The 144,179-nt window shown below is 42.4% G+C and overlaps 3 protein-coding genes and 2 long non-coding RNA genes across 15 annotated transcripts; all 5 read right to left on the bottom strand.

Moving 5' to 3' along the window:
• Positions 1-24,481: 24,481 nt before the first annotated feature.
• DDX47 (DEAD-box helicase 47) lies at positions 24,482-41,655 on the bottom strand. Its single transcript, XM_047066767.1, has 12 exons — positions 41,563-41,655; positions 40,600-40,693; positions 34,597-34,785; positions 34,277-34,348; positions 33,927-34,045; positions 33,280-33,351; positions 33,067-33,183; positions 32,388-32,534; positions 31,703-31,840; positions 29,688-29,758; positions 28,528-28,657; positions 24,482-26,983 (listed from the first exon to the last, which is right to left on the bottom strand). The coding sequence occupies exons 1-12, from the start codon at positions 41,647-41,649 to the stop codon at positions 26,852-26,854; spliced, it is 1,368 nt and encodes a 455-aa protein (XP_046922723.1). The 5' UTR covers positions 41,650-41,655; the 3' UTR covers positions 24,482-26,851.
• A 21,773-nt stretch (positions 41,656-63,428) lies between these two features.
• APOLD1 (apolipoprotein L domain containing 1) lies at positions 63,429-123,213 on the bottom strand. Of its 11 annotated transcripts, XM_047064876.1 has the most exons (8): positions 119,444-123,213; positions 110,719-110,930; positions 109,945-110,150; positions 102,088-102,191; positions 95,786-95,951; positions 87,740-87,948; positions 67,859-68,008; positions 63,429-65,260 (listed from the first exon to the last, which is right to left on the bottom strand). In XM_047064876.1, exon 8 carries the CDS (start codon positions 65,255-65,257, stop codon positions 64,517-64,519), a length of 741 nt encoding a protein of 246 aa, XP_046920832.1. In that variant the 5' UTR covers positions 65,258-65,260; positions 67,859-68,008; positions 87,740-87,948; positions 95,786-95,951; positions 102,088-102,191; positions 109,945-110,150; positions 110,719-110,930; positions 119,444-123,213; the 3' UTR covers positions 63,429-64,516. The 11 variants fall into 11 exon arrangements, with proteins under 11 accessions (XP_046920832.1, XP_046920834.1, XP_046920839.1 ...); XM_047064878.1 differs by lacking the exon at positions 109,945-110,150; XM_047064883.1 differs by lacking the exons at positions 102,088-102,191; positions 109,945-110,150.
• LOC124501000 (uncharacterized) lies at positions 89,078-91,617 on the bottom strand. Its single transcript, XR_006959684.1, has 2 exons — positions 91,445-91,617; positions 89,078-89,688 (listed from the first exon to the last, which is right to left on the bottom strand). It is a non-coding gene; the product is annotated as an uncharacterized LOC124501000 (long non-coding RNA).
• Positions 123,214-123,314: 101 nt separating the features above from the next.
• On the bottom strand, positions 123,315-128,458 carry CDKN1B (cyclin dependent kinase inhibitor 1B). Its single transcript, XM_047064888.1, has 3 exons — positions 127,495-128,458; positions 126,785-126,914; positions 123,315-124,680 (listed from the first exon to the last, which is right to left on the bottom strand). The coding sequence occupies exons 1-2, from the start codon at positions 127,967-127,969 to the stop codon at positions 126,793-126,795; spliced, it is 597 nt and encodes a 198-aa protein (XP_046920844.1). The 5' UTR covers positions 127,970-128,458; the 3' UTR covers positions 123,315-124,680; positions 126,785-126,792.
• A 2,457-nt stretch (positions 128,459-130,915) lies between these two features.
• LOC124501659 (uncharacterized) lies at positions 130,916-131,784 on the bottom strand. The gene is made up of 2 exons (XR_006959794.1): positions 131,562-131,784; positions 130,916-131,296 (listed from the first exon to the last, which is right to left on the bottom strand). It is a non-coding gene; the product is annotated as an uncharacterized LOC124501659 (long non-coding RNA).
• Positions 131,785-144,179: the final 12,395 nt, after the last annotated feature.

Raw genomic sequence — 144,179 nt, 5'->3', positions numbered from 1 at the left:
TCCCTGAAGAAGGGAATGCTTGAGCTGAGATCTGAAGGATGGGTGGAAGCTGCATAGGTGAAGAGGGTAGCAGAGGAGAGCAGGTAGAGAAAATGGCATGTGCAAGGGTCCTGTGGCAGGCAAGAGCTTAGAAACAAAAAAGGCCACGGGGGAGAGAGGACAAGTAAAAGAGTTGCTGGAGAAGTCAGTGGAGCCATGCAGAGCCTTGCTAAGTGGCTTTGTCTTTATTCTTTCTCCAAAGAGCAACCGAAAGACACTGAAGGTTAGGTGAGTTAGTTGTTGGTTTGTCTTTCTGACAGTTAACAAGGGTTGCTTCACCTAGATGGGAACTCTGGGAAAAGACCGGAATTAGTGACAAACATCTATTTGGGCTGACATGATCTGCCTCCTCTAAACTCATTTATTTTGTATTATTTGTATCCCCCTTACTTGGTTTACCAACTGTGCAACCTTAAGCAAGCTATACTTGTTTGAGCTTTAGCTTCCTCTTCTGAAAAGGAAGATATTGATAATAGCTACCTTAAAGAACTTCTGAGCTTCTTAAATTAAATTCAGTAATGCACATAAAGCACTTAGAAAAACATCTGATACATAGCACGGGCTCAGAAATATTAGCTGTTGTTATTTTATTATTACATCTTAAGCATTATCTATTGATTTATTCTTTAATTACTTATGCCATATAATCAGCACTCCATTTTAATTTTCTTCAATCATCCTTTAATTGTGCCCTTCTGAATCTTAACCTTCCCCTTTAAGACTGAAAGCCCCTTAAAGGCAAAAACGGGTAGCTCTCTCATCATCTACTATGCTGCTTCAGAGTTTGCTCTGCTTCTACTCCCATTTATTTTGAATCACAGAGGCAGCATAGGAAGGTGGAAGAATGATGTGGGCCAGTGGAAGAGGTAGAAGGGAGTGTGGTTCTAATCATGGACGTTCATCTCTAGGGTCGGGTGGTCCAAAGAGCAGATGCCAAGGTGCGCTTAGAAACGCCTCAGGACGCAGAGACAGAAGTCGTCAGAATTGACATTTACCGAATCTCCACGATCAGTACTGAATTCGCTCTTAATCCTCCCAACAACTCTGAGGGTGGTGTTATTACTATGACCCCCCATTTCACAGTAAGAGAAAGTAAAACAGTGCCGAGAGCACCGTGCAGATAAGCACCCAGTGTGCCACAGCCCTCACATGCATAGCAAAAGCATGTCACTGAAGTCAAGACAGAGGACTTGCGGTCTCTGCCCCAGGATACCCCCTAGCCTCCCGGTTCTTCCGCAGTCTCCCCTACACTGGGCCTGCACCCCAGACAGCAGCGTGCTGCCCAGGTCAGGCAAAGCTGTGTTCTGCCCCACCTGGCTAGTGGCTTAAGGCAAATCACCTGAATCCTCTGTTTCCTCTTTCCCGTCTGACACACGGTGGGGAGGGGGATGAAAAGAGGGGACTTTCCTCGGAAATTTACTTTCATGGTGTAGAAGCAGGCTGTAGCTGCTCTCCATATTAACCTCCTCTCAACCGTTGGGGTGAGGTCAGACAAGCTTCTGTGCCGTACATTTGCGGGTTTTCCTGGCCTCCATATTCCCACTACACCTCTGGTAGCTAGTGACTTGGTTTAATGCTGTGCTTTGTATAGTACTGTGCGCATTTTGGCATCTGATAAAAGTTAAATTAGAAAACCTTAATGTGGCATCACTGCATTTATTTTGGCTTCTAACTTGCAGAAGAGATCCTCATTTTAGGCCTTACTATTTTTCTAAAATTGGGGATGAAAAGGAAAACGAGCCAAGCCACTCTAAGGTAAATCGACAGAGAGCTGGAGGAGGACATAAATGAGTACTGTTAGCACTGACTACTTAGGGAACTCTTCTAAAGGAAAGTGGGATGGTCACGTACCATTTAACGTGGTGGTACTCCCAGGTTCAGGTTCAACACCAACCAAACCTGTCTCGGATTTACTAGGTGTGGCAAAAAAAGAAGGAAAAAAAAATACTGCCTACAGGACAAACTGAATTGAAAATAACGGTATGAGTTAATTTTTTCGTCTTTAAAAGAAGAAGAAAGGGCAAAACAATAGGGACAGAAAACAACTGGGCATGAGGAAACTTTTGGGGGGTGATGGAAGTGTTCTAAAACTGGATTACAGTGATGACTATATAAATTTGTTAAAACTCATCAAACTGTGCAATAAAAATGGGTGATTTTTTTTACTACATAAATGATACCACAATAAAACATTAAACATTTTTTAATTAAAAAAATTCTGGGGGTGCCTGGGTGGCTCAGTCAGTTAAGCATCCGACTTCAGCTCAGGTCATGATCTTGCAGTTTGTGAGTTCGAGCCCCGCGTCGGGCTCTGTGCTGACAGCTCAGAGCCTGGAGCCTGCTTCAGATTCTGTGTCTCCCTCTCTCTCTGCCCCTCCCCTGCTTGCACTCTGTCTCTCTCTCAAAAATAAATAAACATATTTAAAAAAAATTTTTTTTTAAATTCTGAATGATTCCCAGACCAGAAAGAGTAAAGGTGAGATAGAATGGGAGGTGGAGAGCAGGATGGGAGGGGTGTCTGGAACAGGGCCAAAGTCAGCCTAGCATCCTGAATCTTCTAATCAACAAAAATTAAATGTCCCAAATCATTAGGAAATAGGTCATATAACTAAATAATAAATCATTTGTGAGACATTGGCTTCCACAGATTCTCATCTCTCTTTGATATGCAATTACCATTGCATCAATTACATCATAGTAATCTGCATACTTTTCACTCCAACTAGGTTGTAATCCCCTTAAGAGTAGACACTGATTTTGTATACTCCACAGTGCCTAGTGAGCTGAGGATAGTCATTCAATGGGTTATAGTTACATGTTATTTATTTTTTTTAATAGGTAAATTCATAGTATTCAAAACTCAAATGTTACATAAGAGTATGTGTGCGCACGTGTGTGTGTTGGGGGGGTGTTTGAAGACTTTCCCTTCCTCAGCACCCCCAAAATACCTGGTTTCCCTCCCTGGAGGTACCAATGTTACCTGTTACCTATTTCTTGTATATTCTTTGAGGGATATTTATTATATTATATATTATATATATATAAAGAAGATGAAGGTAAATATATATTTTTTATACATTAAAACAGTGATAGTATATTATACACTCTGTACTATACCTTGCTTGGACTTTAGGCAATGACTAAGGTAAACAAGATTATAAGAAATGATGAGATTAATACTATACTCTCTGAGGAGAAATGGCTGATCGGTTCTAATTTAGTCTCCTTGCCAGGATAGGTCCCTGGGGAGGTTCAAGATAGTGAGGCAGGCAGAATTATGTCTTAACGACCAGGGGTGATAGTCTTACCAGAAATATGGAACTACGTGATTTCTCTTAAATCTTGGTACTATGGCTAGAGGAGGTATAGTATTGGACTAGGCTAAACCAGCCTTGCAATTAGCTCTAATTAAATAATATCTAATATCATATCTAATTGGTATCTAATATCATTTATATATATATAAATGATCATTTATATATATGTGTGTATATATATATATATATATATATATATATATATATATATATAAAATGAGTGGCCTGGCATGGGATTGGTTTTAAAGCCCATGTTGGGTGACAGGGGTATCACTGAGCCCTGATATTGGGTCTTAAAGCCCAAGCAGGATTAGAAGAATGTCCCTGCATCATAGCTGCCCAGAATAGCAAGTTGGGAACTAAAAGGTGAGGAAAACATCCTTAGGGGGCCAGGGAGGGTGAAGGGAAAGATGGTCCATCGTGAAGAAATGGAGCCCAAAGAGATGAATAGTGTATCCCCACAGAAGGATGTCACAGTGTGAGGTGTCTGAGCCAGAGCAGGGTGAGGAGGGCATATGTGTGAAGGGATACTACCATGGGATGTTGGGGCCAAGCAGATGCGTATGTCTATGCTATGAGATAGGCTGGCACAAGACAGCAGAGTCTAAGCTGGGTGATGTCCCCACAGAGATAGCCTGGAGTAGGGTATTGGAACCCAGACAAGGTAGGGAAGGCATCCTCACCTGAAGGCAGCCTAGAGGTGAGAAGTCCAAGACCAAGTAGGGAGACTAAGATGTCCAAGCAGGGGGGTAACCTGGCATGGTGTGTGAGTGCCCAAATGGAGTGATGAAGTCATCTACTTAGTGGGGTTAGTAGCAGTTATGGAATATTGGTTCTATACAGAGGGATTGATCAGAAAATGAACTAATATGAAGGCTAGTAAGAGCCATCACTGTTGGAGAAGGAAGTTACACAAATAGAAAGGAAGAAAACTAGAATAAACCCTGTGCTGTTAGATTGGAATTGGAAATATTGGCATGAACTCATGTTTTCCAATATAGAAAGATAGATGCAGAAATAGAGATAAATGTGAACGTATGTCTAATATATGTATGTAATATATTTGTACGTACACAAACATACATTCTCTAACTCTGTCCACTGAGAGGGTCTAGGAACGGTGACACCGCAATAGCAATGACCACACATAGAGCCCAGATGTTGGTTTCTAAATGCCATTATGTACCAAAGGCCCCTTGAAGAAATGACTCTTCCTGGAAAGTATAAAATCTGCCTGGAATGCCTTGTGGTGCCAGAAATAAAAAAGTGTTCAAAGAATCTTGGGGATATATTAAAAGGACACAGAAGCCAGATGAAAGTAGGGCTCCCCTCTGGCCAAGTCTGGGATAGTTTGAGCTTCAACATAAATAATAAACAAAACAGGAAGCCATAAATCCGTACTGATATAAAGAAATAAATTGAAAGCTTCATGAAGTGGGGGTATTTATAAGCTTACAAACCACTTCTCCATAAAAGTTACTAATTACAAGGGGGAAAAAAGTAACTGTATAGTGAAGAAGCCTCACAGAGACCACCATAATCAAAGGATCAAAGTGAACACAACAGTAATGAGAAAATCAAAATCAGGAGCCACCTCACAGGCTGCCATGAGAAAAACACAGCATCGATTCTCACATACTCAGTCAAAAGTGCATAACCCAAATCTAAGCAAAGGAAAAACATTCAATTCTAAACTGAGAAATACTCTACAGAATAACTGGCCTGCAGTTTTGAATGGAGTCTGAGGATTGGGTTGTAATAATGTGTCAGTGTTAACTTCCCGATTTTGATGGTCGCATTTAGGTTATGTAAGAGAATATACTTGTCTCTAGGAAATAAAAACAAAAGTACCCAGGGATGATGAAGCATCATGTCGACAACTTTCTCTCAAGTGGTTTAGGGGGAAGATGTTCCTTGCTATACTTGCCACAGTTCTATCAACTTGAAATTGTTTCAAAATTATAATTATTTTTAAAACATGAATGGGGTTGTGGAGAGTCACAAGAGACCCACTCACACCCTAAAGATGAGAATAAGGGGGCTAATCTACAAGATCACAGTTTTGTTTTGTTTTTAAATCCATCAGAAATATGAGGACACAAAGAAACCTAAATAAACTAAATTTCAGTGTTATAAGGGCTTCTTCCTAGGAAATAAGAGAACCATAGAAGCTTTCATCTCTGACAGAGTAGTGAAGGATAAAAAATCTATAAGAGATAGGAACAGGAAGAGCAGCCGAACTTTCAATGGACTTTTAATGGCGTGGGTGGCAAGCTACAGAGCAAATCTGCACCTACCCACCCACGTTTTCCCATGGTCTTCACCAAATGCTCAGAGGTAATAACTCAAATTCTGGGGACAGAACAGCAGAGCTGAGAGAGGTCTCCTCGGGTATGCAGGTCTTCCCAAGTGCACAACTGCATAAGAAGAAAGCTGAGAGGAATACCTCTGAGTGCTCTTGGCCTTCAGGGAGAGCACTTCTGTGGCCCTCCAAAGACTGATGACAGAGCAGCAAGGCAGAGAGAAGTTTTCTTCTAAGGTGCATAAAGCCAGTAACATGACTGGAAAGCAAAGAAAACTTCCCAGAAACATATACTTAGCAGCTGGGCTAGAAACAGAGCTTTCCATGGTTTGTGAGGCTGGTGGCTAGATATAAAGCAAAAAGAGATCTCTATGGTCTTACTAGTGTCAGATCTCAAGCTCTGCTAAAGGGAAAGTCCTGATCCTGCCCTCAAAACATTTGAGGCCAATGGTGATCTAAATGAAACTAAAATAGCAAAAAGCCCAGACCCATTTAAAATTCCAGCCTCCTATTGGGTGTGTCCTTTGTTGAGAATAAACATTACTTCAATTTTTATTTTCTGTCATACATATAATGTCCAGCATACAATCTAAAATTATAAGGCACATAAAGAGGGAAGAAAATATTATCCATTATCAAGAGAGGAAACAGCCAATGATAGCAGGCATAGAGCAGGCCTAAATTTTGTAATTATCAGACAGGGACTTTAAAATATCTTTGATAAATATGATAAAGGAATAGGGGCACCTGGGTGGCTCAGTTGGTTAAACGTCTGACTTTGGCTCAGGTCATGATCTCACGGTTTGGCTCATGAGTTTGAGCCTCACATCAGGCTCTCTGCTGACAGCTCAGAGCCTGGAGCCTGCTTCAGATTCTGTGTCTCCCTCTCTCTCTCTGCCCCTCCCCTGTGCTCTCTCTCTCTCTCTCTCTCTCAAAAATAAACACACACAAAAAAAAGTTTTTTTGAAAAAATAGACACCATGCATAAACAAATGAGAAATTTTATCAAAAAGATAAGAGAGAGAGAGAGGGATGGTAGGAGGGAGAGAAAGAGAAGAAAGAAAGAAAGAAAGAAAGAAAGAAAGAAAGAAAGAAAGAAAGAAAGAAAGAAAGAAAAAAGGGGAGGGAGGAAGGAAAAGAGAGAGAGAGAGGAAGGGAGGAGGAAGGAAGGAAAAAGAAAAGGAGGGATGGGGTGTCTGGGTAGCTCAGTCATTTAAGCATCCCGACTCTTGGTTTTAGCTCAGGTCATGATCTCACAGTTCACAAGTTCGAGCCCTGCATCAGGCTCTGCACTGACAGTGCAGAGCTCTGCTTGGGATTCTTTCTCTCTCTCCCTCTCTCTTTGCCCCTCCCCTGTTCTTCATCATCATCTCTCTCTCTCTCTCTCTCTGTCTCTCTCTCTCTCTCTCTCTCTCTCTCAAAATAAATAAACTTTTAAGAAAGGAAGGAAGGAAGGAATTGCTAAAAATAAAAAATATGATATCAGAAAGGAAGAAGTCATTTGATGGTCTTAATTATGGGCACAGCAGAGGAAAGAATCAGTAAACCTAAAGACATATCAATAGAAATTATCCAAACTAAAACAGAAATAGAAAAGGGTGGGGGTGGAATAAAACAGAACATCTAAGATGCTGGGATGATATTAAATGGACTAACGTATTTGTATTTGAAGTCCCAGAAAGAAAAGAGAGAAAGAATGAGACAATATTTGAAGAGATAATAGACACAAATTTTTCAAAATTGATTACAGAAATCAATCCACAGACCACAGTATCTCAGTGAACCTATCATAGTTAATGTACTGAAAAACAAAGATAAAAATAAAATCTTAAAAGCATCCAAAGGAAAAAAAAAGAACAATCATGAATGATGGCTGACTTCTTATCAGAAACAGTGGAGGTCAAAGGACAATAGAAAAGTTCTCTTAAAGAACTAAACAAAAAAAGAAACTCATCAACCTAGAAATCTATGTCTATTTCAAACATGAAGGTAAACTAAAGACATTTTCAGGCAAAGCTGGGGGAATTTATGTTCATAAAACCTGCTTTACAAGAAAGGAAAGGATACAGATTGAAGTGTAGATCTGCAGGAAGGAATAAGAGCCCCAGAGACTATAAATATAAAGCTAAATATAAAAGACATCTATATGTTTTTTAAGACTGTTTAAAGACTGGCTGTTTAAGCAATACGATAATGACATATTTGTACAATATATAGCATATGGAAGTAAAATATATGACAATCAGGGCTCAAAGAATAGGAGTTTAGTAAATGAAATTATAGTGCCACAAGAGTCATGTATACATTGTTTAAGAACTAGGATGATGTTATTTAAACGTAGACTGGGAAAAACTAGAGATATTTGTAATCTCTAGAAAAACCACCAAAGTAACAGGTGATGTTTAGCTAAAAAGTCAATGGTATATTTAAAAACATTCAATTTGTCCAAAAGAGGGCAGGAAAAGACGAACAGAGAAACAAATAGTAAGGACAAACAGGAACAAAATATCACCTAACCAAACTGTTTAGAATTAAACCTAAACATATCAATAGTTACATTAAATATAAATGAGCTAGCCTCCAATAAGAAAACAGAAATTTTCACACTGGGGAGAAAACACCCAGGTATCTCCTATTTGAAAGAAACACACTATAAATATAAAGACACAAAGAGGAAGGGGAGACCTAGAAAATTTTAAGAAACACACTCCAAAGTGTGGGGAGTCCTGAGAAGCAGGAGGAGGGCCTGCATGGAGGAGGGCCTCGCTTGTTCAGTTTTAAACTCCTGGGCTGTCCAGGAATCATGATGTGGGGTTGGTGCCCCCCACTTTATCCTTCTGAGGAACTCCCTCAAGAAAGAAGGGGAGTTGGCATGCTGGGCAGTCAACAAAGCAGCAAATGTCAACTCCATGCCCATAACTAGCTACATTTCCTTATCAGCATGAGAGGCCACTCCAACTACTTAGTTATTTCTAACCAACACAAAGCCCTTGACCTTTAAGTTGGCCCATGCAGTCTTATTTCAGATAAATATAAGACTTCTCTTAGGTTCTAGAAACAGTGAAAATAACTCACACAACTTCCGTGAACTCTTAAGGAACTGAGGAAAAATCTGTGGTTTGAAACTAGAATTTGGAAGCTGCACTAAATTCTAACAACCTATGTATCTAAAAACGTAAGAGTGGACTTATGTTTTCCCATTTCTACTTCAACCATGTAAGGAGCTTGGAAGTTGCACCCTAATAAGTTAAAGCTAAACACACTGATAAATCAACAATTCTTTTAGGGTCTATAAGAGAGGTGAGGATAATGTCAAACTGCTGCCCCCAAGATTGGAGAGAGATGAGTGAATACAGGAAGTCATGGCTTCCTGGAGGAGAGACTCAAAACAGAAACCATGGTGGGAACCACTGCCAGGGTAGGAAAACCTGAACTGTAACTGAGAGTGTGGACAACTCAGAGAGTTAAAACTCCAAGTGGTTGGGGCAGGGCACCTGGTGGCTTAGTCATCTGAGCATCCAACTCTTGATTTTGGCTCAGGTCGTGATCTCACGGTTCATGAGTTCAAGCCCTGCATTGGGCTTTGCACTAACAGCGCAGGGCATGCTTGGAATTCTCTCTTCCTCTCTATCTGCCCCTCCCCTGTTCACTCTCTGTCTCTCTGTGTCTCAAAATAAATAAATTATTTTTTTTTTAGATTTGAAAAAAAGAGGTGCCTGGGTGGCTCAGTCGGTTAAGTGTCGACTTCAGCTCAGGTCATGATCTCATGGTTTGTGAGTTCGAGCCCTGTGTCGGGCTCTATGCTGTCAGCTGGGAGCCTGGAGCCTGCTTCAGATTCTATGTCTCCCTCTCTCTCTGCCCTTCCCCCACTCGCACTCTGTCTCTCTCTCTCAAAAATAAATAAAACATTAAAAACAAATTTTTTTTAAGTTAAAAAAAAAAACTCCAGGGGGCGCCTGGGTGGCTCAGTTGGTTGAGCCTCCAACTTCGGCTCAGGTCATGATCTTGCAGTTCATGAGTTCAAGGCCCATGTCGGGCTCTGTGCTGACAGCTTAAAGCCTGGAGCCTGCTTCAGATTCTATGTCTCCCTCTCTCTGCCCCTCCCATGCTCATGCTATCTCTCTCTTGCTCTCTCTCTCTCTCACTCTCAAAAATAAATAAACATTTAAAAAAATTTAAAAAAAAAAACTCCAGCCGGGCCCAGTCACAGGGGAGCCCCACATTTGTGAGATCTACCTCCAGGAGTTCAACCAGGTTCTCACAATGAATATAAGAGAAAAATCCTCCTGTGCTTCCAGCAGGGGGAAGGGAAGAAGAACGATTTGAAACACATCAGAGTATGCTGTTCTTCTTAATAAGGGCTATCTTCAAGAGAAACTAGTCAAACAGAGCCTAACCTACTAGGACGTTATCAGACCTTCAGTAATGTGGTAAGGTATAGGGAAAAGAGAAGTGTTCTATAGTCCTATGATTAGGTTTCAGTCCTTTAGTGAGCCTATGTCTCTGGACTGTGAACTTCAAGGTGTGTCTCAGTTTTTTTCCTCCCCCTTTAGATGAGACAGGATAGCTAGGGTGGGCTGGAGTTGGGTATTCCCCTTCTTCTACACAGGAAGCTAGGGTAGGCTGGAGTTGAGCTTCTCCAGCCTTCTATGTAGAAGAACCTTGAAGTGCACAGTGCAGAGACATAAACTCACTAAAGGGCTTTTATTCAGTACATCCTATCCAGCTATCAAGAAAAAACTACAAGGCATACCAAAAGGAAAAAAGAAAACAGAACTTGAAGACACAGATAAGCATCAAAACCAAACATGGCAAGAAGTTGAAATTATCAGAATGGGAATTCAAACAATTATGATTAACATGCTCAAGACTCTAATGGATAAAATAGACAGCATGCAAAAATAGATGGGCAACATGTGCAGAGAGATATAAATCCTAAGAAAGAACATAAATGAAATGCTAGATATGAAAAACACTGTAACAGAAAAGAATGCCTTTGATGGGTTTATAGACTAGACATAGCTGAGTAAAGAATATCTGAGCTTGAGGAAATCTTAGTACAAACTTCCAAACCTGAAAAGCAAAGAGAACACAAACTGAAAACAAAAGAAGAGAATGTCCAAGGACTGAAAAAATACAGACTATGTGAACAGACTGATACTTATTAAAGACATTTAATCAATAGTTAAAACCTTCCAAAACAGACCCAGACTTCTCTGGTGAAGTCTATCAAACATTTAAGGAAAAAAATTACACCAATCCTCTAAAATCTCTTTCAGAGGATGGAAGAGGTAATACTTCCTAATTCATTCTAAGACCGGCCTTACCCCATTACCAAAACCAGACACAGACATTACAAAAAAACTATAAATATCTCCCATGAACACAGAGCAAGAATTCTCAACAAAACATTAACAAACCAAAGTTAATATAAAAAAAGTCAATTGAAGGGCACCTGGGTGGCTCAGTCAGTTAAGCATCCAACTTCAGCTCAGGTCATGATCTTGCAGTTCATGAGTTCAAGCCCCATGTCAGGCTCTGTGCTGACAGCTCAGAGCCTAGATCCTATTTCAGATTCTGTGTCTCCCCCTCTCTCTGCCCCTCCCCTGCTTGTGCTCACTCTCCCTCTCTCTCGCTTTCTCTCTCCCCCCAAAATAAAATAAAACATAAAAAAAATTTTTTAAGTCAACTGATTTCCTAAATATCAGCAATGAACAAGTGGAATTTGACATTAAAAACACATTTATATGAGTACTCAGAAAAAAATGAAAAGCTTAGATATAAATCTAATGAAACATATACAAGCTCCATGTAAAGAAAACTATAAACTCTGATGAACAAAATCAAAGAACTAAATAAATGAAGTGATATTCCATGTTCATGGATAAGAGACTCAATACCTTCAAGATATCAGCTCTTCCCAATTTGATCTATAGATTCCATCCAATCCCAATCCAATCCCAGCAAAATCCCCACAGTTACTACATTATTAAATCCAACAGTGTTCAACAACAACAAATCACAAGGCATACAAATAAAAAAGCATGGTCCATTCAAAGGGGAAGAAAATCAACAAAAATTGTCTCTGAAAAAGACAACAGATCTATGAGACAAAGACTTTAAAATAACTGCAAAGAACTAAGGGAAAATACAGAGAAAGTCAAGAAGATGATGTGTGAACATAATGGAAAGATCAATAAAAATAGAGACAACCTAAAAAGAAACCAAAAAGAAAATTGAGAGCTTAAAAAGTACAAGAACTGAAAGTAAAAATTCATTTGAGGGATTCAAAGGCAGAAGAAAGAATCAGCAAACTTGAAGAGAAGAAATAGAAATTATCGGGTCTGAGGAACAGAAAGAAAAAAGATTGAAGAGTGAACAAAACCTAAGGTACCTGTGAAACACAACCTAGACAACCAACATTCACATGGAAGGGAGGAATCCCAAAAGGAGAAGAGAGAGAAAAGGAGGCAGAATATTTGAAGAAATAGTGGCTGAAAACTTCCCAAATTTGATGAAATACTTAAGTATAAACACCCAAAAAACTCAAAGAACTCCAAGTAAGGTGAACTCAAAGAGATCCACACCAAGACTATAATCAAACTTTCGAAAGCAAACACAGAATCTTAAAATTAGCAAGAGAGAAGCAAATTATCACATACAAGTGATCTTCAATAAATCCAGCATGTTTCTCATCAGAAACTTTGGAGCCAGAATACAGTACATTGACAAAAATACAAAAGACAGACAAGACGACAGGGAAGGGGAGGGGAGGGGAGGGGAAGGGAGGGGAGGGGAGGGGAGGGAAGGGGAGGGAAGGGGAGGGAAGGGGAGGAGAAAAAAACCTGTCAACCATAAATCCTGTGTGTGGCAAACTGTTCTTCAAAAGTGAAGGAGAAATTAAGACATTTCCAGACAAACAAAAGCTAAGGGACCACTAGACCTGTCCTGCAAGAAATGCTTGAGATTCCTACAAGGTAAAATAAAAGGACACTACACAGTAGCTCAAAACCATATAGAGAAATAAAGATCTTAATATAGATAAATTAAGAAAAAAAATATATATATATATAGGTAAATATATGGGCAATTATAAAGGCATAATTGTGTTAGTGTAAAAGCTAAAATTACTGTAACTTTGGTTTGTAACTCCAAATTTTGCTTTTTATATAATTTAAGAGTCCAATGTATTTAAAAGAATTAGTAGTTTATGTTTTGCGTACAAAATGTATAAAGATCTAATTTTGTGACAACAACCAAAAGGGGTGGGGACAGAGCTATAAAGGAGCATAGTTTTTGTTTGTTATTGAAGTTAAGCTGGAATGATTTCAAGTTAGACTATTATAACTGTAAAATGTTAAATGTAATCCCCATAGTAACCACAAAGAAAATAGCTACAGAATATACATGAAAGGAATGTAAACATTTCACTACAAAAAAAAAAAAAAAAAATCAGCTGAACAGAAAAGACCATGTAATAACAGAAATGAGAAATTTGAAAAGGGGGTGCCTGGGTGGCTCAGTTGGTTAGGCATCCAACTTTGGCTCAGGTCATGATCTCCCAGGTCATGAGTTTGAGCCCCACATCAGACTCTGTACTGACATCTCAGAGCCTGGAGCCTGCTTCAGATTCTGTGTCTCTCTCTACCCCTCCCCCACTCATTCTCTGTCTCTCTCTCTCTCTCTCAAAAATAAATAAACATTAAAAAAAACTTTTTTGTAATAAACTTAAAAAGCCATAAGGCATATAGAAAATAGGACAATGACAGAAGTAGGTCCCTTCTTATCAGTAATTATTTTACATGTAAATGGATTAAACCCTCCAGTCAAAAGACAGATTGGCAGAATGGATAAAACACAATGATGTCAATTAATGCAGAAAAAGAATTTCACAAAATTGGACACCCTTTCATGATAAAAAACATTAAACAAACTAGGAACAAAAGGAAATTATCTCAACGTACCAAAAGCCATATATGAAAAACCCAGAGCAAACCTCATACGCGATGAAAGACTGAAAGACTGAAAGCCTTCCCTCTAAGATCGGCAACAAGACAAACATGCCCATTTTCACCACGCCTATTCATCATAGTACTGGAAGCTCTAGCCAGAACAATTAAACAAGAGAACGAAATAAAAGGCATCCTTGGAGTGCCTGGGTGGCTCAATTAGGTAAGCATCAGACTCTTGATTTAGGCTCAGGTCATGATCTCATGTTCATGGGATTGAGTCCCATGTCAGGCTCTGTGCTGACAGTGTGGACCCTGGTTGGGATTCTCTCTCTCTTTTGCTCTCGCTCTTGCCCTCTCTCTGCCCTGTCCTTTCTTGTGAATGCATGCAACTGTGCTCTCTCAAAAATAAATACACATTTAAAAAAAAGAAAGAAAAGGCATCCAAATTGGAAAAAGTAAAATTATCTCTGGAGGTGATATGATCTTCTACATAAAAATACCCTAAAGATAATCCTAGAAAAACTACTAGAATAAGTGAATTCAGCAAATTAGCAGGATACAAAGTCCAACACACAAAAATCAGTTGTATTTTCTGTACACTATTAATGAATAATCTGAAAAGGAAATTATAAAAACAGTTCCAGTTATAATAGCATCAAAAAAAATAAAATTCTAAAAAAATAAAATAAAATAAAATAAAATAAAATAAAATAAAATAAAATAAAATAAAATAAAATAAAATAAAATAAAATAAAATTCCTAGGAATCAACATCACCAAGAAAGTAAAAGTCTCATACAAGAAAACTATATACTAATTCTAAAAGAAATTAAAGAACACATATATAAATGGAAACACATCCCATGTTCATGGATTAGAACACTTAAAATTGTTAAAATGTCAATACTTCCTTGGGGTGCCTGGGTGGCTCAGTCAGTTAAGCATCCGACTTTGGATCAGGTTTTGATCTCACAGTTTGTGAGTTTGAGTGCCACATCAGGCTCTGTCCTGATAGCTCAGAGCCTAGAGCCTACTTCAGATTCTGTGTGTCCCTTGCTCTCTGCCCCTCCCCCACTCATGCTCTATCTCTGTCTCTCTCTCTCTCAAAAATAAATAAACATTAAAAAAAATTTTAATAAAAAAAGGTCAATATTTCCCAAAGTCATCTATAGATTCAATGCAATCCCTTATCAAAATCCCAATTTTTTTTTTTTTGCAGGAATGGAAAACCCATCCTAAAATTCATATGGAATCTCAAGGGACCCTAAATAGCAAAAACAATCTTTTTTTTTTCAATATATGAAGTTTATTGTCAAATTGGTTTCCATACAACACCCCAGTGCTCATCCCAAAAGGAAAACAATCTTGAAAAAGAAGAACAAAACTGGAAGATTCACATTTCCTGATTTCAAATCTTAGCACAAGCTACAGTAATCAATACAGTTTGGTATTGGCATAAAGACATACTTATAGACCAACGGAATAGAATAAAGAGCCCAGAAATAAATCCTCACATCTATGGTCAAATGGTCTTTGACAGGATGCCAAACCTTTCAATGGGGAAAGGATAGTCTTTTCAACAAATGTTGCTGGGAAAACTAGTTATCCACATGCAAAAGAATGAAGTTGACCCTTACCTAACACCACATACAAAAGTTAACTGAAAATGAATCAAGGACCTAAATGTAAATAAGACCTAAAACAATAAGACTCTTAGAAGAAAACATAGGACAAAGGCTTCATGACATTGGATTTGGTAATGATTTCTTAGCTGTGACACCAAAAGCCCAGGTAAAAGAAGAAAAAGTAGACAAATTGGACTTCATGAAAAATTTAAAAATTTGTGCATCAAAAGACACTATCAGCAGAGTAAAAAGGCAACCCACAGAATGGGAGAAAGTATTTGCAAATCATATATCTGATATGGAATTAGTATCCAGAATATACAGAAAACTCCTAAAACTCAACCTCAAATAAAACAAAAACAAAAGCAAAAAAAAACCCCAAAAAACCAAACCCCAATTCAAAAATGGGCAAATGGAGAAGCAAAATGCGGTCTATACATACAATGGAATATTATCCTGTCTTTAAAGAGGAAGGAAATTCTTTAATATTCCATAATATGTATGAAACTTGAGGACATTGAACCAAGTGTAATAAACCAGTCACAAATAGACCAATACTGTATTATTCCACTTACGTTAGGTAGTAAGAGTAGTCAAAACCATAAAGACAGAAAGTACAATGGTGGTTGCCAGGGACTGAGAGTTGGGGAAAATGGAGATTTATTGTTTAATGGATAGAGACTTTTAGATTTACAAGATGAAAAGAGTTAGGGGGATGGAGATGGTGGTGGTGTTTGCACAATAACATGAGTGTATTTAATACCACATAACTCTTAACTTTAAAATGGTTAAGATGGTAAATTTTGAGTATTTTATCACATTAAAAAAGAAGTGGGGGGAAAAACCTGCACAGGGATGTTTACAGCAGCTTTATTCATAATTGCCAAAATGTGGAAGCAACCAAGATGTCCTTCAGTAGGCAAATGGATAAACTATGATACATCCAAACAATGCAATACTATTCAATACTAAAAAGAAAAGAGCTCTCAAGCCGTGAGAAGACATAGAGGAAACTTAAATACATATTATTAAGTGAACCCGGTCTCAAAAGGCTAAATACTGCATGATTCCAACTATATGACATACTGGAAAAGACAAAACGATGGAACCAGTAAAAATATCAGTGGTTGCCAGGGTTTGGGGTACAAGAAGGGATGAATAGGCAGAGCACAGAGGATTCCTAGAGCAGTGAAAATACTCTGTGTATTATAGAGGTAGATACATTTGTCCAAAGCCACAGAATGCACAAGCCCAAGCGTGAACCCTGAGGTGATCTATGGACTTTGGGTGATTATGATGCGTCAGTGTAGGTTCATTGATGGTAACAAATGTACCTCTCTGGTGGGGGGTGCTGATAATGGGGTATGTGTGTGTGAAAGGAGATATATGGGAAATCTCTGCACTTTCCTCTCAATTTTGCTGTGAACCTAAAACTGCTCTTAAAAAATAATTTAATTTAATTTAAAAAAGTCAAAAAAGGGCACCTGGGTGGCTCAGTTGGGTAAGCATCTGACTTCAGCTCAGGTCATATCTCACAGTTCATGGGTTCAAGCCCTGCATCAGGCTCTGTGCTGACAGCTTCAGATTCTGTGCCTCTCTCTTTCTGCCCTTCCCCTGCTCACGCTCTGTCTCTCTCTCTCTCTTCAAAAATAAACATTTAAAAAATTTTTAGAAATAAAAGAAGTTAAATATATATATATGTAAGGATGTATCAAAGTTTTGTTTAAAAATTCATTTCAGAATGAAACATGAAATAATTCTTTTAAAGCAGTGTTGTCAGAATAATTCCCTAGAGGGGTGCCTGGGTGGCTAAGTTAAGCATTTGACTCTTGATCTCAACTCAGGTCACGATCTCACAGTTCATGAAATCAAGTCCCTCGTCAGGCTCTGTGCTGACAGCACAAAGCCTGCTTGGGATTCTCTCTCTCGCTCGCTCTCTCTCTCTCTCTCTCTCTCCCTCAAAATAAAGTTAAAAAAAAAAAAATTCCCTAGAGCCTTAAACCTTCCTGATAGTATACCTCTATTTAATGTCACTTTAACAAACTTCCATACTTGTACATATTCATTATAAATTGGTATTCCCATACTTTATGTACTTTATAAAACACAAAAATAGAAATTAGAGGATGAGTTTAAAATAAGGTATTAAAAAATTCTAGTATTGGGGCGCCTGGGTGGCGCAGTTGGTTAAGCGTCCGACTTCAGCCAGGTCACGATCTCGCGGTCTGTGAGTTCGAGCCCCGCGTCAGGCTCTGGGCTGATGGCTCAGAGCCTGGAGCCTGTTTCTGATTCTATGTCTCCCTCTCTCTCTGCCCCTCCCCCCGCTCATGCTCTGTCTCTCTCTGTCTCAAAAATAAATAAACGTTAAAAAAAATTAAAAAAAAAAATTCTAGTATTTTCTTTCCACACCCCAACAAACTGTCATACACGCCCCTAGATGCATGTGCCCCACCATGGAAACCACCCTTCTAGGCCATAGGGGAGAGAGAAATGAGCCCTGGCCACAAGCCACTGGCCAGTGGGAAACCCAGGAAGTGTGGAGAATGGAGAAGGGGCAGGAAATGACTGTACTGCTGCTGAGTACCTTAAAACTCTGCAGTTTATGTACAGGCTATAACTCCTACAGGACACGCTTCTCCCCCTCCTTTCCTCTCTGTCCCTGTATCCTACCCAGGTGATCAACATAGAGGTGAGTCGCTCTTCTCCATTCCCACAGAAACTTCAGTCTGTCCCTTGTCCTCGTAGGAACTTTTGCCTCCTTCTAGGCTGCCCTTGGTGATCACACACGATTGGAGTTCACCTGGACAAAGATGCTGAAGAGGTGAGGTATGAATACGACTTACCCACACTCCTCCCAACATAGCACCTACAGCCTGGTTTGGAACAATACTGGCATTTATTAGGAAAATAGGTTAGGCCAATCAGGGTTTTCTAAAACACATTTCTGTCCCCCAACATCTTCCACTACTCTTCTCAAAAAAGAGACTCTACTCTTAAGACATTAGTCCTGAAAAGCAAGTATTTTCTTCCTTAGGCAGGGATTATGAACAAAATTCTACTAGAACTCTTTTGAAGAACAGGAGTCTATTTTAGTGTCTCTCTTTAAAGAGCTATAACCTCATAAGCACAATACAAAACCTATCCAAACTTACGGGGGTGCCTGGGTGGCTCAGTCAGTTAAGCATCCGACTCTTGATTTCCACTCAGGTCATGATCTCATAATTCAGGAGATCAAGCCCCCGCATCCAGCTCCGCACTGACAGCTTGGAGCCTGCTTAGGATTCTCTCCCTCTCTCTCTGCCCCTCCCCGCTTTCAAAATAAATAATCTGAAAGAAATACTCAAACTTATAAACACACACATACTTTCCTTTACTCTAAGGAAAAATGAACAATCTAATCTGGTTCATCGCCAAGATCCTCTCAACCCTAAAATTCTGATTTTGTGTGAGGTTTTGCACGTGAATAGAATGGCAGAGTCCAAATGTCAAATTTATTCATTTTGTAGGAATGTGGTGAAAATATAAAACTACAGTGCCGAGAGGCATCTTTCTCACTTCCCCCTCACCCCCAGCCCTTTGAATTCCACCACAAATCGATGAAATGGAATCAGAAGCCACAGATTAACTATGATGCAACCGAATCTCTACTTCATTTTATTAGCCTAAGCCCACCGTGCAAAAGTACTTGAACACCCTTCGATGCATGCATGAAATCGTGGAAGATGCAGAATAAGAAATGACAAGGTTGTGGTTTTAACATATTGTAAACAAGCTTGTCCATGTTTCCTCACGAGATGAGTCATTACCTCCAGTAAATGCAGTAATATATGCCAAGCCCCTAGCAAATGCCTAGCACACAGCAGGCTCTCCACCGCCTTATGGTAAAGAATCACAAACAGACCATTACGTATGTACAAACAGAGTACGTCAAATAAGAAATCTTCTGGAGGTCCCCACTCTCTTGACCCACCCAGAAAACACAACAAGGATGTTGGCTTGAAGTTGGCGCTGCATTAAATAGGTTGGGTTAGAGTTTCTAAGAAGGCAGGTATTGAGCAGGAGTCACCCGCAGCCTCCTCCCGCAAAGGAATGCTTGGGAAGAGCCAGCACCGAAGTGAGAGAGAGCGGAGGTAGCCCAGTATTTCTGACCACCATGCCTTCTTATGGAACCAGAGGGACATTTCCCCATCACTTGGAGCTGAAAGACGTCTTTAGGACAGAATGGACAAATGAGTGGCTCACCAGCTAACCAGCACCAAGCTGATACGACAGAGGAGGGAGGGCAATAGATAAAGCTTATTAGATGGATATGCAGTAAGATAGAGGGATACAACACAAGGGGATTAATGGCTCAGAGAATTTACATTCATAAACACAAAGCACATGTACTGGGGTAGGAAGGGGGTGAATAACAGCACCCATAGGTTACAGGCTGGGGTGTGGGTTGAGGGAGGACATAAACAGAGGGCAAGCGACTTCATCAAAATCCCAGGAGGGAAGGGCACACTTCTGAAGGGAACAGAGCTGCCTGTAACATGAAAAGGGAATGTAGACTGAAACTGTGAAGACAGAATAGCAGAAGGCAACTTTGTGTTCTTACTACATCTGAACTTCAGCTTACTTCAGTCTCCCAAGGCCTGTCTTGTGGGTCAACCTAGATCTTGAAGGCTGAGCCTTTTACATACCTGTGGGGAGTTCTCATATGCACTCTGGCCCCCTTTCGGCACTGTGGGCCACACATGACATCAAGAGCCCTTGTGATCAGCCACCACGTCTCAGTCCCTGCTCAGTATTTATCCTTCTGCTCAGGATGAGAACTCCTGCCCGTTCAGAGGTATCTTTTCTTCCTTCTGCCATCTACTGGTGGAAATGAAAATTTCATATTCTCCCCCCAGACTTCCCAATAGGTTAAGTCTGAAAGCTCATTTAGGTAATACTTATTTGCTGGTAGAAGAGATTTTTCCAAAAGAAAAAATATATATTATGATTCAATCATTCATTCAGTAAGCACTTCCTGAATGAATAATATGAAATTATAGACACACACACACACACACACACACACACACACAGTGTATATAGTATCAAGAGCAGAGTCCTGAAACCAAATTTTGCTTGACCCCTTATGTGCTATGTGACCTGGGCAAGCTACTTAGCTACTCTCCATCTGTAATCACAGTAACAATAATGATAATCATAATGGATAACACGTATTAATCATATGATAAGCCACAGTCTACCTCACTTAAACCTCACAACCCCGTGAGGAAGGTATATCGCTATCTGCATTTCTTCAGGTAAGACTGAAACACAAAAAGGCTGAAAAACTTGCCCACAGTCCCAAAACTCTTAAGGAGCAGATTTGACAGTCTGCCCTTACAGCTTATAATGGGAACAATAATATCTACCTTTCAGGATTATTCAAGGAACTAGAGACAACACATGTAAAATTGCCAACAGAGTATGTTCCAGAAAATGACAGATACTGAACAAATGCTGTGTGCTAGGACCTATGAGATGTTAAAATTACATCCACAAATAAGCCATGGTCCCTCCCCTCTAGACAAGCATAATCACAACACAATGCTAAGACAAATCCTGAATTTACCTAAGGCTGAGTTCAGCAAAAACAGCATCTGACTTTTTTCTTCAGTGTTGTCTTCCTGGTACCCGGCACTGTAGCTGGGATACAGCAGACACCGGAAGGGAGGGAGACAACAGAATTTAAAAACACAAAACACAAAACTAGGTTCAAGACTCCGTGAGGCAGATAGGACGGATGATCTTATTTCCATGTTAGCGAAGAGAAACTGAGGTTCAGTAACTCCCATGAGGTCACATAGTAACAGTCAATAGGTCTTTTGACTAACATTTTGCCTATATACTCTGTTGCATTCCCTCATCCTTCTGGCTTCTTCCAGCACCAACATGGCACCCATAGGTTAATGAAAATATCAGGTGGAGGGATGGCTTGTAAGCAAAAACTTCCAAGAGTATGAGCAGACATCAGGGCCCACATCCTAGAGATTACATGGTCCCACATGAGCCCATTTTCTTCCTGTCTGTCTTCCATTTGGCATAAACCAGCTCTTCACTCTAGGGTAGGCTGTTCAGTGCTACTTCCCAGAGTTCGAGTTTCTGTAGTTATTTTTAGCTGGAGTTTTAGTGCATTCCTGGGACAGGTGAGGCATGAAAAGGAATGTGGGTGTGGGTAACCCTTGAATCTCTAGTGCCAAGATCTGGGTCTCTTGTCATTCCAACTAAAGAGATGACTCACACCCTGACTTATTATCTGCCCTGAGGCTTGATTTCACCTTAAGAAGTGTGTGGATTAAAACTTCTTGTATATTCTCTAATTTCAAGATCTTGGAACATTTTTTTTTTTTTTTTGATGGTTATTTAGAGACAGGGGCAGAGAGCATGTGTGTGCATGCACACAAGCGGAGGAGGGGCAGAAAGAGAGAGAATTCCAAGCTGCGAGAATAGGACGCTTAACTGAGCCACCCAGGTGCCCCAGAACATACTTTCTTGATGTTATTTTGTTACCTGCTTTTGATAACACGGATGCCTTCACTTTTCGTAACCAATGCCACAGGCTGTGGTTCTTTCTGATCTCCTTTCCCAGGGCGTTGAGGGAGCTGGGGTAGACAGTCTCTGATTTAGACTTTTGGATATTATCTACAGATAGAAAGCTACCTGGAAAACATCTGGCTGTAAGCCAGATATCTTTTAGAAGTCAGACAAGTTTTAGGATATTTATCACACCTTTCAGGGACTAAGAAACAATAATCATAACCTAGCTGAGTCTAGACCCCTTTTGGCAACCACTGGAATCCCTTCAGAGCACCCTTAAGTTCCAGAGTGCCTCGAATTCTGGACCTGCTTTAAGCCTGGAATAGCCTACCCAACTAAAACACTATCACTGGGACCCTTGCACCCCTTCCTAAGACAGAGATATTTTCCTCCTCTCACTGTAGTTCTGGACAGAGGAAGTAAAACCAAGTTAGCTAGTTATCATGAAGCCATGATACAACGAATGTAAAGTGGCTTCATGATTCAGGTGAGAAATAAGGGGGAAATTTTCTCTGGGCCAGCATCACATGACTATCACAAGCTATTTCCTTTATTAAGGCATACAAATTAGGCACACCTGGGTGGCTCAGTCGGTTAAGCCTCCAACTCTTGATCTCGGCTCAGGTCATAATCTCATGGTTCATGAGTTGGAGTCTCAAATTGGACTCCATGCTGACAGCTCGGAGCCTGCTTGGGATTCTCTCTCTCTCCCTCTCTCTGCCCCTCCCCCACGCATGCACCCACATGTGCTAAGTAAATAAATAAACATTAAAAAAACATTTTTAATTTTTTTTAAGTGTATTTTTGAGAGAGAGAGACAAAGAGACAGAGCACGCATGGGTGAGGGGCAGAGAGAAAGTGAGACAGAATCCCAAGCAGGCTCCAGGCTCCAAGCTGTCAGCACAGAGCCCAACGCGGGGCTTGAACTCACAAACCGTGAGATCATGACCTGAGCTGAAGTCAGACTTAACCAACTGAGCCACGCAGGCACCCCCTCTCAAAAATATTTTTAGGCAAGGGAATTAAAAGCAAAAATGAACTACTGGGACCTTATGAAGATAAAAAGCTTCTGCACAGCAAAGGACACAAACAACAAAACTAAAAGGCAACCAACGCAAAGGGAAAAGATATTTGCAAATGACATATTGGACAAAGGGCTAGTATCCAAAATCTATAAAGAGCTCACCAAACTCCACACCCGAAAAACAAATAACCCAGTGAAGAAATGGGCAGAAAACATGAATAGACACTTCTCTAAAGAAGACATCCGGATGGCCAACAGGCACATGAAAAGATGCTCAACGTCGCTCCTCATCAGGGAAATACAAATCAAAACCACACTCAGATATCACCTCACGCCAGTCAGAGTGGCCAAAATGAACAAATCAGGAGACTATAGATGCTGGAGAGGATGTGGAGAAACGGGAACCCTGTTGCACTGTTGGTGGGAATGCAAACTGGTGCAGCCGCTCTGGAAAACAGTGTGGAGGTTCCTCAAAAAATTAAAAATAGACCTACCCTATGACCCAGCAATAGCACTGCTAGGAATTTACCCAAGGGATACAGGAGTACTGATGCATAGGGGCACTTGTACCCCAATGTTTATAGCAGCACTCTCAACAATAGCCAAATTATGGAAAGAGCCTAAATGTCCATCAACTGATGAATGGATAAAGAAATTGTGGTTTATATACACAATGGAGTACTACGTGGCAATGAGAAAGAATGAAATATGGCCCTTTGTAGCAACGTGGATGGAACTGGAGAGTATTATGCTAAGTGAAATGAGCCATACAGAGAAAGACAGATACCATATGGTTTCACTCTTATGTGGATCCTGAGAAACTTAACAGAAACCCATAGGGGAGGGGAAGGAAAAGGGAAAAAAAAAAAAAAAAAAAGGAGGTTAGAGTGGGAGAGAGCCAAAGCAGAAGAGACTCTTAAAAACTGAGAACAAACTGAGGGTTGATGGGGGGGGTGGGAGGGAGGGGAGGGTGGGTGATGGGTATTGAGGAGGGCACCTTTTGGGATGAGCATTGGGTGTCGTATGGAAACCAATTTGACAATAAACTTCACATATTGAAAAATATATATATATATATATATATATTTTTTTTTTTTAAAGGCATAAAAATTAGGCGTGGGAATTGTTTGCAATTAGGGGAGGGAGAGAGGTTGGTGGGTTATTTTGAAGCTCTGTTTCTTAAATCAGGAAAGCAGAACTAAGGGATTATATCAAGAAGGAAACAGAAAAAAGGCCAGAAACACCCTTCCTACTCCTGAAACTAGAGCCTCTGGTACACTGACTGCAAAAATAATTTACATTTCATTTAAAAGAATGTCATTTTAAACTTCTATACGTCTACCCATCTTACTATTTCTGAAGACCTACCTTCTGTCTTTTCTCCACTTTCTTTGTAATCAACTCTATCTGCCATTTCTATTCCACAATGCAGTCTTAAACCCCAAAGAATATAGCAGTACAGAAAGATGGTCTGTACTGGATTAATAATCTTCCCCTAAAATTTGTGTCTACCTAGAACTCCAGAGTGTGACCTTATTTGGAAATAGGGTCTTTGCAGATATAATTGGTTATGATGAGGTCACACTGGATTAGGGTGCACCCTAAATCCAATGACTGGTATCCTTAGAGGAAGGCCATGTGAAGACACAGACACATGAGGAAGGTTACATCGAGAGGGAGGCAGAGATTAGAGTTATGTTGCCACAGGCCAAGCGACACCAAGGACTGCCAGCAACCACCAGAAGCTAGGAAGAGGCAAGGAGTCTTCTCTAGAGGTTTCAGATGATGCATGGCCCTGCTAACACCATCTCAGACTTCCAGTTGCCAGAACCGTGAGCCAATCAATTTCTGTTGTTTTAAGCCACCCAGTTTGTAGGACTTTGTTATGGCAGCCCTAGGAAACTAACATACATCTTGATGAGGGTTTCAGCAGCAAGACTTCGCAACGTTACCTTAGAGGATAAGGGAACATGAAGAACAGATCTAAATAGTAGCACAAACTCACAGCTCTGTCCTCATTTACTAACAGATCACATTCATTTATTTCTGTGCCTCCTGTCCTCCACAGTAGTATCTTTATTTGTTCTGTGTAGGACTCTAGCTTACAGTCTGGACCTACTAATATGCCTAAAGACGCATCATCCACATTTCTTTGCTTAGTATCCTATCGTCCCATCCTAGCAAAGCATAATTACATGTATACTTTAGAGACAACAGCTAAGCTTTAGAGCAGTTTTTAACCCTTTCAGTCTCCCCAGAAATAGGCACATACTTCAGGGGTCTACGGACCCTATGTGAGAGACTCCACTTTTTTAGAAAGTTCAGACACCTTCAGGATAATTCCAATCTCTTCTCCTTACCCACCACCCACACCCCAATTCAATGTCAGCTTGCTTCTGAAGTCCTCCAATGAATGACAACAGCAACCCTCCATTCACTTTTACCCAAAGGCTCAGAGAGAAAGTGTTGCTATTATCCAAGCCACTGCAGAAAGTTCCATCTGGAAAATACAACATTCAGGGAGAATTAGCCTCCAATCATACCCACAATTCAAAACAAAGTCACAGTTATGGCCCCCACTCAACTACTTGACTCCTGCTTTTCTTCCACCCTTTTTCTCCTTTCCTTCTTTCTTACTGACTCCTAATTTTTCTAATTTAACCTTCGCTCAAATGCACCATAACAAGGAGCAATGAAATTTGGAGCAACCTAAACAAAATAATCCATGTGTTTAGATTTCAATTAATTATAAATGCCTTATCCACAGGCATTTCTCTTAGGATACGTTTCTGGCAGAATGTCCCCTATATTTATAAAGATCTTCCTGCAAGTAACCATCCACACCTGACTACCACAGAGAAGTTTACTGACATCTATTTTTCACTTCTTGCCAGATACTTTGACTCTAAGACGCACTTTCCATTAAGATATACATAGAACGTTTCTCTTCAAAACTCAATCTTAAACCACTGGAATCTCTTCACCCTGGTTCTGCCAATTCAGACCCTTTCTCTTCTAATAAATGACAAAAATGATTAGGCATCTTCTATGAGTTGAAAGTCTTCAGGGCACAAGACTGTTCATGACCGTGAAGCTCACAGCTGTTTCTGATTTCCATCAACTTTCCCCTATCTGACCCAGTCTCTACAGAGCCACGGTCTATTTTCTCTCCAGGAGCTGATGATCCAGCTTTACATATTCTGAGTTATGTAGCCATATAGATGGAGACAAAAGAAAAGAAACCAGTCTTCCTAACCCGAGCAGTCTTCTTCCTAACCCAAAAGCAGTCTTCTTAAACCGAGCAGTCAGGGAAGTGAATGTACCTAGGGATCTAAGACACTCTGCAGTCTTACTTAAGGCCTTTGATCCATCCCCAAGAAAAACACAACCACCTTTTAAGCAGGACTTCCCATTCAAAGCCATCCATCACCTCGTTCCTTTGCAGATCTTTAAAAATCATAAATAATGTTTACCTTAATTAAGAAAAAGCAATGATTTTGCCACATAACTGCCACTGTCAATTTCTTACCTATTAGCAAGATCTTACTTAAATCTGTAAAGTCCCTCAACCCGTAAAGGTTTTCAAAGAGTTTGAATCTTTTAAAAATAGTAGGCAAATTTATTAGTCCACATTTGGTCTAATGAAGCACAAGCTGAGATTGCTTAAGTATCACCAGTTTTACAAATACAGAAGCTTCTTCCCTTTACAAATACAGGTCCAGGGCTCCATCAACCTAGTCCTTGACTTGCAGCTGAAAAAACAAAAGGTCTGTGTGAAGTGATAAAAGAACACATCCTACTCATCTCGTGACCAAGAAACCAAAGCTGACACGAGCACCGTAAAGTGTGTGCGGTAATGGCACCCTACGGAAGGAAAGCGAGTGCTCAAGTAGATGAGCAGGTTCTCGACATCACTGTGACAGATTTCGGTCTGAGGAACTGTGCTGGAGGGGGCTTCATCCTCTTCTACAATCCCCTTATACGAAACAAAAGGCTGAAATCAAGTCTTTATAAAAGAAATTAACGGCCTTTCCGTTTCTTCATTTTTCCTCCAGCGACCTTGTTCCTGACACCCATAGCACCCTCTGTGTCGTCATTGTCCCCAGTGTCCTCCCGCACGCGTTTCTTCTTTTCTCCATGCTCCCTTAACTCCTGCAAGAAAAGAGAAAGGATGGGATTGAAAATGAATTACTGTCACTGAGGGTAACACATCCTGCTCTCCTCTCCTTAAAATCCAACACCGGGGCACCTGGGTGGCTCAGTCGGTTAAGCAGCTGACTTCAGCTCAGGTCATGATCTTGCAGTTCTTGAGTTCAAGCCCCGTGTTGGGCTCTGTGCTGGCAACTCCTGGAGCCTGCTTCGATTTCTGTGTCTCCTACTCTCTGCCCCTCCCCCACTCACGCTCTCTCTTTCTCTCTCAAAAATAAACCAAAAAAAAAAAAAAACCACTACATAACTCCCTAATACCTCACACTAACAAAGGGAGAAGACCAAAACCCCAATACACAAAAATGTTTACATGAAAATTAAAACAGTAAGCTATTATTTACACATGGCAGGCCAGCAAAGATTTAAGAGAATGGTAATACCTAGTATTTGTCAAGGTGTGGGGACACCCACATAAACTGTCGCCAACAGCTCTTCTGGGTGGGAGAGGGAGAAATCTGGTATTCTGTATGAATTCAAATTTTAACTCCATTTACTCCTCGGCCCGACAACTAATTCTACTTTTAGGAATTTATTCTAAGGAAACGAGTACACAAAGTTGCACATACTAGGATGTCCAACATGGTACTAGTTAAAACACAAAACATGTGAAAAAACATAAATATACACCCATGTAAGTCATGTTATATATTTATAATGGAATTTTTTGTAGCCACTGAGAAGTGATCACATTGCTCTATATTTGTTAAAATAGAAAAAATGTTAATCATATACAATTAGATAACATCTAATTATGGCTAAAAAAAGAAAAATAGCCAAATGTTATCAAGAGCCAAATGTTCGCCGTGGGGGATAACTCATATGTCTCATTTACTATTTTAATCTTTTCCATATTTTCTGAAATTCTTTCCAATGTATATCTAATACTTTTATAAACCAAAATACCAAATGAGAGTTCTATGTGAGCAGAAAAACACAAGTCCACGCCTCAGCTACTCAGAAAGCAGCCCAGGGGCAAAGTTTCTTCATCCCTCAGACTAGAACTCTAGGGAGCAGACAGCACTTGCTAGGATTCTCTTTTACAGTCTTCCCATCCTCACCATTATTATTACTGCTACTTACTGTTAGTTACTACGCAGTTCACATTAGCTTATCTGATGCCCAAAAAACCCCTATAAGGATCAAGGTAACTGTTATTTCCAATTTACAGGCAAGGAACTGATTCCGAGAGGTCAGACGCATTGTTCAAACCACAATGTCCAATTCACAGCTGGGTCTTCTGATCTCGAGTCCAGAGGTTTTCTTGCCACATGTGAAACATGAACAGTGGCTGAGCATGTGGTCACTGTGGTCAGACTGAGTCCAGACCTCGATTCAAATTACCTACCATCTCTACACGTTAGTATGCTCATCTTAAATTTAGAATAAAATAATACTTCCTGCAGTTAGTTATGAGGATTAATCCAACAGCATCTAGCACGTAGTTACCATTACTTGCATAAAAGTTGGTGAAAAAGTAAGTTGCATACCATTCGGGCAAATCTTTGGGCTTCAGTGACACGCTCTGTCAGCATCATAACCTCATCATCCTGTGTTGGAAAGACAGGCAGTTTCTTCCCAATTAAGTGTTCTATGCGCTGGAAGAGTTCTACATCATACCTGAGGAAGGAAAATTGGTGTGGTTTTGGCTGGCTGACAACGCGGATGTCTGTCCATTCCCAAACTACACATTATGCGGAATGAGGCAACTGACGCAAGTGTTAAACAATACTGAATCCAGAATACTGATTAGAGCAATCCTCGGTACACAGCCCACTAGAAGATCACCCAACATATTTTTACTCCCAGAAAAGCCAAAATTTTGTCTCTCTAAAAACAAAATCGGGGCGCCTGGGTGGCTCAGTCAGTTAAGTGTTTGACTTCGGCTCCAGTCATGATCTCGTGGTTTGTGCTGGAGCCCCATGTCAGGCTCTGTGCTGACAGCTCGGAGCCTGGAGCCTGCTTCGGATTCTGTGTCTCCCTCTCTCTCTGCCCCTCCCCTGCTAATGCTCTGTCTGTCAAAAATAAACATTAAAGTTTTTTATTTATTTTTTTTTAATTTTTTTAACGTTTATTTATTTTTGGGACAGAGAGAGACAGAGCATGAACGGGGGAGAGTCAGAGAGAGAGGGAGACACAGAATCTGAAACAGGCTCCAGGCTCTGAGCAGTCAGCACAGAGCCCAACAAAGGGCTCGAACTCACAGATCGTGACCTGAGCCAAAGTCGGACGCTTAACCGACTGAGCCACCCAGGCGCCCCTAAAGTTTTTTAAACAAAATCAAAATAATTATTCTAATACTCTGAGTTGAGGGAAAAGTCACTACTCTCCAGCTTCAGCAGTTGAAAGAAGGAGCAAGGGTTTGTGTGTTTCTATATGCCAAATGCTACACTAGATCATACATATATATATATATATATATATATATATGTATACATAGGATACATGTATATATGTACATATGTATATAATCTTCATTAATGCTCTGGTAAGTAGATACCATTATTTGCATTGTACAAATGCTGAAAACAACGTGAAGGAGGTTAAATGACTATTACAGTAAGTGGCAAAGTCAGGCCACCAAATCAGTCTGCACCAAAGCTCTGCTCTTTTCTCTGCATTGTTCTGCCCCTGAAGTCAATTTGCTTACTGTGTGACAAAGGTGATAGCCTTTCCAGAACGCCCAGCTCGAGCGGTTCGACCTACTCGATGGATATAATCCTGAGAAAAAAAGCATAAATAAACCCGAGTTACATAAAATTTAAATAAAAAACTATGAACACAAAGTCTTACTGCAAACTTCTGAAAGGAAATACACTCATGTTGAAACATGGAAAAATGGACTGGGCAATTTGTTCAGATAAATCTACTTCATCTTTTTTATTTTCCTTGCAGCACAAAACTGACTCTCTTTTCTTTACAGAAAGACAAATCTAAAGCATATCTACATGGCTGCAGACAACATGGTCTAGAGAAAAACAGCACTGGATCTAGAGGCAGACCTGCATCATGGCTCTGGTCTTACCACCTACCAGCTACACAACTATCTACAAGTCACATAGCCTCTTCGAATCTTGGTTTCTATCTATAAAACAGGGATAGAAACACATGCCCACACTCAGAGTTATTGGGAAAATCAAATGAGACAGCACCTTGTCTACAGCAGTTAAATACAAAGCCAAGAGATACTAGCTGTTCTGGGGGCAATTCTGTCCTCCCCAGGGATATTTGGAAATGTCAGAACACATATGCGGTTGTCATAATGTCACCTATGGGTAGAGGCCAGGAATGCTGCTAAGCATCCTACAATGCGAAGGACAGCCCCACAGCAAAGAATCTGCTCGCCCAAAACATTAATAGTGCCAAGGCTGAGAAACCCTGAGATACACTGAGAACCACAAGCTGACGACTCTGAAGAAGTAAGACTGACAAAGATCAGCACGTGCTGCATCTACTCCTGTGATCTCACACCTCTCTTTGGCTACCTTCATTCACATTTATTAATATCACATCCTCAGGCACATGCAAGATAACGAGAATAAATAAATCAAGAGCTTTCCCAGTTTTTGATACTTAACCAATAAAGGATTAAGAAGAAAAAAAAAGGATACAGAAAACATTCCATTAAGAAACACACTTTGGAGGGGCGTCTGGGTGGCCCAATCAGTTAAGCATCTGACTCTTGATTTCAGCTCAGGTCATGATCTTGCAGTCATGGGATCGAGTCCCATGTAGGGCTCTGCTCTGACAGCAACAGAGCCTGCTTGGGATTCTCTCCTTCCCTCTCAAAATAAATAAGTAAACATTAAAAAAAAAAAAAAAGAATATTCTTAAAAAATACACTTTGGACGCACTGGAATATTATTCAGCCATAAAAAAGAGTTGAATCTTACCATCTGCAATAATAGAGATGGACGTTAAAGACATTATGCTAAGTGAAATAAGTCTGAGAAAAATAAATACTGTATGATCTAACTTATATGTGGAATCTAAAAAAAAAACAAACTGAGCTCATAACATAGACAACATATTTGGTGGTTTCCAAAGGTGGAAATAATGGGAGTAGGGAATCAACTGGGTGAAGGGAGTCAGAAAGTACAAACCTCAAGTTATAATACAAGTAAGCCATGGGAGTGAAATGTACAGCATAGCAAAAATAGTTAATAATACTATATTACACATTTGAAAGCTGCTAAGAGAGTAGACCTTAAAAGTTCTCAGTGCAAGAAAAAAAACTCATAACAATGTATGGTAACTAGACTTGTGGCAATCATTTTGTGATACATACAAACAGCATACCATTATGTTATACAACTAAAACTAATCTTTTATGTCAATTATACCTCAATTTAAAAAAAAAAAAGAAAGAAAGAAATACAGTTCAAAACTAGAAAGTCAAGTCAGCAGGGACACCTGGGTGGCTGAGTCAGTTGAGTGTCCGACTTTGGCTCAGGTCATGATCTCATAGTTTGTGGGTTCATGCCCCACATGGGGCTCTGTGCTGACAGCTCAAGAGTCTGGAGCCTTCCTCAGATTCTGTGTCTCCCTCTCTCTCCTCCTCCCCCATTCACATTCTGTCTCTCTCTCAAAAAAAAACATTACACATCAAATCAACATTAAAAAAAAATTTTCTTTAAAGAAAGTCAGGTCAGCAATGGGACTCACCTTGGAATGGGTAGGAATGTCAAAGTTAACAACTACATCCACATGAGGTATGTCCAAACCTCGGCTTGCAACATCAGTTGCTAGAAGAATAGAACGAGCCTTTGCCTTAAACTTATTAAGGGATCCTAAGCGTTTGCTCTGACATGATGAAAAGAAATGAAAAGAATGTTAATCTTGATAAACTAAGGAATCTCAGAATCTAAGACACACAAACTAGAAACACTAAATATAAGAACCAAGACAGAAATTTTTAAAAGGATGTTTCCCCTAAGTCCAAACTAGGCTCCACAGATCAGAAGGAAACATGGAAGCAACAAAAAAATATTTAAGACGAGGTTAGAAAATACTAACAGGAAACGGGGATTGTTTAACATGACAGATAGTTGAAAAATAATTTATTAAACATCTTTAGAGACCAAAGAATCAACGTTAGCACTAGGGCTGAATAAATCAACTGAAAAGCTTCCATACCAGACAAATAACTATGAAATCTTCTAATTTGAGCCTCTTACTATCCTAAAAGGAGGAAGTAAGCAACTAGAGCAACACTTTAAAGCCCATAAAATCAAAACAATTCTGAAAAGATGCATGAACACCTCATGTTGTTATTGTACAGAACTACTGCTATAAGCTTTACCCTTTTCACACCACCGTTTCACCACTAATGATGCCGAAGAATCTTTACCTGACTCATCTGTCCATGGAGGGGGATAGCAGTGAATCCAAGATTTCGAAGCAGCAAAGCTGTTCTCTGAGTATTGTTACAGGTGCTGCAGAATATCATAAAGGAGTTTCCAGCCAGTTCATTTAGAATGTAAACCAGGTAGGTATCCTAAGTTACAAACCCAAAACAATCAATGTAAGTAACTGATCTGGAAGAAAAGACTGGAGTTCCGGGAATATAAATTATCTAAAAACCTAAGCCTATAGTTGACTCTCAATTACCCAGACCCCAGCTGCCAGTTTGCACTCCTGAAGCAGCATTATCATCTCTGTGAACCATGAATTTCACATGCCTGAAGCCAAGCACAAGGAAATCTATACTCAGCAACCAGGAAAAGTCCCTACATCAAAGCATAAAACGAGGGTCCCTTCCCTATAAAAAAGCCACATAATCAGGAGACAAAAGAAAAACTACTTCAAGAATGGGGCTGGAAAGGAATTACATCATGACTTCATTATTGTGGTTTAGCATGCTGTGAATTCCCGGAATGTTTGACTTTATCAGTGATAAATATAAGCACAGTATGTGTTCTAAAACAAACAGTAGCACAACTCTTAGCTAATCAAAAGTGGACACACTTTCAGATGCTTTAGTGAGGAAGGAGAGGGAGAGGCAGGAACGATCAAAGTAAACACTTTACCTTGAATTTAGAAGGAATAAAAAGGTAATATTGCTGTAATTTCTCAACTGTCTGGTATTTGGAGGAAACAGCACATTTCACAGGATTCTTCAGTGCTGCTCGCTGAAGTTTTTGCACCTGCAGAAAAAAACCTGGAATAGTACACTGATTCCTAAATGCTGTTTTTACTTATCACTTAATAAAGAAGAAATCAGAAGTCCTAGAAAACTTCACCTTCTTGGTCATGGTGGCCGAGAAGAGAAACGTTTTCCGATCTCGGGGAATCACTTTGAGGATCTTGTCAACCTAAGGCACAAAGAAAGGATACCAACGTAACATTTAGAGTGGATATTGACAAATGCTCTTTGTGAAGCAGAGAATGAAAAACTATATCACTGTGGGAATTTGGGAACTCAAAAATTCCATTCAATTCAGCTAAAATTTATTGAATATTTATTATTTGTACCATACTATATGCTGTTTTAAAAAAATGCCACTCAGAGAAAAGAACAGTTTAAATTACAGTAGAGCTAATCTAAGAGAAAAGTCAAAAGTGTTCATCAACTAAGTTATGAGTGGGTCAGCTATGATGACAGAAAATAAAAATATTTCAAGGTATACGAAAGAGGTATATATCAAATAAAATAGAAACGAAATCTGGTAGAAATTTCTCATCTCTAAAACTACAGTCAGACTATATTCTCTAGAGGATACTGAGGCACTGACAACGTGAGGAACACCAAGAATGAAAAAAAGGCAGCAGAAATGTTTAAATTAACTGATAATGATATAGTATTCCACAAAGCAGTTGTGCAATGAACCGAAGTTTGAAAGAGGGCACTTGAGATGTCCTACAATGAGGAAAGAAACTGGGTGCTCACCTCTGTCTCAAAATCCATATTCAATATTCGGTCTGCCTCATCCATCACCAAGTATTTGAGGGCTCTTAAGTTGAAACCTTTTGTATTTTCCAAGTGGTCTATCAGTCGACCAGGAGTTGCTATCAAGAAAGGTTGAAGAGAAAGGGCAATGTTTAAGAACTAGGACAAAAAGAAAAGTTACCAACCACCCCACCCACCAAGCCCCCCAAAATTTCGGAAATTAAAAAATAAAACAAGACCACAAAAATCCTTTCTTCAAAATCTTTCTACACAAATAAGTTTTATGCAACATGGACAGATCTTCTCCAATTCATCGTTGTCAGTGCCTTTTACCGTTGTCAATTACTCACCTATTATTACATGTGGTTTTTTCGCCAGGGCCAGAGACTGGGACATTGAATCGATTCCACCTACAATCACAGCTACAGAAACAAAAAGAATACAGAACAGAGACCCTCAATTTTTTCCACAGTTCACTGAATACGTTTTAAGCCAGTGCTAGATTTCTACTTAAATTTTTCTTCCCGTATAACTTTCCCTAAAGCTAAAATACCAAATTCGCTCTTAAGGTCAATAAAGTCATGTTAATAATATTTGCTTCTATTCTCCTTTTCCATTCATTCTCAACTTGTGAAGAAACTCTACAGTTCCTTTCCTGTCAGACACTTACCGCTTTGCACACCAATGGAAGACCCCAGGGCTTCAAACTGCTCTGAGATCTGAAAGGCCAACTCCCGAGTGGGCGTGAGAACTAAGGCAAACAATCGCTGGGGCGTCTCCAACAGTGCATTCAGAATGGGCAAAGCGAAGGCACCCGTTTTTCCAGAGCCAGTTTCTGCCAGCCCGATGATATCACGACCTAGGAAGAAAAAGAAAACCTCTAACAGCAAAGAAACGCTCTCCGCATTATTTCCCTTTTTCTACAATGACACAACGTGGGCACAAAGTAGACAGTGAATAAATATTTGATGAACTGGAGGGAGAGGAAGGTTGAACAGACAGAAGACATAGTCTCTGTCCTAGGTAAGCTTAAAACCCAGGGGTGACATACACAAATATGATATAATGTGATAAGGGCTTTACAACAGGCCCCTACAACATACAGTGAGAACACAAAGGAAGGAGTAACTCACTGCCCAGGGGAGTCAGGAAAGGCTAACAGACCTGATGAGTAAATTAAATCTGGAATTAAGCAAAGAAAGAAAGGAAGCACATTCCTATAAGAGAACAGAGGACGGAGGCTGTAAAGAACACAGCCACGTGCAGGGAGAGTGAGAAGTACAATGTGGCAGGAACACAGAAATGTTAAGGAGGGAGAGGGAGAAGAATGAGGCTAGAAAAGAAACTCATAAGCCATGATAGGGTGTTTTGATGTCTTCCTGTAAGAAAGAGAATTAAAGGATTTTAAGCAGGGAACATGACAATCAATGTTACTCCTTAGGAAGATAATCCCTATGCCTGATGGCATAATGAGCCAAGGAGCTCAACAGTACATGCATTTACACTGCTTCTTCTGAGGGAAGAATGCCGTAAGTAATCCCTTAAGAAGAGGTCCCCATGGTCTGTTATCACCAATCAAGCCGTAACTATAAGATTTGGAAATTAACTCCCGAACCAAGGCCACCATCTCTAGGCTGGCTGGCTGCAGCTCACAAGGTAGCTGTGCACTCCAACAGCGCCTGCTGAGATTGCTTCCTAGTGATAATGACCTCCACGGTTGATGCTCACATTGTTCCCTGACTGTATAGAACTGCTGAGATTTCCTTACCTAGAGATTAACCCTACAATAAACCCCTTTTCTCCGAGGTTACCTGAGTGACTCTCTTCCTTATGACCTAAGATGACCTTAACAGAATGGGGAACACACAGGAAAGTAAGAGCTCAGTTAGGATACCAGGGGAGTTAGTATGGTGGTCTGAACTAAGGCAAGACAGTGAGGATAAAAACAAGTGAGATGTACAAAGTAATGAAAGAAAATGTGGTTGACACATGGGTTTCTAAGGGCATATAGAAAATTAGCTCTGGTGAGGAAAACAATGACTCTGGTTTGAACATAGGAACTTGAGGTTTCTGCAACAGGCTCAGAGAGAAATATCTAAAAACCAGTTGGACGCACTTGTTTGGAGCTCAGCAGAGAAGTACAGGCTATAAACACAGAAGTGGGAGCATCCTAACAGTTTTGCTCCCCCAAGGGCAGACACATCAGAATAACCTATGGGATTCTTATACCTACACATGCCCAAGTCACACATGTGGAAATTCTGATTCAGTGACTCTAGAAATCTCTACTGTTTTACAAGTAAGACAGGTAATTCTGATGAGCACTGGCTGAGACTCACTGATGCAGATAGTGTTAAAGCTTCAGGACTGGATGAGAAATCTTAGTAGTGTTTTCAGAGTGAGGAAAAAAAAAAGGATAAAGATAGAATTAACCTTACAAGGAAAAAGGAAAGGAACCAGAAGAATCTCATAAAGAATAGCTGGAAAGACAGAAGATAATACTGACTTGAAATTGAGGAGGAAGAGAGCTCAAGAAAGGAGAGTGATTGATATCAAGTAGAGCAGACTTCTCAACATCCGTCTTTTAGACACTGATCACTTAAACTAGGATCCTGCCAAGCCAGAGCAAACAACTCCATAGTCTAGTGAATTCTACCATTTACCCTTCTAAACAGTAACATCGATGTTACCTATAAAAGTACAGGTGTAGATGTGAATTATAAGTCAGACCAGACAATGCACTAATTTTGTAAAGGTCAGAGCAACAAATGACAATATACGGATAAAATTTCTCCCTCATTTACTAACTTTATTGTTGTTGTAGGGTAAGTGATAATGCATTGCAACAGCCTCTACCTATTTGTGAGCTAAGGGCTTCCAAAGCCTTTTATTCCCCAACTTTGGGGGGATTCTGCCCTCCCTGCCTGGGTACAACACACCTTCTAGAACAGGAAAACAAAAACAAAAACAAGAACAAGAACAAAAACAAAAACACACCCACTGGGATCTGTTCCCCTTTTCTTTCAAGGGAAGTCTTAAAATTTCAGAAGAAAGGGGTATACAGGAAAGATTTAGGGAAATAAAGGAGCTTAAGTCTCTCAATCCATGTGGCTGTAATGCCCACCGCCCACAAAGCAATATTCACTTTGTGAAACTATTTTTCTCTATTATCTCCTTTCTTCTTCTCACAACCTGTAAGCCTTTCCAGTGGTAGTATCTGTGTAGAATGAACACCCAGTAAGAGGAGCAGGAATAAATTCATTCACCTGCCACACTGCTAGCACCTAACACAACTACTTGGTACATGGCAGCCATTCAAAAAACTGTCTGAAATTCGTAGAGGACTTTGAGTGATCTCTGAATTAAAAATAAACTTAATATGGAGTGCCTGGGTGGCTCAGTCGGTTAAGCGTCCGACTTCAGCTCAGGTCATGATCTCACGGATGGTGGGTTCAAGCCCCCATCGGGCTCTGTGCTGACAGATTGGTGCCTGGAGCCTGCTTCGGATTCTGTGTCTCCCTCTCTCTCTGTCCCTCCCCCGTTCGTGCTCTGTCTCTCAAAAAATAGATTAAAATGTTAAAAAATTTTTTTGAAAAATAAACTTAATACATGAAACAGATGGGAAGAAAAGCATCCTCAAAAATCATCAAAAGATTTTGCTCTCCCCACTGTAACACTATAATATAGGGCCAAGAACACAGGCTTTTCACTAGAACATCCTATTATTCAAATTCTAGCTCTACTGATAACAAGTTATGTGCACCCACCCATGGTACTTAATCCACTGGCCATCACCAATAAAATAATCATTCCTGCCTTTCAGAATTGTTATAAGTTTAAGAACAATGGATGGACCCAGGATGCCACAATTTTGTAGAAACTGACACCATCATTAGTACTCAAACTAAATTTTAAAGTTAAGAGAAGACAAAAGAAAAACTTTGTTAGATTATTTAAATCTCTTGCTTAGAGCCAGCGTCTATAGGTTTTTTAAATGAAGCATTTGTAAACTACTCCTTAGAATGAAATAACCTCAAGAATAAGAATACTTTCGGGGCGCCTGGGTGGCGCAGTCGGTTAAGCGTCTGACTTCAGCCAGGTCACGATCTCGCGGTCCGTGGGTTCGAGCCCCGCGTCGGGCTCTGGGCTGATGGCTCAGAGCCTGGAGCCTGTTTCCGATGCTGTGTCTCCCTCTCTCTCTGCCCCTCCCCCGTTCATGCTGTGTCTCTCTCTGTCCCAAAAATAAATAAACGTTGAAAAAAAAAAAAATTTAAAAAAAAAAAAGAATAAGAATACTTTCCATGATGATTATGTCAGTCACATTACTCAGTTCCTAGTAATCTTTCATGGACTCCTACTTTCTCTGCATTAAATACAAACTTTTTACTGAAAACATTATAAATAATTTAAGGATTATTACCACCACCTAATTTGGGTTCATTCTTCCAACACATGCTGTAGGGCAGGCAGGAAAATGCCAGAAAGCACCAACCCTTCTTTATGCTTTTTAAAGCAATTCCAGTACTTCTGACTGCCGAAACTTCTTCCCCACTAATGGCCTTTACACAATCCTTATCCTCTTAGCGTCTCTAGACAACTTGAAAGTGTTTACGGCCCCCTCCCTAAAACACTCTCCCTTACCTAATTTGTATGAAACTGTCCTCTCATGATTTTCAACCTGTTATTGAGTCTCCATTTCTCCCCCTGTCATCTCTTGACCCTACGTGGCAACCTCAGCCATTTCCACAGTTTCAGCTACAACTTCTCTTTGGATGTGGTATCTGCATCCAGTTCTGGACCCTTAATCAAGCTCTAATTCCCAGATTCCACCTGTGCGTCAGTCAAGTCTATTTCTTTGATGCCCGAAATCAATTATTTCCAACTGAACTCCTCTTTCCTGAAATTATTTCTCCTCCTATGTTCCCTTTTTACACCAGTAATATGTCCTAAACACACAGGCAACAATCCTAGATTTCCCTACCCCTTGCCTTCCATTAACTAACTAGTTATAAAATCATGATGACTCCTTTTCTATCATTTTTCTTTCTCACTACCTCTACCCTACCCTTTATTTACTGCCAAAATTACCGCAATGCCCTCCTAATTGGTCTCCCAGCCTCTTGTCTCTCATCTCTAAATTTCCTTATAAAGCTATGAGATTAATAGTCCAAGAAAACAACTCTAAGCATTTTATTCTCCTGCTAAAAAACTAATCCCCAAAGGCACTCCACTGCCCATGGAACAAAGACCAAATTCCTTTACCCACATTTAAGTCCTGCATAATCTGGCCCCAAAGACTTTACTAATCCTTTCCCTATTCTCTACTAAGTAGTTGCAAGCCTCCACACATGCCCATGTGTTCCAGCCTCCTTAGCTTTTTTTTCATATTGTTCCCTATGCCTAGAAGGTCCTCCCCTCCCATCATGCACGAATGTCTAAATCTTATTCAGTCTTCAAGGTTCCGCTTGAATGTCCTTCCAACCTTTCCAGCCAAAAACTAAAGTTTACTCTAGTCCATTCCAATGAGTAGTAATCTCTTCTCCTCCCTCAGTGCACTTGGAATGTAACTTTCTTATGTCCCAGTTCACTTTGTAATAGATTTATAATTATCTCCTTACTAGACTCTAAGTTCTTAGAGTGGGCAGAATCTTAACTTCTGATGCCTTACACTTGTATCAGATACTTACTATTTATAGAAGGAGCAAATGGAATTTCATAGAGTAAGTCTAATTACTTTTCCACGTGACAGCTCTCCAAATCACTGAAGCCAATTACCATATCCCATCCAGATCTACTCTTCTGCAGACTGAGTGCACTCAAGCTCCTTTAACTATTTAGGACTATTCTTGTTACTGTACCACACTCACTGCCACTCTTGGTCCCTCAAAACTGGGCCCCAGAACTAAGCATAATATTCTAGATGTGTTCTAACCAGCAAAGGCATTTCTCTCACTAGAGCTAGTTCAAGAGTTCTTAACTTGGGATATATGGGAGAGGAATTCAGAGTGAGGGGTAAATTCTACATACAGATACGTTCATACATTTTTTTTCTTTTTTTTTTTCTTTTTTTTTGCTTGCCTGGAAAATCTCTTATACTAATGTAGCTAAGATTCCATTCATTTTCTCTATGGAACTTAATGAATTTCAGTGAACATTGCTAGGTCTCTTTTACCACCAACCCTAACACTGTGAAGCTGGGCTTTGGGAATCTAAGAGCAGGACTTTACCTCTACTCCCATGAAAGTTCACCCTGTTAGTTTCAGTCCCACTAGTCATCAAACATGTTAGCCATTCTTCTGAAAATCTGATAAACACGTCTCACAAAGCGAGAGCTCTCACTCCTCTAGATACTGATGTGTGTTCCAGGCACCCTTATGTAAATCTGCACTTATTGATTCATAATTCCTAACAAGTTTCTTGTTCATACACTTTAATCCAGTGTGTCCTTAAAGTTAGCACCTGTTGCAAACAACAAATCTCCTTATAGAAAGTAAGCTCAGTAGAACAGAATTACTTTTTCAAAAGCCAATAAGCCACAAATTTTGTATCTTTAGTGACCATATTTTTATATTACTTGAAGTATACAACAACAGCTCTCAAAAGTGGTAAGTAGTTGATTGAGTATAACTTCATACTGAACCTGTATTAAGCCACATGTTTAATTTCAACCTACCTTGTAAGGCCAAAGGAATAGCTTCAATCTGGATCTTTGTGGGCTTTGTCCATCCCAACTGGTCACAAGCTTCACACAACACATCTGTCACACCCTTAGAATTCAGAAAAATACACTTTAGCAAAGAGGAACCCACACACTTGCCTCCCAGCTAATTTTTTTTTTAATGTTTATTTTATTTTTGAGAGAAAGAAAGAGCATGAGCAGGGGAGGGGCAGAGAGGGGGTTAACACAAAATCCGAAGCAGGCTCCAAGCTCTGAGCTGTCAGCACAGAGCCGCAGCCAGGCTGGAACCCGGGAACCACAAGATCGTGACCCGAGCCACAGTCGGTTGCTTAACCCACTGGGCCACCCAGGCGCCCCTGCCTCCATCCTAATTAAATGACTGTCGGACCCACCCTGCTGGTGACATGTGCATCCCTTACGCTTGGATTCAAGAAGTATTGCGAGCCTACTCGGTCCGCTCTTTATGAGCACTAGGAGATAGTAGCACTTCAAGACTTAACACTTTCTACTCAAAGAGACAAACCCAAGCTCTTCACGTGCACTATTTCATTCAAGCCTCACAATTCGCTGAAGTACGTATTATTACCCCCAATTTACAGATGTGGCAAGTGAGGCACCGCGAGGTAACAACGTGCCCCTAGTAAGTGACTGGGTCAGAATCCAAACCCGTTGCATCTTACTCCGAGGTGGGGAGGGGGGAACTTACAAATACAAACGTCGCCACACCAAAAGGGAAAAAAGCGCAAATGGGGACTCTCAGGGACGGGCAGCCCTCCCACCATCCAAACCCAGAAGCTTAGGGAGAGCGTCTGGAACCCAAGTTTCGGAAATTCTGAAGGAAACCCAAGCTAGGCCCCAGCTGCGTCTATACACTATTAGCCGGAACCTAAGGCAAATGGACTCTGCCTGCGCCCAGTGTCAGCAGTACAAAGAAAAGCCTGAGTCATCCACGCTCACCAGATCTTTAAAAGTTTTAGTTTCCTCCTCTTGCACCGCCGGCTGAGGCGCTTCAGTCGGAGAATCGTGCTCCTCGGGCGCCGCCATGTCTTCCGCGCACTCCGGAAGCGGGTCTCCGGCGCACGGCGTGCCGGGAAATGTAGTTTTAGTTCTCCCCGGCCAGCGTGTTCTGGGCGCCCCCCTGCGGACTGGTTGGGATTTGCCGGCCGGAGGGCTGAGGCCTTGTGGAACTTAGTTTTAAAAAGGGGGTAGGGGATGGATATTAACGTGTAGGCTTGTGGAACTGAGAGGAGTGCAGAAGGCACTGATGACCTGGGCCTCCTGTCTGTCCTTTAGGATCCTTATAAGAAGTTATTCCCACCTCTCACACCTGTTATGTTCCTTGCTTCTCCAATCATACAGCATTGAACAGGGTGATACTGCAATACTATTTACTTATTATAATTGTTTCATTCATTTACTCAGTTGAGCCCACCATATGCTAGGGCTATACTACATGCCTAGTGGCCAGGACACCATCCGTTGCTGTGGAGAAGACAGATAATGAATAAATGATCACAGATAATTTCAAACTGTGAAAAATGCTATGATGTAACAAACAAATAAAAATGATGGAGAGTAACCTGGGGAGGACAGGTTGTGGGGACAACTGTGAGCTTGGGCAAGGCCTCTGGGAAGCAGTGATAATTGAGCTGAGATCTCACTGGTGAGAAGACAGTCCCTTGAAGAGTCCAGGGGACAATTATTTCAGACTAAAGGAACAGCAAACGCAAAGGTCCAGAGGAAGCGTAGCCAATGAGGCTGTTCTGGGAAACAGTCTGCCACTACTGAGGCAAATTAAAAGTTATTTTATGTTGCAGGTGCTGTGCCCAGCAAGCACAATCCTCCAGCATGCAGGTTCTCACACGGTGCCACAGTGCTCATATTATTGGAGGCAGCTGGTATGCATCCTTGGGAGAGTGGATAATTAAAATGTGTCCATGGTGTGAGCAAATGGGCCTATAACAATACAGCCAGATCTCAAAAACCTAGTGCTGAGTGGGAAAAGTATAAAATATGTCATGTGCATTTAAAATATATACCCAGGGGCGCCTGGGTGGCTCAGTCGGTTAAGCGTCCGACTTCAGCTCAGGTCACGATCTCACGGTCCGTGAGTTCGAGCCCCGCGTTGGGCTCTGGGCTGATGGCTCAGAGCCTGGAGCCTGCTTCCGATTCTGTGTCTCCCTCTCTCTCTGCCCCTCCCCCGTTCATGCTCTGTCTCTCTCTGTCTCAAAAATAAATAAACATTAAAAAAAAAATTTAAAAATATATACCCAGAGGGTGCCTGGGTGTCTCAGTTGGGTCAGCATCCGACTCTGGATTTGGGCTCAGGTCAGGATCTCAGTGTCGTGGGCTCGAGCCCTGGGTCCACGCTGAGCATGGAGCCTGCTTAAGATTCTCTCTTCCTCTCTCTTTCTCTCTGTGCCCCTCTCACCTGCTCTCTCTCTCTCTCTCTCTCTCTCTCTCAAATAAAAAAAAAAAATTAGGGGCACCTGGGTGGCTCAGTAGGTTAACTATTCAACTTCAGCTCAGGTCATCATCTCGTGGTTCATCGGTTCAAAACCCAGGTCAGGCTCTGTGCTGACAGCTCAGAGCCTGATACCTGCTTTGAATTCTGTGTCTCCCTCTCTCTCTGCCTCTACCCCACACACACTCTGTCTCTCTCTCTCTCTCTCTCAAAAATAAATGTTAAAAAAATTAATAGTAATAAAATTTTTAAAAATATTTTTTATTTAAAAAATAATTTCTAAAGATGTACTCCATTAAAAATAAAATCAGGTAAAAATTTTGCCCACAAAAATATCACTTTCTGCTAGAGCACATACAAATAGAAGGATACACTTCAGACATTTGAGAACGGTTACCATGGAGAGAGAGGAACTGCGATAAAACTGGGAATGAGGGAACTGGAAATAAAAGAATACATACACAAAGCAGGAGAAGGGACTTGTGACAATGTGCCTTGACCTGAGAATTGTCAACTCAGCTCAGTGTGCCTGAGGTCCTCCCCACCACCAAGTGAAAAAAGGTCCTGACTTAGGAATCACATTGGTGTCTGCAAAAACAAAAACAGGTAGGGTGAAGTCAGAGAAGCAGGCCCAGGTCAGACCCTGCAGGACGCTGTTAGTAAAAGAGTTTGGGGTTGGACGTTATCCTGAATACAAAAGGAAGCTTCTGGAGCGTACTGAGCAGGGAGGCATGTGACCTACATAAGCTAAAATATCACTCTAACTCTTTATGAAGACAGATAGTAGAGAGGAAAGGGTGGAAAGAGAAACTCCCTAAGAAGCAAGAGATGATCTTCATACCCCAAGCTCTAAGCACGCTGCCTGATGCAAAATGGATGCCCCGTAACTGCTCGGTGGGTGAATTACAACTCGGCAAAGCGCCGGGGTCAAGTATGAGGGCAAATCGGAGAGAACTGCACTGGTGTTTCTTTCGGGAGTGAAACTGCTTCCAGCTTTGAGATTACCTCCTGCAGAATACACTAGGGTCTTTGCTCTTTTCATATCCGTGTCTCCACCTTAAAGGGAAGGAGAGGGGGCGCCTGGGTGGCGCAGTCGGTTAAGCATCCGACTTCAGCCAGGTCACGATCTCGCGGTCCGTGAGTTCGAGCCCCGCGTCAGGCTCTGGGCTGATGGCTCGGAGCCTGGAGCCTGTTTCCGATTCTGTGTCTCCCTCTCTCTCTGCCCCTCCCCCGTTCATGCTCTGTCTCTCTCTGTCCCAAAAATAAATAAAAAAAAAAAAAAAAAAAAGGGGGGGAAGGAGAGAAGACCCACACCACATAAAACAACGGGTCACCCTGAAACTGGTTCTATCATCACCCGCTTGGGCCAACACAGTCTGAGGCCTTCCAGCTGTCTGTTCAGCTCCTTTCCCCCCCCTCCCCCGCCATCCTCTCCATCTTCCCAGGACAGGCAATGAGGCCGCCTTAGGTGATCTCCAAAGCAGGTAATGCGATTTGGGATAAGGGGAAGTTGACTTATCCCAAAGAAGTTCTCCCAAACTAGCGCTGTCTCCTTTTGTAGACCTGATGAGGGTCAGCATGAGGCAGGCTGAGGGACAAAGCACAAGCTAGCACCCACCCCCACCACTCTTCCCCCAGGTGGAATATGTGATATTCCTCAGACACTCCTGGCTACCCAAGAACAAAGCACAGGGGTCTAAGTGCTTGCCATGGTAATATAGGAAACAAAGGCAAATGAAAAATTAAATTCCCTTCTGCCTATAGCCCATTGACAAGTCCTTGAGATAGAAGAGTGACCTCCCTCTAAGAGCTCAGCTGCCTCCATGATGACACTTTGCTGGGGCAAAAGAGAACCTTAGCTTAACATTATCCCAACCTGGAGGATCCTGTAAGTCTACTTCCTTTATCTCAACTGCCCCAAGATCTATGCTGGCAATCATACTCCAAGCCTATGCCCCCCCCCATATATATCTGAAGGGTCTCATGACTGAGGTTTTATTAAAGGTAACAAATAGTGTTTCCCTAGCAACAGCTAGCCCCTCAAGATCCTGGAAACTTTGCTTCCAAAATTCCTTAGAGACATACTCTATCCCTGATCCCCTCCCAAGCTGAGGGTATATAATGAGTTACCCATCAGGCCCCCAGTGCAGCTCTTCCTGCCCATGGGTCCTGTCCCCGTGCTTTAATAAAATCACCTTTTTACACCAAAGATGTCTTCAAGAATTCTTTCTTGGTCGTCGGCTCTGGCCCCCACGAACCCCCAGCACCCCGAAAACTTCATCAGACCTGCTGGAAATGTTGTGTTACTTGTTTGACAAGTGAGAAACTCGAGTCATGTCAAGCGACATGTGACACCGCAAGGTAGCAAGAAACAAGAGGAGAACCCAGGCCTCTGGAGGCCCAGACAGTGCTTTCACCGCAGAGAACATCATCTCCCAAGACCACGAGCAGCTCTGTCCTGCAGTCACACTCAGATTCCTCGGCCCCACAGAGTTTTCTGTAAGAACGACAGAGCCGCTAAAGTATTTATTCAGCTTCCCTGACATTTGTTTTCTGATTTCATTTAAGAGGGGAATGGGGAATGAAGTGTTGAGGGAAGCTGGAAGCCTGGAAAGGGGCCGCAGATGGAAGCAATTGTAAGGACTAAAAAATTGCGTATCATATAGGGTCTAAAGTTACCCAAGTTTTGTTAAAATGTGTTACAGGAAAGAAAAAAAACCTCACACAGAAGATTTGTAATGGGAAATCTGTTTAAACTACTCAGCTGCTATTATAATATAAAACTATCCTCTTAAAAAAATATATTTAAAAAGAGGCGCCTGGGTGGCTCAATCTGTTAAGTGTCGGACTCTCAATATTGGTCGTGAGCTTATGGTTGTGAGTTCAAGCCCCGCATTGGGCTCTGCAGCGCAGAGCCTGCTTGGGATTCTCTCTCTCCCTCGCTCTCTGTCCCTCCCCGATTCATGCACTCTCTCCCTCTCTCAAAATAAATAAATTTTTAAAACATATTTAAAAAAAATTTTTTTAACGTTTATTTATTTTTGAGACAGAGAGAGACAGAGCATGAGCAGGGAGGGGCAGAGAGAGAGGGAGACACAGAATCTGAAACAGGCTCCAGGCTCTGACCTGTCAGCACAGAGCCCGACGCGGGGCTTGAACTCACAGACTGTGAGATCATGACCTGAGCCGAAGTCGGATGCTTAACCAACCAAGCCACCCAGGCGCCCCTAAAACATATTTAAAAAAAAAACAAAAAACCTGTCCTTTTCAGCCAAACAAAAATTTTTTGTTTGTTCTCAGATAATTCAAGCATCAGCTATTGTTAAAACTTCCTCTCGTGCCGGCGTCCCCGAGGTGCAGAGGGATGTCAAGACAACATGGCCTGCTTGCACCATTCCTTGGTCCCGGGGTGTGCCGGCAAGGTTTGGGCCTCAACCAGCACCCACCTGGGTGACACGATTCATGTCAGAGCAGCAGGGTGACCACAGAAGCTTCCACAGAGAAGAACCTGCTTCAACTGAGGGGACTGTCTGCTTCTGCCTATTCCTACCAGGCTTGGAGTAGCTGGGATATTTATACTCTGGTCAGGGATATAATAGAGGTCGTTCTAGTAACTGAGCGGTGTCACATCCTGTACTTTAGAACAATGAGGAAGATTGAAGAGGAAATCCAAATAAACACTCAAAATGGTGAGGGGGAAAAGCAAGCCTGAAACAATATACTGGCTCCAGAAGGACAGGGCAAAGTGACTGCCCCCAACCCCCACTCTGAAAGCCTTTCGCAGGCTCCCACACACTTCTGCTTTCATATGCCCCTTTCTCCACAAAAAAAAAAAAAAAAAAATCACTAACAAGTATATTTTAAGGCTGCATGAGAATAAGGACAAATACATAAATATTCCATATTAAAATAGTTCCTCTGATGTAAAAGTCCTCCCCCCCCCTTTGATGTTAAAAGAAATTAAAACCTTTTTTGGGGTGCCTGGGTGGCTCAGTCGGTTAAGCGTCCGACTTTGGCTCAGGTCACGATCTCGCGGTCCGTGAGTTCGAGCCCCGCGTCGGGCTCTGGGCTGATGGCTCAGAGCCTGGAGCCTGCTTCCGATTCTGTGTCTCCCTCTCTCTCTTCCCCTCCCCCATTCATGCTCTGTCTCTCTCTGTCTCAAAAAGAAATAAAACGTTAAAAAAAAATTAAAAAAAAAATAAAACCTTTTTTGTGGGCCTCTAAAAGTATGTTGGCCTCCAGACACTGTGGCCACTGTACCTGGCAGATAAGGGGAGGACCATGGCACAGCCTCCAGCAAGACGGGGACACTGGGCTGCTGTGGGGCAGAAGGACAGCAGGGGCTCCTGGACCAAACACGAAGTGAGCTCCCAAACTTAGAGACAAGGCTTCCGCTGAAGATGCAGACAAGAATCCGTTGCTCATCAGTTTCTGCTCAAAATCTGCCCTCCCCCCTGCCGCAGCTGCATTCCCCGTAGTCTGTTGTGGAGACAGACGGCTCCCATTCAGTTCTGGAAGTGTTCTGTATTCGTCAAGAAGGATCCAGTGCCAAACTTAATCAGTCAGAAAATTATGTTTAACTGATGAATTAAAAATCTGTTCTGAGTCTTATAATGTTATAACGAGGGTAAAAACAAGAGGACAGTCTACGTGGAATTCAGAAGAAAGAGAGTTGACGTACAAATTACTTAGTGACATAACCAATCTGTGTCTAGAGGAAAAAAGGTAACTAGTCCCAGTTGTTTGTTGCTTTCTTTTTCTTTTTGATTCTAGGTTGAAATTCTTAAATGCTTCTTAAAATGCGGAGGAATCGGTGTTTGTTTCTTTTTTTGTTGTTCAACAAAAATTCTCAAACATTATGTCAGACCTTGGGCCAGACATCAGGATCCAGAAGGAAGCATGAAACCTATGCTCCAGTTGGGCAGACGCCTGTTTAAAAAATAAGAAGAAAGTTGGGGCGCCTGGGTGGTTCAGTCAGTTAAGTGTCCAACTCTTGATTTCGGCTCAAGTCACCATCTCTCGATCCATGAGTTTGAGCCCCTTATCAGACTACATGCTGACGAGGCAGAGCCTGCTTGGGATTCTCTTTCTTTCCTTCTTTCTCTGCCTCTCCCCCTGCTCACACTCCCTCTTTCTCTCTCTCTCTCAAAATAAATAAATAAACTTAAGAAGAAAGAAAGAAAGAAAGAAAGAAAGAAAGAAAGAAAGAAAGAAAGAAAGAGAAAGAAAGAAAGAAAGAAAGAAAGAAAGAAAGAAAGAGGAAGGAAGGAAGGAAGGAAGGAAGGAAGGAAGGAAGGAAGAAGATTACACAGAAAAGTAATCACAAGTGAGATGAAAGATACCGAGGAAAAAAGCAAGGGGATGACCTAATCTTTATCTGTGAATCATGGCCATTTTCCCTATGGAAGTGGCTTTTAAACTGAGACCTGAAATTGACCAGCTGTGTGGGAATAGGGGGTGGTTAGGCTTCTTCTATGTTTGGCTCTGTGGTGGGAAAAAATAAAAGATCAGATGAAGCTTACAGAGATGATAAGATGACGATTTAGGGGGAAGCTGGCAGTCTAGGTAGGGAACTGAATGTCTAGGACCATATGGGCCATGTAAAGGATCTGGGCATCTGGGGCTTTATGCTAAGGGCAATGGGAAGGAAGCCTTTGAAGACATTTGGGCAGAGACGCATTTGAAAAGATCACTCAGGGGGCGCCTGGGTGGCGCAGTCGGTTAAGCGTCTGACTTCACCCAGGTCACGATCTCGCGGTCCGGGAGTTCGAGCCCCGCGTCAGGCTCTGGGCTGATGGCTCAGAGAGCCTGGAGCCTGTTTCCGATTCTGTGTCTCCCTCTCTCTCTGACCCTCCCCCGTCTCTCTCTGTCCCAAAAATAAATAAACGTTGAAAAAAAAAATTAAAAAAAAAAAAAGAAAAGATCACTCAGACAGGCGGCTGCAGTGCAGAAAAGATTGGGTCAGGGGAGATGCATGCAGAAATATCACTTACCAGTTATCAAGCCAAAGATGATGGTATTTTGGACCAGGAAGGGGCAAGAGAGAAATGGGTTGGAGAGAAATGGACAAACTCAAAGGGTGTGGAGAGGTTAGATAAATCCTCATGATTGATTTAACTCAGAAGATGAAGGCCGGGGATGCGTCGATGGTCCCCAGTGTCTGGCGATGGTCCCCAGTGTCTGGCTTAAGCGAGGAGAAATGGGCTGAAACCTTTACATAGCTAGGAAGCACCGAAAGAGGGGCAAATACGTGGGCAGATAAAGGGAGTGAGGTCATGTTCAGAAGGGAGTGGTTATTGGAGGAACTAAGACTCAAAGCCAAGCAGACAGGCTCCAGAGCTCCCAATCTTGCCACCACACTGTATTGCCACTAGGCTATCCCTAGTATGGCTAAGGGAGGTAGAAATATAAGTAATATGTCCTTAAATTTTTCAATTAGCTGAAGCAAATTATTCTGTCTCCTGTGTAGTGCACATACCCCAAAAGGCATCTCTTCTGTGGATAATTAGTTTTGAATCTCAACTAGACCTTATCTCCCAATGAACATTACAACGTTGGCATCTGGATTTCTCCCCCACACCAGCTTCTCTCTCCATCCTCTCCCTCGCACCTCTTCTTTCCCTCCAGCCTCCGCATCAGCAAGTCCTACAGACTCCTTGAGTCCCTCTACTTCTCCCTTCCCATCACTACCACCGTGGCCCAAAATGGACTTTCTCCTTGTCTGCTGTCCCAGCAGACTGCATGCTCTATAAGAGCGGCGACCCCAACTGTGCTATTCCCTTGCAATGCCCAGTGCCTAGCAGAGAATAAGCATTCAGCAAATAGTTGCCCAGTGAATGAATGAGACTGGTTTGTAGATTAGTCTCCTATGAGTGAGCTTATCATGAGCAAATCCCCAGAGACTACTTATTTCCTAATTATATGGATCACGGGAGTTTCTGAATCCAATCTGACAAGGCCGCATACAGCCGCTCCCGTGATGGGCACCACCCCGTAAGCGGTGGCTAAGAGCAGCTAGCTCAGTGTGGCAGTAAAGCCACCCTGCCATTTGGTCCCTTGAACATTAGCCAGAACCCCTCGGTCTACCACCATTCTGAGGCCTTTCAGATAAGAGATTTTTTTTATGTCCGGGACCCGAAAAAAGTCTGGTGTTTCAGACTTAAGAATTAAAGAGCAAAGGACGATATTCTAAGACGTAAACAAAGCATAGAAAGAATGGAATTAACCTGAAGTCGACAACAAGCAGGAAATTCAAATGGTATGTTACAATCCTTACGTAGAAAACCACAAAGGCTAAAGCTTCAAGGTCAGTTCATACTGTGGGGTGGCTGACAAAGGAAAGGCAGCTTTGTCTCATTTCCTGGTTTCCTGGTTGTTTCACAAGCCTCTTACATAAGTGTTTTATTGTTAATGCATGCACAATTTAACAAATTGCTAGAAATAGAGGTGTTTTTGTAATTCCTTGGCAATGCAGGTACCATTGCCACAGTGAAATAATAATACACAGCAGCTTCCAGCTGCACTTTTAAACTTATTTTTAACATAAGTTAAAACATAAAAAACTTTTTAAAAAAAGTTTAAACATAAAAAACTTATTTTTAATGTTTTTATTTATTTTTGAGAGAGAGAGAGAGAGAGCACGAGTGGCAGAGGGGCAGAGAGAGAGGGAGACACAGAATCCGAAACAGGCTCCAGGCTCTGAGCTGTCAGCACAGAGCGGGATGTGGGGCTCGAAATCATGAATGGTGAGACCATGACCTGAGCCAAAGTCAGAAGCTTAACCCACTGAGCCACCCAGGTACAATTCGTCTCCTTAAGTAGAAACCAAACACTCACTCGCCCACCCTCCCTCACTGCTAGGGCACAGTCTCTACAAACAGGAATACCCCTGCCAGGTCTTAGTTTAGAACAGAGCAATGCAAGGAAGTGGTCCCTGGCATTGGCAGCTAAGGGGGCAGCGGGGGGAAGGGGGGGGGGCAGAGGTCCTGGGGCCAACAGCCTGTGCAGGTCACGTAGATGCAGTCTGAGGTGTCATAGCTTAGCGACAGCTGCGGAGGAGTTTCCGCTGGTGTGGTGATGTCACAAGGTTTGAGTATTGTTCCCGACAGCATTACCCCCAACCCTCGCTTGCACCCCTTTGGAGATTCTGTGAGCTTCCTAATATGTTTAATAAGTTTCTTTTCTGCTAAATTAGCTGGAAGAGCCTCTATTGTTTGCACCTTAGAACCTAAGTGGCAGGACTGCTGAGAAGAAACCACGCTTCCCCGATTCTACACAATTAAAACACGCTCCTCAGCCGCCCTCTGTAAGTGGCGCCGCACGCGGCCTGGTGAGCCTAGCACGTTTCCTGTGTCTGTCTGCTGTCTGTCCCGCTGTCCTAGACATCCTCCCAACCATTCAATACACCCTCTCCCATTGTTAGTCTCAACCGATGACCTTGCTTCCTATTCGGGGAAAAATGAAGAGACCTTCCACGAGTTCCCACGCCAACCTTATCACCTGCCTGCCCCACAGCCTTCCCTCTTGTTTGGAGGAGGTGCGCTCAGTGCCCCTATGAGTGAAGGCCAAACCCTACTGTGCACTTGGGCCAAACCCCATCCTCTTACTTTCTCAAGAACACTCCTCTAAAGTCTCCATTTTCTCTCCCACACCATCACTTTTTCCCTCTCCCCTGGATCATTCCCACAGCACACACCACACGTACTATGATTTCTCTTAGTCTTACAAAATATTTCTCATGACCCCATATCCCCCTCCAGCTACTGCCCACTTCTCTGTTCCCCTCGACAGCAACACCCTTCAAGAGAGTTGTCTGTACATGCTGTTTCCAATCCTGTCTCTCAAATCCACTTCAGTAAGGCTTTTGTCCCCATTGTTTCCACAGATAGTTCTCATGTCAAGGTCATGAGTGACCTCCATGCTGCTAAACCCAATGCCCAATTCTTATTCTTCATTTTACTTGATTCTCCAGAAACCTTTGGCTCCCTCCTCCCCGAGAAATCCTTTTCACTTGGCTTCCAAAGTTTTTCTTCGGCCCTGATGACCACTCCTTCTATCTTCCTAGCTAGCTCTCCCTCATCCCCACCAACTCCTCACTCTAAATAGTTTTTTTTTAATGTGATTTGAGAGAGAGAGAGAGAGAGAGGCAGAGGCAGAGAGAGAGAAGAGAAAGAATCCCAAGCAGGCTCTGTGCTGTTAGTGCAGAGCCTGGTGATGGGGGGCTCGATCTCACAAACCATGAGATCATGATCTGAGCTGAAATCAGGAGTCGGATGCCTAACCGACTGAGCCACCCAGGCACCCCTCATTCTAAAGGTTGGCAAGCCCTGAGCTGAGTCCTTAGAGCTATTCCCTATATAGTCTATGTCGACTCACTCCTGAAGTGTCTTATCCAACCTAATTGCTCAACTGCCACCTATTTGCTAAGGATCCTTACATTCATAACTCTTGTCTAAGTCCTCCTAAAGCTCCAGACTCATTTATTCAACTGTCTACTTGTCTTTCTTCTTGAATGTCTCCAGTGTGTCAAACTTAACGTCTCTAAAATGGAACACTCCTGATCCCACTCCTCCCCACCCACAGCTGTCCCCAGGTGAGGAAATGGCAATGTCACCCGTCTCAACCATTCAGGCCCAAGTCCTTACTGCCTCCCACTTCCCACATCTAAACTATCAGCAAATCCTGTTGGTCTACCTCGATAATATACCTAGAATCTTACTACTCTTCTCCACTGCCAGCTACCAACATCTCCCACCTGCCATATTGCAATAGCCTCCCATTTGGTCTTCTTGCCTCTACTCTCGTCCCTCTGCAGGGAATTCTCAATGTAGCACCAAAAGGATCCTTGTAGAACATAAGTCTGATCAGATCCTTGCCCTGCTTGGAAACTTCCAATGACTTTCCACCTCCCTCAGAGTACAAGTCAGTCCTCCAGCAGTCCACAGAGCCCTACCACTCGGCTCTGAACTCATCGCCCACCTGCTCCCCTTCCCTGCCCCACTGCAGCCACGCTGAGCTTCTTCCCTCCCCAAATCACATCTAGCATGCTTCTGCCTCAGAAGCTCTGTCCTTTCTGGTCACCTCAGCCTGGTGTGCTCTTTCCTCGGGCACCCGCATGGCTCTCTCCCACACGCCAGTGTCAGGTCTTCACTAGGATGTGACTTTCTCGTTGAGGCCTTGCAGCACCTCCCCTGCCCTTGCACTGTCTCCCCTGTCCCTGCTTGGCTTTTCTCCATGGCACTTATTGCCATAGAGTAAGCAGAATAATGGCCCCCAAAGATGTACACATCCTAATCTCCAGAATCTGTGAACACATTCTCTTACTTGGCAAGGGGGAATCACATTGCAGATGGAATTAAGGTGGCTAATCAGCTGACCTTAAAATAGGAGATTAGGGGGCACCTGGGTGGCTCTGTCGTTAAGCATCAGACTTCAGCTCAGGTCAGGATCTCACAGTTTATGAGTTCGAGCCCCGTGTTGGGCTCTGTGCTGACAGCTCAGAGCCTGGAGCCCGCTTGCGATTCTGTGTCTCACTCTCTCTCTCTGCCCCTCTCCCACTCACGCTCTCTCTCTCTCTCTCTCTCAAAAATGAATAAACATTTTTAAAAAATAGGGAGATTATGATAGACTGTCCAGGTAGGCCCAGTGTAATCACAAGGGTCCAGGAAAGTGGAAGAAAAGGCAGAAGAGGAAGCCAGAATGATGTAATGGAAGGACTCAACCCATCATCACAGGCTTTGAAGAGGAAGGAAGTGGGTCCCAGCTTAAGAATGCAGCAGCCTCTAGAAGACAGAAAAGGCAAAAAAACACAATTCTCCCTTAGAGCCTCCAGAAAGAATCCTAGCCCCACCAGCTACTTTATTTTAGCCCAGAGAGGCCCGTGTCAGACTTCTGACTGTAGGAAAATAAATGTGTGTGGTGGTTTTAAGCCACTAAGTCCGCAGCAATTCATTACAGCCCCAAAAGGAAACAAATACACACTATCTCACAAACTAGATATTTACTTCTTTTCTTATGTCTGCATTCCCTGTCATCATTAGACTACACGTTCCACATTCCACGATAGAAGAGATATTTGGCTATTTTGTTCACATCTCTGTGCTCACGCCTAGAAAAATACCTAGCATATAGTGAGCACTCCGTAAATACCTTGTTGAATGAATGAATATCTACCTGTCTATAGGTGTGTCATGTGTCTGGGAGGGAACAAGGGAGAGGAACGACAAAACAGCCGTTGTCAAGTGAAAAGGTTATATGCTTGTGTGTAAAAGAAGCAGTAAATTAGATTGCAGTTCTGGAAACAGACTATATTACCCTGGGCCCAGATTGGTCATCCTGGTGAGGAGAGGAGAAGCCCAACATCCTTCCACTTATAAGGCAAGGGTGTGGGGACAAGCTCCAACCTGACCATGGTATAGAGAGGAAAACTCTCTCTCTTACTAGCTCCCGCGCACCAAAGGAAATGGTGTGAAAGACCCCACATTCCAGTGCTGTCCTGGGTGGTCAATGTGGATCAACAGCTACACGAGAAAGCTCAAAGCGCTGGTCATACTAAAGAGGTGAGAAGTGCTACCTGAAGTCTTCTCCCCTTTAGGAAACACCCCTTTTAAAGGAGGCCACTCTAGGGAGGAAAGCTTTCAGAGGTCAGCACCACGGATTTATGATTCAGTGGTGACCTAGGGCTGGGCTTGGGGTGTTTGTGTATGTGATATGTATATATATATATATATATATATATATATATATATATAAGAGGTATATATATATATATATATATATATATATATATATATATCTCACCCACAACAGTATTCTATTTAGCCATAAAAAAAGAAAAAAATATTGCAATTTGTGACAACGTGGATGGATCTTGAGGGCATTATGCTAAGCGAAATAAGTCAAACAGAGAAACACAAACACTGTATGATCTCACTTATATGTGGAATTAAAAAACCACACGAGAGAAGCAGGAGCAGGAGAAGGGGGATTGGATTAAAGTAATCAAAAGGTGCAAACTTCTGGTTATAAGATAAATAAGTAACAGGGATGTAATGTACAATATGACAACTATAGGTAACATTGCTGTAAAGTATATTGGAAAGTCACTGAGAGATTAGTAGATCCTAAAAGTTCTCATCACAAGGAAAAAAATATTTTCTGGGTTTTTTTTTTTGCATCTATATGAGATAATGGAGGTTAACTAAACTCATTATAGTAATAATTTTGCAATATATGTAAGTCAGTTCATCATATAACTTAAATGAGGCTGTTTGTCAATTATATCTCAATGAAACTGAAAGAAAAAAAAAAACCAAAACCACCAAGCCTGCAGTTTCATGGAGTTTCATGCATATCCACCTAGTTCTGGCCTGAGTCTGCCCAACCTGGCTCCTCTCTCTCTGCTTTCCTCCTTCCTCCCCCTCACAGGCTTCCTCCCACCACCACTCTTCTTGGACCTTTCCTTCCTGATTCAGCTCTTCTCGTAAAGTCCCCAAACTACATCATTGTTTTGTCATTAAAACCACAGAATCAAGTTCATCTTAGCCCTTCACAGTATCACCAGTCGTAGTATACTGTTAAAACATAACAAATACCACAGCCACTCAAAACCTTTCCGGATGTATACTCAAATTCAGAGTCAAGTTTTAAGGTTACATTCCCTTGGGTTGGAATATGAGAAAATCTGTAATTCATGTAAATGAATCAAAGATTGGAGTATAGCATGAATTTGAGCAGGAAGAACCTCAAATCAGGAGAACCAGATAGAAGATGGTTGCAGGTGTTGGGGGTAAAAGCCTAGATGAGTCATGATAGCAGTGGAATTGATCAAAATGGAGTTGAGAGACATTTAATAGGAAAGCAATCCTTTGGCAAAACCTTATCATAGAAATAAGGAAGGGGAAGATTTAGAAATGAAGTGAGGGGTGCCTGGGTGGCTCAGTCAGTTGAGTGTCTGACTTCAGCTCAGGTCATGATCTCGTTCACGATTTCGAGCCCCACATCGGGCTCCGTACTGACAGCTCAGAGTCTGGAGCCTGCTTCAGATTCTGGGTCTCCCTCTCTCTCTCTCTCTCTCTCTCTCTCTCTCTGCCCCTCCCCCACTCATGCTCTGTCTCTCTCGCTCTCAAAAATAAATTTTAAAAAAAATTTTAAAGAAAAAAAAAGACAGTGAGAATTCAAGGTAGGCACCTGGGATTCCACTGCTACCTTTGATAGACGTGGAAGCGTCGTGAAACTGCACCAGTTTTGCCGAGGGGGAGGAGATGTCTAGCGTTAGGTGTGCTGGGAAGCAATGCCAGCCAATCCATGAGGACAAAGAGCACTGGTTCATTTGTTCATTCATTCAACAAATGCTTATGGACCATGTCCTGTAGCAGGAGCTGGAGAGACGCCGTGGGGAAGCTTATCTGAGATACTGTGTCTGTCCTTCAAGAGCCTTGAGGTATGCATAAATATCTCTAATAAAAGGCACCATGTGATAAGTCTGTGTAAGAGACACAAACAGATTGCTCTTAGACGTTCAGTCAAGAGCAAAACCATGTCTGGCTGACATCAAAGTACAGCACTGTGATGAGGAGGAATCAGCTAGGGATTTCAATTCTGCACATGCTCCTGTAATCTGTTTTCTTCCGTCAACGACCTCCACCTTTGTTTGCACCTCATGGAATACACACCAATTTCAGTTGCCCTAAGAGAATTCTTTGTCACTGGTTTCATCCATACCAACATCCACTCCAGGACTGTGAGATGCTAGGAATAGACATGTAGGACTCAGTGAAAGCCTCTATGATAGAGGCAGGTCTGTGGCTCAGAGAAATTCGAATCTCAGGAATGGAGGAGAAAGCTATCAAGGAAGCTAAACAGAGAGACAAATAAGAAAGACCAGCATCACGGAATTCAAGAGAGAAGGATATTTTAAGACTAGGTAATCAACAATGTCAAATGCTACAGAGAAGTTAGAAAGAATGAAAGTCCATTAATAGTGTTGGGGAGCCTGGGTGGCTAAGTCAGTTAAACGTCTGACTTCAGATGAAGTCCATGAGTTTGAGCCCTATGTTAGGCTCTGTGCTGACAGCTCAGAGCCTGGAGCCTGCTTTGGATTCTTTGTCTCCCTCTCTCTCTGCCCCTCCCTCGCTCTCTCTCTCTCTCTCTTTTTCAAGAACAAATAAACATTTAAAAAAGCAATTAATAGTGTTTACTATGCAAAATCTCAGGGAACAATGTTAAAAAAACAAGTCATCCTGGGGGTGTCTGGCTGGCTCAGTCAACAGAGCACACCCCCTCCTCGTCTTGGGGCTGTGAGTTCGAGCCCCACATTGGATGTGGAGGTTCCTTAAAAAAATAAAATCTTAGAGGCGCCTCGGTGGTTCCATAGGTTAAACGTCCGACTCTTGATTTCGGCTCAGGTCATGCTTAAATAAACGTTAAAAAATAATAATGGAGGGGCTCCTGGGTGGCTCAGTCAGTTAAGCGTCCGACTTCAACTCACGTCACGATCTCGCGGTCTGTGAGTTCAAGCCCCACGTCGGGCTCTGGGCTGATGGCTCAGAGCCTGGAGCCTGCTTCCGATTCTGTGTCTCCCTCTCTCTCTGCCCCTCCCCTGTTCATGCTCTGTCTCTCTCTGTCTCAAAAATAAATAAACGTTAAAAAAAATTTTTTTTAAATAAAAGATAATAATGGATTAAAAAAAGTTAAAAAATCTTAAAACAACAACCACAAATCATCCACAAAGTATTATCATCTTGGATAGTTTCATGATACCTAAGATCTCATTCATACTCACACCTATCTGCTCACCCACAAGCCTCCAGTAGTTTTAGGCCATACAACTGTAGTGGAATTGAGTACATACCCCTAACGGGAAGAAAACCAACAAGCAGGTTTTATGGTGGTTTCAGTGGCATGACCCCCAGAAGTTTCATTTGCAGAGGTTTTTCTACAAGAGCTGGAAAAGCCTGTTGAACCAGTCATTTCTTCATTCGTGTCTGTGTGGTCTCTGAAGATGCCTTCCCAGCACATCAGCAGTTAGCAAAAAGTTCTTATTAATCATGTCCTTCCGTTCTAGATGTTTTGTTCCCAAGTATCTTGCCATGATTGGGACATCTGGGACAGCATTACAAAATATCTGTGCACAAGTTTTTATGATCTAAGCTGAAGTTTGGTCATTTTCAAATCATACTCACATTGGTTTTTGTTTTTGTTTTTGTTTTCGTTTTTTGCAAATACTAGCCATTTGCAAAGCTACATTTTAGTTTCTTATTGATCAACCTAATGGCATAAGATTACCCTACCTGGCTTACTGGATTGTTAGCACTGTAAGATTCTAGAACACAGTCTCTGTTGCTGACAAATGACAGGAGGCAGGAGGTTGGTAGGTTAGTACTCAGTAAGTGTTTTCTGGATGAATGAATGAATCTGTCACCCTGTTGTTAATAGTGTTGTCATTATTGTGAGCTATCATTTTATATCATGAATACAGTCACTCCCGGAAGTGCTAAAGAGCCTAATTCTGTAGGCAGGCTGCCAGGATTCAAAGCCTGGGCCACCTCTTGCTAACTGTACGACTTCCCACTTCCTTACTTTCCTTATCTAATAATATGGGGGTAATCATGGTGTACATGTGTAAAATTTTTGTAAGGTAAGTGTGATAATGCCTGTCAAATTGTACTCACAACAAGTAAGTTTTCAAGAAATGTTAGCTATTACTGTTATCATTAAATATCCACATCTTTTATTTATCATCTAAATGTCATTTTGTTCAGCACTAAGGAATGTATGGTTCTTCAACAACATTTCACAAGTGCATTAAAAAAAAAATTTTTTTTAATGTTTATTTACTTTTTTTTTTTTTTTTTAATTTTTTTTTTTCCAACGTTTATTTATTTTTGGGACAGAGAGAGACAGAGCATGAACAGGGGAGGGGCAGAGAGAGAGGGAGACACAGAATCGGAAACAGGCTCCAGGCTCTGAGCCATCAGCCCAGAGCCCGATGCGGGGCTCAAACTCACGGACCGCGAGATCGTGACCTGGCTGAAGTCGGACGCTTAACCGACTGCGCCACCCAGGCGCCCCTATGTTTATTTACTTTTGAGACAGAGAGAGACAGGGCGCGAGCAGGGGAGGGGCAGAGAGAGAGAGAGACGCAGAATCCAAAGCGGGCTCCAGGCTCTGAGCTGTCAGCACAGAGCCCGACATAGGGCTTGAACTCGTCAACCTGAGCTGAAGTCGGACACTCAACCAACTGAGCCACCCAGGCGCCTCTACGAGTGCAGTTTTAATAACAAGGTGAGGGCAGAATAAATGTCTGCATGCCAACCAGACATGGAAAAAGAAATCTGAACCTAAAAGAAAGATTTGAGACATCACCAACCCTTGCCTGACTCCATCTACAAAAATTTTGGTAAATTTGGCAACTGTATCCACACAAATGCTGGAATGAGCCATACTCTGACTGCTCCCGTGTACTTGGGAGGCAGAGGCCTCGGCTGTGAGTCACTGCTAAGGTTCTGGGGCAAATCAGGTCACGGGCCTGCCTGCGCTCCCAGCCCTGGGGTTGCGCTGGAAATACAAAATGGGATTAAACTCCGTCCTTTGCAGATGTAGCTTCGTATAGACAAGCTTTACCAGGGCAGGCAGGGGCACGTTGGAAGACCTTCTCCCCACAACCTAATGCTAATGCCAGTCAGGATCAGGGGTGCTGAGGGTCTCTAATGTTCCTTCATAGCCCCTACAGGGGTCTTGCTTCATCAGCATGATTTGCCCTCTCCTTAAAACTCTGTTTGCTAAAAGAACATTCAGATCTTAGGGCTCACTCTTGGTCCTATTCCAGACCACAGCAGGATTTACCTTCTCTCATTTGAGTTTGCCAGGAGCCAAAAGCAACATCCCAACCTCCTGTCAACTCAACAAGGAGAGATTTATTGCAATTAACTAAAAAGACACTTGTCATGACAGGAACACCATATGCTTCAGCAAAGATAGGATCCCAGCTTGTGGCTGGCCTTTGCAAACAATCCTACCAACACAGACTTTTTTTTTTTTTTTTTTTTTTTTTTGGTTGCACAGTCATTAATAATGCAACATTCAACCCCAGGGGTGTTTCCAAGGTGGAGACTCAGAGGCTGGCACTCAGAGATCACCTCCAGGACAGAAGTTCTCAAAAGACTGCAGCAACCATTACAGACTCTTTGCTTAGATTGCTGGACCTCTCACTCGATGTCCAGCCTCCTTTTCTTCTTTACAAAAGAATCCTAGGTATATTTGGAGCAGCAAATTTGTAGCTAAAACTACTGCATTTCCTAACAGGCCTCCCATGGTCAAGATCAGCTACTTGCAAGGTAAAATCTCCTGGAAATTTCTGGGACAGTTTTGCCTTCCTCATAGAGATCCTGTCCCTCACCCTTCCTTTCTGCCTTTTTCTAGTGCTTGGCTTTTGTGAAGGCTGATTTGGCTGATTCTAGGTTTCTTTTCAATTACTTCCCAGGTTGTAATTGTGTCCAAAGGCTTTGAAACTTGCTGAGACTTCTAGATAATAAGAAAATTCCTGTAATATGAGTTGATTACTTTTTAAAAATTATACAGCTTGGGGCGCCTGGGTGGCGCAGTCGGTTAAGCGTCCAACTTCAGCCAGGTCACGATCTCGCGGTCGGGGAGTTCGAGCCCCGCGTCAGGCTCTGGGCTGATGGCTCGGAGCCTGGAGCCTGTTTCCGATTCTGTGTCTCCCTCTCTCTCTGCCCCTCCCCCGTTCATGCTCTGTCTCTCTCTGTCCCAAAAATAAATAAACGTTGAAAAAAATTTTTTTAAAAATTATACAGCTTGATATGGAATATTCTAAGTGAAAATAATACCTCTGCCCCTTTTCAAAGTTATTAATTCATACACAGGCAGACATGAGATTAGGTAATTAGTTACAGAAAGGTCAAGAAGTCTGAGGAATGGGTAATTTATTTCAATGAAAGGAAAGAACTTATTTTGCTACAGTGGGAAAAAAATGTGGAATTCAGAAATCGCTGCATTGAACTGTATCCCCATTTATCTCTGCGCAATGTTTTTATCTCAATGTCTCACTTCCCTCTACTTTCTTTTCGCACTAAGGTATTGAATGAGAAATATATCAAGTTGACTGACTTTAACTTATCTGATGTAGGGTGGCTTCTACAGCACTCTTCTCTTTTTTCTCTCAGTAAATACTTTCAACTTTGACATTTGCCATCTTGGAAATGACAGGTGACTGAGGGCAAATGCATCAAGGTGATTAAGATCAGAATATTTGCTAAGGACCATTTTTTTCAGAGAGTAAAACATAGTTTTACTGAATCCTTGAAATGCAGAGCTAAATAAACCTCCTTTTTTTGTGGGGGGAAAAAAAAACAATCCAAACAATTAGAAACCCAAGAAACTAACAATCGCACTTAGACCCAAGTACAAAATTTTTATTTTTCAAACTCGGACATTTTCCTGAAATACACTTATAATCCAAATACTCCTCTCCCTTCTTCCTTTTACAACATACCATTTCAATCTGTTTGTTTATAGAATGAAGGCCTTAAGGAAAAGCCTTATTCACATTCCCACAAAAGAAATAAATAAAAATTTATCTCTAGGATCCATTTAACTAAAATTGACTAAATCCTGGTAGAGGCTCCAATCTTTATAACAGACACATAAGAGGGTGGGTAAGCTTTCATTATCGACAAATTCCTATTAATGTAGCTAAACAGTTCATTAAATTATTCAAATGCATTTATTGTGCTCCTATTATGTGCGGAGTGTTGTTCCAAAGTAGACACTCTTCCTTAGGTGTAAAGAGGGCCATTGAAATGATAACTGGGAGTTTATGACTTTGATATCCCCTAGTGATAGGAAGTACCCTAATGATAGGAAAAGTTTGCTATTGCTGCTTCCTGAAATGCCCAGTTTATTTTTAGGGAAGGAACAACCTACCCACTGGAAGACTATAACTCAAACTTCAGCTTTAATAAAAGCTGGAGTTAGGGAGTGGTTGTACCTGTGTGATATAACACAAACGACAATGCAAAGTACATTCTGGTGATCTACAATGCTAGCTATCTGTGCAAGGTAGCCTAAGAAACGACACCAGTTTAAAAAGAAACCAGTACCAACTTCAAAAGAAACCAGGATACAGAGCAATTGCAATTTGTGGTAAAAATAAAAATTTACAACCACTAACCCCTTCCCCCAGCACTGAAAGTACAGTTCCTCAGACACTCGGCTATCATTTGGGAAAGATGGGGGTAGACTGGATAAATTTAAAGCATGTTAAATAATTAAATAACACAGCCAAGTATTGCGTGTGTGGTCCCAAAGTATCCCGAAATACTTTTCGACATATTTTTTAACATTACAGTTGTAGGAATGGAAATTGAAAAAGTTATACTTATTTTCTTAGAGACACCTTACAGATTCCTTACAGATCTCAAAGTGAAAATATGACACATCGCCACCATGACACAAGCTATTTTGCCTGTCATCCCTAAGACATAACTTCACAGGACATCAGACTTCCCATGGTCTGAGTGTTTCCTTCACGTGCCTCTAAATTGGGGTTCTCCCCTGAATAAAACAGGTTCACTTTTCAGATCAAGTGTTATTTGCTGGCCAACTGCCTTCAGGATAAATATGCTTGCATCATTTCTAGAGCCCGCAAGTCAAACCTCCACTGATAAGCTTAAATTCGGCCCCATCTCTCTGTTCAGAACTTCCCGCCTTTGCTGGGGAATGAAAGTCCCCTCTGACGGAGAGAGACTTATTCAAGGAGAGCGATGCTTTTTCCAGCTCATGAGCCACCTGACGAAGGCAAACTCAACCTCATCTCCTTAAAAGAGCGTCCATAGTCTCCCATTCAGAAGTCTGCTATTCCTATTACTTCCTAAATGTGGTGTGGTGATTAAATAAAATTAAATGCAAATAATAAATGGTAATTAAATAACAAACTTAAAATAAATTAAAACAATACATGGTCTGGCGGTTTTCATAGAAGGTAACAAAGGTCAATCTGCATTAAGTTCACAGTCCTTCAGGTACCAGTTTCTACAATGATTGGGCAACACTGCCCTCTAAAGGGGTTATTATGTTATATCCCTTACTTCACATGGTGGGAAATTGCCCCAGGATGCACTGACGTATCTCACGCACAAACACATTCTTTCTTTTGCTTTTGGGACACTGTCTGTCCTTGACCTTCTGTGAATGACTCTGAAGACCACGGAGCCCCTAGGGAGGCCATAAAACTTCATAAATGCCCACAAGGGGGTCGGATACCAGTATCTGCTGCGGTGATTTTCAAACCTTAATAGGTATCAGAATCACCCCCCCACCCCCCCCCCGCCCCGTGGGCTTGCTTACACACAGGTTGATGGGCCCCACCTCCGGTTTCGGATCCCTTAAGTTGACAGTTGGGTCCAAGAATTTGCCTTTCTAACAAGTTCCCAGGTGATTCTAACGTTGCCAGTCCAGGGGCCGCACTTTGTGAGCCAGACACTGCCCTTGGCACCTTAATCTCACTTAATACCTCGCAACAGGGTGAGGGTTTAGCATCTGTTCTACAGACCAGGAAGCCAAGTCGCGGAGAAATGAACTGGCCAAGGTCACACAGCAGCAACAGAGCCAGTAACAAACCCAGCGCTGTCTCACTCCAAGCCACTGCTCTCTTCTGTACACCAGAATGTCAGTAAATGAAGCTGTTAGTCACTTCATCTTCCTTGGCCTCTGCTTCCTGTTGCGAGGGGGCAGGAATTAGAGGACCGTTTAGTTGGTTTTTCTCCCAGGGTATCTGGAGGTCTGGATATGATTCCCTCCCCCACCCAGGAAGATGCACTCTGCCCCAGGCTGGATTTGAGAACGTGTACAAGTAGAGGGGAGGGAAGGGCACATCAGTGGGAGAGGACCCTCTTGGGTCATGAGCCGTGCCCGTTCAGAGGGGGTCTGATTTGCTCTGGATTCTGGAGTTCTTTTACACTCAGAAACTCGGAAAGAGAGGTTTCAAAGCTAGTGTCTCCTCTCACAGGCATTCTGAGGACCTCAAAGCCTACTGGGGCTTGGAGAGGACCCAGAGGGTGGCTGCGTGGCACCCTCCCCAACCTGCTCAAACCACCTGCGCTGTGGCAGGGACCCTGAAACAACTTCAATAGAGTAGCGCCCACCGTGGTGGAGACTGAATCGTTTTGATAAAGGAAAAATAATTTTCGGGTCACATGTCCCACAGGATATGGCAAGTAAAAAGTCCCTAGCATTCAGCCCCAGGCAGGATGTCCTAGTGTTAGGGAAAGAAGGTCTCCCTCCTTCCCCCAATTTCAAGAACAGTTTTTCTCATCCTTTGCATTCAGTTCAGCTCCTAATCCAACTTGGTGTTTTCCTGAGGGAGCTACAAATCTGGAGCATCCCATGGGGATGGTTTCTGGCCTCGGTCACAAGGGGGAAAGGATGTTCTCAGAAAAACAGCCCCGCGGGCTGGTCCGCAGAGATCTTGAGGTCGTGGCCACGGCCGCCCTTCGTGCAGAGCTGGACTCTGGACTCCAGCTGCTGGCTGAGTTCGTCCAGGGCCCCGGTGCAGGACTCCAGGCTCTCGGCCAGTTTCTGAATCTTGGCCTTCAGCACGGCCTGGCTAACCTTGGTGGCCCCCTCGGCCCGCCTGGGGATGAGGAAGCCACGTGAGCCGAAGAAGACGATGAAGTAGACAGAGTTGTACAGGGCGATGGAGGCGTTCTGCCCGCACTGCAGCAGCTGGCGGTCCCCGCGGCCCTGGCAGCGGCAGAAGAACTCCAGGCAGCTCAGGATCTCGCGCATCTGGTCCTGGCAGGCGGCGGCGATCTCCTGCACCCGGCGCAACTCCCGGGAATTGCAGAAGATCAGGGAGAGGTCGGACGTGATGGTGACGGCCCCTCCGGCGGTGGCCACCCCCAGCCCCACGGCCGACGCCACCAACGAGACCCCCAGGGTGAGCGGGCTGAGCGAGAGCCCCACGATGGCCGCCACGGCTCCCGCGGCGCTCAGCGAGCTGCCCGCCACGTTGGCCGCCAGGGAGCGCCGGCGGAGGCGCTCGAGGCGCCGGGCCACCTCGCGCAGGCGCAGCACCTGGCCGTGCAGCCGGCCGCGGCGGTCCAGCAGCAGCCCCTGGAAGCGGCGCAGCGCGTCGGCGCCTTGCAGCTCCCGCGCCGCCGGCCTCTCCATGCCCTGCGGGGACACAGACGCGCGGTTAGCGCGGAGTCTCGTTGCTCCCCCTACGCCCCAGTGAGGCTCCGCAGCGACTGTCACGCGAGGGGGAACGGGCGGGGCATTTTCCAGCGAGTCCTGTGGGTCAGGTGCGCAGGGACCAGTTCTGTACTCTGGCACAAGGCACCCCAGTTCCCGGGACCTTAAAAACGCGTATGCAATGCCCTCGTCCGCTTCTCTCCCCCCGGGGAACGCTAAGGGTGGGCTTTATTAACTGTTAAATAAGAGGTAAGCTCAGTGAGGAGGGGGTGCCGGCATTACTCTGCCGCAATACTGAGGCCTCTGCTCTGTTTAAAACATCACTTTACAGGTGGTGGGTTGTACCAGTTCACAAAGCCCTGTCCTTACCTGAAGACTCGGATCCCAACACTTTGCAATTCATCGTTTTGCGTCTGGGATGAGTGAAAAAGACAAGTCCCCCCAAAACTCAAAAATCATATTGTCCATCAAATGTAAGGAACTAATTTTGCTACATTCGATGCTTCCCTGAAGCAACTCTTGTGATTGTTGTTTTTCCAGGCTCTTACCTTACAATCAAGCCTAAAATGTTATTTGGGCCATCTTTTCTAAGTCTCACTCTTTGATGGGTGCTTCATTAAAACTAAGTTCCAGTAAATGAATACTGCTATGTTTCTTTATTCCAAACGCTTCCTTAAAAAAATGAGTAGCCACTGAATGAAATAAAGTGTCCAACATTTTTAACAACTCACTGAGGGCTACCTAGTACCAAGTTGAGTTGAAGCCAATTGGAGATGACTAAGAGAGACAACTATACATCTGGGGTAAAAGTATATCCTTCCTAGTTGCCAAAGATCCCCATCTTCATAACCACTGTACTCATCATTATTAGGACCTTCTTAAAAGTGGCATATAAGCCATAGCAATAGAGAATTTCAATACTGTGACATATCAGCATAGAATCATTATTCTCATATGAAAGATGAGAAAATTGAAACACAGACACTTTCTAGATACAGCTGATTCTTCACAGAACCATCTAGAATCTTGGTCTCCTGACTCCTAGGTCTTAATTGTATTCACATGCCCCCATTATTCCACTCACCAGTGATAAATTTCCAAGTAAAGAGACCTCTTAGCAAAATGAGGTAAAGTCACACAAAATATATAGTGGACCAAGGATATAACCCCAGTATTACAATCCCAATGGCAATCTTTCAGACAGAATCCTTCTAGGCTCCCCCACTTACCATTCACTTCTGGCTATCTCCAGGACAGAAAAATCTGAGGCTGTTTCTGGATGAGCATGCTTTATAGTTCCAGAGAACCAATGATTGCTCTGGGAAAGCCTGGTCTCATTCTCAGAATTTGCCGTTTCCTGTCCTGGCCCCTGCTGCCTTCAACCAGAAGGATGTGACATGGTGGAAAATGACCTGCCAGCCACACAGCACATCCCGTATCTAGGAAATGAACATTGTGTGTTCGCTTTCCCCCAAACGCAGGAAAAGAACCACAGGCTCTTCCCCAACTTGAAACAAGTGTTGTCATTCTCCCAAGGGGCATACCCTGCCTTTCCTCTCCTGAGAATAGCTAATGACGTTATCTGGGAGGACAACTAACGTACCCCAGGCTGACCAATTATAGTGTTTCTTGAGAGGGCACCACCACAAAATCATTTTTTACAAAGAAAAAGAAGAGGGAGAACCCTCTTATGTCTGAGGTAGCTACTCATAATCCACTCCCGTATTTTAAAAGTCACTGTGGCTCTGAGTGGTTGAAAGGCGATTCATTCAGCCCACAGCCTTAAGAATGTAAGACCACACCCACAGGAAGTGCTGCGTGCAGTTTTGGGCATCTCCAGCTGTGGAGAAGATACTGGAGGTCTCAGAAAGGGCACACTGCAGGCCAAATGCGTCAGAAAAATCAGTGGGGTCAGGCTGTACAAGGAGCTAATTATACACTTTCAACAGCCTGGATTTGGCTTCCTGGGTTTTCATTTGAAGTGGCAATTATAGCCCATACAATAGTTAAATGAATGGATCCTATCCCTAGGTTAGCGAAGCATGGGCTGAAGGGCAATCATCTGGATAATTCAGAAGGGAAAAACACATACAGCATCTGTGGATACTTTCTGGGGCATTCAGATATGTGGTTGGAGCTCAGCCTGGAAGCCCCAAATACATCATCCTTCTAATATTCCCACCTTCGAATAGGAAGGCCAAATTGGTTTTTCACTTAAATAATTATGGTCTCAACTCTCTGGTTCATCTGGAAAGTCTTAACAGCCATATCTTTCTGGAGCATAATGAATTTCTCCATCTTTATAACTATGCTTTGTATTTATCAACACGACACCATTTGCTATGACTCACAACCGCAGTCCTTTTGAACTTGATTTTTCAGAATTTGGTCCATGTCCAAATATTCCGGCTACAGCTCCTCAAAGGAGAAATATGAACTTAGTCAAGATGCCTTCAGTGTCTCCCTGTGCTTTTCAGGTAAAAGGTAGGAACATATCTTCCTCTGTCCCCATAGACATAATCACTCCAAACGGAATGTGAGCCAGAGTGCACTGGGGCAGGGGGCAAGGTGGGAATGTACCCTGGTTCTTCAGCTCCCAACTTCCCTGGATATTTCCTTGGGTGCTCGGGTTTAGAAGACCACAGTTAAGCTTGTATTTCTTGGGCGAGGAATCTTATTGGGATACAGGAGGGTCGTCATCTTCAGAGCATCAGTAATCATAGTACAGACCTATAGTGAAGAAAACAGAAGGTAGAGGAGAAGGGTCAACATAAGGCTTTGAATTACTTATAAGAATGGACACTTGAATGTAACACTTTCATCTCAGCATTTACTTTCATATATTTAAGCACAATAAGAAATCTGAGGAATGATTGAAAAGTTTTGATCAAAAGTTTTGTCCTCTTCTCATTGTGCTGCAAATCTTTATAGCCTTTATGATACGGACTTCTGTGTATATGTTATACTGATTCTTTTTTTTTAATATTTATTTATTTTTGAGACAGAGAGAGACAGAGCATGAACGGGGGAGGGTCAGAGAGAGAGGGAGACACAGAATCCGAAACAGGCTCCAGGCTCCGAGCTGTCAGCACAGAGCCTGACGCGGGGCTCGAACTCACGGACCGCGAGATCATGACCTGAGCCAAAGTCGGACGCTCAACCGACTGAGCCACCCAGGCGCCCCATATGTTATACTGATTCTACTCTCTGCTTTTATCCTTTGGAGACTGGGAGACACCCCAAAAAGGTAAATGCTGTCAAGAGTAGAACTTTGTAGCTGTAGATTAGTTATGTTTAAAATGCCTACTTGCAAATCTTGCTTCTTTGGGATATCAAAATGTATTTTGTGATGTATTAAGGATACTGGTCCTGAAGTCTACCAAATATTATAGTGCATTTTAGCCTAATTCATTATCTGTATGAAGTTATAAAAGTAGCCGTAGATGACTAGGAATGACGTCATTTGTATTAAACCCAGATCTATTTCTGAGTATGTGGTCCATGCTGTTGTGAAAAATGTTTTACCTTTTACCTTTGTCAGTTTGTAATGAGAGGATTTCCTTTTACCCTTTGTAGCTCAGAGAGCACCTGATGTATCATCTCAGACACAATAAACATGCTCCTGAAGGTCAAAAAAAAAAAAGTTTTGTGTGAGTTGTTCCCCCAAAAATCTGTGGCCTGCATCCTCAAACTTCTATTCTAAATTATGTCTGGGGCACTTGTAACACATTGTCCCAGAGAGACTACATTGAAAATGGTGGCTGACCCTCAGATTAGCCTTCAGATCTGTTAAACCTATGATGCAGATAAACCATACTATGAACAGTACTAACTTGAATTCTGAGTTCTGGAACCATAAGGAAATACAGGGGAGAAAAGAAGAGAGGAAGAGAGCCTTTTAAGCATAGTCATTTCCAGATTCCAGTCCCGAAGAGTCTAAATCAAGAGGCCCAGAGTGGGGTCTGGGAAAACGTAGGTGATTCTGATCTGTAGCCAAGGTTGTGAACCTCTGCTCTAAAAGCTGTGAATGTTCTGACTGCTGGTTACATGGCAGCAGAAACAGTAGGGCTAAGTGACAGCAGTTTGTGAGTTAGGTGATTTTTTTTGTTTTTGTTTTTAATGTTTACTTATTTATTTATTTTGAGAGAGAGAGAGAGAGAGAGAGAGACAGTGTGTGTGTGTGTGTGTGTGTGTGTGTGTGTGCGCGCGCATGAATGAGGGAGGGACAGAGTAGGAGAGAGAGAATCCCAAGCTGGCTCCACACTGTCAGCACAGAGCCAGACACAGGGCTTAATCTCACAAACCAGGAGATCACGATCTGAGCCGAAATCAAGAGTCCGATGCTTAACCAACTAAGCCAGCCAGGTGCCCCTGTGAGTTAGGTGTGTATACAGTTATTAATAGCCATTAATTTGGGGACCCTTGTTAAAACTATCACATTTTAAGATAAAGTGATGATTATAATCAGGGGTCTCCCAGAGATCCAGGGACACCTGGACCACCTCCATGTTTTTGAGGATCTCAGTGAATTAAAAAGGTAAAACATTTCTCAAACAAGATATAAAAAAAATGTGGTTTCTTTTCATTGCAATGTAATGTATATTGCAATGTCAACATTTTGCTATTCACAAGATAATCACAGGATTTATAAAATATTAATTCACAGTGCACTACACTGGTAAAGCAACACAAGTTTAGAATTGTATGATGATAATTTTTTCCTTTTAATCTTTACCACAATATCTTACTGACTATACATAGAACCTCTTTTGGAGTCAACATCAAAAGTATAAAATTGAAACAATTTGTGAATGAGAGGTTTAGGCCAAAGGTCTTTCAAACTTTCCTGTGTTAATGGTCTTAATATGTACAGTCACTCAAATAAATAAAAGTAGGTTAAAATAATAACACAGATCCATCTGAGCATTTTTGCCCATGTGATTTGTAAATGTCATGAGAACATAAGCACTCTAGCACACAGTTCTCAGAATTGCTTGTTGAATTAAACTAAAGAAAAATATTTTGCTCTCTCAAAGAAATATCATTATTTTCATAATGATTTTATGAGAGTTTAGCATGAAATTATCTCTTGGAAAATACAACCTGGTAGGTTACTCAGAGCACTGACACTGCAGAGGACTTTCAAGATATCTATGTTGCAACGATATCTCAATATTATTTCATCAACTCATGGAAACGCACAAGAAAAAAAGGGCCGAGTGAACTCTAGCCATTTTCATTTCTCCAAACTGGCCTCTGATCTTTGTTAATGTACACACTCCTCGTTAACCACTATTGTTTAAACACTGTCTGTGTTCTTTTTTCCACTTAACGTTCCTGCAGATACACACTTCGTGTTGACATAGTCCTCACCTTGTCATTTTTAATAGCTATGTAATAATCCCACTGTTTGCTTAGTCATTTCCCTATTAGACAGTTGGATGGCTTCCAGGGTTTTTTTTCTTTTTTTCACTATTATAACTAGAGTTGCCGGGAACATCTGTGTACATTTCACCCATTTGGATTATTTCTTTGAGGCTATTCACAAATGGGAAAATACCAAGTGGAGGAGGAAGAACATTTTCATAGTTTTTGTTACATGTTGCTATACTTCTTTCCAGAAGAACCACTTCATAATGCCATTAGCTTTTAGGAATCCCAGCTGCAGGATTTAAGACAATTTAATTTTCTGGGGCGCCTGGGTGGCTCAGTCAGTTAAGCCTCTGACTCTTGATTTTGGCTCACGTCATGATCCCCCAGTTCATGAGATCGCTGGCAGCCTGGAGCCTGCTTGGGATTCTCTCTCTTCCTTTCTCTCTGCCCCTCCTCTGTGTGCACTCTCTCTCTCTCTCTCAAATAAATAAATAAACATTTTTAAAAAGACAACTTAGCTTTCTTATATTAATTTGCTTGGTTTATTTCAGCTCCATGGATGTGTATTAAATACCTACAGTGTGCCAGACATCATGCTTGATTTTGAGGATAAAAAGCTAAATAAGATACCTTTCCTGCCCTCCAGGAAATGGCCATCTATTAGAGAGAAATATCAGAACAGATCATTTCAATTCAACATGGAAAGTGCCAAAGGTGTGTGCACGAAGGAAGCACAGGGAAAGTGCATGTCTAGGAAGTACCAGGGAAGAATTTCTGGAAGCACTGGTAGAAACTAGAGAGTTGAACAGATATTATATGGATAAGATTAGAAGGAAGAGGAGGACAGAATAAGGAAACAGAATGGACGAAGGCGTGGAGTAGCGTTCAGGATGCTTCAGGCAGTTTCATATTGCTAAGCATAAAGTGGGAAGCTGGGAACGTCCAGGGATGAGGCTGAGAGGATGTATAGGAGTAAATCGTGATGGCTTTCTTTTTTTTTTAATTTTTTTTTTTTTACATTTATTTATTTTTGAGAGAGACAGAGCATGAGTAAGAGAAAGGCAGAGACAGAGACAGAATCCGAAGCAGGCTCCAGGCTCTGAGCTGTCAGCACAGAGCCCGATGCGGGGCTCGAACCCACGAACCATGAGATCATGACCTGAGCCGAAGTCGGACGCTTAACCGACTGAGCCACCCAGGCACCCCTCGTGATGGCTTTCAAATGCCATGTCGGGGAGAGGGAGGCATTGAAGGCTTTAATCTGTGGCTTTACAGTTGTATGAAGGATGGTTTTCAGAGGTACACAGCTAAAAGGCCAGAGATGAGTTACAAGGCTGTTAAAGTAAATGAATGTGAGGCGCCTGGGTGGCTCAGTTGGTTAAGCATCATCTGACTTCAGCTCAAGTCACGATCCCATGGTTCACAGGTCTAGCACCACGTGGGGCTCTGTGCTGACAACTCAGGGTCTGGAGCCTGCTTCAGATTCTGTCTCCCACTCTGTCTGCCCCTCCCCCACTTGCGCTCTGCCTCTCTCTGTCTCTCAAAAATAAAATAAAAACACTTTAAATGTTTTTAAATACATGAATGAGATTATCATGGATGTATACAGTGTTGGTAAAATGGAATGGAGCAGATAAAAGAAAATATATATTTTGGAAACAAAATTGACAAGTCATACTTAAAGCCTCTCAGACCATCATATCCACTTCCATTCTATTGGTCAATCAAGTCAGGTGGCCAAGCCAACATCAATGGGCTAGAGAAGTATACTCCTGCCATCGGGGAAGGCAAGAAGAAGAAATGCAAACCATCAGGTCATCTCCCAGAGTGCTTTTCTTATGGAGGAGATATGTATTCCAGGATGAACGGCGATACTACCAACCATCTCATGTCTCATAAATTCTCTTCCTCCTTAGTTATTTCTTTGGAATTATAGTCTCTATGTGGATATAGAAAAAAATCTCACTCTGGCTAATATAATCAAACTATTGGTATGTGTCTGCAGGAATATGCTTGAGAGTGAACCAAGGAGGTCTGGCAAACCAAAGCTGGAAGGATGTTAGCTGTTTTATAGTTGGAATAGGCTGTTTGGATGCCCTGGACCAACCCCTGTTCTTTCTTGTAGTAGCATCAGTTTAATATCAAAATTCTAGGAGTCAACCCGGAGTAGCTGAGCTCAGGTCAAGTGCCCATCCCCTGGCTGTACTGGGTAGAGAGAAGGGGAGTGAATAATTTCAGCTTCCAAATGCAACATGGTAACAGAACTTTACCCTCCCACTAACACTACATCTAGTCAGGGAGAAGAAATTTCACAGTAGGAAATTATGGTGGGGTGCTGCGGAGAGGGAAACCGATGCCTAAGGAAAAAAAGAAAAAAGAAAAAGAAAGCATCCACCATAAACATTTTCATCTATCTTGACCCACCTGGAGTTCATTTTAGTGTATGATGGGAGTTAAGCTAAGCAGAAAGTGAGAAAGCATTTATGCTTTTCTATAAATGTGTTATTTCTGATTTGTCTTGTGTTGATTTGTTACTGTTGTCTGCATCTGTTTCTAGAAACTCTATTCTGTTCCACTGATCAATTTCTCTGTTTTTGATTCAATATAATATAATTTTGAAAATCACTGCTTCATAATAGGATTTTTATTTTTTATTTTTAATGTTTATTTCTTTATCTATCTGAGAGTGAGAGCGTGCATGTGTCATGAGTGAGAGGCTGAGAGAGGAGAGAGAGAATCCCAAGTAGGCTCTTACCCATTAGCACAGCGCCCAATGCGGGGCTTGATCCCAAAAACCACGCGATCATGACCTGAGCTGAAATCAAGAGTCGCACACTTAACTGGCTGAGTCACCCAGGTGCCCCAGGATTTTTATTTTTAAAGTGAGAATCTCTCATCATTGTCGTTTTCTGGAAAAAAGATATAATCTTACTTATTTTTCTGGCAAAATCTGACTGGGAGCTCTTCAACTGCCCCAATCTCCCTAAGGTGATCAATTGAAGACACTTTAATTTTGTTCCACTTCCCCCTCCACAGGTGTGCACGACACACCTGGGATCACGTGAGTGAAACATACATTACCTCATTAACATAGAAGCATTTACCCCATGGGCTCTATTACGGCAGTATCTTCTTTACCACATGCCTTTTCCTCTGGTGCCAGAAAGACTGCAGCTGAGTCCACACCCTGCCAGTAGCCATAAAGATTCTCTTATCTCCCAGGACAGGACACCAGGAAACTATTACCTTTGTCTCTCTTTTTCCCAAGCTTAGTCATTATCTCTCAAGTTCTCAGATGTATACAATAATCATTGCAACCTAGATTAGAGCACCTGCTGGCTTTGTATGTACAGAGGCATAATAAATCTTAAGCTCTCTCTCAACTTTTAGACGCCTTGAATAGTTTCATTTTTAGCATGTCTCTTACAGGCATGGATATTAGTTTTCTGTTTTGACTTTGCTCAAAGCCTGTTTTTTAATGAAGAATTTAGTCATTTCGCAGTAAACATTATAGTGAAGCAGGGATGTATCTTCCAATACGCTGGAAGTTGATTGTTATTGTTCTAGTTATTTGCTTTGTTATTTTATTATTATTTTATTTTAGAGAGAGAGAGAGAGAATGCATGTGAGCAGGGGAGAGGGGCAGAGGAAGAGAGAGAGAGAGAAAGACAGAATTTCAAGCGGGCTCCATGCTCAGTGCAGAGACCAATGGGGGCCTCGATCCCACGACACTGGGATCACGAAGTGAGCTGAAATCAAGAGTCAGACGCTCAACGAACTGAGCCACCAAGGTGCCCCTAGTTATTTGCTTTAATAATAACAATAATAATAATAAACCCTTCAATGGTAGGGTTTCAACTCTCTTTGCTTTTGAGTTAGGTGAGAAAATAACTTTTTAATCCACCCTTCCTAAAATTTAGCACTTTAAAAATTATTTCTGCTGCTACTTTCTATGCTAAAAAAAAAAAAAAAAAAGGTTAAATTACCTTTGAAAAACAGGCAAAGCAGATTCTATAAGGTGGGGCCCGGCATGTAGAGTAACAACACTGGCCTTGAGTCCTGAGCCTTTGATTCCCATATGACTTTGAGCAAATAACTTAACCTCTTTGATCCTCAATTGCCTTTAGAGGGTTTTCTTAAATGAATTATAAAATACATGTGGAATCCTTTTGAGACCTACAAAATGTGTTATAAATATATTATTAGTACCTATTTTCAAAACAGTGTGATTTCTGATTATCTGTAACCTTTTATCAAGGTTTATTTATTTTTGGGACAGAGAGAGACAGAGCATGAACGGCGGAGGGGCAGAGAGAGAGGGAAACACAGAATCAGAAACAGGCTCCAGGCTCTGAGCCATCAGCCCAAGCCCGACGTGGGGCTCGAACTCACGGAGCGCGAGATCGTGACCTGGCTGAAGTCGGACGCTTAACCGACTGCGCCACCCAGGCACCCCTATCTGTAACCTTTTAAATAGTTGAGGGGCGCCTGGGTGGCTCAGTCGGTTGAGCGGCTGACTTCGGCTCAGGTCATGATCTCGAGGTCCGTGAGTTCGAGCCCCGCGTTGGGCTCTGTGCTGACAGCTCGGAGCCTGGAGCCTGTTTCAGATTCTGTGTCTCCCTCTCTCTGACCTTCCCCCGTTCATGCTCTGTCTCTCTCTGTCTCAAAAATAAATAAACGTTAAAAAATTTTTTTAATAGTTAAAAAAAATGTATATTTTATTATTCTCATAGTACAGCATTTGATTTACCAATTTATTTCATTTTATATCAGTGTTTTACCATTGCCTTTCTATGGCTCCCTCAGAATATCTTTTTTTACTTTTCAGCTATGGCCTAATCCAAAAGTGATTTTTAACTCATCAATTTATAATGTTCTCTGCCTTATTTGCAACCGTAGTAGGTAGCCTAGGAACATATCCCCTATCCTTGATCTAACAATATCTCTTTATCTCCTTGCAGAGGATTCCAGGATCTGTGTTCGCACTACATTGTATGATCCTGCGCCACTGACCATAGCCAACTGGACCAGAGGTGGCCATCTGAACCCAACTTAGCCAATCAGATTCTTTCTCCTGGGAGGTTGGAATATGGACCCAAAGAGAGTTGAGTTAGTCTTCTCTCAGTGGCTGCAACTGAAATATGGAAGTCCAGATCTGTGAGGCAGCTACGTTTTGCCTGTTATGTACACCAAAGAGCAGAAAAGGTGTGTTTGTGGGGAACAATATAGAGACAGGGACCTGGAGGTAAACAGAAAGAATCACTGTTTCTTTCTCTCCATCCCTATGTTCCATGAGCCATCTGTATATCCTTAGTTTTTTTTTTTTTATGTTTATTTTTTTTTTATTTTTTTTTCAACATTTTTTATTTATTTTTGGGACAGAGAGAGACAGAGCATGAACGGGGGAGGGGCAGAGAGAGAGGGAGATACAGAATCTGAAACAGGCTCCAGGCTCCGAGCCATCAGCCCAGAGCCCGACGCGGGGCTCGAACTCACGGACCGGGAGATCGTGACCTGGCTGAAGTCGGACGCTTAACCGACTGCGCCACCCAGGCGCCCCAATGTTTATTTATTTTTGACAGAGAGAGAGAGAGAGAGAGCCAGGGCACAAGCGGGGGAGAGGCAGAGAGAGAGGGAGACACAGAATCCAAAGCAGGCTCCAGGCTCTGAGCTGTCAGCACAGAGCCCGACGCAGGGCTCGAACTCACAGACCGCGAGATCATGACCTGAGCCGAAGCTGGACGCTCAACTGACTGAGCCACCCAGGTGCCCCCTTAGTTTTTTTTTTTTTAACTCCCCTTTTATTCCTTGAGTGATCTTGATTTGATTTCTCATCTTTGCAAACAGAGAACCCTAACCAACACCAAAGCATACAAGATCTATTCTTTGAATTTCACATTAAAATAATTAACGTGGATTTGGGGAGGTGTTTCTCTGCAGTGCCCATGAGTGAATCAACTATTTAATAATCATGCAGGGGTTTCTCCTACTTTGTCTTCACTTCAGGGATAACAATGCTTTCTTTTCATGGAAAATATAGTTTATCATTATTTCCCTCAACACAAAAGAAATACTTTTTGTAACATGTTTATATAATATAAAAATGTAGAAAGTTAGAAAGGTTTCCCTCTCCATTTATTTGCTTTCACCCTCCAGAAGTAACACTGAGGTTTATAGTTTGCTATGTATTCTTACATAATGCTTATGATTATACAAATATGCATTGTGGCTTTCTTTTACAAAAAATAGCATATTGCTGTATATATTGCTATGCAACTTTTTTTTTCCACTTAAAAAATATAACGTAAACATTGTGTTAGTCATTTCCCTACCCCCATAGATCATTTTTTGGCCTTTCTGTCTGCCCTGCTCTGTGTCCCAGCCGGCTGACCCCTGTGGATCATTTCACCAGGCTCCCTTGCCAGATGCTTCTTCTAGGGTTCAGCCAATGGGAGGCACCAGCAAGATATCCGAGCATAAGAGAAAAAAATCAGTGTTCCTTCCCTGAATTTACCCACTTCAGCTCTGTCTTTTTGCAGTAGATGTATCCCCTCTTTGGCTGAGTTCCACTTGTGGCCCTGCCTCTATGGTTCCAAATTTCACCGGGTTCCTGTTATGTCTTCTCCTTTGTACCTTCAACCCCATGGATCAGCTTCCCACTCTTGCTAATCTGTAGGCATTTCTCCACCTCTTCTTTGCTGGCCTAACACTGCCCAACCTCCATAAGTAAATCCTTCCTTAAAATCCCTTCATTTGACCATCTGGGGTGAGTTCTTTTTCCTGCCAAGACCTTCTTGTATACAGATATTTTACCAAGATGATACATGTAGCTGTCGCTCAGCTTATGGGCAGGCCATGATTTATCTATCCATTCCTTTATTGATGGGCATTTATCATATCTTCAATTGAGTTGTTTATTACAAACAGTGGTACAGTGAATATTCTCATATGTGGTCAAGAGTATGTTCGTGTCTATTCTTGGTGAGTATTTCGGTAGGAGAGATTCCTAAAAGTGGAATTTCTGAAACAAACGCATACATATTTTGAATTTGATAAATATTTTTTCTCCCTCCTGGGCAGAGAGTCAACAATTTTCTCTCCTGTAACATATTTACATACAATGAGCAACAAATAACTATAGCTATGGTAAATAAAAAAGTAAGGCCCTGGTAAAACATGCATGTTTAGACCATTCATCCAAAAGAAATCATGGATATTTTTAAACCTAAAAAGAAAGTAAGTCTTTATAAAGGAGTTTCTGAATCCTGCAGCTATTCAGACAATGTAATCCTTCAATCAGCTTTATTTCAAGGAAAGAGAACAATTTCTGACTGTTCGAACTAATCTGACCAGAAAAAGTTCCAGTGGTCCCTAAGTGTATTAGATTAAGCACATGATTAAGAATATAATCCAAAGAACATTCTGATGGTAAGTTTCAGAGGACATTCGCATTATACGCAACTTCTGTTTGGGGCCCAGACACCAAGATGTCTGCTATCATGTTCTGAAGTTTAAGTTTACCGGGTTTAATTTCTCAAAAGCAGAAATAGATTCAAGGAGGCAAGACAGATGTTTATTGAACACTGTAATAAATTAAAAATAATCTAAATTTCCACCGTGTAGGGAAATGGTTAATTACACTGTGGTACATCCATGCTATGGAACCCTATGCTGCAGTTTTAAAATGTACCTTCTTGGGGCGCCTGGGTGGCTTAGTCGGTTGGGCGGCCGACTTCGGCTCAGGTCATGATCTCGCGATCCGTGAGTTCGAGCCCCGTGTCGGGCTCTGTGCTGACAGCTCAGAGCCTGGTGCCTGTTTTGGATTCTGTGTCTCCCTCTCTCTGACCCTCCCCCATTCATGCTCTGTCTCTCTCTCTATCTCAAAAATAAATAAAAACGTTAAAAAAATTTTTTTAAATGTACCTTCTTGATTATGAGTGAAATGGTGCACTTTTCACATCTGGGTGTTTTCCCCTTTCTGTGTCCTCCTATGTGGATTATATGCTCATATCATTTGCCCATATTTCTACTGGTTTACCTTTTTTCTAATCCCCATGCAGAAGGTTTACAATGATCTGGGTACTAATTCTTGTTTTGTATGTAGGAAATGTTTACTTTCATTCTGTTGCCTGTCTTTGAATTCTGTTCATGGTGGTTTGTAGTCCTAACATCATGTAACCAAATTATCAATCTATCAATATGACTTTTTACCTTTCTGTGTCTTCTAATAATAGACTCTTCTGGGTTTTTAATACCACTTCAGTTAATATGTATAAATGGTAAGAAGTAGAAATTCAATATCTCCTTCCAAAAGGAAGGCAAATTATCCCAACATGTCTCCAAAAGACCCCGTGAATGTCTTCTTGTCTTTCATGCACCCTGGTCCATGTGGTCATGGACCACATGATGTGGTCAATCCCTCTCAACACACTTCAGTAAGGCTGAATGAATGAGGAGTGATATCTAAAATAAACTCTGGGAAACTTTTCCTAGTATAAAATGCAGTAAACGCTGGCAGCAAAAAAGAAAAAAGATGTCCACTATATAACCTTATGACTAAGTCTCCATATTTTTATTAACTCATTTACTTATTCCCACATGGTTTAAATTACCAAAGTCTTGGGGCGCCTGGGTGGCTCAGTCAGTTGAGTGACAGACCCTTGATTTCAGTTCAGATCATGGTCTCACGGTTCATGGGTTCAAGCCCCACATTGGGTTCTGTGATGACAGTGCAGAGCCTGCTTGGGATTCTCTCTCCCTCTCTCTCTGCCCTTCCCTGGCTCTCTTGCTCCCTCTCTCTCTCTCTCTATAGAAAATAAAAAATACAGTTACCAAAGCCTGACATGCTTTGTAGCAGCTGATCATACTAGATAGCAAGAAAGCTATCAAACACAACTAGAGTTATGTCAAAGGGAACTAGGAGGCAATGTTGGTCAAAATGAGACGATTTGGGCTTCACTAATAATTTGCAATGGATTGAAACTCATCAAATATATTTAAAACCATGAGTATATAATGGCTTAAAAAACCCAACAACATGGGGTGCCTGGGAGGCTCAGGGTTAAGCATCCCACTCTTGATTTCAGCTCAGGTCATGATTTCACTGTTTGTGAGATCGAGCCCCGAGAACCGCTCTGCACTGAGAAGGTAGAACCTGCTTGGGATTCTCTCTCTCCCTTTCTCTCTCTCTCTCTGCCCCTCCCCTGCTTGTGTGTTCTCTCTCTCTCTCTCTCTCTCTCTCTCTCTCACTCAATAAATAAATAAATAAATAAATAAATAAATAAATAATTTTTTTTTAAACCCCAAAACAAAAAACCCCCAACCAACTGGTCGTATTTGAAAGATGGAAGAAAATTAATTCAATATCTTGAAAAGTGATAAATTAAGGAACAGAACAAACATTTAACCTGCCTTTCCTATATGTACTAGGTATAAGGAAGTGCTGTGAAAGTCAGGAGATGGTTGCATGACTCTGTGAATATACTAAAAACCATTTAATCATACCCTTTAAATAGGTGACTTATATGGTATGTGAATTATATCTCAATAAAGTAATTCAAAAAATCAAAAGTGGTTACTTTTGGGGCAAGGGAGGAGGTTGAGATGGGGACAGGACACATAAAGGAGTTTCTGGGGTGGCTGACAAGGTTCTGTTTCTTCTTCTCCTTTTTTTTTTTTTTAGTTTATTTATTAATTTTGAGAGACACGAGACAGGATGAGCAGGGGAGGGGCAGAGAGAGAGGAAGAGAAAGAGAATCCCAAGCAGGCTTGGCATTGTCAGCACAGAGCCAGCCACGGGGCTCAAACCCACGAAACCGTGAGATCAGGACCTGAGCTGAAACTGAGAGTTGGATGCTTAACCAACTGAGCCACCCAGGGGCCCCTACAGTTTTTAAAAAATTAAAAATTAAAAAAAAAAAAGGAATAGAAAGCAGCTGTAGAGGAAGGAGGGGAAGCTTGCTATACTACTTAACAAACTAATTGGAGGAAAATGTAAAATTCTTGAAGAGATTAGCCATATTAAGAAATTAAGACAGTGCGGAGCTATCCTTACAAGATGCCAGCCTTTGTAAAGAGTCATGGGGAGCAGCAAATCTGGAGGCTACTGATGGAAAGCCACACGGGTCCAGTTCTGCATTCTGTGGTGGTGAAGCAGGTTTGATGGAAAAAGAACCAAAAAAGAGAAATCTGGAAAACGGATTGCTGGCATTGCAAGGAGGATAAAAACACCAGAACATAAATCAAACTCCCTGCAATCACTCAGGCTTTTCCATCTGGCACTAAATATTCTCCAATACATTTCTTCGCCACCGGGTCAGCTTCCTCTGAGAGCAGATCTTTTCATGCCTTTCCATTCAGACTCTCCTTTGCTCTCAGACTTTGCTCTTCTGCCTTGTAGTAGGATTCTCCAGAGAAACAGAGCCAGTACTATATATACAGAGGGAGAAAGATTTATTTTAAAGAATTGGCTCACACTATTGTGGGGCAGACAAGCCTGAATTTTGTGGAGCAGACCGGCAGGCTAAAAATTCAGGGGAAAGTTGATGTTGCAATTTTGAATGTGAAATCTGCAGGCTGGAAAGTCAAGTGGGAGTAGACAGTGCAATCTGGAGGCAGATTTGCCTCTTGGGAAAACCTGTCTTTGCTTTGAAGGCCTTCAACTGATTGGACGAGGCTCACCCACATTATGGAAAGTAATCTGCTTAACTCAGAGTCTATTGATTTAAATGCAAAGCACATCTTTAAAAATGACCTTCATAGCAATATCTAGACTGGTGTTTGACTAAACAACTGGGCACCAAAGCCTAGCCAAATTGACCAATAAAATTACCACAGGGGCGCCTGGGTGGCTCAGTTAAGCATCCCACTCTCGATTTCGGCTCAGGTCATGATCTCTCAGTTTGCAGGATCAAGCCCTGTGGCAGGCTCTGTGCTGACAGCATGGAGCCTACGTAAGATTCTCTCTCTCCCTCTCTCTCTCTTTGCCTCTCCCCTGCTCGCACACCCTCTGTCTCAAAATAAACAAATAAACATAAAAAAAAAATTTAACTATCCCATGCCTCGTTCTCTAATTCACAATCCTGGGTTCCAGTGTGTTCAGAGGCATCACTGCTTCCTCCTGCTTCTCCAGAAAGCACGTATAGACCACCCCAAAATCCTTTCCACAGAAGGATTTTCCCTCTACTGCCACATCCTTCAGAAGCAATGAAAAATACCTATTCACCAAAATGTTTGCCTCCTTTTGTTCTCTCGTGTACCATTTCAGTCCGCCATCCCTCTATCCTGAAGTGGTGAGTTCTCTTCAGAGTTGCTCCCACTTTCAGTCAAACCTACTACTGAACTAGAGACTCTTTTTTAAGAAATCTCTTTTCAAAATTAATTGCGAATTGTTGCTTATTTGTAGTTTAGGAAATTGCTATTACTGAAGCGGTTATATATTTTTTTATTTTTTTAATGTTTATTTTTGAGAGAGAGAGAGAGAGAGAGAGAGACAGAGCGCGAGTGGGGTCGGAACAGAGAGAGAGGGAGACACAGAATCCGAAGCAGGTTCCAGGCTGAGCTGTCAGCACAGAGCCCGACGCGGGGCTGGAACCCATTAACCATAAGATCATGACCTGAGCTGAAGTTGGATGCCTAACCGACTGAGCCACCCAGGTGCCCCAAGTGGTTGTACTTTTACTCAAATGAAAGATTTACAGAATTATGATAGGTTTTTGGGTAAAGTTGACTTAAACGTCTTTTTTTTTAAGTTTTGGTTTACTGCTGTTTTCCCAGTTCCCAGTACAGTGCATGGTACGTGATAGGAGCTCAGTAACCATTTGTCAAATGAATCTATTAATGTAGTAGATTAGTTAACAATTTTAATTTAGATTATTCTTACATTCTAAGATAAACTTTAATTACTCATGATGCATTATTCTTTCAAAATACACCTAAATTAGATTTGCATATTGAGTGACTGACTGACTCTAAGGGATTGGGCCTGTTTCTTCTCTTGTGTTGTCCTTTGTCCTCACTGGTATCAGAGTTATGTCAGGATTATAAAATGAATCACATAGCTTCCCATCTGATTCTGTGCTCTAGAAAGGCTGGGATAGGATGGGAATTATGTCCTTTAACTGCTTGGAAGAATTCACTGTAGAACACAGACCACGTTTGGACCATGTACCTTTTCGGTAGGTATTTTTTTGACAACGATTTCAATTTCTTTTGTGGTTATTGGTATATTCGGGTTTTTTCTTTATTGTGGATCCAATATTTGACATTTAGGTTATCTTCAATAATTGTCCATTTCATCAAATATATTGGCATAAATTACACATGGTATTCTGTAATAACTCTTAAAATCTCCTCTATATATCTGTAGTATGTCTCTTTCTATCCCAATGTTAAGGTTATCTTTTTTAATGAAACTTTATAAAAGTTTATCTAATTGCTTTTTCCCCCCCAAAAAATCTATCTTTATTTTCTATTTTCATTAATTTTAGAGTTGCCTGATTTATCAAATAAAAATGTAAGATGGGGCGCCTGCTCAGTCCATGGAGCTTGAGACTCTTGATCTCAGCATTGTACGTTTGAGTCCCACACTGGGTGTAGAAATTACTTAAAAATAAAATCTTAGGGGTACCTGGGTGGCTCAGTCAGTTAAGCCTCTGACTCTTGACTTCAGCTCAGGCACTTATTTTCTGTCTTTCTTGTTTTCCAAAAAAGTGCATTTAAAACTACAGATTTCTGGGGCTCCTGGCTGACTCAGTTGGAAAAGTGTGCAACTCAATCTCAGGCTTGTGAGTTCAAGCCCCACATTGTGTTGGGCATACAGATTACTTTAAATACATACATACATACTATGGATTTCCTTGTTTGGTCCCATTCTGTGGATCTTAATATGTAATGTTCTTTTTTGTTCCATTCTAAATAATTTGTATCTTTTTTTTTTAATGTTTATTTATTTTTGAGAGAGAAAGATTCAGAGCACAAGTAGGGTAGGGGCAGAGAGAGAAAGACACAGAATCACACCTGAGCCGAAGTCGGACACCTAACTGACTGAGCCACCCAGGTGCCCCAATAATTTGTATTTTCTATTTTGACTTTCTCTTTAATCCAAGAGTTATTTACATGTCTCTTTTTATTCTTAATTTTTAAGTGTATAGATTTGGGAATGGTTCTTTTTATCCTCAATTTCTAATTTTATTACATTGTAATCACTGCATGTGAGTTGAAATTTGTTAAGCTTTTCTTTATGGTCAAGTATCTGCTTCCCAAACTTTTTTGGTGTTGTGGTACATGTAAAAAATGATATTTGTGCATCTCATTAGGGTAAAAGGAATTTGGAGCCCCAAACTAGGATGCTGGTGGGAGTCAGGCTATAATCCCCAAACCTCTGGCCCATGGGACACAGGTCCCACATGGTATACAGGTTGGGAAACTGACCTACTACATGCTCAATTTTTGTCCATGTTTTATGTGTATTTGAAGAAAATGCTATTTCTCTGCCTGTTGGATATATATATATATATATATATATATATATATATATCTCAAATATATATGGGATACATATATTTGCATATGTTTAAGATTTTAATGTCTGGGGACGCCTGGGTGGCTCAGTCAGTTATGCATCTGACTTCGCCTCAGGTCATGATCTCCTGGTTCATGGGTTTGGGCCCGGCATCAGGCTCTGTGCTGACAGCTCAGAGCCTGGAGCCTGCTTCAGATTCTGTGTCTCCCTCTCTCTCTGCCCTTCCCCACTTGTGCTCTGTCTCTGTCTCTGTCTCTCTCTCAAAAATAAACATTAAAAAAACAAAAAGCTTTTAATTGTCTGATTCAAATCTTCTATAGTTACTTCTTTGGCTCTGTTTTTCTCTCAGTGATCACATCCTCCACCTTTCCTTCTAGTGGCAAACACTATCCTTCATTTGGTGCTTATCATCCCATACATTTTGTTAGGTTTTAACCACTACAGACGTATCCGGAATCAATACATAGTATTCTTTTGGTTGTTTTAAACTTTCTATAAATGGTATCTTACTAGGTGTATTTTTTTTTGCCAATTTGCTTTTTTCATTCAACATTACATTTGTGAAAGACATCCCTATTCTGAGGGTGAAGCTCAAGCTTAATCATAATTTACTCAGATTTGCTTGTAGTACAACTTTTTATTAATAGAATCCGAGTTAACTATTCATTTTCCTATTGATGTGTATTTCTTTTTTTTTAATGTTTATTTATTATTTTTGAGAGAGAAAGAGCGCACAAGTGGGGGAGAGGAAGAGAGAGGGAAAGAGGATCCGAAGCAGGTTCCGTGCTGACAGCAGCGAGCCTGACGCAGGGCTCGAACTCATGAACCATGAGACCACGACCTGAGCTGAAGTCAGATGCTTAACTGACTGAGCCACCAAGGTGCCCTTGATGTATATTTATAATGCAGATTTCTAATTTTCTTACTTGTACCGTGTTGCTCTGAACATTCTTATGCAAGTCTTGTTGACTTCCTAGAATGAATCCTCAGAATGAAATCCTAGGCCTTAGGTTATGTGCATTTGTAATTCTTCTAGACATTACCAAATTGTTCTCCAAAGTGGACATACTAGTTTACCTTCCTGCCAATGGTGCAGAAGAGGTCCTATGGCTCTACGTTCCCACCAACAATTGGTATCACATTTATATTCGTTTTTACCAAACTGGCTAAAAAAATGAATCACATTATTATTTTTCTTCGCATTTTTTATGAATCTTAGGAAGGTTGATCATCCTATTTGTCATTTGGTTTTACTTTTCTGTGAATTTGTTTATATTTTTGTCTTTTTCTAATGGGTTATTTGTATTTTATTGATCTGTAGGAGTTCTTTATGTAATCTGCACACCAATCTTTGCGGGTTATATCTGTTACAAATATCACCTTTTGGATTGTAACTTCTCGATTTTTTTTTTTTTTTTTTTTTTTTTTTGGAGAGAGAGAGTGCACACATGAGCAGGGAAAAGGCAGCAGGAGAGGGAGAGAGAGAATCTTAAGCAGGATCCACACCCAGCATGGAGACTGATGCGAGGCTCTATCTCACAACCATGAAATCATGACCTGAGCTGAAATCAAGAGTCCGATGCTTAACCGATTGAGCCACCCAGGCACCCCTGTAACTTCTCAATGTTTATAATGACTTTTAATAAGCAGACATTGTCTACATGTTAATGTTGTTGAAATTACCAATTTTTTCCTTTATGGCTTGGGTTTTCAGCTTCGTTTTATCCTAAAGAGCAAGACCATAAAAACATTCTCCCGTTTTCTCTTCTAAAAGTTACTTTTCGGGGCGCCTGGGTGGCTTAGTCGGTTAAGCGTCGGACTTTGGCTCAGGTCATGATCTCACGGTTCGTGGGTTCGAGCCCCGTGTGGGGCTCTGTACTGACAGCTCAGAGCCTGGAATCTGCTTTGGATTCTGTGTCTCCCTCTCTCTCTGCCCCTCCCCTGTTCATGCTCTGTCTCTGTCTCAAGAATAAATAACGATTAAAAAAATTTTTTTTAATAAAAAAATTAAAAAATATATAAATAAAAGTTACTTTTCAGTTTGAGTCCTTATCTAGAATTCATTTTTGGTATATCTGTGAGCTAGGGATCTAATTATGTATAAGGGGTTATCAAGCATCACTAGTATAGTTCTCCCTTTCCCTATAGATCCAGAGTGTCCATTTTGTATAAATCGTTTTCATAAATAGTTTGGTCTGTTTGAGAGGCCTGAGAAAATTGAAACTTAAAAGCTTAAGTTATGGGAAACTGAAACCTAACCAAGCTTAACCAGCTTGTTCCGCTTCTGTACAATTGCTTGGCGCGCCCATGTATTCCTGATCAATCATTATTGCCTGGCACATCCGTATATTCTTGATCAACCATTGTTACTTGGCACATCCGTGTACTCCTGATCAATCATTGTTGCTTGGCACATCCGTGTATTCCTGATCAATCATTGTGATACCCGTACCCCCCGTTGTGGTCTGACCTAAAGGCAGGAACCAATCGAATACTGTTAAGTGTCCAACTTTAAACACCAACCAATCGCAGCTCTGTAACTGTGGAAAATTCCTGATTTCCCCATGACTTGTTTGTACCTGTCTATAAAAGGGGTGTAAAAACCTCTCTCAGGGCCTCTTGGCGTCACCGGCAAGGGGGGCGCAGAGGTCCAGGTTCGAACCTGCAATAAATGACCCTTGCTGCTTAGCTTTGACTCTGGACTCTGGTGGTTCGTTTTTGGGGGTCTCTTAGACTCTGGGCATTTCATGTTCTGAGCTTCTGTTCTGTTCCTAGTTGTCTACTTGTCCATCCATGCACTAATGTCATTCTGTTTTAATAACAATAGCTCTGTATTAACGGTGCATGTCTGGTAGGAAAAGACCCCCATCCTTTTCTTCTGTTTCATTGGGCCTTGGAAAATCCTAAATTAAAAGTTATTGTCCCTTCTGAAAGAATGGTGGCTGCCAGGAGCTGTGGGGAGAAGGGAATGGGGGATTAGTGTTTACTGAGCATCGAGTTTCAGTGGGGATGATGAAGAGGTCTGGAGCTGGATAGATTAGATGGTCACGCAACAATGTGAATATACTTGTATGCCACTGTGTACAATTAAAAGTGGTCAAAATGCTCTAAAAAGTCAGCGTCTCTTAAAATTATGAAGATACCATTGCACCGATATTTTTTAATATAGTGTTTTTGATGAGAAATCTGATGTCTGTTTGATTCTCCCTCCCTCCCTCCTTTGTAGGCATTCTGTTTATTTTGTCTGGAAGATTTTAAGGCTTTTTTCCTTATCTCTTCTATTCATACATTTCATACTATTTGTAGGTCCTTTCAATCTGAGGAAGCAAGTCTTCTCTGAATGACTTATTTAAATGCTCCACCTCTCTTCCATATTCTATAATCTTTCTCTCTGAAACTCTGATTAGATAAAACTGAAAATTCTAGATCTTTCACGTATCTTGATTATGTAGAGAACTTTCTAGCTCTGTTTTCCAGTTCGTTAATTTGTTTTCCAGCAAATCTGATGGAGCCCTTTTATTATTTCAACAATCAGATTCCATAATCTCTGGTTTATTCATACTTACGTGTATTCAGCGTTCACAAGAACGTGAACACAAGTCATAACTTGTTGCAAAGCCCTAATCTTCTTGCTCTACGGACTCCATTTTCTCAGGTGGAAGTTTGACCGTCTCTCTCTGTCATGGTGGCATTCTTCAAAGTTGGACATTCTTGATTTTTCACTCATCTCTGTAGAGGGCATCTCTTAGATCTACGTCGCATTGCTTTTCTTGGCCTGTTTTGAGGAAGGATAGGATTACCACTGGCTATACCTCGGTGGCTAGTGTTCTGGTACAGATGCTCCTCATTCTTCCCAGACATTGCCAGACACTGAAGGTGGGGCCCTGCCTTATCTTTCTTACTGTCACCTTCCTCCCCATTTTTCTTCACTGGAGATAGACACGACCATTACTATTATCAGGCAGAAGGGGTAGGAGAAGGTGGTGCTAAGGAGGGATCAAACCATCTAGACATTCCTGCTGCGGTCCCTGAATCAGTCAACTTATTTGAACTTTAAACTTTTTCCTGCTGCTAGCATCTACCAGTTTGGGGCAGTGAGCATTCAGGGTGTCCTTCCTATATTTTGCAGCAAAACAAAAACAAAAACAAAAAAACAATATTCAAGTTTTGGCTATCATAGATCTTTTTCACCTGCGCCTGTATCATACAGGCATTTGTCACAATTTCTGGTCCCTGGAAATTTCCCCCTCTTGTTTCCCATGCAGTTGTGATTTTCTTCATCTACCTTTTCCATTTCTTATAGACCTTATAGAAATTTGGAGCTGGAAGAAAAGGTTGTGCCACTTCTGTTCCATCTATTATCTTCAAGTTCACCCTTTTATCATGCTTGAGTTATACATAAAGAGAGAAATAAGACAAAGAAGTGATCCATGGGAACCAAAATATCACCTTTTCTGATAAAAGTCACTGAAGGGGCACCTGGGTGGCTGAGTCGGTTAAGTGTCTGACTTTGGCTCAGGTCATGATCTCGCGGTTCATGAGTTCAAGCCCCGTATCGGGCTCTGTGCTGACAGCTCAGAGCCTGGAGCCTGCTTTGGATCCTGTGTCCCCCTCTCCCTCTGCTCCTCCCCTGCTCACCTGCTCTCTCTCTCTCTCTCTCTCTCTCTCTCTCTCTTTCAAAAATAAATAAACATTAAAAAGAGAGCCACTAGAGAATGTAGCTTAGCATGGAAGGCAAATGAGCTTACTAATACTGAACCACACAGTATTATACCGACTGAACCAGCCAAACCCAGCAGCCCCAAGAAGGGCAGATCCCATCACCTAGGTGGCCCTGCCCTGCAAGTAGCCGAGTGGGTGCTTTCTTGGGCTGCCTGGCTCCCAAAGAGGAAGAAGAATGAAACCAAGCCATTCATGCTCAATTTATTATTCTGGAATTTACCAATCAGATTACATCACCCTCTCCAAGAACACAAGGAGATCTACTAAGTCAGGTTCCTTCACAGATGGAAGTTGTATTCATTCCCTGTTGGGACTGTAACAAATTACCACATTGTTACTTAAAACAATGCATCTTTATTCTCTAGTAGTTCTGGAGGTCCAAGGTCCAAAATCCATTTCACTTTTCAGAGGTAAAGTCCAGGTGCTGGAAGGGCTGGTTCCTTCTGGAGGCTCTGAGGAAGAGGAAGAATCCCACTTCCCCCCCCCCCTTTTTTTTGTCATTTTCAACATTTAGTGGCTGCCTGTGCTTGTTGGCTGTGTCTCCTTCCTCCGTCGCCAAAGCTTGTCATTCCCATCTCTGGCTTTGTCATCACATCACCTTCCTCTCTGACTCTTCTGTGTCCCCCTTTAAGGACCCTTGTGGTCACATCAGGCCAACCAGATAATCCAGGATAACCTCCCCACGTCAGGATCTTAACTTAATCACATCTGCAAAGTCGTTGGTACCACATAAAAGAATATGTTCGCAGGTTCCGGGAATTAGGACATGGATATGCTTGGAGAATAACTCAATCTATGGCAGAAGGTAATATCAAAAGTCAGTTAAGAATTATCCCCCCACTAATATTCCCTTGATTTTTGTTCTCTTAAACCGCTGGTTTTAGCCATTAAGCCTATGTCAGCAGAGGTGTGTGTGACATCCTCACAAGAGGACCTCAGGAGCCTATCAGAACAGTCCTGCCCCATCTTCATGAGACTACTCCTCCCTCTTATATTACCCAACTTTGTCCCCTCCCAGGAACACTGGTGGGCAAGACAGATTTCACTCACAAAAGTTTCCAAAATAGTTCCCTATATGCATTAATTAAATAGTTCAATGCCATTTTGTACCCAAATCTGAAATTTTCATTTTTCTATTATCCGTTTTTATCATGCCTATCCATGTTTTCCACATAGCATACCAGAGGATCAGGATTGAGATTTAAAAAACATTTTTTTCCAATGTTTATTTATTGTTGAGAGAGACAGAGAGAGCGTGCCTGAGCAGGTGAGGGACAGAGAGAGAGGGAGACACAGAATCTGAAGCAGGCTCCAGGCTCTGAGCTGTCAGCGCAAAGCTCAAAACAGGGCTTGAACCCACAAACCATGAGATCATGACCTGAACTGAAATCGGACGCTTGACAGACTGAGACACCCAGATGCCCCGGGATTGAAATTAAATGACAAAGGGGCGCCTGGGTGACTCGGTTGAGCTTCGACTCTTGGTTTTGGCTCAGGTCATGGTCTCAGGGGTTCATGGAATTGAGCCCCCGTCAGGCTCTACGCTGCCAGCACAGAGACTGCTTGGGATTCTCTCTCTCTTCTGCTCTCTGCCCTTCCCCCACACATGCTTGCTCTCTCTCTCTCTCAATAAATAAATAAACGTTTTTAAAAACTGATAAAACTGGGCTCCTGGGTGGCTCAGTCGGTTAAGCGTCTGACTATGGCTCAGGTCATGATCTCACGGTTCATGGGTTCAAGCCCCACATTGGGCTTGGTGCTGACAGTGCAGAGCCTGCTTGGGATTCTCTCTCCCTCTCTCTGCCCCTCCCTCACTTGTGTGCACTCTCTCTCTCTGTCTGTCTGTCTCTCTCTGTCTCAGAGTGAATAAATAAACTTAAAAACATTAAAATCATTTAAAATAATAATAATAATAATAAAATTAAAATAAAAATGACAAATGCACTATTCCCATTATAATATGCACAACACAACCTCAATAACAAAATGCTAATAATGTTGAGGGGAAAAAAATTTTAACATAAACATCTTCCCTTTATCAAATGTCTAGAGAGAAATTAAGGTCCAAGGCATGAAATAAAAATCATGAGACATTAAGTTTCAAAGAAAAGCAAGATTCAAAACAAAATTATCCTGTTTTTGTGAATTAAAATTCAAAGAAATTAAAGTCCAAAATTCATTTCCCCCAACTTTTTATTCGAGCTGCTCTGTCTCAGATGGAGGGGATTTCGATGTTTGGGTAGAGGCAGGGATCTTTAGCAACTACATTTTAAGCTGGATCTCACTGGAATGGGGGCAGCTCCTAGAGGGCCTCCAAATTAGAAAGCAATAGTTACCCCCAGCAAGTCTGTACTCTGCTTTTTCCAAGAGTCTATAGATTTACAGAACATGCAAAATGATCACAGCACCCTCTCTACACACACCAGAGGCAGAAAACAAGCCGATTTTTCAAGCAAATTATCAAGCAAAATACATTCCCAGAATCAGTAGTGCGGGTCGCCAACAGTATTTTGGGTCGCCAAAAACTGTTGCAGAAATAACAGCCTCACCAGAAGCCAGTTGAGTGAGACCAAGAATCCAGAATTGATGGATTGTGAGTTAAAATCCAGTTAGGAGGGGGGCGCCTAGGCAGTTCAGTCCGTTGAGAGCCGGACTTCAGCTCAGGTCATGATCTTGCGGTTCATGGGTTTGAGCCCCGGGTCAGTCTCTGTGCTAACAGCTTGGAGCCTGGAGCCTGCTTTGGATTCTGTGTCTCCCTCTCTTTCTGTGCCTCCCCTGCTTGCACTCTGTCTCTCTCTCTCTCTCTCTAAAACAAAAAAAATAAAGACTTTTTAAAAATAAATTTAAAAACCTAGATACGAGAAATCGACTAGCTACAGGTTAATTTCCGCACAATGGCACCTTGCATTTTTCACATCCAGGAAGTTCCACCTCTGGCAAGGCATTTGAGGGGCTGCTGCCTCCTTGCCAAGTTAGAATCGTGCAGCACTGGCAACATCTTCGTGGATCAGATCTTATCTGTGGAGCTGTCCTTTCCCACCCAGATATTAGAAACCTCTTAATTCCCGAGTCCCTTTTGAATTTTAGTTGTCTGCACTGCAGTGTTGCACTGAAGGTGAATTCCGTCCAGTGACAGAGCTCCCAAAGTAACCAGTAAGCATTTTTATTCCTGTGCTGCCGTGGCTTTTTCCACCGCCTCTTTCTGTGGCATTCCTCAGGCGGAAGAAAACCATCACCTGGGGAGGATTTCTCCATCCCATTTCCGTAACCAGTTTCTAGCAACCTCGAGGACAAGTAGAGGGAGTGATTCTTGAGCCGCATAAATGCAAACTTAGTCCATCCACTTTTGCCCTTGAAGATAGTTCAAAACAACATAAAAGAGGAATCAAAATTAGGACTGTTTGTTTACATTACCCACCTAAACTTAGTACTAGCACATTGAAAACTAATCTCTCATTAGTGCTCTGCGGTCCAAAGAGAACCCAGCTGCCCCCACGGTTTAAAAACAGCAAATATTTTTCTACTCCTTCAATATCTAAAAGGGCAGTATATGAAAAGACTGTTTCTTTCTCCCTATAATTGAACCCTTGCCTCAGCTGTAACTGCTTATTAAGACCTCTTCAGCCTGCTGGCCCCTGATAAGTCCCTCTCGTGGCCCCTGTGCCCTTGCCAAAGTCCTCTTACAGCCTCAGAGTGGCTTTTCTAAGGTCTTTTTTCCCAGGCCACAGCTGTTAAGAGCCCACTGCACCACCATAAAAACCTACCTGGCTCAATGTAAGACTGCCAAGATCGAAATGTCCTGCACACACACACTAAAGAGCAAGACCACAGGGCCAAGGCCAATCCCATGCCACTCCAGAAGCCTCAGTCACTCCATGGGCATTCATTCGCTTCTCCTTAATTGTGTACCTTATTTCTCCCACACCAATTTTCTGGCCGATGTACCAAATGTCGGAACACTGAAGCAGAGCCCGATAAATAGCACCCCTTCCTCCTTTTCTGAGTTCAAAACAAACTGAGATAAAGGAGTGGAAGGAGAAGGCCAAAGTCGTACCTAGTTCCTGATAAAGCTGGGTTGGGAGTCAGAAAAGCTTCCCAGCACCCAGCTGCAGAATAAAATCCAGCAGTCCAGGTCCAAGGGGGATTTGCCTTGCCGTGAGTGGAGGCGTCAGCCCGCCCTGAGAGCAGACCTCATGCGGGCTGGATTCCAAGGAGGAAAGTGGGTGGGAATGAACTGAGCATGCCCACTTTATTTTCCCCAAATCTGCCCCTCAAATTATGCCCCTTTTCCGTTCAGGGCTGAGTTAAGAAAGGGCAGAGAAAATGCAACTGCCCTTACTCGGAAGGGTGGTTTTGGCTTGAAAAAAAATTTTTTTTACTAGTAAAAATATTATATGTAATACTTGAGTAATTAAACAGCATGACCTTTTAAAAAAAATTTTAATGTTTATTTATTTTTGAGACAGAGACAGTGGAAGTAGGGGAGGGGCAGAGAGAGAGAGAGAGAGAGAGAGAGAGAGACAGAATCCGAAGCAGGCTCCAGGCTCTGAGCTGTCAGCACAGAGCCCGACACGGGGCCGGAACCCACCGATGGTGAGATCATGAACTGAGCCAAAGTCAGACGCCCAAGTGACTGAGCCACCCAGGTGCCCCTTTTTTTTTTTTTAATTTTTTTTTATATTTATTTATTTTTGAGACAGCATGACCTTTTAAAAATCAAAATGCTAGAAGCTTCCCACCTGTTAGACTGCAGCACTATGGCTATAATCTGAAATTCTAAAGATGAGATTTCTGGGGCATTCTTAATTAGCATTAGGGAATGTTTCCCCAGTAGTTTTTCATATGTCTTTATGAATAAAAATGTAAATTTGGAGTGCCTGGGTGGCTCAGTCAGTTAAGTGTCCAACTTTGGCTGAGGTCATGATCTCACAGTTCTTGAGTTGGAGCCCCCACGAGACAGCATTGGGCTCTCTGCTGTCAGCACAGAGCCTGCTTTGGATCCTCTGTCCCCCTCTTTCTCTGCTCCTCCCCTGCTCACTCCCTCTCTCTCTCTCAAAAATAAATAACCATTAAAAAAAAAAAAGTAAGTTCATACATTTATTAGCTGTGCACTCAAAAACATGATTTACAATTTGGAGCGAGATTTTTTTTTTTTTTTTTTTAGAAATAGAAGGTATGGCTTCTTTTTTTTCTTTTTAAGTTTTTATTTATTTGTTTCGAGAGAGAGAGAGAAAGTGTGAGTGGTGGAGGGCAGAAAGAGAGGAGAGAGCAAGAATCCCAAGCATGCTCTGCACTGTCAGTGGGGAGCCTGATGCGGGGCTTGAACTCACTAACCCGTGAGACCATGACCTGAGCCAAAGTCAGATGCTTAACCGACTGAGCCACCCAGGTGCCCCTGGAGCCAGATTTTAATAAAAGCTTTTCTCATCACGGAGACAAATGTTTTCAGCCTTCTCAGATTCCCTCCACTGCCTCTTCTGTTCTTTCATTTTGTCAGTGCCCCACCCATGTGAGTCACTGCCCATTTCCAGACTTAAATGAAATGGCAGTGTGTGAAATCAGTTTCTGAGTGGTCACAGAGTGGCCAGACGACACTATCTAGGAGTTCAGGAGGTGAACCCTGGCCAACGGAAATGGAGACGGGAGCGTGCAGGCAGGTAAATGCCCTCTTGTGTCCCTCTTGGACTGCTCTGAGAGACAGCTACTTCCTGCAGCCTTTCTGAAGGATCCCTGCTGAAAGACCTTCCACTGGGAAGACCACCTCCGTCCCTTTCCTCATTCTCTCCATCTGAAACTATTTGGGCTGTTTGGGGTCATCCTGCCCTTGCCTTGGGGCGACCCTCAGCACTTACCGCCTCCAAGCTCCCACAAAGCCAACACTTACTGAGTGTTTCTCAGGGAGGCAAAGACAATATCACATTACATACCATATAGGAAACCTTCCTCTTTTTTCTTCATTTTACTTTATTTTTTATTAAGTAATCTCTACATCCAACATGGGGCTCGAACTCATGCCCCCGAGATCAAGAATTGCATGCTCTACCAACTGAGCCAGCTAAGCGCCCTTAGGAAACCTTCCTTTTAAATATTTGTTCAGTTTCTATTTCCTCAAAATCTCTAGGCTTACAGCTCACCCATCTCTACTGCTTATTCAACCTTCTCATCAAATTTTCTTCCAATGATCCCCCTCAGCCTGTGGTAGGTGGAGAACTTTGGTCTTCCCTCACATTTTAATTCTCTTCACTGCCAGCCACCCTGCTTAATTCAGCAAGCCCTCTAGAGTGAGCTGAGTATACAAAGCATGCATTCGTCCCGTGGACAAGAAGGGAGGTATTGCCAGTACATCATTATAATACATCTTTCCCTCTGTCGCACGGGCATAAAACAAAATCCCAAGCAGAGGGAAGAAAAAGTTGTGTCAGGGGTGAAGCAAGTGTGGGGCCTCGGCACGCTCAAGTATGTAGTGCAATCTGGTGGAGGAAAAGGAGATCGGGAACAGGGATCTCGAGGCAGGAGCAGATACGACCCGAAACTGGGTTCAGAATGAGGTCGAGTCACCTGTGCTGAAGGAGGACAGGAGTTGGGAATGTGTTTTCAGGAAACACTGGCACAGGCAACAGGAGTGCAGTTTAATACGCGATCTTATATCAACAAACACCCCATATGTTTACTGCCAGGATCAGAACTGATCCCAGTGGCAATAAGACTGATCCTGAAGGTAGACAAATGGATCACCTGCCTGGACTCGAGGGATGAAGAACCAGGAAGCCTGGTGAATATTAACATCTCCCCTCACACTTAACAATACATTCTCCTTATGTATTGGTTTCCATTGCTGCTATAACAAATCACCACAAACCTAGTGGCTTGAAACAACACAAACTTAATACCTTGCAGGACTGTGGGCTAGAAGTCTAACCTGGGTCTCACGGGTGGCAATGAAGGTGTTGACGGTGCTGCATTCCCTTCTGGAGCCTCTAGGGGAGGCTCCTTTTCCTTGCCTCTTCCAGCTTCTAGAGGCTCTGTGTTCCTTGGCTCCACGGTTCCTTCCTCCACCTTCAAAGTCAGCAAAGGCACGTTGAGTTCTCTCATCCCGTCACTCTGATGTCTTCTGCCCTCCTCTTCCATCTTTCAGGACCCTTGTGACATTGGATCCACCCAGATAATCCCAAATAATCTCCCTATTCGTGGGTCAGCAAATGAGCAAACTTAATTCCATCTGCAACCTTCCCTCCCCTTTAGCCATGTAACATATATTCACAGATTCTGGGAATTAGGGTGTGTGCATCTTTGGGGATCCATCATTCTGCCTACAATACGGCACTGAGTGCTACGGAGAAAAACAAAGCAGGGATGAGGGAGAAGGAATGACCAGTCTTCCATAGGCGTGTCTCTGACCACAGCTGCTTTTGCTTTAAAGGATTCATTTGATTAGATTGGGCCCAGCTAGATAATCCAAGCTATTCTCCCTGTCTCCAGGTCCTCAACATTAATCGCATATGGAAAGACCCTTTTGCCACTTAAGGCAACACTCATAAGTTCCGGGGAATAGGATGTAGACGTCACGGGGAGCCATTATTCTGCCTTACACATCTTATCTGTGATAGAATTTTCTAGGTGTCCAGGCTTCTCATTGACCCTGAAATTTCCAGCTGGAGCTCTGACAGAAGCCCTTGAGAATTCAACTAGTAGATACAATGACCTCAATTTAGTCAGAAAGCAAAAGACTCTTCCCTCTTAACTCCCTAGATTGTAAAAACATGTGTCCTCTTCTCTCTGCTTGGAAGTAAAGCAGCAGCATGATGCCACTACCACCATTAAGATACAGAAGAGTTACATCAGCCCCAATAATCCCCTGGTGCTGCCTCTTTATAACCAACGCATCTCAGCCCAAGTCCCTGACAACCAAGGATCTGGTCTCCATCTCTCTACTTTTGGCTTCTTGAGGATGCCATACAAATGGCATCACACAATCGGTAGTCACTCAGATCTGGCTTCTTTCACTTAGCAAAATGCATTTGAGATTCACCCGTGTTGCTGTGTGTATAGTTCATTCTTTTTTACTGCTAAGTAGTATTCCATGGTATGGTTACACCACAGTGTGTTTATCCATTCAGTTGGTTTTTTTTTTAATTTTTTTAATGTTTTATTTGTTTTTGACAGACAGAGATAGAGCATGAGCAGGGGAGGGTCAGAGAGAGAGGGAGACACAGAATCTGAAGCAGGCTCCAGGCTCTGAGCTGTCAGCACAGAACCCGATGCGGGGCTCGAACTCACAGACCGCAAGATCGTGACCTGAGCCGAACTCGGATGCTCAACTAACTGAGCTACCCAGGCGCCCCATATCCATTCAATTGTTGATGGATATTTTGGTTTCCGGTATTTGATGATTGTGAATAAAGCTGCAACAAATACTCATGTACCATTTTTTTTTTCACGTGAACTTCAGTTTTCATTTCTCTTGGGTAAATACCTAGAATTACTGGGTCATATGGTGTGTGTTTATCCTTGTAAGAAAACTCCGCACTGTTTTCCAAAGTGGCTGCACCATTTTGCATCCTACCAGCAATGTATGGGAGTTCCAGTGGCTCCATAGCCTCATCAGCATTGAGCATTTCAGGTTTTGTTTTGTTTTGTTTTAGTTTGGGTTTAGTTTGGGTTGGGTTGCCTTGGCTTGGGTTTTTAGCCATTCTAAGAGGCATGTGGTATTATCTCATTGTGTTTGAATTTGCAACTCCATAATTACTGATGATGTTGAACACACGTTCATGTGTTTATCTGCCATCTGTGTGTATCTCCTTTCATGAAGTATCTGTTCAAAGCCCTTTGCCCATTTTTTGAAGAACAAATATTGTTAAAATGTTCATACTACTCAAAACGATCCACAGATTTAATGCAATTCCTATCAAAGTACCAAAAGCATTTTTCACAGAACTAGAACAAATAATCCTAAGATTTGCATAGAACCACAAAAGACCCCAAAGAGCCAAAGCAGTCTTGAAAAAGAAGAACAAAACTGGAGGTATCACCATCCCAGATTTTGAGATATTCTACAAAGCTATACGAACCAAAACAGTATGATACTGGCACAAAAATAGACATATGGATCAAAAGAACAGAATAGAGAACCCAGCAGTAAAACCATGATTATTTTATTATGTTAACCTTCAACAAAGGAGGAAAGATCATGCAATAGGAAAAAGACAGTCTCTTCAACAAATGGCATTGAAAACACTGGGCAGCTACATGCAAAACAATGAAACTGGACCACTTTCTTATGCCATGCCCAAAAATAGACTCAAAATGGACTAAGGACCTAAATGTGAGACCTGAAACCATAAAAATCACAGCAGAGAGCACAGGCAGTAATTTCTCTGACATCAGCCATAGCAACATTTTTCTAGATATGTCTCCTGAGGCAAGAGGAACAACAACAAAAAATAATAATAAACTATTGGGACCACATCAAAATAAAAAGCTTCTGTTCAGTGAAGGAAATAACCAACAAAATTAAAAGGTACCTACTAAATGGAAGAAGATATTTGCAAATGCTATATCTGTTAAAGGGTTAGTATCCAAAATATATAAAGCATTTATAACACTCAACACCAAAAAGCCAAATAATCCAATTCAAAAGTGGGCAGAAGACATGAACAGACATTTCTCCAAAGAAGACATATAGATGGCCAACAGACACACAAAAAGATGCTCGATGTCACTCATCATCAGAGAAATGCAAATCAAAACTACAATGAGATATCATGTCACACCCGTCAGAATGGCTAAAATCAAAAACACAGGAAACAACAAGGTTGAAGATGTGGGGGAAAAAAAGAACTGCTGTGCACTGTTGTTGGGAATGCAAACTGGTATAGCCACTATTGAAAACAGTATGAAGTTTCTTCAAAAAATTAAAAATAGAATCACCATATGAGGGGCGCCTAGGTAGCTCAGTCTTGATTTCAGCTCAGGTCATGATCTCATGGTTTGTGGGATTGAGCCCCACTTCAGGCTCCACACTGACAGTGTATAGTCTGCTTGGGATTCTCTCTCTCCCTCTCTCTCTCAAAATAAAAAAAAAAAAACATTTTAAAAAGAGAAGGAGAAAAAGAATTACCGTATAATCCACTAATTGCATTAATGAGTGCAATTAATGTAGAAATTAATTCTACAAAGAATATGAAAAACACTAATTTGAAAAGTTTGATAAGCACCCCTATGCTTATTGCTACATTATTTATAACAGCCAAATTATGGAAGAAGCCCAATTATCCACCAATAGATGAACAGATAAAGAAGAGCTTAAATATATACATATATTTATGTATATATACATATACATATATGTATGTATACATACATATATACATACAGCTCCAGGCTCTGACCTGTCAGCGCAGAGACTGACGCAGGGCTGGAACTCACGAGCTGTGAGATCATGACCCGAGTTGGATGTTCAACTGACTGAGCCACCCAAGCACCCCCGTAATAGTAAAAATTTAATGGCAAGACAGAAGAAAAACTTTTTTTTTTCAGTAAGTCCATGTCAATCATTTGTTTGGATCACTTAGATAAGAAAAATAGGATAAGTATCAGAAAGGCAAAAAATCAGGGTGTCTGGGTGGCTCAGTCAGTTAAACATCCAACTCTTGATCTCACCTTAGGTCTTGATCTCAGGGTCGTGAGTTCAAGACCTCACAATAAGCTCCATGCAGGGTGTGAAGCGTACTTAAAAAAAGGGGGGGGGAGGGTGGGCACCTGGGTGGCTCAGTCTGTTAGGCATCTGACTTCAGCTCTGGTCATGGTCTTGTGTTTTGTGGGTTCAAGCCCCGCGTAGGGCTCTGTGCTGACAGCTCAGAACCTGGAGCCTGCTTCGGATTCTGTGTCTCCCTCTCTCTCTACCCCGCCCCTGCTCGCACTGTCTCTCTCTGTCTCAAAAACAAATAAACATTAAGAGGGGCGCCTGGGTGGCGCAGTCGGTTAAGCGTCCGACTTCAGCCAGGTCATGATCTCGCGGTCCGTGAGTTCGAGCCCCGCGTCAGGCTCTGGGCTGATGGCTCAGAGCCTGCAGCCTGTTTCCGATTCTGTGTCTCCCTCTCTCTCTGCCCCTCCCCCATTCATGCTCTGTCTCTCTCTGTCCCAAAAATAAATAAACGTTGAAAAAAAAAAATTAAAAAAAAAAAAATGAACATTAAAAAAATTTTTAAAGGCAGAAAATCACTATATATATTTTCACCTTGTAGTGTGATAAATAACAAAAGCAGCCTCTAAAATTGCTAAACTATTTGAAATTTTTAAGTTATCCCCTTAATGCTTATGTCATGGAGAAAATTCAGATTATAACAATAAAGTATTATTTAAAGATAATATATATATCTCACATATAGAATAAAAGAATAAAATAAAAGAAACTTTTGCTCATTTTTAATTGGGTTATTTTCTCATTGATAAGTTTTGAAAGTTCTTATATATTCTGCACACAAGTCCTTTGTCAGATATGTGATTTGAAACTATTTCTCCTAGTCTATGGTTTGTGTTTTGATTCTCTTTTACAGTCGCTTTCACACAGCAAAAGTTGTTCATTTTGATGAAGCCAAATTTAGATTTTTTTTTTTTGATGGATCGTGCTTTTTCAGCTTCATATCTAAGAAACCTTTCCCTCATCCAAGTTCACATTTTCTTCTATGTTTTTTTCTAGAAGCTTTATAGTTTTATATTTTACATTTAGGTCTATGATTCATTGTGAGGTTTGGGCATATCCATTTTTGCATAAGGTGAAAGGTGTAAGTTGAGATTCTTTTTTTTTTTTCTTTACTTTGGCTTTTTTGTTTTTTTGTTTTTTGTGTTTTTTTTTTTTTTTGCATATGGTTGTTATTTGTTTCAACATCATTTACTGAAAAGACTATCTTCCTACATTGACTTTTTGCACTTTCATTAAAAATTGGTTGGGGTGCCTGGCTGGCTCAATCAGGAGAGCATGCAACTCTTGATCTTGGGGTTATGGGTTCAAGCCCCACATTGGTGTAGAGATTACTTAGAAATAACATTTTTTAAAAATTGGTTGACAATGCATGGGTGTGTCTATTTCTAGACTCTGCATTCTGTTCCATTGATCTTTGTGTCTGTCCTTTCAATAAACACCACTCTCTTGATTACTGTGGCTTTGGTGATTAGATAAATCTATTTTTAGTAATCTCTACACCTAACCGGAACTCATGAGCCCAAAATCAAGAGTCACATGCTCTACTGACTGAACCAGCCAGCCGCCCTTAGGTATATCTATTTTTTTTTAATTAATTTATTTATTTTGGTTGGGGGTGGAGGATGGGGGTGAGGGAGAGCACAAGCAGACTAGAAGCAGAGAGAGGAGAAAGAATCCCAACGAGGCTCTGTTCTGAGCCAGACACAGGACTCAGTCTCCTGACCATGAGATCATGACCTGAACCAAAATCAAGAGTCGGTTGCTTAACCGCCTAAGCCACCCAGGAGTTCCTAAAGCTATTTTTTTAATCCAAAATTTCTATCATTCAAGATGGGTCATCTTGAGCAAGTTACATAACCTCTCTTAACATCAATTTTCTCAGCTATAAAAAGGATATTAGGGTGGCTCAGTGGGTTAGGCGACCAACTCTTGATTTCAGCTCAAGTCATGATCTCACGGTTTGTGAATTCAAGCCCCACATTGCACTCTCAGCTGTCAGCGCAGAGCCTGCTTGGGAGCCTCTGTCTCCCTCTCTCTCTCTGCCTCTCCCCTGCTCTCTCTCTTTCTCAAAAATAAACATTTAAAAAAAAAAAAAAAAGGATCTTAGGAGTACCTATGTGAAAGAGTGATTATAAGGGCTAAGAAGCCAAGGCATGGGAAGCATGGGAGTAGAATTGTTCTGTTTCTAGCCTCCTCCTTTCTTCCTGGATTAGCATCTCCTTCTTTTGGGGAAACAGTTCTTCTTACTCACATCAAGCACGTAGTCCTATTGTAGCTGCCAATCATACTACCATGTCCCACCCTGGCCACAGGGAATGGTCAAGGGATGAACACAGGTGCCACGCATAGCTAATTGGAGACTTTCTCCCCTTAGTACTACGGGAGATTGAATTCCTAGCCCTAACTTTTGCTTTTCCCTCTACCCACACACTTTACCATGTAATTTCAGTTTTTCTGACTCAGGAATAAGTATATTTCCTTGGATTTTACCTTCGGGGCTGGCCATGTGACTTGCTTTGGCAAACAGAATGAAGCAGAAGAGACAGAGTACCAATTTTGTCTAGAATTGAAGAGGCCGTAGAATCTTTCTTGTCCTGGTCAATAGGTAAGGAGAAGAAAACTTTTTCACTTGAATGAAGATTGAGTTTTTTTGTTTTATTTTTGTTTTATTTTTTTTAACGTTTATTTATTCTCTTGAGACAGAGAGAGACAGAGCATAAACAGGGGAGGGTCAGAGAGACAGGGAGACACAGAATCTGAAACAGGCTTCAGGCTCTGAGCTGTCAGCACAGAGCCCAACGCGGGGCTCGAACTCACAGACCACGACATCATGACCTGAGCCGAAGTCAGACGCTTAACCGACTGAGCCACCCAGGCGCCCTGAAGATTGAATTTTGATTAAGCATCAAACTGGACAATTTTAGTTACTGAATTGACACTGTGAAAGAGGGTTTTTATTATACAAGAGTGAGCTAGTAAGCTCCAGAAGCCCAAGACTGAGACTCAAACAGGAACAAGTGAAGGCTAGTGACTCCCACTAAACAGACCTTGGTTGGGGGGGGTGACCCCACGTGACATTGCATTTTTATTATACCTTCCTCCACGTCATGCTCATTCAAATATTTTTAAACCATTGCATCTTCTTGTATCTCATTCCTTATTGTCCCTATTTTATTGAACTTTAATCCTTTTCAACAGCTTTCTCTTGCCTTATTGGCACACTTTCTGTTCTCCCTTTTCTTTTAAAACTTTGATCAAAGCAATACATTTTCCTACTGGTGAATCTCAGCAGTAAAGAGCATAGAACTAAAATCAGCATTCCTTTGCTCGTCCCGTGCAGTATTGTTCCAGGTCCTCCAAAAAGGAGCCACCAAAATATAGTTAGACATGCAAGACATTTACCAGGGGAAACATCTGTAGAGGAAGTGAAGAGGAGCCAAGAGAAGTTGGGGAAGCTGTCCAACCATGATGCATATCTGACCTTGAGTGAAGGAGAGCGGGAAGGAAGGAAGGCTGAGTGAAAGTGTCTTGGATCGCGGTGCGGTTGTAAAGAAAGTTCAGCAAGGCCACTGGGGAGTCCTCAAGCCAGTCACCTGAAACCCACACTTGACTTTGTGCTGAGGCCATGCTTCCCAAGGCTGCCTCCAGCCAATGATTGAACGCAACGGCCATACTGAGTAAGACCATACCTGGGAGCCATGAGACTCCTCTGGCTGTTCTCTCCACACCACTCAATCCATCATGGCTTTTCCTATCTTAAACCTGTCACTTGTCATACCTCCCTTTTGTGCATCCTTCCACACCCAGAGTAAGATGGTCCAGGGCCTGCTTGTACTTCTGGGGAAGGCTCGGTTGTAGGCAGTCGGTAGGAAATAGATCGAAGCACAGGAGAAAAGAGACGGAGGAAGCCACTTAAGCTCGACCTTAGTCTAGGTAAAAGGAGCTGGTGTAACTCTTGAAATCTAGCATGATTTACCAGAACAGGTCATTCAAATGAATTCAAATAAAGTAATTTTATCCTGGAGTCTACTCTCTGCACATCTCCCATCTCGTGGCGGTAGGCAACTGGTAGCTGATTCAGGGTTCAGAGCTTCCCTCATGTCTATCTCCACACGGAGAAGTGACCGAGAAGTGCTCTACTGATTCTCCAGAATTCCACACCATGAAGCAGAGGGAAAACAGTTGTGGCCTGCCAAAACCAGATTGTAGCGGATGATTACCACAGCTGTGGAGACACCTCAGGAGCAGGTCCACAAAAATGTCTGCTGCTGTAAACTGTGCATCCGTGCACTGGTAACACCAGACTATGACAAGACTACTATGGGTATTAGCAGACTATACATCGTACGTCCCAATCACCTTCCTCCACGCCTTGGTGCCTTTGTAGATTTTGTTCAGCCACATGGATACCCCTTCTGCTACTCTTGTTTGTTGGGTTTGGGCTCCGCAAATTTCTATTTATCCTTCAATAGTTAACACAACATCTCCTCTGCAAAGCCTTCCCAGAGCTGCCCTCTCCCATGTGTATGCTCACAGAAGGTTATGCTAACCTATCTCATTGTTCATAACTTATTGTACTGTGGTCACACACACACCTTTGAGCTCCTTAAGGGCTTGAGAGCAGGGATGGTTTTTTTTTATACCTAATGCTTAGCATACAGTAGGTGCTTAATACGTTTTTATTGGAAGAAGGAAGGTAAAAGAAAACAGACGCAGAAAAAAAGAAAAGAAAACTGACACAGAACTTCTTTCCATATCGACATTTTCCAGAACTTTGTGCAAATGAGCATCCTCAAAGCTACGTTAGGTAATTCTTCCTCATACCAGGTGTGAGAGCCATTGTTCCTACAGTTATGTTAGCTATCTTAATGATTCAGCCAGATGACCAGAGAAGAAATTATGCCAAGCACTAATGCAGTGACATCATACCAACATGGCCTGGTTCTCATTTGATTAATTAAGAAATATTGTGCTTAGTAATGAGGCTCTGCCCTAGGAAGCAGGTCTAAGACACCAGCCCTAAAGAAAACATACCTATTATTCAGAGAATGGGCCATGTGACATCAGATTATTAAGTAGTGTTACAACATGCCCTTGGCTTTGAATTGTTCCCAGCCTTCCTGGAGTAAAGAATAATGTGTAGTCAGTGTTCGCTTCACACACAGCAGAGCAACTAAGGAAACCACACTCACACTCCAGCTGCTAAAACGGAATGGATGAATGTATTTATATGAATATACTATGCAAAGGGGAGAAAGCAGGGAGGAATGAGAATGGATGGTGAGGAATATCTGTGAACAGGTAAGGAAAGGATATATTTTGAAAAGTTGCCCCATGTGTGTATACATCAGCTGTGTCCAGTTAGACCTAATATTGAATTACACTCTCATTAATAATAGCTGACGTTTTGAAGCACTTCCTTTAGCCACCATTTCCACACATTATAACAATGTTTTTATAAAGCACTCTCAGATACATTATTTCAGTGGCTCATGTCGACCACCTTGTGGGGAGGTTATTCCTTTCCCTCGTAAGCTTAGCCTAGACATCGTGACGTGAAGATGACGACCCCACCTACAAGTCTGTGGTGGCTCATTGAGGAAGACCATAGACTTCAGCTAATCAGATCTACCTCTGCCCACCCAACCCACTCCCACCCCCAGCTGTGGGTATATTCCCATCCACGAAGCAACTGGCTTTCCCAGGACCTACCTCTCAGGCTCAAAAGAAAACCTAAGGCTTAATTATTCTTTACAAAATTACCTTCAAAACCCAAAGGACAAGAAAACCACCCTAAGAGCTTCTTATCCACACAAATGAAATGGCCTTTTTAAAAATTTTTTAAGGGTATTTTATTTTATTTTATTTTATTTTATTTTTGAGAGAGACAGGGCTCAAGCAGGGGAGGGGCAGAGAGAGAGGGAGACACAGAATCGGAAGTAGGCTCCAGGCTCTGAGCTGTCAGCACAGAGCCCCATGCAGGGCTCAAACTCACAAACCGTGAGACCATGACCTGAGCTGAATGAAGTTGGTCACTTAACCGACTGAGTCACCCAGGCACCCCATGAAATGATCTTTTTACAGAGTCCTCTCACCAAATTAACAAATTAGCTAACTTAACTTGGCTCTTATCTTGCTACACTTCCCCCAAAACAAGTTGGGCGGGCCCCCCTCCCCTCCCAGGCAAATGAGATAGGAGGTAGGAACCTAACACAAATAAGTTTAGCAAATATAAAGCCTTGGATCATGTCTTCCTACCTAACTCGCAAGGTGGCCTTGGAGAAACACCAGAATCTATATGGATCTTCAGAGGCAAGCTCATGCTTTAATAATAACCTCCCTCCTTAGGCCTTCCGGGCCTCTTTTACCATAAAATGGCCTTATCCCCTAAGAAGGGGTTTCCTAACCTTAAAATGTCCCATGGTAGTTGTAGCCTGCCACAAAAAAAAAAGAAAAAAAAAAGTCTACTGATCAAAACTAAGTAGCATCCTCTGTCTTCTTCCTAAAGCAACTTTGGAAAACGATACTATTCTTTCCTTGCCGAGGAGAGAGGGAGACTAAGGTGCAAGAAGTACTAAGATTTTCCTATAGTCATTCCAAAGTTTAGCAGGAGCTTTGTTTTTGTTCTTAATGAAACAATTATTAAAGATTAGGGGGTATCATTTTTCCATAAATGGCAAGACATTGCTGGCCAGAAATATTTAATCACTATACAGTCTTCCAATCTGGCAGAAAGTGAAAGAGAATGATTTGGGATCGAGTGTCACACTGAGCCAGCTGGCCTTGTTCTCATTGAGATTATTTACAAGAATAACAGGACAGCCTCTAAACCCAGGCGAGAGTCAGAAGAGTCAGCGAGACCTAGATCTGAGCCCTCGTTCAGCTGCTTAATGTGATGGTGAGCAAGAGTTAGTTCCAGAAACTCAGTTTCCTCATTGATATAGCTATTTCTCAGAATTTTTGTCAGGGTTAAAAGGAAAAAATGTAGATAAGTGGCTTAGCACACATTGAGTGCTCCATAAAAGTTGGTTCCTGTTATTATCTATCTGTAGGGAGAGAACGTCTGCTTATCGGACTATTGGGGATTGTTTTGCCTATGTGCAAAATTCAACCTAGGCACTTCAGGGAGGTATAAATCAAAACCTAATATTTGCAATCATTTTTTCCCTATTTTTTCCCACTATGAACGAGGGACAATCATAGATACTATTAAAAATGAGCTGGCATGAAGTTTGCAACAGATAGTTCAGGTACAACCTGAACTTGCACTCTAATGTAGTCAGTTAATGTATTCAGTTACTTGCATTCTAATGTATTTTTTTCCAAATGAAGGAAAGAGCAGGGAGACATAATTAATGAACAAGGATTTTCAGGTAACATTGGGCACATCTGCCTTTCTATGTGCAGGGAGAGAAAGACTGAAGGCCAGTGCCTTAAGGGACCTTGAAATTTGCAGTAAGCTTCCAATTACCTGTTTGAGCCGGGTTTGGAAGGAACTTTGGAACGGCCAACCCATTTTCAAGGAAACAGAGACCTAGATACTAAGTTAGCACATCTAGTTCACAGGAACGCTATGCTCTATTACAGCTATACTATTATATTTTTATAAGCCTTTTAAACAAGAATGAAATGGCTTCTAAAAGATGTGAAATTATCTGCCCAACCTGAAGATGAAAAGTTCACTAGGAAGATGTGATGTGAAGCTTAGAGTAAGTTAATAGATTTTCCCCTTTTGGAAATTTTTAGCATATGAAATGTATCTCTACCCTGCAAGTTACTCCAAGATATATTTTTTAAATATTACTTACAGTTGCTCCCCAGGAAAGGATACATTTCAAATGTATCTTGATTAGACAGTCCCGTGTAACAAAAGTTCCTTTCCTTTAAAAATTCTGCAGGAGTTCAGAAAACATAGTAACTTCACTTTACTGTAACACTGATACTCTTTTCCTGTGCCAGCTTTTGCCTGCTCCTTTTTAGAACACAAAGAATACCCATCTTCTCAATCTCCCTAGCTTTCAGGCCACCTGACGATAGCACAATGCAAATCACTCAGTAACTACATATTTAAATAACAGCTATAGAACAGGAGTTCAGCAGAGGTGTCCTGGGGGAAAAAAACGAAATCAATGACCCTGTGCAAGATCTGTATTCTCCTCATTCAAAGCCTCCCCAACTATCCGTCCCCACCTGCCAAGCCAACTTTATCTCTCTGTATGGCCCGGAACAACCCCCACCCCCCAAATCTAGCTCTTGCATAGCTACCAATCAGAATCAATCCCTTGCTCAAAAATCCTCAAGGACTTCTATATCAGTTAAGATTTGCATTTGGCAGCTAGTAACAGAGACCAGAAATAATAGTGGCTTAAACAAGATAAAAGTGTATTTTTCTTTTACTTAGAGGAATTCGGGAGATAAGCGGTACAGAGCTGGTGTGGCATCGCCTACAGTTCCTGTATCTTTGTGCTCCACAATGCACCTTCTATCCTCAGAAACAAAGGATGCCTCCTCAAGTTGCATCCATCTTATCCACCCTCTAGGCAGCCAGAAGGGGATGGACGGGCAGATGTCAAACTTTTTCTCAAATGCCGCAGATGTCGAAAACTTTTTTTCAAATGCCTTCAGGGGCCTAACGCAGTCCAGCATACTTCAGGAACACTCTTTAAATAACTGCCAGCCCCATGAATGAACAACTTCTACGGCAGTACTCAAGTAGGGCGATTTATCACTTAGAAAACTTTGGCAAATGTTAACAAGTAGACCCAGGGCACCATATTAGAAACTATAAGGCACAGATTGAAACTCTTAAGAGAGGACACCCCGCTTTAAAATAGCTATATAATTGGCTTTCCACAGTACTAAAATTCCCAGAGTTAGAGATTTATTCTGTTGGGTTAAGAGACTATGTTTCCAGTCAAAGGCACTGTGTTATGCTGAGGAATCAGAGAGCGTTAGAATAAGTAAAGGCAACTTCTGACACACACAAACTTAAAGCACGCATGAAATATAACTCGAGACTACCTAGCAGCACAGGAATGCCAAAATCAATAGGCATTTCAGAGCAGGGTAAAAGGTCCATGAATGTCACTTGGTAAATGTGAGTCAAGTGATTTGTTACTGCACTAACAAGGTGCAAACAGAAGAGGTTAGTTTAGGGGAGGGAGGGAAACTGCCCCGGGGCTGCTTGGAGCGGCCGGCCGACAGGTGGCTGTACTAATTGGCCCCGGGTTGGCCCTGTGCGGTATGAAGGAGTGGACCCCTTAGAAAAGGGGGTGGCTGACAGGCAACCAGAGAGGAGAAGCAGAAAGTAAAGTCAAAAACCATCTCCTGCACGATGGACAGCAAGGACGGCGTGGGTGTCATAAAAGGGGTGCCGCATCAAGACCCCAGCTCTGGGTTCCAGTCCTGCTTCAGCCCCCCCCCCCCCAGTTGGGTAACTTTGGGCAGCCGACAACCTCTCTGGGCCTCAATTTTCCCCAAAGAGGGGCTTGAACCAGATGATTCAAGGTCCCCCCAACAGCGTTAAAGTGAACGTTACTTGATAGTAAGAGCTCCTACTTCAGCCCATCCGGAAAAGGCCGTTGAAATCTAGGAGAATGAGTGTTTAAGGAGCAAGAGCAGGTTAGACAGAGGAAGACAGGACGTGTGGGAAGAGGGGATGTGGAACCAATGTTGGAAACAAAGCGCCAGACCAAAGAGGCCCTTTTGCTGCTCTGTACCACAGGCCCGAGGTGTCATCTTGGATGTGAGCTTAGGACTTAGCCCAGTCAGCACAGGGAAGGCCTCTTCTCCTTTGCGGGGGCTGGGGGGGGGGGGGGCGGTGGATACTCCAGAGTCGAAAAAATACTAATAAAATGGCAAACACACACATAGCTATTATTTTTATGCAGGCTTTGTCCTAAATTCTTTACCTATTTTTAATTTTTTTTCTAGAGAAAGAGGGCTTTAAAATCATAAAGAGAGAGGGGGCACCTGGGTGGCTCAGTCGGTTGAGCGTCGGACTTCAGCTCAGGTCATGATCTCACGGTCCGTGAGTTCGAGCCCAGCGTCGGGCTCTGGGCTGATGGCTCAGAGCCTGGAGCCTGCTTCCGATTCTGTGTCTCCCTCTCTCTCTGCCCCTCCCCCGTTCATGCTCCGTCTCTCTGTCTCAAAAATAAATAAATGTTAAAAAAAAAATTTTAAATCATAAAGAGAGAGGCAAAGCAAGAAGCAGAATTAAGGTATGTAACATGCTTGGCCCAGGGCCTGGCACGTGATAGGCACTCATCATCGTTGTTGTTGCTGACAAACCAGGGGCTCAAGGAGACGATTCCCCCCACTTCCTTCTCCCATATAACCACCCTCTACCTTCTTCAGCGGAGTAACGGGTGTCCCACTGATGATGGAGCTCCACTCCACTATCCACGGGGTTCCCAGCGCTGCTCAGGTATATATATAACCCCACCTCTGGGCCCCCAGCCACAATCTTCAGTGGAGGATATGCTACAGATAAGCGGTTATTTCCTCCTCTCTCTCCATCACGGCTGCTCCCTTTTCAGTGAAGATTTGTTTTCCTGGCAGAGGGGAGGCAGGGAGGTGAAGGGCAGAGAAGAGAAAGGAAACAAAGAGAAGGTGTAGGAGTGATTTCAGACCCGGGTGCTCCCTGGTGCTGCTATTTAGAGCTTTTGTTTTCGAGCAGTATGGAAGACCGACCCTCTTCCTAGAGACTGAAACCGAAACAACCATGACTGGGGCTGGGAATTACAGGTCACTTAGATTCACTCCAAAAACACCTGAGTTGACAGCTGAGGAAATGAACAGGGAGCAGTGAATTTGCGAACCCCCCTCGCACAAGCTTAAGGGACAGCTTCTTGCTGGGTCGCAGACCGAATGAATGCAGGTGGTTCTATCGGCTTAGCCAGCAGAGGTCTCTCTTTTCCTAAGCTTCAGTTAAAAAAAAAAAAAAACAACAACAACAACCCAACTCCATGGGCTGTCCATTTTTATCATCTCTCCTCTGAAGTCTCTTTCCAAAACCAAATAAATGGTGAATCCCTCGGCCAAATTATTTGTAAACATTCAATCCAGTCGCCCAGTAAAAATGGAAGACAAAAACTGTTGAGCTATTTGAAGAAAGCTCACCTGCTTAGAAGATTCACACCACCTGTACCGGCAAAGGGCAAAACATGGGCCGGCACCCAAAACAAGTCAGGCAACCAGCTTCCGTGAGAAGAGGAGGCAAGATGAACAAGCAGCTAGTGGGTGGAGGCAAAGTGGCGAGATTCACTTCTTCAGCTCCATCATTTAAAGACCCACAGCAGGCCATAGTATTTTCCAGGAGGAGGGGAAGAGTCCTGCATTGAAGCTGCAATATATTAGTTGTGGCCAGTACCCCCCCTGATGGTCCCAGGACTTCGTGTCCCCTTCATTTACTGAAGCCAGGATTTTTCTTTTAATATTTATTTATTTTTGAGGGAGAGAGAGAGAGCAAGTGGGGGATGGGCAGAGAGAGAGGGAGACACAGAAGCCAAAGCAGGCTCCAGGGTCCGAGCTGTCAGCACAGAGCCTGACACGGGACTCCAACGCACAAACCGTGAGATCATGACTTGAACCGAAGTCTGACGCCTAACTGACTGAGCCACCCAGGCGCCCCAAAGCCAGGGGTTTTTTTGGTTTTTTGTTTTTAATGTTTATTGTTTTTGAGAAAGAGAGAGAGACAGAGCACGAGCAGGGGAGTCCCCAGGTGCCCCTGAAGCCAGTTTTAAAATGTGTTTTATATGGTGTATGTTTAAACAGCATCACAGAGAACCATAAAGGTGCAAGCCTACAGGTCATGATCTCACAGTTCGTGGGTTCCAGCCCCACATTGGGCTTGCTGCTGTCAGCCTGTCAGCACAAAGCCTCCTTCGGATCCTGCCTCCCTCTCTCTGTCCCTTCCCCACTTGGCTCTCTCCCCCCAAAAAATAAAATAAAAAATAAAAAGGTGCAAGCCTAAACATTCTTTCCCACCTCTTATGGAAATTTTTTAAAGTTTTTTAATGTTTATTTATTTTTGAGAGAGAGAGAGAGACAGAGTGTGAGCAGGGGAGGGGCACAGAGAGGGAGACACAGAATTTGAAGCAGGCTCCAGGCTCTGAGCTGTCAGCACAGAGCCTGACGTGGGGCTTGAACCCATGGACTGGGAGGTCATGACCTAAGCCAAAGTCGGCCACTTAACCGACTGAGCCACCCAGGTGCCCCCCACCTCTTATGGAAATAATCCTGATCAAGACTAAGGGCTTTGACCAGAATTAGATAAAATGAGGAAATAAGCAAGTTTAACGGAAGCTGCACAAGTCTCTTCAAGTATCCAATGGCTTCCCATTGCTCTTAAAGTCAAGTCCAGAATTCCTAATGTGGCTTCCTTCAAAAGCCCATCTGGACTTGCCCACAGCTCCCCCACAGCACTCACTCCCAGCCACAAGCACCTTTCTTCACTTCCTCAAAGTCCTTCCCTGCCTTGGAGCTTTGGACTGGCTCAGCCTGGGTCTCTCTTCCTCCCCTCCTTCCTTAGACTGGTTAACTCCCGCTCAGCCTCCAGATCTCAGCTGAAGGTCATTTCCTTAGGAGAGACTTCCTAGCCACCACCACTAGGTTAGGCCCCCTGTTTCTAACACTTACAGCATCCTACATGGCAACCAACGACAGAAGGCCCCTCATGGAGAGACAGGTTTTTCAAGACTTGTTTCTTTTTGGTGAACACAGGCTGGCTAGGGGAAAGAGTTTGGATTTCAGCCCCCCTTTGCTCTCTCAGCTAGACACCTTTGTATGGGGCTCAAACCATGGGAGCACAAGACAGAATCTTTGAGATCCCTTCACAACACTTATCCTTCAGAACACTCACCTAAACTGCATGTAATAATCATGGCTGTGATGCCCTGTCCATCTCCTCCAACAGCCTGAAGAGGGCAATGCTCCCATTTGTTACGCTGAAAACAGAGCCTGGCCCTTAGCAGGCAACAATGAAGCAGTGTTTGGCATCACTAAGCAACCATGAAGTTATCACATGCTTTTTTTTGAAGCAAGATAATAAATGTCCACCGTTCAGCCTGTACTGTTGTACCAGCATCTTCCTTTGACTCCTGCGAATATGTGGTTTTCAGCCAAAAATCAGGATTCTAGCTTCCCTGGAAAATAACCTGATCCGCAGGGATAGACTACGTGATCCTGACTAGGAAACAGAAATCACAGAATTGTGCGCCAGAAGGAACCTATAAATCAACTTGTTTAACTTCCCCACTTTACAGGAAATCAAAGATTAGAATATTTTCGTCTGTAAAATGAACACTGGATGCAGTGATCTTCCATACCTGGTATTCTGAGATCCTAAGATTTGCCTCAAACCAGTCCCATGGAGAGTGACAGCTCAAGATTGGTCTGGTTAGCAAACTAGAAATTTAAAACAATCTCCTGAGCACTACGTCCTACATAACAAAACTAAGGCAGGGAGTTAGTTAATCTGTTGAATTCCGGGCAGAATCCCTGGGTGTGCCAAATCCCAAAGATCTAGGAATGTGAGGTTTGGGATAATGTTACCCACAGGATCCCTTGTGCCAAAAAAGATGGAATTGGCTCAATTTTCCATGGTTTGTTAAGATATTCCCGAGTTAATGGGAATGATATTTATACCTCGTTTGTGTGCCCTGGAAAGAAAACCATATACCCAAAGACACACGCTCCTCATAATTCATATATGGACTTACTGATATCTGAAATTAGACAGAAATAGACAGAAAAGGAGGGGATAGGCATTATAGAAATGCTTGTTCTCCGCCAATGTCTGAGAAAAGAGACTAAGACAAAGAGAAACTTATTCTGCATTAAAGAACTGTAAGGATAATTATTTTTCAAATTTGAAACATGTTTATAGTTGTTTCTTGTTAAAAACTGTTTACAAAAATGAGGTCATACCATAAATATTGCTCTGTGCCTGCTTTAATATTATTGACAACTCTCCGTATTAACATAGATAAAGCTACCTGGGGTGTTTTAATGACTGCGATCTGTGTCATTCTTGGATATACCATATTCAAATAATCAATCCCACATTCCTATATCTAAGGAGTTGTTCAGTTGTTTACTTTTTTGTTTCTTTTTATAATCAAATATATAACTTCACAATAGTCATTCTGGTAAATATATCTTTAGTCATTATTTCCCAAAAGTAAACTTGTAGAAGATGAATTGTTAAATCAAAAAGTAAACCCACAGTATATAATGTAAAATATAATGTGTGTGTATGTGTGTGTGTGTGTGTGTGTGTGTGTGTGTGTGTGTGTCCGTGGGGAGGAGCAGGGGAGAGATTTAACATTTTTCCCATGTGGTTGGCTATAACCCTATAACCTAACACCATTTATTCCATAATATAGTCTCTCTCTACTGATTTGACATTTTGCGTTTTATCATATAATAAATTCCGCTTGAAGCTTTTCAGAGAATAGAGAAGTTGAAGCAAAAGCCAGTTAAGGTGATGACTTATCAGCTCAGATTACCAGCTGATATATAGAAATTAAAAGCAGGAATGGATGGGGGCAGCTGGGTGGCTCAGTCGGTTGGGTGTCTGACTTCAGCTCAGTTCATCTCACAACTCGTGAGTTCAAGCCCCGAGTCAGGCTCTGTGCTGACAGCTCAGAGCCTGGAGCCTGCTTCGGATTCTGTGTCTCCCTCTTTCTCTGCCCCTCCCTTGCTCATACTGTCTCTCTCTCTTTCAAAAATAAATTAACGTTTAAAAAAATTTTTAAAGCAGCAATGGATGAAATGTGTCAAAAAGGTGGTTGTATTCATTTTAAGAGGCTGACTCAGCCAAAACTTCTAGTATGATGTTGAATAGGAGTGTTAAGAGATAATATTTTTTGCTGTCTCTCAGCTTTAGTAGTAAAGCATCCAGTTTGTCATCAGTAGGTATCATGTTAGCCCTAGGTAATTTTTGGAGATGTTCATTATCCAATTTAGGAAGTTTTCTATTCCTTTTTTTGCTGAGTTTTTATCATGAAGGATGTTGTATTTTTCCAAGTACTTTTGCTGCATCAACTGATATGATTTACGATTTTTCTTTAGACTGTTAATGTGGTAGGTTATATTGATTTTCAAATGTTGAACCAAACTTGCAAACATAAAATAAATCCACTTGGCCATAGTGTTTAAAAAAAAAAAAAAAAAGGAGGCTGATTCAGGGGAATGTCTATGGGCAAAAAAAGGTGATGGCACTAAGCCAAAGACTAGCAGGTTTGGATTGAGAGGAATCTTACACTGAATTTGAAAGGTGGTCATGGCTTCCACACATGCAAACTCTTTGCTTCTCTGGTCACCAATGAAGCCAGGAAAAAAAAAAAAATCACTCAGCCTTGGATAGAAAGGAGGGAAGCAAAGGTTAAACTATCAAGAAAGGATGATGGCCATCTTTGTATCTGAGTGATGCTAATTGTGAATATATTTGCCTAAACTTATGTATTCTGTATGTAATTTATATCCCAATAGTTTTAAGCTACAGTTGAGTATGTTCTCATATTTTAAAAGCCTTTTGTTCTCTTTCTGAAAACTGTGTTTATATCCTTTCTTATTTTTCTGTTGGTTTGCTTTTTCTCATTGATTTGTAGGAACTTTATATTTATCAGGAAATCAGCCCTTCAGTATATGGGTTGTGAACATTTTCCCAGTTTGCCATTGTATTTGTGTGAGTGTGTATGTGTGTGTGTGTATGTGATTGATTTAGTACCACAAACAAATCTATACCAGGTCCTTTTTGAGATAATTAGAGATGGCCCTAAACTGAACAAATGCCTTACTTTTTAAGCTTTTTTAAAAATTGTGTTAAGTATACATAACAAAAATTTGACCATTTTAACTATATTTTGCAATATATTAATTCTGTTTATTAAATACTTCATAAAAAATTGTTCTTGGGGCGCCTGGGTGGCTCAGTCGGTTAAGCGTCCGACTTCGGCTCAGGTCATGATCTCACGGTCCGTGAGTTTGAGCCCCGCGTCGGGCTCTGTGCTGACAGCTCGGAGCCTGGAGCCTGCTTTGGATTCTGTGTCTCCCTCTCTATGACCCTCCCCCATTCATGCTCTGTCTCTCTCTGTCTCAAAAATAAATAAACATTTAAAAAAAAAAATTGTTCTTAAGAGTGGTTACAGCAGCAGGGTGCCTGAGTGGCTCAGTCAGGTGAGCATCTGACTTGATTTTGGTTCAGGTCATGACATCATGGTTTGTAGGATTGAGCCCCATGACGGGCTCAGGCTCAGGCTTGGCATTGGTAGTGCCCAGCCTGCTTCAAATTCTCTCTCTCCCTCTCTCTGTCCCTCCCCAGCTTGTGCGTGCATGCGTGCACTCTCTCTCTCCGAATAAATTCAAAACCTTAAAAAAAAAAAAGTGAGAATTAAAACTGAGAAATAGGAGCGCCCGGGGGGCTTAGTCCGTTAAGCATCTGACTCTTGGTTTTGACTCAGGTCATGATCTCATGGCTCATGAGTTCAAGCGCAGCATGGGGCTCACACTGACAGTGCTGAGCCTGCTTTGGATCCTCACTCTCTCCCTCTCTCTCTGTCCCTCCCCCCATTCACACGCACACTCTCTCTGTCTCTGTTGAAAATAAACATTTTTTTTTAACTGAGAAATATGTTTACAAGGTTAATATAGCAGATTATGGATGGTTACTTGAGAATCCAAGATAAGAACTGGATGTCTCTGTTAATTATATGGTTTATAAATATATGGAATGATTAGTATTTATTATATAACTGGTACTGTGGTAAGTACTGCCCATACATTATCCCACTGAATAGATTAATAATCCTGTGAGAGAGGTAAATGCATCCTCATGATATAGCCAAAGAAATAGAAACTTTAAAAGGTGAAGTAACTTGCAAAAGGTCTTATAGGCAATGAGTTAGGTAACTGGGACTCAAACCCAAGCAGTCTGATTTCAGAACCTGAAGTGCAACCACCATACCCATGTCTCACAAAGGATTCACAGAACACTGTGTAGGAGATTCTTTTAGACAGAACATGGACAGACTTTAAAATGTTTCCAGTAGTTGTGTGCGTATGTATGTGTGTGTGCTTGTAGAAGTGTATGTAAGTATATATGCATGTATGTATGTCTGTATTTAAATACGCATATAATTTGCCACTTTAACCATTTTTTATTTATTTTTAAGTTTATTTATTTATTTTGAGACAGAGAGAGTGCAAGCAGGAGAGGGGTAGAAAGAGAGGGAGATTAAGAATCCCAAGCAGGCTCTGTGCTGTCAGCACAGAGACCAATGTGGGGGTTCGATCTCATGAACCAACCCGTGAGATCATGACCTGAGCAGAGATCGAGAGTCAGTCGCTAAACCAACTGTGCCACCCAGGCGCCCCTAACCATTTTTTAAATGCATAGCTCAGTGGAATTAAGTATATTCACGTTGTTGTGCAACTATTACCCCAAGCCATTGTCTCTGACTTTGCTCTGAAAGCCTTTGCCATACAGAACATTTTTACTCTTATGTCATTGAATTTAACAATACTATATTTAATAGATTCTGCTTTGTTTCATACCTAGAAAGACCTTCCCCGCTCTGAGATTATATTTTTGAAAAGTCCCCTGAAGTTTCTTCTAGTGTGTCTCTAATTCATTTTTTTACACTTCAGGAAAAAAGTGTAAGTTTTTACACTTCTTTAATCCTTCAGGAATCGATCCTAGTATAAAGTATGAGATAAGGATCCCACTCCATTTTTTTTAAATGCTAGTAGGAATTCCATTTCCAGCCAGACAAATTCATTTTAAAACCAAATAGGAAAAAAGTCAAGCAAAAGCAGCCAAATTCTGGGAAAATTCTGGGAAAAAAGCAGATTAAAGGGACTGGTTGGATGTAGAATATTAGCGTTACCAGAAATAAAATTACAGTAATTAAAATAATATAGTCCTGAGTGCATAAACAAATAGAACAATGGAATGGAATAGGATAATCAGAACTTAACAGAATTTAATATAAAAGCATACATTTAATTATCCCCTTTATCATCTTGAGTATTTCTATCCAAGAATATGGGACACCCTTTCATTTATTCAAGTCTTCCGTTAGAGATACATCCACAGAATGAGAACCTTACTCCATCTGCCCCCTGCCTTCCTCTCCACTAAAGAGTGACAAGTAGTGAAAAGTTACCTGTGGAGGCTTTGTTTGGGGTCTAAATTGCTTCCCAGCATCATTCCTAACATATTGGATTCCCCAGTGTCTCTCTCTATTCACATAATGTGGAAAGCTGTTATCAAGTCAGATTTAATCAGACATATCTGTACCATAGGTCCATAGTCTGGGCCCAAACCCAATACTAAGTGTTAAAGATGAAACAGTAGGTGTTCGGTGTTGGCAGAATTCTTTTTAAAGTTTCCAGAGGCTGAGTTTGGGCCTTGCTTTCAGTTGGGAAGTTAGGATGGCAATTGGAAGTTACCAGCTACTCTCAAAGATAGTGCTTCAAGTGATCATAGGTGTTGGTCTAGAACAGCAATGTCTAACAGAAATATAATGGGAGTCATATATGCAAATTAAAATGGTCTAGTAACCACACTAAAAAAAAGGGGAAAAGAAACAGATAAAATTAAAGTTCATATTTTTATTTGATCCAATATATCAAAAATATGATCACTTCAACATGTAATCAATACAAAAATTATTGAGATATTTAACATTCTTTTTCATACTAATTCTTGGAAACCTGGTGTATATTTCACAGTTACATCTCAATTTGGACGAGCCACATTCAAATGCTCAATAGCTACATATGGCTTCTGGCTACCATATTGGAAGGTACAACTCTAGAAGAAATCTTCCTTGAGTGCAACTCAAGGAAAATTGCTTAATTTATTGAATATCCATAAAGTCCAAGATTGGAAATACCATATCTCAAGGGTCTAGAACAGACTTTGGAAGTAACTAGTCCTCACACTCACTTGATATTTGTCTCCTGTCTACAATGTCCTTATCAAGGGGTCATCCAGACTAGTGCCTGACTCACACTTCCAGGGATGATGAGCTCACTACTTCCTGAGGTTAGCCAGTCCATCTGGAGACTTTCTTAACTCAAACAAATTCCTTACTAAGGGCACAGGCAGGTTAGTTTATGGTGGTCCAAGTTAGGTTGTGTAAGTAAAGGATTGATTGGGTTAGGAAGGACTGGAGGAGGTAAGAACTAAAAAATGTCTGGGGAAGTAGAGTTAAGAGCTGTTAAGACTGAAGGCTGGGGCTGGACGTCAGGTTAAAATCATTAGTTACACTGCCACAAGAGTAAGAGACTCCCAAAATGTATGCATATATGCTAGTTTCACTAATGTGAAAATAGAGTGATTTAGAGAGTAATTTGAATTACTATAAACTTTTGCAATTTTCACAGCAAAGTAAAACATAATTGAGTTACAATTAATGCAGGATATCGTTTCTATTAGACCCGTAATACAACCAACATTCTCCTAAATCTTAAAGTACTTTATCAAAAGAATTAATTTCCAGACCCAGAAATCAAAAGGCACTTGAAAAGTCGTATTTCCTTTCTTAATTTTTTTCTCAATTTTATTTTAACGTTTTCCTTACTCAAAAGCACTCTGGAAATCAAAGAGAGAAAACTTCCTTTAAATTTTTTCAATAAAAATGACAGCGACTTGGCTGAATTATGATGGAATCTGGCTGGGTAGCACTTGAAATAATAGACCTGATCTGTCTTTACATCTCCCCGTTTCTTTTCTTTTCTTTTCTTTCTTTCTTTCTTTTTTTTTTTTTCCTCTAGGTTGTAAGGTGCTCTTTTCCGGGCCACCTTCATCCCCAGCCCCCTCCCTCCCCAAGTCTACCTTTCCAAGGCAGGGGAAGGTGCATCTTCTCCTGGGCTTCCGTCAGCGCCTCCCTAGCACCTCTGGCCAGCAGCCGGCGAAACGGCGTGCCCCAGACATCCATTAACGTTTTATACTACATCTCTGCCCCCGCCAAAGCTGCTCGGGTTTGTTTACCGCGGCCCCACGCTCCCCCACCCGCCTGCACACTGTCAACGGCACTTTGGGGCAAAATTTTGGAACAGACAGATGCTCCGCCCACCCTCCTCCCCAGAACCAGCTGAAGCTCCCCAGTTCGGGGCGCCGAAATAGGTTTCGTCACACGATGTGGGGTACCGTATTTTTTACAAGCAAACAAGCATCCAAAAAAAAATTCAAACTGCACCGTCGGGCCAATGGGGAAGGAGCGGGAGGTGGGCGGAGGAAGAGCGCGGCGGGCGGGCGGGGCGGGCGCGGGGGCTGGTACCGCAGGGGATTCGTGAAAACGCGCCGGGCGCAAGGTTTGGGGCTTTTTTTTTTTTTTTTTTTTTTCTTCCCTTTCCTCCCAAACCAGCTAAAGCGCGAGAAGCTGGAGCCTTTCGGATCCACCTTAAATTTTCAGTGGACTCGGCGCAGGGGTCAGTGGGCGCAGCCAATGCCAATCGAGTTTACAACCACCAGCCCGGGAGGGAAAAAAGAGAGGAAAAAAATAATCTTCAAGTTCCCTAGTCCTATACACGCTCGGACGGACGCACGCACTCACATACGCGGGCACACAAAAGGAAGCGGGGGGGGGGGGGGTGGAACAGGCGCCCGAGGGAGGAGGGTGGGGGTAAATGTTTGCAAAACGCTCGTTTGGGGCTCGGTGCCCGCGGCCCGAGCGCTCGGGGAAGGCGCGCGGGAAGCGCGGCCCGACCCGAGCGCCATGATGGTCGCCGCGGTTCGGAGCCCATTTTCTGGAGGGGGAGCTGCAATGATGCAATCCCCCGGCCCCGCGTCCCGGCTGCGCGCCCTTCTCCCTGCCTTTTCTTAGCGTTCCTTTGAGGCGCGTCGACGCTTCGCGCCCAACACGCATCGACTTCTTGTTGTATTTTGTGCTTTCTGATTCCTGCCTACTGTGTGTCCCCACGCGAGACAGGCCTGGGACTTGAGTGTCCGTGTAAATACTTTCGCTTCTGCAGGGTCTGACTGAGGCTGACCCCACCCCACTCCACCCCACCCCCACGCGGGCCAAGATCCGGGAGGTTTCCTCCTCCTTACCCCGCCGTTGATGAGGCGGGGGTGGGGGGATCTAGCCTGACTGTGGGCGCTTCTTCTCTGCCGCCGCCCCCCTCCCCAGTTTCGCTTACAGGATTTTTACCTTCCTGTTGGCCGGGAGGGAGGGGAGCGGGCGTAGGGTGTGGCTCAGGTAAAAGAGATGGCAAATTTAAAAAAGAAATTCGCACTCTGAAAAACAGATTGGAGATCCAGATAGGCTTTTAAAACACCTTTTTCAGTCCTAAAAAGCTTATGAAGAGCAAGTGTTACGCTCACAATGATGAAGATGAAATGGCGAAGACGGCGTTTCCCGGCCGCCGGGAAAGGTCGCCTGGCGCGGCCGGGGCGGTGGGCGCGCCGGGGCCTGAAAGGCCGCGCGCCCCGCTCCCATCCTGTGGATTTCCACGGTCCCTTCTGTCCCCCAGTCATGCCCCTGGCCCCACGTTTTCCTATTTCTTCCCTGCCCCAGTCCGACGCGTTGGACAGCTGGGGATGCGATGGGGGGTGGGGGTGGGGGGGAGCTGGATTTTGCAAAACGGCTGTAAAGGAGGAAGCGACCCCGCAAGCGGCTGTGGCGCTCGGCCCCTCCTGCGCGTCGCTGCGGTCCTCCTTGGCCGCCGGCGAGCCGCGAAGCCTTTCGAAATGCGCGGGGCTGCGGATCATTGGAGCCCAGGGTGGGGGTGGGAGCGGGCTGCTGCCCCGGAGGGTCCGCAGATTCGGAAAGGTTCTCCCCTTCGCTCAGATCCCCCCACCGATCTGGAATATGGCAGGGTGCTTGGTGTCGAGGGTCTGACTGTGGAGAGAAGTAGGGGCTTCCGCTTCTTTCTCAACCCAGAGGAGAGATGATGAGGGAGGAAAGTTTCCGAGAAACCGCCCCGCGCCGCTGCGCGGGCCGGGGAGCAGCCGCCCTCCACGGCCTGCGGGGCGCCCCGAGCGCGGGAACTGCGCGCAGCCACCCCGGCGGCGCGGGCGCTGCAAGTGGCAGAAATGCTGCGAGACTTGATGGCCTTTTCGTCGCGGGGCGCCAGCCAGCCCGACGCCGCAACTGCCGCGGCAGGCGGGAGCGGGGCTTCGGGGCAGTTTGGGGAGACGACGGCGCAGTGGCCGGGGGAGCGGAGCAGGGTTTGGCTGGCGCCGGCTGCCGCGACCCCTCAGAGGGACGCCCGCGGCGGGCCCAGCGGTCCGGGACCAGGGAAGGGACGCTCCGAATCTCGGGGACGCACTTGGAGAGTTGACACAGACGTGTAAAGGATCCACCCGGTGACTTGGGGGCTGCGTTCCTGTGAACGTGCCTGGCGCGGCGAGCATCCACTTCTTCCTGGCCCTACACTCCTAAAACGCAGTCTCTAAAAATTCACATTAAGGATGCCGCTTGAGGGAAGGAAAATAAGGTGCAGGCAGCAATTAAGAGGATTTTTTTCCTCTGTTAGAGACACTTTTTAAGTACTCTTTTTGGTTCAGAGAAACTAATTTTATTTCATTATTTCCTGACTCTCCATTCCTTCCTCCCCATTTTGAATTGTTTTTCTTGCTTTCTCAGTGTCTTCCTGAAAAACACCCTGTATGCGTGTTTTGAATAGAATCACAAAAACACCTTTAGCCTTTAATTAAAATAATACCTACTTGCAAGATGTAGCTCCGCCACCAAAGGACCTTCTTTTCTCCTTCCCGGCAGCCGAAGAGAGTCAACTCTGCTTTTTCTTTTTTTTTTTTTTTTTGCTTTGCTTTGCTTTCTTCTTCTTCTTTTTTTTTTTTTTTTTCTTTAACAGCTTCAGGTCAAAATAAGTTTTAACTGTCTTGTGTAGAGCCCCCTTTGGGGTGCAATAATGTAAATGCTAGTATTTCAGGTAAACAATTTAACCCAAGTTCAAATGTTTGCGATTTAACCATTTGCAGAATCCTAGAAAAAAAAATTTACACCTTAGCCACATTTTTAAGAGAATGTGTAATAACAGGAATCATTTTTAGTAAATTTGACTTTAAAATACCTTGTCTAAGTTTTTCTTATTAAAGTAAAAAATATCTTACCTCTGCCACGTCAACATGGGCCCCAAACCCTCAGATTTGGTATTTAGATTAACCAGTCTTGGGTTGTGTAGATTATAACCAGGAAATTTCAAAATTGAAGGATTTGTTATGACCAGTTTGAAGAATACCTGTTCCGTCTAAATTAGTGTGGAATTCCAATTTCTAAAGGACCTATATATATCTAAATATTTTTGGCAAGAGGTGATTAGGTGGTCTGAACAATCGCTCTAATTTCTCACAACACTTGCATGTGTAAATACAGAATTTAGAGAAGTCACCATGTTACTTTCATTTTCAGTCCTGCAAATGTATGAACAGTCTACACTTATGTAAAAATGTTTGAGTCGGACACATATCCTAAAAGATATAAATATTGGAACTAATGGAGATTTGACAATCTTATTTGTATGAAAATGTGGCTTTTCCACTTTCCACGTCTAAAGCTTTGTTCACGCATACAGAACTAAGTGGAAAATACTATCACATTCAGAATCACATAAACATCATCTGAGATGTGGGCCTAAATTATCAAGATATTTGCCACTTCATGTTATATTTGTGTAAATACACCCATAATGCCAGGTCAAATACCTCAAAGCTTAGTAAAGCACATTACAGTTCAACTCGATAGCTATGGAAGTTTTCTTTATTGATTGCTTGATGTGTAACAATAATTGGCATCTTTTTCACACATTACAAAAAATTATACTTGGCTCAGTATGCAACCTTTTAAGCATAGCCATATTATTTAACAGAAGAAGGGAAAAAATCTATTCTACCCAATACAGCATTTACAAATGCACAAAACATGCCACTTTGGCTTGTATATGGTCTAGATTAAAAAAAAAAATCTCTTTTTAACATAAATAAGTTAGTATAATTTTTCAGTGTCTTTACAGAGTTATGTACACAGGTACACTTCAAATGGTTTTGTTTCATACACATACACAGGCAATGTAAAAATACTGTTTAAAGATGTAGTATCCATTTCAGTAATTCCACGTATGCTTTTCTCTATATGCACTTTCCTTTAAAAACACTATTTCCTTGGGGCAAATTAACAAATAAAATGAGAACCTTTAAATTAAAATTATTTCATTATTTTTATGTGAAGTTACTGAAAGATGTTTAAAAAATATCCAAGGTATTAGAATTATTTTGACTGTGTCTACACAGCTCAAAGTCCAAAGAAAATTAAGAAATCTTCTCAGCAAACCTGATAAAAATTAGATGGTTAAATCTGAGCATTTAGAACTCCCCCCATACACCCCAGATATTTGCCCAGAATTACCTGAAAGGATTACTTAACTGCTGAATAATTAAATGGTAAATTCCAATTTTAAGAGAAACTGAAGGGGGGGGGGGGGCGGGAGGAATAAGAGGATAGTTTTTTGTTTAAAAAAAAAAAAAAAAGCCATTTGCCACTACATAACGGAATCATCAGAGCTCCCAAATGAGAAAAAGCTTCATGTACAAAAAAATTAGCAATTATTTGCAACCAGTGTTCAAATTTGGATGATTTTTTAAAAATGAATTATCAGTTTTCACTGAAAGAGACATTACATCTTTAAAGAAAACAATTCAAACCCTTCCCCAAAACTGCTTCTCTTCATGCAAGTCAAATATTTTTCTCCTTGCTCTAAATGGAAGCAAGCTCTTCAGAACCCCCCCCCACGCCAATTCCTCAGCCCCACCCTGCCGTCCCTCCCCCCAAAGTTTATGTGCTACATAAAAGGTAAAAACTATATACACAGGTAGTACAATGAAGCAAATAAGGAAAAACCTAATTGCACAATGCTACATCCAATGCTTTTAGAGGCAGATCATTTAAGAGTGCCTAAAATTTTAGTGTTATTGTGTCGTTGCTTTTCAGTGCTTATACAGGATGTCCACTCCATGGAGTCCGCGATATGTATTTAAAATTTTTAATTTATATCTTCCTTGCTTCACCAAGCAGTGATGTATCTGATAAACAAGGAAACGTGCTCTTAATTCTGCAAAAGAAACAAGAAGAAAGAATTAGGAGAAAAAGCACTAGAATAGCATTACCAATAAAGTACAGGAATTATTTCGTCACTGTCTTAGTTGTGAAATACCTGAGCAATGGAAAAGAAAGTGTGTACTAAAAGCTGATGACTATAGTCCTCTCCATCCAACGTTTCCTTCACTGGATTTTTTACTTTTCTCCGTGTTGTTTATTTTTGTTTAGAGGAGTGGGATCTCAACAGTGGGGAGATTTGTCCCCCAGGGGACGTGTGGCAATGTTTGGAGACATTTTAGGTTGTCACACTGGGGGTGGGAGGTTGCTACTGGCATCTGTTGGGAAAGGCCAGGGCTGCTGCCAAACATTCTACTAATGTACAGGACAGCCTCCCACAACAAAGAATTATTCAGCCCAAAATGTCAATAGTGCAGAGGTTGAGAAACCCTGGTCTCGAGAATCGGGGTCAAAGACAGTGAGAAAGAAAGGAGAATTAAGAAACTGTAACACTTAAGAGTATCAAAGTTTTCTAAATTTGAAAAATAAGTGGAACTGTAACTTATAAATGCTCTCCAAAGAAAATTCTATTAACTTTTTTTTTTTTTCAAAATATTCTTGTTTCTCAGTCATATGCAAAATATACACAAGAATGCTTTTGAGGAGGGAGGTCCTTACCACTATTTCTAGTATTCTCTGAACTGGCAATGTTTACTAACAAATGCCTCTCTCTATGTCAGAATGGGACCAGATCAAAATCCAATAGGTGTGATTCACTGTGGCTCATCTGATGAGCTAAGCTTCAGGTCACAAACCACAAGTCCCAAGCTGCAGGTGGCTTCAGAAAATTTTTTTCATCCACTTTTCCCACTTCGTATACAGCTGTAATATAGAAGTCCTATAGTGATGTTCTGTATAACCTTTGAAAAATGCCAGATGTGTGTGAAGAAGTCATATATATGACACTATGATTTAAAAACACAACAAACTTGAATCTCACCTTAATCTCTAGGTTCCTTTATTTTTTTTTATAAATGAGGATTTTTAAAAGCCAGGATCAACATGTACTAAAATCTCTTTATGTGCTAAGCTATGAGTGCATGGGGGGGGGGGGGGGGGAAGAGGTCACAGTTCTTATCAGTAAGAAGTTTACAAACTATTAACATATGCACTTTGATCATTATGGATAGCCAATCCACGGTAAGTTGAGGGCTGAATTATTCAAATTAGCTGTCCATATTGACCAGATTTTAGTATATGGAAAAAAATCTCCACTTCTCTTCTGTGGGGTAGACCTGCCCTTGCCGGCCCTTATGACTATTCACGGTTTCCCCTAAAATATCCAAATCATCCTGTTATAGCACAATTAGCATACACATGCTGACGTGTTCCTGGATTGCTTACTCCAGCAGAGTTAATTTAACTTCTGCTTTGTGACTTCGGAAGTTATCATCAGAAATTCTGTAGGAACCTTAGTATTTTTGAGGTTTCCAGTTTGGTTTTTTTAAATACACAGGGTTCCTTTCCTGTTCCCAAAACTTGTAAGAAAACAGGGAAAGCGGCAGTTTATGAAAACGATAAAGATAAAAGCATGTAACCATTGGGTTAACCAAATAGGAACCATTTGTACCTAACTTTTCCCCCAAATTTTAATCATTTACTTGCCATTTTCCCACGTATGGCTCGAAATCTGTTACAGACTCAACTTGAATCCCTGGGAAGTGAATTCTCATGAAGTGAGACTGGGGCATACCCCAGTTCTTGTTCAGAAGAAGTTAAGAACCTACTGTTCCCCAACATGTTTTGGTGGGATTCACAGGGAATTGGCCTTCTATCCATTGGGCCTTGGTCACAAGTACTTGCCGAGGACACTTGGTCTAGTCATTCCATGTTTCAAGGAAAAATGATGTCAGGACGTGGAAAGCGTGAAGCACCACAGTACCCCGGAATCCAGTGATGCCCCAGCCTTTCCCATTCCTATTTTTTGACCTCACAAAATATAAACAAAAACAAAAACCCACAAACTGTATAATCTGCCAGCAACCACTAAGATCAGGTTATCTTGGGGTTTGAAAGCCCAATTCGGGATGTAAGTTACTTGCGCCTAGCCATCAACCCACCGATGAGTTTACGTTTGACGTCTTCTCAGGCCAGGCTTCTTGGGCGTCTGCTCCACTGAACCCGCATTCGGGGAACCGTCTGAGACATTTTCTTCTGTTCTGTTGGCTCTTTTGTTTTGAGGAGAGGAATCTAAGGGCAGGAGGGAATTTTAAAAAGAACACACAATCTTTATTAGAAAAACAATGGCTGACAGAAGTTGGCACAATAGGTAGGGGATGAAAAACCCACACCTCCACCCACAATCCCGGACCCGTCATTCCCAGTGGCCTTTAAGGGCACAGAATGAGGTTGTTTTCACATAACAGAAAGTGTATTCTACGCCCCAAAGCTCTCTGTCCATTGCGAAGACGGAGGCCGTGGATACACATCCCAACGTTGTCACAGACCCACCGCTGGCTAGCGGGGAGGAACTGCCATGTTTTCGGTTAGAGAAATTATCAGATAATACCATCTCAGCCTCCTGACTTAAAAATAATAAACAGGCAAGCAGTCAGCCGGATAGCATTTAAAACCCAAGATTAGGCCACTTCGCTCCCCACAAGCTAAATCAGAATACGCTACAAAAGTAAATAAATAAATAAATAAATAAATGAATAATAAACAAACAAATAAATAAAAAGCTGAGGTTAAGACCCTCAAGCAGGCAAAGCGGTGCCCCAGACAGACAGACAGACAGACAGACATTTTCTGCTTGGGGAAGGGTCATTACCATCTGTAGCAGGTCGCTTCCTTATCCCAGGGCACTGCTCCGCTAACCCCGTCTGGTTGTCCGATGTATCAGTCTTTTGGTCTACCAAATGTGTGTCCTCTGTGTTTGCCTGAGACCCAATTAAAGGCACCGCCTGGCGGTTCCCGCTGACATCCTGGCTCTCCTGCGCCGGCACCTTGCAGGCGCCTTTGGGTGGCCGCGGGGGTCTGTAGTAGAACTCGGGCAAGCTGCCCTTTTCCACCTCTTGCCACTCGTATTTGCCCTCCAGGGGCTTGTGATTCTGGAAATCAAAATTCCACTTGCGCTGGCTTGCCTCTTCCATGTCTCTGCAGTGCTTCTCCAAGTCCCGGGTCAACTCTTCGTGGTTGACCGGGCCGAAGAGGTTCCTGCAGGCGGAGGGCTTGGGGTACTCCGCCTGTCTGGCGTCCATCCGCTCCAGGCTCGGGCTCCCGTTAGACACTCGCACGTTTGACATCTTCCTCCCGGGTCTCTACGACCGCCTCGCGCGCGCTCTCCGAAAACAAAACTGAACAAAACAAAACGCCCCGACCCAGCCCGAACCCCTCTTATAAGCCCTGCGACTGCGCTCCGAGCCAAGAGAAACAAACACGGACAAGTAACTGCCCGAGCGTCAGGGGCGCGCTGGCTCTGGGGGAGGGGTGAGGGGAAGCCCCGGCCAGGCAGCCGAGAGCCGCCGCCGATCAAGTGTACCGGCGAGCGGGAGGGCGGGGAGGGGAGGGGAGAGGAGAGAGGAGGGGGGTGGCAAAGCCAGTCCAGGTCCCGGGCTGCTGCGAGCCCGCGGGTCCCGCCAACCGAGCGGTTCTCCAAACCTTGGCGGCGTCGGAGTCGCGGAGCGGCGAGGCTCTGGGGACAGGGGAGGGGGAGAAAAACACCCCGAAAAGACGAGCCCCCTTTTTTTAGTTGCCCAATATGGCGGTGGAAGGGAGGCTGACGAAGAAGAAAATGATTGACACCGCAAGTCTATTTAAACAGAGGAGGAGATCCATTGGTTGCGGCGCCGGGAGCCGCCCCGCCGCGGCTGGCAAGCCCGGCCTTAAGGTGGCCTGGCGCGTCCCCGCCCGCGCGCGCGCGCGCGCGCGCCGACTCCGACAGCGCCGCCCGGAGATTGGCTGGTCGCGTGACTGCCGGAGGTGCGCTGCTGCCAGCAAACCTGCTCCGGCTGGCCTCGGAGAAATTAAAAACGAGACAAACAAACTAGCCAAACGGCCGGGGAGCCGGGGAGGGGCGGGGGCGGCGGGACCTCGGGTTCAGGTCACCGCGCTGCGCTGGCTGGCGCGCCCACTCCGCGCCCGGGAAACCGAGGGGCTGGATCAGATGATCTCCAAGGTGGCTGGAGCCTCGTTTTACGCCTCGGTGGCGATCGTGTTTTCCCGGCACTCGCCGGGCCGCGGGTGCGGGCCACTGGGGGCGGAGGCGGACAGTGGGAGTTCTGCCCCCAGCTGGGCTCTCGCCGGTGGCCCCAACCTCTGGCACTGCGGGGCTGGGGGCGGGGGAGCCTTCGCCGAGGGCCTGGGAGCCCCCCTGCCTGGGTGCCTCGGCTGTGGGTGAGCAGTGGTTAGCTCACCCTTAACCTAGAAGTCTCTGCTCTTCTGGGGGGTGGCGGAAGGTTGGGGAAGAGGCCAAAGCGAACGTGGGCGCAGCATTTGTAATCCAGTCTGAACCCAAGCTCTCTCCCTCAATAAAAATAAGGATTTCAAGATCAAAAACTCGACTGGTCTCCCAGGTCCCTAATAAAACCTGTAGCTGTCTCAGACACAGGTTTCAAAAGCGAGGTCACACCCCTGACCCAGGTTCTTGCTTCCCGAGCACATTTAAGGCCACTGACATGGGCTGCGTGTGGGAACTCGTCTCCTCTTTGTATTTTTCACTTCTTTCCCGGGTTGTAGCAGTTTCCTCTACCTGAGTCCCGCCGCCAAATACAACAGCTCCTTCCTTCCTCCACCTTTCCCTCCCACTAGATTCACTGCTACAACCCACCCAGAGCAAAATTTAGATGCAAGTGAATGCCTTTACATAGCTACAAATCGTTGAAGGGTGAAAGTAATCTGAAAGTCCAGATTATGAAATGATTCATAAAACCACAGCAACCCTGTCCTCACTTCTGATACTATTATTTGGGCGTGTCTCTGCTCCCCGTTACAACTTGCAATTATCTATCAACATGATCCTGAGCAGGATGGTGAGAGTTAAAGATGTATGGGGAGGGCTGTCGTTTCTGAGACACCGGACTCCACCACCCGCCCATACATATAATCTTGGTTTGGGTCAAAGTGGATACATTTTACTGGAAACTAATCTCCTTCACTTCTAATATTCTAATAGTACACAGCAGCAATGTTTTCTTACGCATCTATGCTACAGATGAGTTTGATTTTTTTTTTAATTTTTTTTTCAACGTTTATTTATTTTTGGGACAGAGAGAGACAGAGCATGAACGGGGGAGGGGCAGAGAGAGAGGGAGACACAGAATCGGAAACAGGGTCCAGGCTCTGAGCCATCAGCCCAGAGCCTGACGCGGGACTCGAACTCCCGGACCGCGAGATCGTGACCTGGCTGAAGTCGGACGCTTAACCGACTGCGCCACCCAGGCGCCCCGATTTTTAACTTTTCTTAACCACGTATTGTTCCAAAGCGTGTTCCACTTTGTGTGCCTGCCTCACCTCGGCACTCCAGAATGTAAGAGCTGGCAGGGACCTTCAGAACCCTGTGGCTCAAACCCTCTCTTTCCACCACTGAGGAAATTGAGAGCAGGAGAGGTTTCCTGTCCAGGGACACACATCCAGTAGATGGCAGAGCCAGGTCTCCTAACCCTCAGGCTGGTTCATTTTCTCTTTCTTTCCTTCCTAATGGTTCAGGTTTTGCCTGGATTCGCCTGTGCTGTAGTCTGCAGATCCTCCTCTCTTACAAGGGATTCAAAATGGCTTCTGCTCATTCCCTGGGCTGCCTGCAGATGTTTCCTAGATGTGGCCTGTGGTCACTGATATTTATACGCAGCTGTCACTGGCCTTTGGTATCACTATGCACTAGTTCAACTAAAACGCAGATTCCAGAAGGCCAAGGGTGATGATACCCAAGAGAGCAGTGAGAGAGGCAGTGCCCAAAACTAGTTTCAAAGTCAGGACTTTCCACCTGATTGACAGAAAATATTTCACCTGCGATCCACGTGAGAGGTCTCACCTTTATTTTTGTACACCTAAGGAGCTATACTTAATTTCCTGGATTAGAGAAGGGGGGAGAGGGACAGGAAAATTAGGGTAGGCCTCAAAACCATATTTTATACACTATTCCCGGAATTAGATCACTGTTGACATTTTAACATAATTGCTAGACTACCCAGGAATTCTGTATTATACATAAGCATAAATCCACATGTATAAATACACAAACTACCACATAGATGTAAAAGGAGATATTCTAGAGTATTACAACATACCACAAGAGTTTGATTTTATTCATGGAATTAATATCTTACATAAAAGTAGAAAATTAATATTTCTCTCCCCTGAATCTTTCTTCAATTAATATGTGGGAGCACCATTTTGTTGCTTTGTTACTCTGGAAGAGTGAATGAGTCACAGTCACGCCACCTTAAGAAAGGCTGTGCTTAAATCGACCTTGCTGCGATCTGAAAGCGTTTTGGTTACAGGCAAGGCACCGGAGATCGGTAAGGCAAATAATGAGTAGTAGCGACGAAGCGTGAAAAAAATACTATGGAGTCCCCAAGGGAAGAGGGAACGCGGAGATCCGAGCGAGCGCCATCCTCCTTGCGGAAAGTGGGCGGCTGCAAAAGAGTAAGCCAGGGTGAAAAATTTCAGAAAAACACTGCGAAGGCGGAGCTTGGGTAGAAGACAGAAAGTTCCCCTCGCACTGCTCTAAAATGGGCTCTGCTTCCCCAAGACCCAGAATCTAGTCCTGAGCCGTGTTTCTGTCGTTTTCACCCCTGACGGTTTCCTACTTAGAGCTGAGAAGTGTCGCGTAAGCCAGCCAAGATTTCTGTGTCCTTCACAAACTGACACAGAAGCAGACACCAAAATAACTTTAAACACCTGCGTAGTAGACAAGGGTCCAAACGGGGTGGTAGGGCCAGCTCGCCTCCCAGATGCAGTCCTAGGGGCAAGGATGGGGGGTGGGTACTTGCGCAGCCCCGAATGTTTCTGCGAAAGTCCGAGTTTCCTGGCCCAGTTGCCCCTCCCACCACAAGTACGAGCTTTTAATCCTTCCTGGACGATGTTGATAATAAGGCAGCTTTCACTCAATTTCACTATCCTCCTAAACCCACATACTTTTACAGTTTGAAGATTTCACGGTCATCTGTTTCTGACATTTTCATTCAACTTAACAAATATTTATTAGGCCCCTTGCATTAATTTGCTTATTCTTTTTTTCTTTTCTTTTTTTTTCTTTCAACAAATAGTTACAGACTGCCTTGGATATGCCAGGCCTTATCCTAGGCTCTGGGGATAGAGAGGTAAACAAACAGATTTAGACTAGGATGAAGCTTACTTCTAAATAGAGGGAGGGGAGACAGAAAATAAATCCCAAAATACATGACTAAAATACATACTATGTAAGGAAGTGATACATGCTATGGAGAAACCCTAAGCAGAGGAAAGGAAAACAAAGGGTTTGTGAAGTCCCTGTGCGAACAGAGTGGCAGAGAAATGCCTCATTGAGAAATTGGCCTTGGAGAAGCTCAGAAGGCTTGAGAAAGCAAGCCGTGCGGGTTGCTGGGGAAAGGGTATCCCAGTAAAAGGAACAGCAAATGCAAAACCCCTGTTGTGAGATCTTTGTCCAATGTCTTCCAGGAACAGCAAGGAGCAAGAGGAGAGTGGTAGCAGAAACTCAGGTCGTAGGCCTGTGTGGAGTTTTTATCATGGGAAGCCACTGGGACACTAGGAAGTTCTGAGCAGGGGAATAATGTGATCTTACCATGTTTAAGGTATTCCCCACGGCATTATTCTCAGCAGCAGTGGGGGTAAAAGGATGACTTAAGTCACAAAGCCTGCCTTTAGGGAGTATACTTCATAGGTGTGGGAGGCCACCAGGTGCACAAAAAGCTACAGAGGTAGAAGGCAATACATGGAAGAACAGAAAGAGGAAGTCTTCAAGGAAGTGTTCAAGTCAGTTCTTGAAAAAATGAGAAAAATGTCAAGATTATAAGGATGTATTGGTGGGGCTGGTAGTTGGGGGATGGGATCAGACAGTTGGCAGGCTGTGGATGGCATGCTGAAAAAAAATCTGTTTATTCAACAAGCAATGGGAACTGATGGAGCTTTTGGTGCAGTAAATAATGTGATCACTGTCCAGGCTTGTCTCTTGAACAAGAGCAAGCCTGGGCCCTGAGAGACAGTGTCCAGGGACAGAGCTAAATGGAAAGCTGGGTAGACAGCCCCATTATGGTGTTAATCCAAAGGAAGCTGGTTGTTGGGCAAAGTGTAATGTGAGGCAAGAGGGTAGAAGCATGGACCATGAGACCAGGATGAGAGTATTTGGAACAGAAGGTGGGAGGCAATCTGGCATGATCACCTGAGCTACAGAGGCATAGCTCTAGATGCTTTGTATGTGGTGATTACAGCCCCCAGAGTAAGTGGAGACGTGAGTGTTAAGGGGCCCAAACTGTCTTGGACAATCAGATCTCTGTATTAGGAAGTGGCATCTGACAAGAGTAAAACGTGGGTCCAATGAACCTGGAGAGGCTGACTCAGTGAGGTAATTTTGGAGCCTGATTGCAGTTGTTCAAGCAAGAGACACAACAGCATTAAGCAGGGCTGTGGAGGAGGGAATGAAATGTACAGAACGAATGTAGGATTGCCTCAGTAGTTAGAAAGGATAAGGAGATTAGAGAAAGATGGAGAAATGGAAGACAACTTTAAGGACTCAAGGTTGGGTATTTCAGAAATACTGTCATTAACGAAGAACAGTAACACAGGGGGTCAATGTGACACAGACTGCTAGCTGTCCACCAAAACCCATTCTTTCTCCCTTAGTATCAGAATTATAACTGGGCTGACAGCTGCCCAGCCACAGTAAATTTCCCAGCCCCTGTGCAAATAGAATGTGGCCTTGTGGATTAGGTATTTCCCAACAGAATGTAAGAAAAAGGGATATGTGCCTTCCCGGCCTAGCACATAAAACCTGTCACATCAACCTCCTACTTCTGCCTCTCTCTCTTTCCTTTCCTATGGGCTATGAAGGTGAATACTACCGCAATTTTGGAAGCCACATTTTTTTTAAGTAAAGCTCTGCACCCAATGTGAGGCTTGAATTCATGACCCCAAGATCGAGTCACACGCTCTACCACCTGAGCACCCCTGGCAGCCACATGTTGAAGAACATAGAACTACATCAGCCTGGGTCCCTGGCCTGACTTGAGAAATAAATAAGTAAATAAATTTCTATTTCGTTGAAATTTTGGGTCTATTTGCTATAGCATTTTGTAGTCAATTCTAATTAACGTAGAGGGGGAAATCAGGGAATAAGGAATAGGGAAGATTCAGAATTTGATACAGTCAGTGTGTGCATTGAAACTGGATCCCCCAAGAAAAGAAAGAGAGGCTATGTTCCTTAAGAGGGCAACAGAGGGGCGCCTGGGTGGCTCAGTCGGTTGAGCATCTGACTTTGGCTCAGGTCATGATCTCGTGGTTCGTGGGTTCGAGCCCCGCGTCGGGATCTGTGCTGATGGCTCAGTGCCTGGAGCCTCCTTTGGATTCTGTGTCTCCCTCTTTCTCTCTCTCTCTCTGCCCCTCCCTTCTCTCTCTATCTCAGAAATAAATAATAAACTTAAAAAAAAAAAGAGGGCAACAGAGATGGTATTAGAAAAATAAATCTGAACCACAATGTGAAGGTGGGGATCTGTAAGACCCGTCCATATTTACAAATATGCCATTAACCATAGGGCCACATCAGATACTTTGTTACAAAGGTATGGGAATAAGGATGCATGTAGCTTCTCCATCCCTTGATGTCTATGTCGCACTTGAGGTGTGCAACATTGTTTCTTCACTGCCCCAGGCTCTCTTCTCAGAGAGTCTGTCCTCTTACTTAACCTCGTCTGCTGAGGGACAGCAGATTATATGACACGGTTCCCATTCTGATCCTGAAGTTGACCAGATGAGGGGAAAGCAGGTGTCCTATCTGACCTAAACTTGGCCAAATTCCTCTAATGAAAATTTGGAATCAGGTCTCAGAAACCGGTTAGTAAATTGTCAGTCAGAGATTAATAAAGTGATGCAGATTCAGAGCTGAAAGAGTTGTTTTAAGAAAGGCATCTTCAGGGGTTCCTGGGTGGCTCAGTCGGTTAAGTGTCTGACTTCAGCTCAGGTCACAATCTCACAGTCTGTAAGTTCGAGCCCTGCATTGGGCTGTGTACTGACAGCTCGGAGCCTAGAGCCTGCTTCAGATTCTGTCTCCTTTTCTCTCTGCCCCTCCCCCACTCACACTCTGTCTCTCTCTGTCTCCCAAAAATGAATAAGTTTTTTAAAAATTAAAAAAAAAAAAGGTATATTCAGGAGGCACCTGGGTGGCTCAGTCGGTTAAGCATCTGACTCTTGATTTCAGCTCATGACATGGTCTCACAGTTCATGAGATCCAGCCCCTCCTCAGGTTCTGCACTGACCCCACAGAGCCTGCTTGGGATTCTCTCTCTGCCCCTCCCCCACTGTGTGCCCCCCCCCCCCCCGCATAAATAAATAAAAATTTTTTTCTTTATTTAAAAATATTTTCATGTTTGTTTATTTCTGAGACAGAGAGAGACAGAGCATGAGTGGGGGAGGGGCAGAGAGAGGGAGACACAGAATCCAAAGCAGGCTCCAGGCTCTGAGCTGTCAGCACAGAGTCCAACGCGGGGCTCAAACTCACAAACCGTGAGATCATGACCGGAGCCGAAGTCGGTCACTCAACCAACTGAGCCATCCAGGTGCCCAATAAAAATTTTTTAAAAAGAGCATTGTTATAAAAAAAAAAAAAAAAGAAAGATATCTTCAGCCCACATGTGATGGAGATGCAGATAATGATCTTCTGTAGAGTTCCAGAAGAAAGAAACGGGCATGCAAAGAGAGGCAGTGAAGAGACCATGGGATTTAGAAAGACAGATAACCCTTAGCAACCAAAGACTCCCCAGGTTCTGGATCCTGCAACTCATGAGGTTCCTCTCCCTGGACTTAAGTTTTGTGGGACATCCCTATGTTTATAAAACAATTTCCCCCTTCTTTTCCAAGCTAGTTTGTTATGGGTTTCTGTTAGTTGAACCTGAGATGTTCCTGATGAACTCAATGGTTTACATATTTGAAAGCGGCTTCTCTGGTGTTACCACATTTGGCCCTTATAAGACAACCGTTACGAGGCCAATGCTATCATGTTGTCTTTCAGATGAAGTCCTAAGACGGAAGGCTGAGTGTTCCAAAGCCAAGGAAGAGAGTGAGGAAGGTACTAGAAGCAGCATGCCTGTTCTCATGAAGCAGAGTCCAGAGTCCATGGTGATGATACTTGAAGAAGATGCAAGGACTCCATAAATTTTATGACTGAGGCATCATTGCCTTAATTTACCTACAATGCACTACACTTCCCCCCATCTCTGGGGGAAATGAAAGTTAAATTCCTGGAAAGAAAAATAACATCTTTGAAAGAAATTGGGTTGCAAGAAGGGTATCAAACTGATATGGTGGGGTCATTCTTTAAAGAAAAAAGTGCATCAAGCATTTCTACTTGGAGAAAAATCTTCATTTTCAAGTAAAATATGGTAAGCGAGGGCAGATTTACTAGTATTGCTGGTTTCAAAAGAATGGGAAATAAATAGAAAAACCTGGAGTCATAACCACATACCTGATTTACATGATTTATTTACCTGATTTATTCAGCTTCCAAGACTGGAACATAAGTGGCCAACTTCTGTGAGTAGAATATGGAATTTGGGACAATAAATAGGTTCACCACCAATTCACTGTTTTCAATTACATTCTATTCTTTAAATTGAGAAAACATGATGGGGAAAACCTCCTTCGATTATGATCTGTATTCAATTTATGCAAAATTACACCTAAAAAGGGAGGGGAGTGCTCTTTTTCTACTCCTGATCACTCTCTGAATAATTATTCACATGAATATTTGTTCATTCCTTCATTCATTAAATTTTTAATGAGCCCTTACCAGATGCCAGCCTTTCTGGGGACACAGTGGAAAACAAAGATAGCCAAAGTCCTGCTTTCATGGAATTGAGCTTACACTCAAGTGTGAAAGGCAGACAATACACAAACAAATAAGCATAGTTTGTCATGTTGTTACAAGTGCTAAAAGGAAACAAACTACTTTAGGGTACAGAGAGTAATGACGGCAGATGCAATATTAAGAGGAAAGGATTCTTTGATAAAGTGACATTTGAATAGCGACCTGAATGAAATGAGGGCATGGACTATGTAATTTTCTATGTTCCAGGCAGAGGAAATAGCAAATCCAAGGGCCCTGAGGTAGGAATGTGCCTGGAATGGCTGAAGAACAATAAGGGAACGGTAAGCCAGAAATAAAGTAGGGCCTGGGAGGTAGGAAATGAAATCAGACAGTAAGTAGGAGCCCAGATTAAAGATTTTAGATTTTATTCCAATCAAGATAAGCCATCTTTGAGCTGAGAGTTTTGATTGGACTTTGGCTAACTTTAATCACTTTGCTGAGTGGGAAGCACTACAAAGAAGCAAGAGAGAAGCAGAAAGACCAGTGAGCAGACCATTGCAGTAATCCAAAAAGGAGGTCATGTCATCTGAGACCAGAATGGTGGCAGTGTAAGGAGAAAAAGGATAGACTTGATAGATGTGTTTTTAAAGACACAGCCAATGGGATTTGCTGAAGGATTGGAAATAGAGTGTGTGCATGAGCGAGAGGAGTCCATAATGATGCCAAGGCTTTTTGGCCTAAGCAACTGAAGAAAAGTTTGGCTATTTACTGAAACGGGGTTGGCTGAAGGATGGACGAATTTTGCTTTGTGTTAAGTCTGAGATAACCATAGACATCCAAATGGAGAGGCTGAGTAAGTAGATGTATACATGAGTCTGGAATTCAGGGGAGAGAGGTTTGTGCTGGAGATACAAATTTGGAAATTTTCAGCATTTAGATGATGGGACTAGAAGCCACAGGACCAGATAAGATCACCAAGGGAGTTTAGACAGAGAAGAGAAGAGGCCTGAACAGTAAGAAATCAAGGAGACGGGGAGGATCTAGGCAAAAGAGACTGGAAAGGAGACACTGACAAAGTAGAAGAGAGCCTAGGGAGAAGTGACCCAGAGAGCAAGTTAAAGAATGTGTCTCAAGGAGGAGAGAATTACTGGTTCAAATGGTTCAATTGCTGCTGACAAGAAATAGGACTGAAGACCTACCACTAGATTTAGCCATGGAGGTCACTGGTAATCTGGACAAGAGTAGTTTTGCTAGACTGGAAGATATGAAAACCTGACTGCTATCTATCCACATGAATAAAATATGCACACATGTACCTAGTCTAAGCAGAGGGTAGCTAGGTTCTAATATCAGGCATCAGTCTGGAAGCAGGCCAGGGGTGGGGTCTGAGCGTTGGCAGATGGGAAGTAAACACATTATAAGGGTGCCTCCCATTGCTTACCTGCCCTACTTAATTCTTTGTATGGTTTCACAAGGCTTCCTTCAATATCTTTTCTTAACTTTCCTAAAAATTATCATGTCAACAAACTTCCTTAAACCTCTTTGAAAGGAATAGCTTTGGGAGCCTGTGCTAAGAGAATTAGTATGGAATTAGCTTTGCTTGGGAGTCTCATATTTCAACTAGCTAGTGTTCTGCATAGAAATTCATTGTACAACAGCATCTTCTGTTCCCATCATAATAGACTGTCTTATTTACCAAATAAACAATGTAAGGCTCTAGTATAAATTCTTGGCGTATCAAAAGGGCAATGAGTTGCATTTTTATTTATTTTTGACAAAAAGCCTTTCCTTACTCTGTCATAATGGTATTCTTCTACAAACCTCAATAATCTGCTTAGGATATTCCTGTGTCTGTGGAGTAATTAGATCTCCAGTGTCAAATGCAATTTGTTACCTTTTTCCTTAACTCAGGATTAGATTTTCTGACCTAGAATGTTTCAGAGTAGTTTTCCATCTCTTCCTTTATTGAAGAAACAGAAACATCCAGAATAGTTAGGCCCTCTGTGGCCACATGAGGACAGAAGAGGGTAAGTAATAAGATAGAATTCCCCCTCCCCCCCCCACCCCCCAGCATTCATCAGGCAGGAATGTAATTGACCTGCTGCGCTATTTAAACAGCACAGGAGGGCAGCACAAGGCCAGAACTGTCAGCCCTAATCCTGCAACTATGCCAAACTACAACCATATTTGTAATCTACTTTTTTTTTTTAATGTTTATTTATTTATTCTGGGGGAGAGAGAGAGAGAGAGAGAGAGAGAGACCGAGTACATGAGCAGGGAAGGGCATAGAGAGAGGGAAAGAGAGTATCCCAAGCAGGCTCTGTGCTGTCCGTGCAGAAAAACCCAACTCCGGGATCCATCTCATGAACCGTGGGATCATGACCTGAGTCGAAATCAAGTCAGAGGCTTAACTGACTGAGCCTCCCAGGTGCCACTGTAATTTGCTTCTTTTTTTTTTTTTTTTCAACGTTTATTTATTTTTGGGACAGAGAGAGACAGAGCATGAACGGGGGAGGGGCAGAGAGAGAGGGAGACACAGAATCGGAAACAGGCTCCAGGCTCTGAGCCATCAGCCCAGAGCCCGACGCGGGGCTTGAACTCCCGGACCGCGAGATCGTGACCTGGCTGAAGTCGGACGCTTAACCGACTGCGCCCCTGTAATTTGCTTCTTAAAATGCATACACAAGAGTTTCAATCCCCACCAAATTTAATTGAACTATAAATTTACATAGATCTTATTAAATGTTTTCAGATTATTTTATGTATTAATAATAGATACATTACTCACATAGTGATCTGAATTTAACTTTTATCAAAGCAGAGTGTTTTAATAGCTATGCAATCAAGGTAAGTATTATAACCCTTAACAAGTGAGGAAGTACAATAAAGATAAAAGGTGACTTATCTATGGTCACACACAATTAGGCATAAGGTCAATGTAACAACTTAAATCTGATTCTTTTCTACTAAACTTAGCTCTTTCAGAAAGTCAGCCTCTTCAACATATAAAAACACATATACTGCCTCCATGACATATTCACCTTGAATTCAGATATAAATTGACAGCCTTTTTTGTGTCTCCAGTGAGGCCAATTCTTATGCTCCAAACAAAATAAATGCAAAGTAGATAGCACCCAATAGGTATTAGTGACCAATACGCATGATTCCAGTATAGCTCCAAGAGATACCTCCCACTGCATTCTAGTAGGGGTCCTAGATACAGTAGTTATGGAACCCATCAAGTCCACAGCCCCACCAAAGGTTATGGCATGGGCTCCTGACCAAGAGCTATGGTTTATAATGGGGCCTGATATAGAGAGCTCTGCCTGAAAGAAACAAGATGGTAATTAGCTAAGTCAATCTTATACTTTCACTCAAGATTTAGAACAAGGAAGTATAGCAAGAACCATAAGGTCATGGTGAAAAGAGAACAGACAGATGCAGAGAGAACACATGTAGGGACCCTGTAGTCACTATGTGCTAGAATGACAGGCCATGGACTTCCTAGGCATAGGTGTCTAGAATTCCCAACATCCCAAATGAACTTTTGATTCCTGTTTACCTGGGACCCTTTCAAGGCCCCACAGTTTTGGCTTTGTATTTTCTAAGGACTTGGCAGTATGGCTAAGAACATGTGAACACACATGCACACATATCCCACACATTCAAGGTAACAAACGGGACTGTTCCTTACAACCAAAAGACTATATACCATCACCCACAGATATTCTTCACAATCAATATAAACCCACATTTAATCCCAACCAGGGTCACACGGAACATATGCTTATATGATCAAAGCTGTACTTCATTCACTCAGTATCTATTGATTACTTATGACATGTCAGGCATTATATGAGTGCTGGAGTTACAGAGAGAAATAAACAACAGAGACAAATAAGGCAAGGTCTCTACTTGAGGGGCTCCAAGCTCAGCAGGAAAGACATAGGAAGATTATACAAGAAACAAATTATACAAAATTTGGAAAAATTGTATACCGACTACCTAAGTGGTAGATTCCCTTTTGCTTGTACGTCATCCTGATGGGGCTCTTCTATCCAAGTCCAGTTTATCAGTTAACACAGATTTGTGTCAGCATATTGTACACCCAAGTGAATAGATGAGAACAGAATTAAATCATCATTCTTGAGTGCTTTGCTCATTGGGATGTAGAATGGTGTAATTAGATGGACACAGTTAATAATTACTACTTTCATCATGACCATTATTTAACATGAGTGCTGACTTCTCAGGAGTTTAAATGTGGTTTGATGTTTTAGATTTAAGAGTTAGACAACCCTTGGGGCACCTGGGTGGCTCAGTTGGTTAAGTGTTCACCATCTGCTCAGGCCATGACCTCACAGTTTGTGGGTTCGAGCTCTGTGTTGGGCTCTGTGCTGACAGTGTGTGGCCTGCTTGGAGTTCTTTTTCTCCCTCTCTCTTGCCCCTAGACTTCTCGCACACACACACACACACACACACACACACTCTCTCTCTCTCTCTCTCTCTCTCTCTCTCTCTCTCAAAATAAATAAACTTAAAAAAAATTCAACAAATATTTAAGTGTGTGCAATTTTGTGAACCATAAGGGCAATCACTAGAGGAATTTTGAAAAGTGAACAAAATACAATCACTACCTTCAATGGGGGGAGTTTTATTCTATATATACAAACAAAGAGACAATAACATTAATGCAAAGCCAAATATGTGTGCTTTGAAAAGATAGTACAAGCAAAGTGTTAACGAAGCTTTTAGAGGAGATCAGGGAAGGCTTCAGAGGTTGCTTTTGAAATGGGTCTTGAAAACTCAATGGGTTTTAACTAGAGGGGAGGAGTAACTGAATTAATCAAATGGTACAGTTTATTACATGTTAACTTGGTAACTTGAAGAGTCATTTTATTCCCCCATTATTGTTTATTGTCACTGTCCAAGATAGCTCACAAATTTACCAATCCTTTCAAAATATAGGAAATTCTCTCTTCGTTTTGCCTACTGACAATCTTATCTCCTACCATAAAAGCTTTATATGCTAGATATAGTCATTATTAGCACATTGCAATTGGTAAATAGGGAAATAATGTCAATATAACTCAGAAATCATGTTGGTTCATGGGGCACCTGGGTGATTCATTCAGTTAAGCATCTGACTCTTGGATTCTGCTCAGGTCATGATCTCACGGTTCATGAGTTGAAGCTCCAAATTGGGCTCCGTGCTGCTGCTTGAAATTCTCTCTCCCTCTCTCTCTCTCAAAATAAATAAATAAACTTAGAAAAAAGAATTATTAAAAAAAAGAAAAAAAAAGCAGACAATTTCTCAGGAATGCCTTTCCTTAGGATAAATAGAGGTTTGGTAGCTTCAAGAGCCTTTAAGTTTTTCACAATAGTAGCTTATATGGTGAAACTGCACAGTGTAAATGAAAGTATAAAAGCATTTTCTCCTGTGTGTGTGTGTGGGGGGGGTGCTGATTGAGAAGGCTAAATCTTGGATCACATATATTTTTTAATGTTTATTTATTTTTAGAGAGGGGGAGGGGCAGACAGAGAGGGAGAGAGAATCCCAAGCAGGCTCCACACTCAGCAAGGAACCCAATGTGGGGTTCGATCCCATGAATCGTGAGATCATGACCTGAGCTGAAATCAAGAGTCGAACGTTTAACCAACTGAGTCACCCAGGCACCCCTTGAATCGTATTTTTAATTTTGATGAAACTGCTTTTAGTTGGAAGCAGCGTCCTCTAGGACCTACATGTTACAAGAGGGAAGCCCATGTCCCAGGGTTAAAGGTTCTAAAGAAATGCTATATAATAGAAATATGAGACACACATATAATTTTAAGTTTTCTAGTAGCCACATTTTTAAAAAGCAGAGTAGAAAGAAACAGGTGAAATATTTCAACATATAATCAACATAAAAACTATTAATGAGATATTTTACATTCTTTTTTCCATACTAAGTCTTTGAAATCTGCTATATATTTTACATTTACAGCAAGCACATCACAATTTGGATTAGCACATTTATTTTTATTTTAATTTTTTTTTGGATTCACACATTTAAATGCCCAAGAGCCACACATGGCTAATGGATACCATATTGGGTAGTATAGTTTTAAAGGATGACTGTGAGGTTGAATACAAAGGCCAGTGGAGATTTAATTGGTATTATTTTTCATTAGCATAGTAACTTTTATTGTCCTCAAGTAACAAAGTTGTGTAAGTTTTGAGGGTCTGCTCCTAAACCTATATTTTCTCTAAGTCCTGTTATTTTTTAGTACACCACTTTAAAGAACCTTGTTTTCCCTGTACATGGTTTCTTAGCCTTCCTTTCAGCTATGGGTAGTCATATGATACAGTTCTGAGCAATGTAAAGGGAAGTCTGTTAAGTCATATGGGAAAATGTTTCACCCTAAGAGAGAGGCCACAAGGAGAAAGCTTACCTACCACCCCCCCACCCCGACCCCCACCGCATCCCGCCATATCCCTTTCTTTTTGTTTGGAACATTTGATAGAAGAACATGATGTTTGACGCTATGGCAGCCATCTTGTGACTATGATAGACGAATCTTTAATATGTTGAGGATGGCAGAACAGAAAGGCATCTTTCCTTATCAGGGATTAAAATGCAATGAAGCAGCTAGCCATGCAAATACGGGGGTGGGAGGGAGATCAGAGCAGAGTCACCTAGCAGAAGGGTGCTTCAGCAGAGAAGATATCCTCAATGGGCATTGCTTAATATTCACAACTGAAGTTCACCCTTTTTTCTTCCATTTCCACCCCCCTCCCTTGCTAATCAGTTCCTTCTGATGAGAACATTCTTGTAGGTATGACAAGAGTGCTAAAATCACTCCCAACACTGAAGAGCGGAGAGTTAGAAGCAGAAGCAAAATTTCCTTGAAGTCCTTTATTTTTATCATTAAGGTTTCATTCACAAACATTGCAATTTGGCTGTTATATATGTATTTAACACTTAAAAAAAATTCTTACGGTTTTCTATCCTGAAAAAGATTTCCATCACTCAGTTAATAAGATCATATTCTATTGATTCAACCAATTTTGAGTAATTGGTAATGCATATCAGATTCATTGCTCATCAATTTCTTATGTGTCTTGAGGTCACAATAATTCAAGAACCCAGATTCACAAAAATACGTGGATAAAAATGACAACAGTTTTTCACTGCTTTATAGTGTCAGGGTAGTTACAGGACACACTGCCCAGAATACTGCTAAAAAAACTTTTTTTTTTGTTTTAAATTGTATGGGTAGCTTTTTCAGCTGCTGATTGTGGAAATTTTGGTAAGTGTATTTCCTGAGTCATGTGACAGACTGAATGGATAACCAACCCACTAATGACTTTCTTTTACTCATCAAAGGATTTTTTTCCGGGAACAAAGATGAAACTTTATTTGACCACTTACCAGTGTTACACTAACATTTTTATCACATGTAAATGAACGAGGAGCCTCAAAGGATTCACAGTTCTTTATCAACTCTTCATCCAATTC

This window comes from Lynx rufus, unplaced genomic scaffold (assembly GCF_022079265.1).
Source record: "Lynx rufus isolate CCGP_SWC_20201006 ecotype Redwood Valley unplaced genomic scaffold, mLynRuf1.p SCAF_7, whole genome shotgun sequence".
Lineage (NCBI taxonomy): Eukaryota > Metazoa > Chordata > Mammalia > Carnivora > Felidae > Lynx > Lynx rufus.
The sequence above is the reverse complement of the archived record's forward strand: the minus strand, read 5'-3'. Positions and strand labels throughout refer to the sequence as shown.

Bases quoted from the DNA above. Each gene is read 5' to 3' on its own strand.
- DDX47 (XM_047066767.1), bottom strand. From the start codon at position 41,649: ATGGCGGCGCCCGAGGAGCACGATTCTCCGACTGAAGCGCCTCAGCCG. The intron at 40,694-41,562 runs GTGAGCGTGGAT...CTGAATTCTAAG, and splicing joins CTAAAACTTTTAAAGATCTG to GGTGTGACAGATGTGTTGTG. The intron at 34,046-34,276 runs GTGAGTAATTGA...CTTTCTTGATAG, and splicing joins AAAACCACATGTAATAATAG to CAACTCCTGGTCGACTGATA.
- APOLD1 (XM_047064876.1), bottom strand. From the start codon at position 65,257: ATGGAGAGGCCGGCGGCGCGGGAGCTGCAAGGCGCCGACGCGCTGCGC.
- CDKN1B (XM_047064888.1), bottom strand. From the start codon at position 127,969: ATGTCAAACGTGCGAGTGTCTAACGGGAGCCCGAGCCTGGAGCGGATG. The intron at 126,915-127,494 runs GTAATGACCCTT...TCCTGCCCTTAG, and splicing joins GAAGCGACCTGCTACAGATG to ATTCCTCTCCTCAAAACAAA.